At 48.8% G+C, this 144,179-nt stretch overlaps 1 protein-coding gene across 3 annotated transcripts; it reads right to left on the bottom strand.

Annotated features, from left to right (window-relative positions):
- Positions 1-52,204: 52,204 nt before the first annotated feature.
- On the bottom strand, positions 52,205-140,608 carry LOC140426820 (fibroblast growth factor receptor 4-like). 3 transcript variants are annotated; one of them, XM_072512035.1, is made up of 18 exons: positions 139,689-140,607; positions 129,717-130,004; positions 98,050-98,313; positions 88,135-88,224; positions 83,326-83,495; positions 79,720-79,843; positions 78,282-78,472; positions 77,842-77,980; positions 76,731-76,924; positions 74,256-74,401; positions 73,598-73,719; positions 70,865-70,975; positions 66,116-66,306; positions 65,362-65,484; positions 64,489-64,559; positions 63,266-63,403; positions 61,380-61,485; positions 52,205-57,471 (listed from the first exon to the last, which is right to left on the bottom strand). In XM_072512035.1, exons 2-18 carry the CDS (start codon positions 129,820-129,822, stop codon positions 57,313-57,315), a joined length of 2,445 nt encoding a protein of 814 aa, XP_072368136.1. In that variant the 5' UTR covers positions 129,823-130,004; positions 139,689-140,607; the 3' UTR covers positions 52,205-57,312. The 3 variants fall into 3 exon arrangements, with proteins under 3 accessions (XP_072368136.1, XP_072368137.1, XP_072368138.1); XM_072512036.1 differs by having other exon boundaries at positions 129,717-130,001; XM_072512037.1 differs by lacking the exon at positions 88,135-88,224 and having other exon boundaries at positions 139,689-140,608.
- Between the last annotated feature and the right edge of the window lie 3,571 nt (positions 140,609-144,179).

Below are 144,179 nucleotides of genomic sequence, written 5' to 3'. Positions count from 1 at the left end.
GGGCGGGCTAGCTCCCGAGGATTTGGAAGGGGGTGCTTCAGAGGGAGAGACAGGCGGGGGCCTGGCGTGCCAAATTTGTTATATTATTATTGTGTGGCTAACACAAATAAGCTGCTGGAGTGGTGCAAGGATCTGGGGGTGCTTTGGGTCAAGGTGGAGTCGGAATCAGTTAGGGAGACAAGCCTTGGGGCACCAGCGAAGTAGTCAACAAATTCTGTGGTGGTGGCGGCGTTAAAACTCTGGTGGCAGATCTGCCAACATTTCAATTTCAGGGCAGCCTTAAGGCTGACTCCCATTTGTACCAACCACCTATTCGGGCTGGCAAAGTTGGATGCTATATTTGGTGAATGGAAGGAGAGAGGGTTAGAGATGGTGGGGGATTTATTTTTTGGTGGGGTGGTTTGCCAGCTTGGAGGAGTTAAAAGAAAAGCATAGGCTTGTGGACACGGATGGGTTTAGGTCCCTCAAGGTGCAGAGCTGAGTTAAGAAGTTCTTTCTTCTTTCCCGGTGGTAAAACCATCTACCTTATTGGAGTGGATTCTATCCTGCTCAAGGTCAGTGGAGAGGAGTACCAGCGTCTTGTGGGGGAGGAGTTGAGTTCGGTGGAGGGGGTGAAGGTGAAAAGGGTAGAGCAGTTGGGGTCGATTCTAGAAGAAGAGGTATGGAGTGAGGTGCTGAGGAATGTGAGCGTGATGTCATCTTATGCAAAACTGAGCCTCATTCCTTTCAAGGTAGCATTTTGAGTACACCTGACTCAAGGATGAGCCGATTTTCTGGAGTGGTAGCGGACAGGTGCGAGTGCTGCTTGAGGGGGCCCACAGACCACACACACATGTTCTGGATGTGTCCTAACCTGGTGGGGTTCTGGAGGTCCTTTTTTGACACCATGTTGGTGATCCTGGATGCGGTCTTGGAACCCTGCCCACTGACATTGGGTTTCCAATGTGCCGGAAGTGTGGTTGGGGACAGTGGCACAGCGGCGGATCCTGTTGGTCTGGAGGTTGGCGACACCGCCGTGTACTTTGATGTGGCTAGGGGACTTGATGGAGTTTTTGCACCTCGAGAAGGTCAAATACACCGTGAGGGGATCGATTGAGGGGTTCTATCAAAGATGGCGACTGTGTATATTACACTTTAGAGAATTGGTCACTGTTAGCTATTGGGGCGGATTTGTTCACCTGGTGACGGGGTCGTTCTGTGGGTTTGGGGTGGGGGTGAGAGGAGGGGGGGATTGGAGTTGGTATTTTGTGAAAAGTGTTTGTTTATGTCTTGTGTAGCTTCTGTATAAAACATTAAAATCTTAATGAAAATAATTTCCGAAAAAAAAGAACAATCGAAAATGTTGATATTTTCATGAATATAAAAGAAGATTTCTAGGGTCAGCAAGTTTCTTCAGCAGTACGGAGCAATTCTCATTAATTCAATTACTTCAAACTATTTGTTGAAATTTCAACAGTGCACCCTACAGAGAATCATAGAAGCATTGACAGTGATTCTTGATTGCCACATTTAACAGCGCACGTGTGGACTCAAGAAGTTGTTGGCATTACTACTGCAAATGATTAAGTGTGGGAAGCAGAAATGTAATAATGATATAGTAATGGAATGTTTTTTGAAAGTTGGAGCATGCTAGGAAGGTTTCCGAACTGTGTCTTATACATACTGATTTTCCTGTACACAAGTTTATCGACATTAAGGTCATTACCCTTCAAAAATGAATTAATTGTGCAAAGCATATAAGGATGGTTCGACATGAATGGAGGAAAACATGGACCCTGAAATAATTCTAAAAAAGTTCAAGAATATGAAACGAAAAAATGAAATGAAAATGAAATGAAAATGGATTATTGTCACAAGTAGGCTTCAAATGAAGTTACTGTGAAAAGCCCCTACTCGCCACATTCTGGCGCCTGTTCGGGGAGGCCGGTACGGGAATTGAACCCACGCTGCTGGCCTGCCTTGGTTTGCTTTAAAAGCCATTTAGCCCTGTGCTAAACCAGTCCCTTATATCTGTCTTCCAGTAAAATATATAATCCTCGACAGACATGCATTCAATTCAACAAACCAAAGAGCAGATGTATCAATACAATCTAACATGGCAACCCTGAAAATCTTGGAGAAGAAATGTGTGTTTGGAACTTTCACTGATGAACTAATCAAGGGTCGAATAGTTTGTGGAATTCACAGTGATTTAGTCTGTAAGCAGCTGCTGCGAGAGAAAGATCTATCATTATAAACAGCCATTTGTATTTGTGTGTTAGACAAACAAAGAGAAAAAAGAAGCAGAGATTTTAGACAGGAAATAGAGGCATTCACAGTACAGGGTGTACCCTGTTCCAACTGCAGTGGCCAGCACTCTCAGAAAGAACAGTTTCTTTCACATATGGCAAAAGGTGCAAAAAATGTGGGAAATGGAACCACTTTGCTAAGTGCTGCAGATCGAAACCACAGCAGCTCTCCTCTGCCATCAGCAACATGGCAGCTGGTCAGTACAGTGAATGAACTGACGCTCAGCCAAAGCAACAAAGCTACACAGCCTCCAACAACACTCTATTGTGAAAGTGTTGACACTGTCACAGAAAAGGAAGAGATCTTCACCACCCTCAACATGATTTTCAATTACGCAAGACTGAAGTTAAAGATTGACACTGGAGCAAATGTCCAGCTGACTGTTACGCGAACTAGACCCATATGAAGCACCAGACCCCCGCACCCAGACGGACCTTGTGGCTTACGGCGGACAAACCATCTGCACTGAATGTGTAGCTACTCTACATTGCACACAGAGCGGTTTCACGTTTCATACAGTTGACCAAAATGTAAGGCCACTACCATGTCTTTGGGACGGCATTACTTTGGGGCTCATTCAACTTGGTCCAGAAGTGTATGCTCTACAACACCCAACCCCACAGATGACAGCATATAGACAGACCTCTTCAACTGTGACATAATTGGTAAGCTACCAGTTGTACACCGTGAGACTGATTATTCGATACCACCAACAGTCTGCTCCGTGAAGCCATGAGCCAAGAAGTAGAAAGTAATCAATGAGCTGTATCAACTGACAGCACCAGGCATCATAACTCTTACTGACGAGGCCCAGAATGGGTTTCAGCAATGGTGGCCACAGTAAACAAAAATGGCACAGTCAGGATATGCATTGACCCTGTACACTTGAACACGGCACTGCTCAGGCCTCATCACCCTATTGGGACAGTGGAACAGGTGACAGCAGATATCCCAAATGCTAATATGTTCAGAATCCTCAGTGTGAAATGTGGGTTCTGGCAGATCCTGCTAGATGAGGAATCTTCAAAACTAACCACATTCATGTCTTCTGTAGGCAGATATTGTTTTCTTTGTATGCCCTAAGGAATACCCACTGGCAGTGAGGTCTTCCAATAGTGCATGGAGCAATTCTTTGCAGGTCAACCCTGATGACATCCTAGTCTAGGTTCATACTATGCAAGAACATGATGAACATCTTCATCTTCTCCTTGGCAGAATCAGGACCATACAGCTGAAACTTAACCCTGTGAAATTCAGATTCCGGGTCAGCCAGGTTCCTTACATGGGTCAGTTACTCGCTGCCGATCATGTAAAGCCCGATCCAGATAACACACTGGTTATACAACAGATGGCCATCCCTGTAGACGAGCATGCCCTGCAGCGCTTTTTTGGGGTGACAAATTATCTTTCTAAATTCATTGCATGTTATAATGAGGTCACTGGGCCTCTTCATCAACTCCTCCGCCAGGACGTCGGACGGTGCTGGCAAGAGCACCACAACGGTCTTCAACTGACTCAACTGGGCAACTTGCAGCCCCGCTGGTGTTACAATACTTTGACATTCGAATATTCATACTTATATCAGCAGACACCTTCCTGCACAGACTTGGCACAGTCTGCATCCAGAATGGCAGTCCAATAGCCCTTGCTTCAAGGCCCCACACTGGCACTGAGACTCGTTGTGCACAGATCAAAAAGGAAATTCTTGCTTTAGTCTTCCGCTGTCAGACATTTCATGACTTCATGGGGCGCGATTCTCCACTTCTGCGCCGGTTGGGAGAATCGCCTGGGCCGCCAAAATTTCCCGCGACGCCGGTCCGATGCCCTCCCAAGCGGCGGGAACGGCCCCGTCGAGTTCCACGGGACGCAGGCCGGGGAATCGCTGGAGACACCCAAAATGGCGATTCTCCGGCACCCCCGCCATTCTCAGGCCCGGATGGGCGGAGCGGCCAGGCCAAAACGGCGGGTTCCCCCCGGCGCAGTCCACACCTGGTCGCTGCCATCGGGAACAGCGCGGGAACGCTGGGGGGGGGCGGCCTGTGGGGGGGGGGGGATCCTGCACCGGGGGGTACCTCAAATGTGGGATGGCCCGCGATCGGTGCCCACCGATCGTCGGGCCGTCCTCTCTGAAGGAGGACCTCCTTCCTTCCGCGGCCCCGCAAGATCCGTCCGCCATCTTCTTGCGGGGCGGACTCAGAGTGGACGTCAACCACTCATGCGCGGGTTGGCGCCGGCCAACCCGCGCATACGCGGGTGACGCCAGTTATGCGGCACCGGCCGCGTCATGTATGCGGCGCCGCCTTTACGCGGCGACAGGGCCTGGCGCGTGTAGATGACTCGGCCCCGCTCCTAGCCCATTATCGGGCCATGAATCGGTCGGGATAGGGGCCGTTTCACGCCGCCGTGAACCTCAACGGCGTTCACGACGGCGTGGGCACTTTGGCGTGGGAGTGGAGAATCCCGCCCCATATATGGTAGGCCTGCATCTGTTGAAACAGATCACCACTCACTCATAACCATTTTTAAAAAGCCTCTCCACACTGCGTCTGCACAACTGCAACACATGATGGTAAAGTTACGGCGTTACAACCGCAGCATCATCTAAAAACGTGGTAAGTAGCTGTACTTGACTGATGCCCTCTTCAGAGCCTCCTTCCCCACTACTGACCAGGCAGATCACGAGGAAGACATCATGACAGTAGAGATGCTGTTCTCTACTAGAAATCAGGAATTTAAAGATGCCTTACAGCTGGACATCACAAGCAGACAATGCACAACGGCATCATAACAGACTAGCCAGAGTCCTCAAGGGAGCTTCGCCGTGAGCTCCGCACATTCTTCACCATCAGAGATGAACTTACCGTACAGGATGGACTGATATTGCTTGGCCAGTGATTCATTCACCCAACACCTTCAACAGAGGCTTACTCGGTTGGAAGCAACCAGATACAGGGCCACGGAATCACCGTACTGGCTCTCCATGTGCGCAGACATGGAAAGAGAAGTTTCCAGATGTGCTCCATGCCGATGGTATCGCGCATTCAAGCTGCATCAAGCAAAAGAACTGTGGTATTTACATGAGTTCCCAGACCTCCCGTGGTCATTCACAGCAGTTGACATCTTCAAATGGAAGGGTGAACAACATTTAGTCTTAGTTACGAAAACAGAAAATGCTGGACAATCTCAGCAGGTCTGACAGCATCTGTGGAGAGAGAAGAGAGCTAACGTTTCAAATCTGGATGACTCTTTGCCAAAGTCAACCAGACTTTCATTCTCCACAGATGCTGTCAGACCTGCTGAGATTGTCCAGCATTTTTTGTTTCTGTTTCAGATTCCAACATCCGCAGTAATTTATTTTTATTTAGTCTTAGTTGATTTGTATTTGGGTGGTTTTAACTTGACCACCTGCCAAACATGTGCCACAATCATCATTACGCTCATGAGACACTTCACCCCACAATGCATCCCACAGAGACTCATGACAAACAACGCTCACCAATTTGTCTCCACTGAATTTCGTAACTTTGCACACGCATGAGATTTTGAGCATATCATGAACAGCCTCCTATATCCACAGTCAAAATGCGAGCAAAGAGGGTAGTACGCTCAGCCAAGCATCTTCAAGCAAAATGTGCTCGGGATTACACAGACTACTAGTATACTGCACTCCTCAGCCTGCAAAATCTATCACAACAGGGCCTGCCCTCTTCAGCATGACCCTGGGCCTAGGTAGGGCGCTCTTTCAGAGGATTGGTGCAGACCCGATGGGCTGAATGGCCTCCTTTTGCACTGTTAGGATTCTATGATTCTTCACAACTACACATCGTTCACAGTTTTTGAGGCAATCAGTGGATATTTTTCCAAAAATTAATGTACAAGAACTCTTTGAAGTCTGTGCTGCACCTGAGCAGGAAGGACTGCTTTATACACTGGATACACAGGAAAATAAATTCCGCGAGTCCAGCACTAACATTTCTTATTTTGATGAAAAACAAATTGCAATAGCCGAACAACTTGCATGTCATAGTGAGTCCTTTTCCTTGTACCTGTGGATAGTGTACATTAAATCCTAAGTTGTTTTCTACCTTAATGCAAGAGGGGCATTACTGTACATTAGAATGACACCAGTGTTCTCAGCACATTACAATGTGACTAATGAGAATACTTCACTAGGAGAAGATTTTGCAAGTATTGATATCACATGAGAAGGGCTGACAGCTGTGATTTAGATAAAATATCAAATTCTAAGGGGACTTAAACTGAGTAAACATATAAAAAATAAGACTGTTAACAAAATCACACTAAATAGATTGATGTAAAATGAGATTGTACTTATATCAGAGATTACACGTCAGATTTTTTTATAAGCATCCACATTCCTCACAGTTACACTGTCGCATATTCAATTTATTTTTATAATAACCTTTTATATCATATACTTTGTATAACATTCAATGGCATCCTCTGATATTACTGAACTGAATTCTCTGCTTCTCGACGTCGGAAATCCGAATCACGATTGGGCGGAGAATCTTGCAAAATTGTAAAATCGAGGTTTGCACTCGGCGCCAATTCATATTCCAGTTCCTCGCTGGCGTCGATATCGATGTTTGCACCCCGCTCTGACGGATCCATGCAAATCCATCATTTACATGGATTTCAATGTCATTAGTGGCTTGGACAGAGAAGGCTCCACTCTTCCTCGATGCTCCGCCCCTCTCAGGCAGAAGTCTTGCGCGCGTGAATTAGTGCAAATGTTGACAAGGGGGCCTGGGCACTATAGCTGCGGAGGGATAGCGGGAGGCTAATAAGACTCTGAGAAACCCGCAAACATTGTCGGGTTTGATGAGGGTTGACTGCCTGGGACGAGGACAGTACCAGGGACCAACTTGGTGCCAGGTATATGGACACGTGGTGTCCCCCTCAGGATTGGGGTGCCTGGCTCAGACCGCCCTTGCTGCAGTCTGTCTTTTAAATGCACTCTTTTGGTGCCCCTTACAGGCCCCAGGCTGTTCACTCTGCTGAATGCTGCCTGTGGCCTTTAAATACTTAGGGAGCCTCTGACCATCTGAGCGCCCACCCAGGCCGCCCCTCTGGACACCCTCATACCTCAGCCCAGCTGTTTAATCAAGGGGATGGATGTGGCCAAACTCAATGAGGGGCCCACCAGACTCCTCAGAAGTGTTGTCCCATGGCAGAGGAAGCAGGGGATCAGCGGAGCTGATCCCAGCCAGAGGCCACCTGCACTGTGGCCTTTGGAGTCCTCCCTGGTTAGCTGTCCCTCTGAGGACAGAGGCCTCACCATTGATCCCACCCCCCGCCACCCCTCCGGATCTGCCGGGTTTTGTTGGGGAGGAGGTCAGCTTCTCCACCCTGTGCTTCGGTGCGGCTGTGGGATCTGATGGAGTTCCTGCTTTTAGAGACAGTGAAATTTACCATAAGAAGGGCAAATGAGCGGTTCTCCATAAGCGATGGGGTTTATTTATTCTGCATTTTGGAGAACTAGATACCATCAAATGTTGGGGTTGGTGGCGGGGATGGGGGGTGTGGGGAGGGAGGTGGATTGGTGGGAGGGGGGGTTTATTTCTGTTTTGTAATGCTTTTCCAATATTAAAATATAAAACATTTGAGTAAAAATACTTCTTTTTTAAAAAAGGATCCATTTCCAAGCTGGTGCACAGGAGTCAAAAGAGGGAGGGAGGCCCCTGAGAGGGAGGGAATGCCTAGCAGCAAGGGGGGGCAGAGCAGCAAGCTGGGGGGGGGGGGGCAGGGAGTGAGAGGCAAGGGAAGAGGGGGGGGGGCAGACAAGGGGCGGCAGCAATGGGGGAAAGCCAGGGGAGACTGCATGTGTAGAGGGGCCCACGGGGGTTGGGGTTGGGGAAGAGAAGGGGAAGGGTAGAATGTACAACAGGTCACCCGTGAAGTTGGTTGGAAAGAGGAAGGAGGTGGTGGCCATCTTGGATAGCCCAAAAACAAAGGGAAACCTGGGTGTGCAGAGGCACGAGATAAGTATGGCTGATCTCACGGGAGAGGGGGGGGAACAAAAAAAAACCCCATCAGGGTGGTCACCTGGAACATGAGGGGACATATCGGACCAGTGAAAAGATCCAGAGTCTTTGCGCAAGGAAAAAAAAATCATAGAATCATTACAGTGTAGAAGGAGGCCATTCGGCCCATCAAGTCGGCACCGACCTGCTGAAAGAGCACCCTACCTATCCCAATAAGCCCACCTAACCTTTTGGACATGAAAGGCCAATTCAGCATGACCAATCCACCTAACGTGCACATCTTTGGATGGTGGGAAGAAACCGGAGCATCCGGAGAAAACCCACGCAGACACAGGAGAAAGTGCAAACTCCACATAGACAGTCACCCAGGGCCAGAATTTAATATGGGTGCCTGGTGCTGTGAGAAGTGCTAACCACTGTGCCACAATGCCACCCCCAAAGCCTGAGGGTCGATGTCTTTCTTCAGGAGACACACCAAAGAGGGAAGGACCAACTGAGGGTAAGGAAACGTTGGGTGGGACAGACATATCAGGTGTGCTTTGACACAAGGGCGATGGGGGTGGCTGTACTGTTCAATAAAAAGGTAGCCTTTACAGCGACGAACATGGTGACTGACCCAGGGGGACACTACACTATGGTTAGTTGAGTCCTAGAAGGGCCTCGGTGGTTTTAGTGAATACAAACGCCCCAAACTGGGATGACGCCGAGTTCATTAAAAAGACCGTTGGGGGAAGGGGGAGAAAAATCAGTAATGGCAAGAGAACTAACCACCTTCATAGAGCTGATGGGGGTGCGGGAGGGAGAGGGGGTTGGGGGGGTGGACCCGTGGAGGTTCAACCACCTGAGAGAGAAGGTGTTCTCCTCCTTCTCCCACGTTCACAAAGCCTATTCCTCATAGGCTCCTTCGTAGCGGGTAAGTTGGTGCTTAAAGGGGTTGGGGGGTGGAATATTCCAGGACAATAATCTCAGACCATGCACCACACTACGTGGAGGTGATGTTGGAGATGGGCCGGGCCCAGCGGCTACCATGGAGGCTGGACACAGCCCTCCTCGCCGACAATGCGTTCTGCAAGAAAATGTCACAAGCCATCAATGGGTATGTAACCTGCAACCAGAACAGGGAGGTCTCTCCCTCCACATTGTGGGCGACACCGAAGGCAGTGATTAGGGGGGAAATAATAGTGTCAACGACTCACAGAGACAAGAGGGAAAGGTCGGCCAGGCAGTAGCTGATTGACTCCATATTGGAAGTGGATCGGTGGTACTCTCCGGCCTCAACCATGGAGCTGCTGTCAGACAGGAAAAAGCTACAATTGGAATTTCAACCTGCTCTCCTCTGGGAAAGCAGTGAACCAGCCCCACCAGGCACAGAGGACCTTGTTTTGAGCACGGGGCCTAGGTCAGCCGCCTGCTGGCATACCAGCTGAGGAAACAGGCTGCCACAAGAGAGATAGCACAGGCCAGGGACGGGAATAGTAGGATGGTCATGGCTCCAAATGAAATCAACGGAGTCTTCGCAACTTTCTACCAGGGATTGTACACCTCCGAGCCCCCATAGGGGGATTCAAAGATGAAACAGTTCCTGGATCGCTGGACATACCAGCCGTGGGGGAGGAAAAGAGGCAGGGACTGGAAACACCGTTAGGACTGAAGGGGATAATGGAATGCATCAATTCCATGCAGTGAGGGAAGGCATTGGGTCCAGATGGTTTCCCGGTGGGCTTCTACAAGAGGTCACAGCAGCACTGGCCTCGCACCTGCGGGAGATGTTCAACGACTCGCTATCAAGTGGGGTCCTGCTGCCCATGGTGGCACAGGCCTCGACTTCATTGATCCCTAAGAAGGACAAAACTCAACAGAGTGTGGGTCATACAGATCCATCTCAATCCTGACCACTGATGCCAAAGTCCTGGCGAAAGTTCTGGTGAGGCAACTGGAGAGTTGCGTGCCATACATAATCACAGAAGAACAGATCGGGTTTGTCAAGGGCAGATAGCTGCCGCCGAACATCAGGCCTGCTAAATGTGATTATGACTCCACCCGGGGAGGAGACATTAGAAGTGATCATCTCTCTGGACGCAGAGAAGGCCTTTGACCAAGTGAACTGGAAGTACCTCATTGAGGTACTTGAACGGTTCAGGTTTGGGCCAGTGTTCACCTCATGGATGAAACTGCTGTACAGTGCACCAATGGGCTATTTCCGGCTGCACAGAGGCACAAGACAAGGATGCCCGTTGTCCCCGCTGCTGTTCGCTCGGGCAACTGAGCCACTGGTCATCACTCTCTAAGGGTTGGTGAGGCATTCAGAGGGGAGGTAGGGAGCACAGAGTTTCACTCGGTGCGGATGACCTCCTCCTCTACATCTCAAACCCCCTAGCCAGATTGGGTAAGATAATGGAACTCTTGAGGGAGTTTGGAGCCTTCTCGGGATACAAACTAAACCTCAGTAAGAGCAAAATCTTCCTGGTAAACCCCCAGGAGGGAGGTGCAGAGCTGGGGACATTGTCGTTCAAACTGGCACTAACCAAGTTCCGATACCTGGGGATCCAGATAGCTCACAACTGGGCATGGCTCCACAAATAGAGCCTGTCTAGCCTGGTGGAGGAGGTGACGAGGAACCTGCAGAGGTGGGACTCGCTCCAGCACTCGCTGGCAGGAAGAGTGCAGACAATAAAAATGAACGTACTGCCAAAGTTCTTCTTCATATTCAGATCCCTCCTGATCTCCATCCCCAAATCCTTCTTCACCAAGGTGGACAAGCTAATCATGGCTTTCATGTGGGCTGGAAAGAAGCCCAGGATCCACAAAACCATCCTACAAAGAGGGTGGCACATGCGGGGGCGGGGGGCTTAGCACTGTTGACCCTCCTGCTTCACTATTGGACAGCAAATGTAGAAATGGTGAGAGGGTGGCTGGGAGAGTCGGAGATGGAATGGGTGTGGAGGAGCCCTCCTGCATTGGAAGCTCCCTCCGGGCACTGGCTACCACCCTACTCCCATTCCCCTCAACCAAGCTCTCGAGGAGCCCAGTGGTGGTAGCCACACTAAGGATCTAGAACCAGCTCAGTCACCACTACAAACTTGGTGATATGTCTATCAATCCATAAATTCATTCCAGCAAAAATAGATGCCACCTACAAAACATGGAGAAAGGACAAAAGGGTGCTGACAGTAAGGGACCTCGACAGAGGCGGTAGAATAGCGATCCTGGGGGAACTAACGGAGAAACTCCAGCTCCCGAAAGGGAACAAGCTCCGAAACTTGCAGCTACGAGACCTCTTCCACAAGGAGGCCATAACTTTCACCCAGCATCCCAGACACACCTTACTGGACAGACTGTTAGAGCAGGGTGAATTAGGGGACGGTAAAAGTGCTGACGTATGGACGACTGTTAGAAGAGTCAAGGGCCCCACTGGATGCGATATGAGAAAGATAGAAGGAAGAACTAGGCCTAGAGATAGGGGTAGAATTTTGGAGCAAGGCACTGCATAGTGTAAACTCCACCTCCTCATGTGCAGGGCTAAGCCTAACGTAGTGAAAGCTGGTGCATAGGGCATACCTAACCAGGACACACATGAGCAGTTTGTTCCCCAGAGATGGAAGGCAAGTGCGAGCGTTGTCAGGGAGACCTGGCCAACCACACCCACATGTTCTGGTCCTGTCCCAAACGGATTGGGTTCTGGGCCACCTTTTTTGAATCCATGTCCAAGGTCGTGGAGGTGAGCGTGGAATCATACCCTTAGTGGTGGTCTTCAGGATGTCGGAGTATCCAGACCTCTTTATGGGGATAGGAGCCGACACCCTGCCCTTTTCCTCCCTGATTGCCTGCAGGAGACTCCTGCTTGGATGGAGGTTGGCAGCAGACTGGCTGTCTGACCTAGCGGAATTCCTGAAACTGGAAAAATTTGAATTTACCATCTGGTGATCGGAGGAAGGGTTCCACTACACATGGAAACAGTTCACCAAGATCTTTGAGGACCCATTTGTGACCAGCAACGAGGGGGGCAGGGAGCAGAGAGGGAGGGTGGAGGGGGGGAGGGAGAACTAGAGGGAGGGGTGGAGCGGGGAGAGTGTGGGAGGGAGGGGAAGAGGTAGCCTCCATAACACAGGGAAAGCGACAGGTGTACGGTAGAATGGGGTGCGGGGGCACACGAGCAGCATTGCAGCAACATGCCCCAAAAGAATGGCAAAGTCCCCAGACTAGACCTCACCACCTTCAGTTGGCCTCGTCCTGAGATGCTGTACGCTGGGTTCGCGTAGTGTCTAGGTTGAATTTGAAGATGTATAATATTTATTTCCGTTATACTTGGATTATATGTGTGATATATTTGTTTGTTATAAAAGGAAAATGTCGCGAGACGACAACGGCAGCGAAATCCATCCGGGAGAAGCAAGTGACAACACCAGCACCAGACCCACTCGCGTATTGCCCCCTGTAATTGTTTCTCCGGCACCCAAATGTATATCTACCTCCCCAGCCCGCCTCCCCCCCCCCCCCCCCCCCCCCCCCACACACACAAACAAACAGATGCCTACTTATGTGTTGTAAATAATATTGCCAATTGAGAATAGAAAAGCAATAGTTATAGGAGATTCAATGGTTAGGGGAATAGATAGGAGATTCTGTGGTCGCGAGCGAGACTCCCGGAAGGTATGTTGCCTCCCGGGTGCCAGGGCCAGGGATGTCTCGGATCGTGTCTTCAGGATCCTTAAGGGGGAGGGTGAGCAGCCAGAAGTCGTGGTGCACATTGGTACCAACGACGTAGGTAGGAAAAGGGGTGTGGAGGTAATAAACAAGTTTAGGGAGTTAGGCTGGAAGTTGAAAGCCAGGACAGGCAGAGTTGTCATCTCTGGTTTGTTGCCGGTGCCACGTGATAGCGAGGCTAGGAATAGGGAGAGAGTGCAGTTGAACACGTGGCTGCAGGAATGGTGTAGGAGGGAGGGCTTCAGATATTTGGATAATTGGAGCGCATTCTGGGGAAGGTGGGACCTGTACAAGCAGGACGGGTTGCATCTGAACCAGAGGGGCACCAATATCCTGGGAGGGAGGTTTTCTAGTACTCTTCGGGAGGGTTTAAACTAATTTGGCAGGGGAATGGGAACCGGATTTGTAGTCCAGCAACTAAGGTAGCCGATATTCAGGACGCCAAAGCATGTAATGAGGCAGTGGGGAAGGGAACACTGACAAAGGAGAGTACTTGCAGGCACGGAGATGGGTTGAAGTGTGTCTACTTCAACGCAAGAAGCATCAGGAATAAGGTGGGTGAACTTAAGGCATGGATCGGTACTTGGGACTACGATGTGGTGGCCATCACGGAAACTTGGATAGAAGAGGGGCAGAAATGGTTGTTGGAGGTCCCTGGTTATAGATGTTTCAATAAGATTAGGGAGGGTGGTAAAAGAGGTGGGGGGGGGGGGTGGCATTATTAATTAGAGATAGTATAACAGCTGCAGAAAGGCAGTTCGAGGAGTATCACCCTATTGAGGTAGTATGGGTTGAAGTTAGAAATAGGAAAGGAGCAGTCACCTTGTTAGGAGTTTTCTATAGGCCCCCCAATAGTAACAGAGATGTGGAGGAACAGATTGGGAAACAGATTTTGGAAAGGTGCAGAAGTCACAGGGTAATAGTCATGGGTGACTTCAACTTCCCAAATATTGAGTGGAAACTCTTTAGATCAAATAGTTTGGATGGGGTGGTGTTTGTGCAGTGTGTCCAGGAAGCTTTTCTAACACAGTATGTAGATTGTCCGACCAGAGGAGGGGCAATATTGGATTTAGTACTGGGTAATGAACCAGGGCAAGTGATAGATTTGTTAGTGGGGGAGCATTTTGGAGATAGTGACCACAATTCTGTGACTTTCACTTTAGTAATGGAGAGGGATAGGTACGTGCAACAGGGCAAGGTTTACAATTGGGGGAAGGGTAAATACGATGTTGTCAGACAAGAATTGAAGTGCATAAGTTGGGAACATAGGCTGGCAGGGAAGGACACAAGTGAAATGTGGAACTTGTTCAAGGAACAGGTGCTACGTGTCCTTGATATGTATGTCCCTGTCAGGCAGGGAAGAGATGGTCGAGTGAGGGAACCATGGTTGACAAGAGAGGTTGAATGTCTTGTTAAGAGGAAAAAGGTGACTTATGTAAGGCTGAGGAAACAAGGTTCAGACAGGGCATTGGAGGGATACAAGATAGCCAGGAGGGAACTGAAGAAAGGGATTAGGAGAGCTAAGAGAGGGCATGAATAATCTTTGGCGGGTAGGATCAAGGAAAACCCCAAGGCCTTTTACACATATGTGAGAAATATGAGAATGACTAGAGCGAGGGTAGGTCCGATCAAGGACAGTAGCGGGAGATTGTGTATTGAGTCTGAAGAGATAGGAGAGGTCTTGAACGAGTACTTTTCTTCTGTATTTACAAATGAGAGGGGCGATATTGTTGGAGAGGACAGTGTGAAACAGATTGGTAAGCTTGAGGAAATACTTGTTAGGAAGGAAGATGTGTTGGGCATTTTGAAAAACTTGAGGATAGACAAGTCCCCAGGGCCTGACGGGATATATCCAAGGATTCTATGGGAAGCAAGAGATGAAATTGCAGAGCCGTTGGCAATTATCTTTTCGTCCTCACTGTCAACAGGGGTGGTACCAGGGGATTGGAGAGTGGCGAATGTCGTGCCCCTGTTCAAAAAAGGAACTAGGGATAACCCTGGGAATTACAGGCCAGTTAGTCTTACTTCGGTGGTAGGCAAAGTAATGGAAAGGGTACTGAAGGATAGGATTTCTGAGCATCTGGAAAGGCACCGCTTGATTAGGGATAGTCAGCACGGATTTGTGAGGGGTAGGTCTTGCCTTACAAGTCTTATTGAATTCTTTGAGGAGGTGACCAAGCATGTGGATGAAGGTAAAGCAGTGGATGTAGTGTACATGGATTTTAGTAAGGCGTTTGATAAAGTTCCCCATGGTAGGCTTATGCAGAAAGTAAGGAGGCATGGGATAGTGGGAAATTTGGCCAGTTGGATAACGAACTGGCTAACCGATAGAAGTCAGAGAGTGGTGGTGGATGGCAAATATTCAGCCTGGATCCCAGTTACCAGTGGCGTACCACAGGGATCAGTTCTGGGTCCTCTGCTGTTTGTGATTTTCATTAATGACTTGGATGAGGGAGTTGAAGGGTGGGTCAGTAAATTTGCAGACGATACGAAGATTGTTGGAGTTGTGGATAGTGAGGAGCGCTGTTGTCGGCTGCAAAGAGATATAGATAGGATGCAGAGCTGGGCTGAGAAGTGGCAGATGGAGTTTAACCCTGAAAAGTGTGAGGTTGTCCATTTTGGAAGGACAAATATGAATGCGGAATACAGGGTTAACGGTAGAGTTCTTGGCAATGTGGAGGAGCAGAGAGATCTTGGGGTCTATGTTCATACATCTTTGAAAGTTGCCACTCAAGTGGATAGAGCTGTGAAGAAGGCCTATGGTGTGCTCGCGTTCATTAACAGAGGGATTGAATTTAAGAGCCGTGAGTTGATGATGCAGCTGTACAAAACTTTGGTAAGGCCACATTTGGAGTACTGTGTACAGTTCTGGTCGCCTCATTTTAGGAAGGATGTGGAAGCTCTGGAAAAGGTGCAAAGAAGATTTACCAGGATGTTGCCTGGAATGGAGAGTAGGTCTTACGAGGAAAGGTTGAGGGTGCTAGGCCTTTTCTCATAGAGCGGAGAAGGATGAGGGGCGACTTGATAGAGGTTTATAAGATGATCAGGGGAATAGATAGAGTAGACAGTCAGAGACTTTTTCCCCGGGTGGAACAAACCATTACAAGGGGACATAAATTTAAGGTGAAAGGTGGAAGATATAGGAGGGATATCAGGGGTAGGTTCTTTACCCAGAGAGTAGTGGGGGCATGGAATGCACTGCCTGTGGAAGTAGTTGAGTCGGAAACATTAGGGACCTTCAAGCAGCTATTGGATAGGTACATGGATTACGGTAAAATGATATAGTGTAGATTTATTTGTTCTTAAGGGCAGCACGGTAGCATTGTGGATAGCACAATTGCTTCACAGCTCCATGGTCCCAGGTTCGATTCCGGCTTGGGTCATTGTCTGTGCGGAGTCTGCACGTCCTCCCCATGTCTGCGTGGGTTTCCTCCGGGTGCTCCGGTTTCCTCCCACAGTCCAAAGATGTGCGGGTTAGGTGAATTGGCCAATGATAAATTGCCCTTAATGTCCAAATTGCCCTTGGTGTTGGGTGGAGGTGTTGAGTTTGGGTAGGGTGCTCTTTCCAAGAGCTGGTGCAGACTCAAAGGGCCGAATGGCCTCCTTCTGCACTGTAAATTCAAAGATAATCTATGATTAATCTAGGACAAAGGTTCGGCACAACATCGTGGGCCGAAGGGCCTGTTCTGTGCTTTATTTTCTATGTTCTATGTTCTAACCACTGCGCCACCGTGCCGCTCACAACCATTTGCATGCCTTGACTCCATTTCCGAATAGCACCCTCAATGGGAACACGAATCACGCGCAATTCAGTCCTGGCGGCAACACTTTCTCCCAAATGGAGAATCCTGCCCACGGTCTCCTTCTCCAACACTCACTGATATTTCCATTTTGTTTGTGTAATATTCTGCTGCATAACTTTGTGCTCTACAACACCCTGCCTGTTCTATCAACATCAACCATATACTGCCTATCCAAATAAAAAGCAACAGTTTCTCAACTCAGTTAAACACGCGCTCCAGTATTCCCACGCAGAAGCATATTGGAACATATTCAAAACGCCATTTACAATATCGCTCTTTCACCATATGGGAAGTAAGAGTGGAAAAGTGCTGACTAGTTTGAGGTTAGCATCACTGTGATGGAACCTGCCATTGAAGCTAAACAGATGCACTCACTAAGGCCTAATCAAAGTAAAGTCAAACAGACTGCTAGGCAGTACGCCAGTGACAACAGGTTACAACTTTGCCAGAATGTCCTAGGTGTCCAGGGAATGCAAGGGGCATGTACAAGGCATCAAGCACGAGCAGCATGGTAGTACAGTGGTTAGCACAGTTGCTTCCCAGCTCCAGGGTCCCAGGTTCTGTCATGATATTCAAGTGAACATCACAGCACATACACACATACATAATGATGGACAGATCAACGGACCAATTAGCACACACAACAGCCAATCACAGACAAGAGCATACACAGTCCAAAACAAGGAACACGACACTTCCTGGGCAGTCCATCAGGAGACGGCTCAGGGCACAGACCTCATTGCCAGCCACTCAGACAGTCACCATGTGCTGAGTACCAGAGTTTACTATGTCAATAGTTAAATGAAATAAAACTGCGTTGTACCATTCGCAACCGTGTTGGTTCGTCTGTGTCTCAGGGTACCCAACACTTCAGGTTCGATTCCCGGCTTGGGTAACTGTCTGTGCGGAGTCTGCAGGTTCTCCCCTAGTCTGCGTGGGTTTCCTCCGGGTGCTCCGGTACACCCCCACAAGTCCCAAACAATGTGCAGGTTAGGTGGATTGGCTATGTTAAATTACCCTGAGTGTCTAAAAAGGTTAGGTGGGGTTACTGGTTTACGGGGACAGGGTGGAGGTGTTGGTTTACATTGGGTGCTCTTTCCAAGGGCCGGTGCAGACTCGATGGGCCGCATGGTCTCCTTCTGCACTGTAAATTTTATGATATGCTTCTATGAAAAAGGCAACAGATCCAACATCAAAGAAAATGGATCGGTTGAAATTGAGGAGGTCATCACCGACTGCAATAAACAGTTGGGAAGATGTGTGGAACATTGTACTCTATGGGAGAACACTGTTACCAAGGAATCTCTAGACACCATGGCAGTGTTGGATATTGAATCCACAGTGGCGGAGTTTAACAAAGCCACCAGGAAGTGGCAGTGCCCCAAGATATGTGTGATGTAAAGATTGTACACAAGAATGTTATGGGCGAGGCGTTTTCAGAACCCCAAAATGTATCATGGAGTTCAATCAACCTCTCCCTTTAATGTATTTGTTGCTTTTCCGAGCACGCGGCTTTTTCCCTAGGTGTGGGATTACAATTATGGACATGTGGGTTTTTAAACACAACACCCTGTTTATTTCATGAACTCAACTTAACATCTTAAATAAACATTGGATCTCTTAAAACCCCTTACTTCAAAGACAACTCAGAAAATATTGCAACAGTAAATACTTCCTTAAAATGTTCCTTCAAACTTCCAAGAGACTTAACACCTTTAAACAGTATCATATCATGTTAAAGGATATATATAGTTTCTGTAGAATGGCAGAGACTGTCGCAAACTGGCTTTCTACTTTTAAACTTTTCTCAGCAAAACCAGCCAGGCACTTTTTAGCTGCTCTCAGAAAACCAAATTGCAAAACTTGCAGCTCTCTGGAAACACACAGACACTGTTTTTTAAAACCGAAACTAAAAACCTGCAAAATGGCTGACCTAAAGCCCAGCCCCACCCACTCTCTGACATCACTGTTTTCTTAAAGGTCCATTGCTTACACATCCATTTCTTAAAGGCACTCTTGCATGACACCTCCCCCAAGAAAAAAAAACCAATCAACTTCAAGATGGTTTCATTTTTCACTTTTGCACCATCCACTAAGAAATGCACACAGTAAATATACATTTTCAATTAAAGAAAACAACACACACAAACAGGTATAATAATATAGTCAATTTTTCTTTGTTCTTCTTCCTCCAACCGAAATCCTTCTTGATTGATCACATTCATGACAAAGCATCGGCTATCACATTTTCCCGTCCTGCCATCTGTACTATTTTTAAATGAAATGGCTGTAACAACAAACTCCAGTGAAACAGCCTTGCATTGTTATTCCGGAATCGCCCCAAAAACGTCAAAGGATTATGATCCGTATATATTATAGTGTCAGATGGATTGCTGGTCATATAAATGTGAAAATGTTGCAAAGCCAGCACCAAACTCAAAGTCTCCTTCTCAATCGCCGAATACTTTTTCTGGTGAGAATTCAATTTCTTTGAAAAATAACCAACAGGCCGCTCTAGCCCTTTGTCGCTGTCTTGTAGAAGCACCGCACCTACGCCCACATCGCTCGCATCAAAAGCCACTTTGAATGGTTTGGTATAATCTGGGATGACTAACACAGGAACAGTGGTTAACACAGCCTTCAGGCCGTCAAATGCCTTTTGACACTCCGCTGTCCACTGGAATTTGTTACGCTTCTTGAGCAAGTCCATCAGTGGAGCGACCACACTGCTAAAATTTGGTACAAATTTCCGGTAAAATCCACTCATACCAAGAAATTGCACTATTTCCCGTCGTGTCGAGGGTATCGGAAACTCCCCAATAACTTTTGTTTTCACATCCCGTGGGGCCAGTCGACCCTGTCCGATTGTATGGCCAAGGAAAGTGACTTGGGCTTTTCCAAATTCACTTTTGGCTAGGTTTATCATCAAACCCGCCTCCTGAAGTCGATCGAATAACTCCCTCAGATGTTTTAAATGTTCTTTCCATATCTGGAAGTTGAAAATAAAAGCAGATTGTCCCACTTTCTCCATGCAATCCTTCAATGGTGGGACAGGATAAGAGTCCGTTCTTGTAACTGCATTCACCTTTCTATAGTCCACACACAACAGTTGGGTACCGTCTGGTTCAGGTACCATCACTATGGGTGAGCTCCATTGGCTGCAACCCACTTCAATTATGCCATTCTTCAGCATACTCTCAATCTCTCTGTTAACCTGTACCAATTTTAAAGGATTAAGTCTATATGGATGTGGTTTGATAGGAACAGCATTTCCCACATCTACATCATGTATAGCCATTTTAGTACTTCCCAGTTTATCTCTACAAACTTGCCCATGTGATATCAATAACTCTTTCAGGTCAGTTCGTTTTTCCTCTGGAAGGTAATTTAACAATTCATCCCAATTTTTAAGAACATCCTCATATTCCAATTTAATTTGAGGTATGTCAAATTCACAGTCATCTGGATTTGGTTCGTCACTTTGAGTTAGAATCATTAAAACCGCGTCCTTTTTCTCTCCTTCCCTTTCAAAGTACCTTTTAAGCATATTCACATGACACACTCGGTGAGTCTTCCTTCTATCTGGTGTTTTTACCACATAATTCACCTCACTTAATTTCCTTTCAATCTGATACGGTCCACAAAACCTAGCTTTTAAAGGCTCCCCTACAACACGAAAACTTTATCCCCACTGGGAAAACTACGAACTTTGGATTTCTTGTCCGCTACCCGTTTCATCACATTTTGTGCAACTTTCAAATGTTGTCTAGCCAATTCACCTGCTCTATTTAATCGTTCCCTAAAATTTGACACATAATCCAATGGTGTAATTTCTGATTTCTCACCCACCAATTTCTCCTGAATCAATTTAAGTGGTCCTCTTACCTCATGACCAAAAATTAGTTCAAAAGGACTAAGTTTGGTAGGCTCATTAGGTGCATCCCTAATTGCAAACAATATGAATGGAATTCCTTTATCCCAATCCTCTGGATAATCTTGACAATACGCCCTCAAGATGTCTTTAATGTTTGATGCCACCTTTCTAACGCTCCCTGCGATTCTGGATGGTACGCAGTTAATTTAAATTGTTTTATTCCTAAGCTAGCCATAACTTCTTTGAATGACATTGAAGTAAAATGTGTTCCTTGATCCGATTGAATTTCTGTGGGTAGTCCATATCTAGTAAAGAATTTAAGTAACTCCTCCACAATCCTTTTAGCTGTAATATTACGTACTGGAATGGCCTCGAGAAACCTAGGAGACACAGCCATTATAGTCAAAAGATATTGGGCGGGATTCTCCGCAATCGGCGCGATGTCTGCCGACCGGCGGCAGAAACGGCGCAAATCAGTCCAACATCGCGCCGCCCCAAAGGTGCGGAATTCTCCGCACCTTGAGGGGCCGAGCCCTGACCTTGAGGGGCTAGGCCCGAGCCGGACTGATTTCCGCCCCGCCAGCTGGCACGGAAATGACTTCGCCGGGCGGCGCATGCGCGGGAGTGTCAGCGGCCGCTCACGGCATCCCTGCGCATGCGCAGTGGAGAGGGTCTCTTCCGCCTCCGCCATAGTGAAGACCATGGCAAAGGCGGAAGGAAAAGAGTGCCCCCACGGCACAGGCCCGCCCGCGGATCGGTGGGCCCCGATCGCGGGCCAGTCCACCGTGGGGGCACCCCCAGGGGCAGATCGCCCCGCGCCTCTCCCAGGACCCCAAAGCCCGCCCGCGCTGCCTTGTCCCGCTGTTCAAAAGGTGGTCCAATCCACGCCGGCTGGCATGGGTTGACAGCGGTGGGACTTCGGCCCATCGCGGACTGGAGAATTGCACTCTTGCATGACAAGAACAAGGGCGACAGCAGTGATTATAACAGCTATCGAATCATCTCCTTGTGGAGCATTATAGAAAAAGTAATTGCCTGTGTTTCCCTTGTCAGACTACAGATCCTGGTTAAACACATCTATCCTAAGTCCCACCGTGGTTTCAGAACTGTAAAATCTACGATTGGCCTGATCTCAGATTGGCAGCTGCAAGAGAAATACTGTGAACAAAGGCAACCACTATACGCTGCCTTCTTCGACCACACCAAGGTGTTCGACCATGTGAGCAGAGGCAGTCAATTTAAACTGCTGGAGAAAATGGTCCAGGTGTTGCCATTCCTCAAAACTATCAACATCGACAACATGGCGCTCGAGGTTACTGATATCTTCCCATATCTAGGCTTCACAATCACTAACAATCTGTAACTTGATGCTGAAAGCAACATACACATTGCAAAAACTGCAGCTATTATGCCCAAGGTGAGCAGGAGAGTGTCAATCAACAGCAACCTGCCTGAGAACACCAAACATATAACATTCACTGGTATGCTATACCTACCTACCAGAAGTCTCTCACATTCGCACTCTGTATAAAACATCCTTGACTGAGACACTTCTCCTGCAAGTCTGTCTATCTTTATCATTTTCCTTTCTGTATCATATCAGTCTCAGCACCATTTCTTTGCCCCGTTTTCCCTTCAGTATAATGCCCTTACTTTAGACATAACAACAGTCTCTTATTTATTTATTAGGTCGCAAAATTACATAACAGATTCAAATGCTTCATATTGTAATTAATTTTAGCAATACACAGAACAATGTTCAAAGCTAAAACCAAAATAAACCAAGGACCAGCAGAGAAGTCATTTTCTGGTAATACACATTTATTTTTAAAATCTAAAGCCAATGGTAGTTCATTTTCTCGTGGAAGAATATTTGTCCATTAATATGAACACTCCTGACACATAAACAAGTGCTAAAATGCATTTAGCAATAAATTAAAATAAATAACCCCCGTTTCCTTGAGACCCTCGTTATACTGAATGCCTAATGCCAGGTGTTTGTTTTGTAGATAAAAGGTTTTTCATTTGGGAAAAGGAATGTCCTGACTGTGAATAAACTGCGAGGGTCAGATGACCCTTGGAAAAACAAACACATACTTTAGTTACCCCTGGTCTTATTCTTGTGGTGGAACTGTTCCATGAATGGGAAAGGAATGTTGAAGCCATACTTTCAATGGAAAGTGAGATGGTATCAGTGAAAGCAATGGAGAGAAGGTTCCTTGCGTGTGTGCCTCTGTGCACTAAATAACTCAGTGTTAATGAGGGGTTTCAATCTCAATTATCGAAGGACGTCAGCCCTTCTTGTCAAAAATAGCCTGAAAACTGTCCGGCACACATTTAACTGATGCACTTCTATACAGAACCAACAAGCAGTCATATAGTTAACTCCGTACTATAATCACAGAAACAAAAGATGCTGGAAATACTCAGGAGGGAGATTAAAATGTTTCAGGTTGATGATCTTCATCAGAATTGGAAGTATTTAGAGACGTAACAGATTTTGAGGGTGGCAAGGAAGGAGAGGCAGAAGAGATTAAAACTAGGTGGAGGCAGAGGGCGCAGTTCAGCGGACTTAAAGCTAAGTCCGGTTTCAGATGCGTTTGGTGGGGTGTTTCTTGGCGGCTACAGCGCCGAAATTCACCCTGCCAATCACTGGCACTTTTCTGTTTTTTGGACATCGGGAGTTTCTCGCCACCATGTCACTTTAGTTGATTTCCTGCTTACGAGCTGGACCGGCTCCTCACTCTTCGGGCGCCATTTTGACTTGCAGCCCCAATCTTTGCAACCCTCCGCTTTCAGGCCCCCCCCACCACTATATGAACCCCCACTCCCTCTGAGACAATGGCACCTTGGCACTGCCAGCCTAGCATCCTGGCAGTGTCTCTGGCATCCTGGCAGTGGCCAAGGTTCCCAGATGCCGGGGGATGTGCCAAGGTACTACGCTGCCTTGTCCCCGATCTCCGAGGGATCTATAATAGCCTACGAGACCTCCCAAGGTGCCGTCATGCCTGATCCACGTCTGTGGAAATCAGCGTTAAATGGCACCAGGTTGAGGTCTCGCAGGCACAGCCATTGATGTTGACTCATGGGCACCAGGTGACAGTGGCATCTGGTGACAGTGACAGTGGCTCATTTAAATATGCTGATGTGAATCCCGCCCAGTGGGAGCCAGATCCAGATCGTGCTGCGCAGAGTGAGTCGGGTGACACTCGATCAACCAGGCGCCCAGCATGGAGCCTGGTTTGGGGCTCTCGCGGGATTCACCCATTGTGCCCGGCTTCCTGCTGGGCACAACACAGTGGCTGAATCACACCCAGAGGTTATGATCTGAAACTGTTGAACTCAGCATTGAGTTTCTGAGGCTGTAAAGTGCCTCGTCGAAAGGTGAGTTTCAGTTCCTTTAGGTTATGTTGAGCTTCCTTGGAACACGAGGAGGAGGCTGAGGACAGAAAGATCAGAGCGGGAGAATTAATGTGACAAGTGACTGGAGTTTGGGGGTCACGCTTGCAGACGCTCTGCAAAGCAATCACCCAATCTGTGCTTGATGTCACCAGAGGAGTTTGCATTGTGAGCACTGAATGCAGTACAGTCTACTAAATGGAAAGAATTTGCATATTCTCCCTGGGTCTGTGTGGGTTTCGTCTGAGTGCTCCGGTTTCCTCCCACAGTCCAAAATTGTGCAGATTAAGTGGATTGGCCATACTAAATTGCCCCTTAGTGTCTAAAGGTTAGATGGGGTCATGGAGATAAGGTGGGGTAGTGAACCTAGGTAGGGTGCTCTTTCGCAGGGTCAGTGAAGACTCAATGGGCTGAATGGCCTCCTTCTGCACTGTAGGGATTCTATGATTCTATGCAGTACAAGTGAATCGCTGTTTCACCTGTAAGTATGTTTGAGGCCTCAGACTGTGTGAAGGGAGGAGGCAAAAGGGCTGGTGCTGCATTTCATGTACTTGCATGGGAAGGTTTAGGCTCATTGGACTAATTGGGAATGAGTAATGGACCAGTGTGTGAGGGAAGAAGGTCCTTTCAGTATGCTGCCAAGGGAGAGGGAGAGGTATTTGTTGACAGAATCATGCTGGAGATAATAGAAATGGCAGAGGATGATCCATTGAATGTGGAGGCATGTGGGGTGAAATGTGAGGATAAGCGGAGCTCTATCATGGTTCTGGAAGGGAGGAAATGAGGTGAGAGCAGAAGTGGGTGAAATGGAACGGACACAGTTGAGGTCCCTTTTAGCCTATCATCATGAAATGTTTCGAGAGGATGGTCAAGAGACACATCAGCTCCATACTCCCAGAATGCCTTGATCCACTGCAATGCGCATACCGCCACAACCGGTCCACAGCAGATGCCATCTCCCTGGCCCTACATTCATCCCTGGAGCATCTTGACAACAAGGACTCCTACATCAGACTCCGATTTATTGACTACAGCTCTGCCTTCAACACCATAATCCCAGCCAAGTTCATATCAGGGGCGAAATTCTCCCCCAACGGCGCGATGTCTGCCGACTGGCGCCAAAAACGGCGCCAATCAGACGGGCATCGTGCCGGCCCAAAGGTGCGGAATGCTCCGCATCTTTGGGGGCCGAGCCCCAACATTGAGGGGCTAGGCCGGTGCCGGAGGGATTTCCGCCCCGCCAGCTGGCGGAAATGGCGTTTATTGCCCCGCCAGCTGGCGGAAATGGCGTTTGTTGCCCCGCCAGCTGGCACGGAAATGCGGCGCATGCGCGGGAGCGTCAGCGGCCGCCGACAGTTTCCCGCGCATGCGCGGTGGGGAGAGTCTCTTCCGCCTCCGCCATGGTGGAGGCCGTGGCAGAGGCGGAAGGGAAAGAGTGCCCCCACGGCACAGGGCCGCCCGCGGATCGGTGGGCCCCGATCGCGGGCCAGGCCACCGTGGGGGCACCCCCTGGGGTCAGATCGCCCCGCGCCCCCCACTGGACCCCGGAGCCCGCCCACGCCGCCTGGTCCCGCCGGTAAATACCAGCTTTGATTTACGCCGGCGGGACAGGCAATTTCTGGGCGGGACTTCGGCCCATCCGGAGGCTTCGGCGGGGGCGGGGCCGGGATTCACGGCGGCCAACGGCCATTCTCCGACCCCCCGCCGGGTCGGAGAATGACGCCCCAGAACTCCAAAACCAAGGATTTGGCTCCTCACTCTGCAACTGAATCCTCGACTTCCTGACCCATAGACCACAATCAGCAAGGATAACGAACAATACCACCTCCACGATTGTCAATCCCCACAAGGCTGCGTACTTAGCCCCCTACTATACTCCCTATACACACACGACCGCGTGGCAAAATTTGGCTCCATCTCCATCTCCACCTGCCAGACCGAGGATGCCATTGAAGACTCTGGCTGAGCAGGGGACCCTGAGACATATAGAACAAAGAACAAAGAACAATACAGCACAGGAGCAGGCCCTTCGGCCCTCCAAGCCTGCGCGATCACGTGTCCTATCTAGCCCAACCTCCTGTATTCTTCGGTACCCCGTCTGTTCATGTACCTATCCAGATAAGTCTTAAAGGTCGCTAACGTATCTGCCAGATCGTGCCGCACCTGGAACTGGGGAGTATGGGGGAGGACACCCGTTCCTGGTGGCTGTCAAGGTGACAGTCGCCCTGAACATTTTCGCCATGGGTTCTTCCAGGTGCTGAGTGTGGACCTGTCAGAGATCTTGCAGACCTCGGTACACAGGTGCATCCATACCGTAATGGAGGCTCTGTATTCCTGGTCAGCACAAAATATCAAATTCAATGTGGACCGAGCTCACCAGAATGCACGGGCAGTGGGGTTTGCCGCCATGGCCGGGATGCCCAAGGTCCAGGGATGATCGACAGGACGTATGCCCCCCTACTAGCATCGGCTTATGAGGGTCCGGTCTTCACAAACCGAAAGGGGTTCCACTTGCTGAACGTACGTACGGTGGTGTGCAACCATGAGATGCACATAATGCACGTTTATGCCCGATACCTGGGTTCCCGACACCCTCAATGTGTACCCTGGGATGAGGGGTTGGCTCCTGGGTGAGAGGGGTTATCGCTGTGGTCATGGCGATCATGATGATTTGGAGGCCACAGACCAACACGGAGACCCGCTACAATGATGCCCACACAGTGACCAGGGGCGTGATCGAGCGGTGCATCAGCATGCTGAAGATGTGGTTCAGGTGCTTGGACTGCTCTGGAGGGGCGCTCCAGCACAGCACTCGGACAGTCTCCCACATCATGGTGTCTGCTCGTCGTCCACAAATCATGCAGCAGAGGGGTGACATGCTGGAGGAGGGGGATTAACACCAGGCCTTGTCCAACAAGGAGGATGCAGGGGAGGGCCAGGATGGGCAGGCCATGGGGCCTGGGCAAGCACAGAAGGCCGCACAACAAATGCTCCTGGACTGCACGGGCACTTGATACTCTAATTGCCTCCAGGTTTGCAATCGAGGCCCACCGATCGGCGGGCCGGCCTCTCTGGCTGGGAGCCTCTTTTCTTCTGCACCGGGCCCTGTAAATCCTGCGCCATGTTGCGTCGGGGCCGGCGCATTGAAGGAAGCCACTGCGCATGTGCGCGTTGGCGCTGGTGCCACTGCGCATGCGCGGATCCCGTGGCGCCACGTTCATGACAGGATCAGCAGCTGGAGCGGCGTGAACCGCTCCAGTGCCATGCTGGCCCCCTGTAGGGGCCAGAATTGCTGATCCTGAGGCAGTGTTGACGCCGTCGAGAAACGCAACGGCGTTTCTGACGGGCCAACACTGAGCCTCAGGATCACAGAATCCCGCCCCAGATACCAAATCCGAATAATACCACAACCAGAAACACTGTGTAGCTCTATTTTGATTAGAACACGGTCTAAGACTCAATGCAAACAAAGTGCCGAAACCAACATACCACAGCCTCCATCAAAGGTCACCGTGAGTAAAGCAGGATGGATAAGAAAACTGCCGATATGTTACAGAGACTTATTAATTTATTGCTCTGCATACATTCAGTCGCAATATTATTTTCTTTTGCTGTCATATAAATAGTTTGATCCTTTTAAAGGTAAACATTTAGTTAGAATAAAGGGGATGTTGTGATAAGATGTGCATGCACCTTTAAGAGCTGTATCTTAAATTGTTGTTGATTATTACTACCTCGACAGGATGTGATGTATTTATCTTATGACTTGTGGGCAGTCTGCAAGCTGCAGGACTAGCAATTAGATGTACAATACACAGGGCTGGATTCTCCGCTGGCGGGATTCTCCGTTGCGCCAGCAGCGTGCCCACCCCCGGGAATGTCCCGATGGTGTGGGGCTGCCCACAATGGGAAACCCCGTTGGCTGGCTGGCGGGACGAAGAATCCCGCTGCCAGCGGGGACGAGCCGCACCAGCTTTTTGGTGCGGTGGGGTAGAAATCCCGCCCAAAGTCTCCCAGTTAACTCTATCTGTATATCATCTTATATTCAAATAAAGAATGCACATTATTGTTTCACCAGCCCCTGTATATGACTGGTACATTTATAACAAAGAGTAGAACGTAACAGAGGGCATGATGCTCAGTATTATTGGAGCAGCTATGACTGAGGCTGTAGCCAGCAACAAACTTGAAACAATAATTGAGGATGTTGGCATGCTTACATTTAATCCATCTTCTCATATTCTATTTCCCTTTCATACCACAACATATTATAATTTGCAAGCTGCAAATGGTTTAAGGGCAGCTCTTGCTTTCTATCCCTGACTTCAGCACGGCCCTCTCCTTTCAGATATCCAAGAACTGCAACCTGACCGAGCAATGGTGCAGGATCTTAGTAATAGTAGAAGAGACTAATGACAAAGAAACACACTTATACTCGCAATCACCAGATACTGACATGGTAGTTTAGAGATTGGATCTGCCTGTGGTGGCACCAGGCTGGCAGAAGGCAAGGTTGCAAATGAAATTTGCTGCAGATAATGTCAATAGGAGAGAATTCTTTGTACAGTCATGGCTCACGTCGCCAGCCGGTAGCCCTTGTCATCATCCATGTGATCTCTAGTGTGCTGCCACCCTGTGACCTCTAATGGTGGCTCAAATGTTGATGCTACAGTGGACCGGTTCAGAATAAAATCATCTTGATGACTCCCAGGAAAGTGTGCATTGACGTGCATGATCACAAACCAGTTGCACATTGAGGAAAGAGAACCCTTTGCAGCTGTGGTACATCTGAGTGTTTAGATGTGGTGACTACAAAGCAACATATGCACAGTGCACACTACACTATGTGGAAGTTAGTTCGCTATCCTGTCAAAGCCAGGTGCACACCAACCTCTATCTCCCTAGAAAGAGAGAAGGCAATGTATTTCCTTCCCTAGGCATACAACAACATGTTAGTGACCTCTCTTGTAACACCAGTGTGTTATGTTCTGTGTTATGGCTGTAGTACAGATGCACACATAACATCTAGTTCTTTGACTAGTAAGATAATCTATTAACAAGATCAACACGTATAAGATAACTAACAAACTGTAAAACAAACGGTAACTGATAATTGAATTCTCCTGGAGCTACTTCAATGCGACTGTCCTCTAGCATGACTCACTACCAACTGCCGGATCTCTCCAGTCACATGGCGGATCTCTATCGCCACCTGCTGGTCAGAGGTCATACCGATAACTATATACATTAATAGATAACTATATACATTGATGTGCACATGCATTTCACCACACAATGGATGCCAAACTGAGATGCTGGAGATGTCCTTGCTTAATTCTGCTTGGATGGAGCCTGATGCAAAGAAGCTCATAGCCACAGACATCATCACAGTCACTGGCTGTGCTCTGAGGCTGCATGTCTGCCTGCAACATGTGGCAAATTTCAGTGAGCAGTTCCTTGCTGAATGCTGTGGCCAACACCATACAACATTTGCGGGCTTAACCACGATGCAGCTTCTGATGGGCTAATAATGCATCTTCTATTTGCATCACAAGCACAAGTTCTTAACCACACGCAACACCCTAGCTGTGGACTTTACCAACTTCAAATATCAGTACAAACCGTTAAACGCTATGGTTACCACAGCAGCAGGCACCGGTACAATTAAATCAGCGACTGATTGACAATCATTTCACAGGGCATTGGGGAGGGTTCCTTCCTGCTGCTCAATGCATGTTCTGTGCAACGTTAAGAGTGGATGTTTACATGAAGCATTGAGGTCTTAAATGGTACCACTAGAGTCAAATCAGCATGACATGGTAACTGACATCACAAACTTCACAGTCTGGATACTTCTGACATGTACTACCAACGCTGCTGCCACTGACATCTCCAGAATGATGTCCCACATGGTCCAGCCTGAACTGTGCATACACAGTGTGGATGCTGCTTTGGATGTGAGAGAATGCCATTTGCACTGGAACTTCAGGCCCTATGGAGTTGATTTATACAGCTGGAGAATCAGAGGGAGGTGAGGGTAATATCGTGTAATATTGCTTTAATTTCAAAAGAAATTGAAACTTGAGTTTTGAAGCCTGTTATTCAGATCCCCTAGGTTCTGTGACAAAAAACCTCAAACATCTTTTCAACGTAATTCAGACAGAGGAAGAGCGATAGAGAATGACACAAATAGAGAGAAATATATGGGCGCAGACATTCTGGCTGAGGATTTGGGGCCTCTGAAATGTTGACACCTATTGTTGGAGGAGCAAATGGGAATGGGGGAACTACGTGGAGTGTTAAGGGGGAGGGGAATGTGATTGAAGCAAGGCAAAGGCAGAATAAAATGGTTGAGTGGGATGGGCGGCACGGTGGCGCAGTGGTTAGCACCGCTGCCTCGCGGTGCAGAGGACCCAGGTTCGATCCCGGCTCTGTGTAACTGTCCGTGTGGAGTCTGCACAATCTCCCCGTGTCTGCGTGGGTCCCACCCCCACAACCGTCCCTTAACTCGAAAGAAATGTTTTTAAAGCTGAAGTGGCGGCAAACGCACAAAAACAAAACAAAAAAATGACCAGGAGATGCAAGTGACATCGGGGGCACCACCCAGGTGCCCCTCCCACCCGGCTTTGTTCTGCGTATTTTGCTTGTATGTATTTAAAGAAAAAACGAAAAGAAGGGGGGAGAACCCCCCCCCCCCCCCCCCCCCCCGCCCCATGGCATGTGTAATGAAACTTTCTCTTCATTGTTTCTCTGTACATACACTTCCCCTGTTTTTATTTTCCCACCCATTTCCTTTTTAGTTTCATAGTGTGTTTGTTATTTCTTTTGGTTTCTCTGTGTGTACCTCTGTAAATATACCGTGTATAAAACCCAACAAAAAACATTCTTAAATAAATAAATTAAATGTTTTTAAAAAGTAATTTGTAAGAAAGGGTTGAGTGGGAGTGAGGGTGTGGTAGTGATGGGAATTTGGATATTGGAGACATGGGAAAGGATAATAGGAGGTTAAGAGGTATAGGACATGGGATTGAGGGGTAACAATTGATTGGAGGAGGGAGGGGAAAAAAGCCACACGGAGCCACGTTTTTCCCATCATCCCTAACCAATGTTTGTGTCTCCTTTCCCGGCCACTCACCACTTCCCAGCTACAAGGAAAGAGAAAAAGGAGAAGAAAATAATTAACAGGAGAAAAGCCCAAGAGACAATAGAGAGAAGCAAAACGAGAGGGGTGGCACAGTGATTAGCGCTGCTACTTCATGGCGCCAAGGACCGGGTTTGATCCCGGCCCCGGGTCACGATCCATGTGGAATTTGCACATTCTCCCTATATCTGCGTGGGTCTCACCCTCATGACCCAAAAAGATGTGCAGGGTAGGTGAACTGACCACGCTAAATTGACCCTTAATTGGGAAAAAAGGAATTGGGTACTCTAAATTTTGAAAAAAAATGTTTTAAAAAGAACTACGGGATGATAGACAAACAACAACATAAAGACAGCAGAGCTAAATAAAACAGAAACTATTTTCAACACCATGTTGTATACAACATATATATAAGAAGTTGTGATTGGAAGTATTGTGACTAATGGTAACCTATTTCAATATGTAACTAATTGAGAGTTGATGGTTTTGAAAGGATGCTGTGAGGGAGGCCTTGGTCACTTGGTACAGTAATAAATACTCATTCTGTTACATTCAATGCTTTGCTGAGCCAGCTGTGTTTGTTTTCTGACATTGTTTCTATCACAAATAGCCTCAGAAAGAGTGATGACAGGCTATATCTTATCTTTGATCTGCTTCAGAGAGCACAGCAACAATCCTGCAAAGAACAACACCAAAGGTTATCACTAACAGAGTCAGCTTGTATCACTGCGCTGCCACAATTAATCAAACTCCCAGTTAGTGATAACGGAATGAAGACCTCAACTCTGCTTTAGAGAACTCGAGACACTAGAGTTAGAGACTATCAAAATATTTCTGGGACCCTTAGTGAGTCTGATTATCACTGACCTTAATGTGTTTGTTTACAGGTAGAGAGGAACAAAAGTAAAACACAGAGAGACTGTTCAGCTTTGAACATTATTAATTAGTGTGTGTTCAGGTTGGTATAGGAGAAACAGTCCATATAGTTCGTGATTTCGAGGAAGTGAGACAGAGTCCCGTGTCGAGAGCATTTATCCAGGTGTTTCCCGGCGCTCGCAGCGGCGAGATAAACCACGCAATCGAACAGGACTCTTGTTTCATTTTGATGCCTCAGTGGGGAATGCCCTGCCAAGGCGGCACTTTTCCATTTCTTGCACAGAGGAGCTCAGCTACCAATACAGAAATAGGGAAACGGCGCCTCAATCGCATGACCACCCCCACCTCGGCCTCTGGACCCCCCCCCCCGACTCACCTATAAGGGGGTTATCGAGGCCCACACACTCCACCTAATAAGGGCATGGCAACCCCAGGCCCGATCCCAGCAGGGGCAAAATGCCACCCAGGCACCACCAGCTGGTAGTGCCACGAGACAGGCAGTGCCAGGGTGACATCATGAGTGCCAGGGTATCACACTGCCCATAGCCCAGCCACTCAGGGGCTACCAATCCCTTGGGAGGTCACCACCCCCAAGTGCCAGTACACCCCCATTTGTGGGGGCCAGTGCTAACTGGTGCTCACTCGGGGTCTCCGATTGGCGGTGATTAGATCCCATGCCTTGGGTAATTCCAGCGAATGCATATCAAAGAGCTGCTTATTGCAACACTTTAATATGTAGATTAGCCAGATTTGGATCCCACCCACAATGGACAGGATCCAGATCGTGATGTCTCGTGATATCCCACTAGATCTTGTGAGGTATGGCAAGCCAGATAAATCTCGTGAGAGGCCTCTCGCAAGATTTACCAGCCACGTTACACCCGAGTTCTACACTGCCGTTAGATCGTGCCATAAGACCATAAGACCATAAGTCATAGGAGCGGAAGTAAGGACCTTCGGCCCATCGAGTCCACTCCACCATTCAGTCATAGCTGATTTCAACTCCATTTACCTGCTCTCTCCATAGCCCTTAATTCCTCGAGAAATCTAGAATTTATCAACTTCTGTCTTAAAGACACTCGACGTCCCGGCCTCCACCGCCCTCTGTGGCAATGAATTCCACAGACCCACCACTCTCTGGCTGAAGAAATTTCTCCTCATCTCTGTTCTAAAGTGACTCCCTTTTATTCTAAGGCTGTGTCCCCGGGTCCTAATCTCCCCTGCTAATGGAAACCACTTCCCTACGCCCACCCTATCTAAGCCATTCATTTTTCCTATCTCTCACCCCTCCAACAGACTCTTGTATTTTGTGGTGAAATCACCCTGGTGTTGCTGACCTGTCCTCTCTTGCACGTTCCCAATATCCTAGTCTCCCCTGCTAATGGAAACAACTTCCCTACGTCCACCCTATCTAAGCCATTCATTATCTTGTAAGTTTCTATTAGATCTCCCCTCAACCTCCTAAACTCCAATGAATATAATCCCAGGATCCTCAGACGTTCATCGTATGTTAGGCCTACCATTCCTGGGATCATCCGTGTGAATCTCCGCTGGACCTGCTCCAGTGCCAGTATGTCCTTCCTGAGGTGTGGGGCCCAAAATTGCTCACAGTATTCTAAATGGGGCCTAACTAATGCGTTATAAAGCTTCAGAAGTACATCCCTGCTTTTATATTCCAAGCCTCTTGAGATGAATGACAACATTGCATTTGCTTTCTTAATTATGGACTCAACCTGCAAGTTTACCTTTAGAGAATCCTGGACTAGGACTCCCAAGTCCCTTTGCACTTCAGCATTATGAATTTTGTCACCGTTTAGAAAATAGTCCACGCCTCTATTCTTTTTTCCAAAGTGCAAGACCTCGCACTTGCCCACGTTGAATTTCATCAGCCATTTCTTGGACCACTCTCCTAAACTGTCTAAATCTTTCTGCAGCCTCCCCACCTCCTCCATACTACCTGCCCCTCCACCTATCTTTGTATCATTGGCAAGCTTAGCCAGAATGCCCCCAGTCCAGTCATCTAGATCGTTAATATATAAAGAGAACAGCTGTGGCCCCAACACTGAACCCTGCGGGACACCACTCGTCACCGGTTGCCATCCCGAAAAAGAACCTTTTATCCCAACTCTCTGCCTTCTGCCTGACAGCCAATCGTCAATCCATGTTAGTACCTTGCCTCGAATACCATGGGCCCTTATTTTACTCAGCAGTCTCCCGTGAGGCACCTTATCAAAGGCCTTTTGGAAGTCAAGATAGATAACATCCATTGGTTCTCCTTGGTCTAACCTATTTGTTATCTCTTCAAAGAACTCTAACAGGTTTGTCAAGCACGTCCTCCCCTTACTAAATCCATGCTGACTTGTCCTAATCCGACCCTGCACTTCCAAGAATTTAGAAATCTCATCCTTAACAATGGATTCTAGAATCTTGCCAACAACCAAGGTTAGGCTAATTGGCCTATAATTTTCCATCTTTTTCCTTGTTCCCTTCTTGAACAGGGGGGTTACAACAGTGATTTTCCAATCCTCTGGGACTTTCCCTGACTCCAGTGACTTTTGAAAGATCATAACTAATGCCTCCACTATTTCTTCAGCTATCTCCTTTAGAACTCTTGGATGTAGCCCATCTGGGCCCGGAGATTTATCAATTTTTAGACCTCTTAGTTTCTCTAGCACTTTCTCCTTTGTGATGGCTACCATATTCAACTCTGCCCCCTGACTCTCCTGAATTGTTGGGATATTACTCATGTCTTCTACTGTGAAGACTGACGCAAAGTACTTATTTAGTTCCTCAGCTATTTCCTTGTCTCCCATCACTAGATTACCAGCGTCATTTTGGAGCGGCCCAATGTCTACTTTTGCCTCCCGTTTGTTTTTAATGTATTTAAAGAAACTTTTACTATCATTCCTAATGTTACTGGCTAGCCTACCTTCATAATTGATCCTCTCTTTCCTTATTTCTCTCTTTGTTATCCTGTTTGTTTATGTAGCCTTCCCAATCTTCTGACTTCCCACTACTCTTTGCCACATTATAGGCTTTCTCTTTTGCTTTGATGCATTCCCTAACTTCCTTTGTCAGCCATGGCTGCCTAATCCCCCCTCTGATAACCTTTCTTTTCTTTGGGATGAACCTCTGTACTGTGTCCTCAATTACTCCCAGAAACTCCTGCCATTGCTGTTCTACTGTCTTTCCCACTAGGCTCTGCTCCCAGTCGATTTTCATCAGTTCCTCCCTCATGCCCCTGTAGTTACCTTTATTTAACTGTAACACCTTTACATCTAATTCTACCTTCTTTCTTTCAAATTGGAGATTGAATTCTACCATATTATGATCACTGCCTCCTAAGTGTTCCCTTACTTTAAGATCTTTAATCAAGTCTGGCTCATTACATAATGGCCTGTTCCCTCGTGGGCTCCATCACAAGCTGTTCCAAAAAGCCCTCCGATAAACATTCAATTAATTCCCTTTCTTTGGGTCCACTGACAGCATTATTTACCCAGTCCACCTGCATATTGAAGTCCCCCATGATCACTGTGACCTTGCCTTTCTGACATGCACTTTCTATTTTGTGGTGCATTTTGTGCCCCTGGTCCTGACCACTGTTAGGAGGCCTGTACATAACTCCCATTATGGTTTTTTGTGACCTCGTCGAAAAACTCTATCAAGTTAGTGAGACACGACCTCCCCTTCACAAAACCATGCTGCCTCTCACTAATACGTCCATTTGCTTCCAAATGGGAGTAGGTCCTGTCTCGAAGAATTCTCTCAGTAATTTCCCTACCACTGACGTAAGGCTCACCGGCCTGTAGTTCTCTGGATTATCCTTGCTACCCTTCTTAAACAAAGGAACAACATTGGCTATTGTCCAGTCCTCCGGGACATCACCTGAAGACAGTGAGGATCCAAAGATTTCTGTCAAGGCCTCAGCAATTTCCTCTCTAGCCTCCTTCAGTATTCTGGGGTAGATCCCATCAGGCCCAGGGGACTTATCTACCTTAATATTTTTCAAGACGCCCAACACCTCGTCTTTTTGGATCTCAATGTGACCCAGGCTATCTACACACCCTTCTCCATACTCAACATCCACCAATTCCTTCTCTTTGGTGAATACTGATGCAAAGTATTCATTTAGTACCTCGCCCATTTCCTCTGGCTCCAGACATAGATTCCCTTGCCTATCCTTCAGTGGGCCAACCCTTTCCCTGGCTACCCTCTTGCTTTTTATGTACGTGTAAAAAGCCTTGGGATTTTCCTTAACGCTATTTGCCAATGACTTTTCATGACCCCTTCTAGCCCTCCTGACTCCTTGCTTAAGTTCCTTCCTACTTTCCTGATATTCCACACAGGCTTCGTCTGTTCCCAGCATTTTAGCTCTGACAGATGCCTCCTTTTTCTTTTTGACGAGGCCTACAATATCTCTCGTTATCCAAGGTTCCCTAAAATTGCCGTATTTATCCTTCTCCCACAGGAACATGCCGGTCCTGAATTTCTTTCAGCTGACATTTGAAAGCCTCCCACATGTCAAATGTTGATTTATCCTAAACATCCGCCCCCCAATCTAGGTTCTTCAGTTCCCGCCTAATATTGTTATAATTAGCATTCCCCCAATTTAGCACATTCACCTTCAGACTTATCCTTGTCCACCAGCACTTTAAAACTTACTGAATTGTGTTCACTGTTCCCGAAATGCTCCCCTACTGAAACTTCTACCACCTGGCCGGGTTCATTCCCCAATATCAGGTCCAGTACAGCCCCTTCCCTAGTTAGACAGTCGACATATTGTTTTAAGAAGCCCTCCTGGATGCTCCTTACAAACTCTGCCCCATCTAAACCTCTGGCACTAAGTGAGTCCCAGTCAATATTGGGGAAGTTGAAGTCTCCCATCACAACAACCCTGTTGTTTTTACTCTTTTCCAAAATCTGTCTACCTATCTGCTCCTCTATCTCCCGCTGGCTGTTGGGAGGCCTGTAGTAAACCCCGAACATTGTGACTGCACCCTTATTATTCCTGATCTCTACCCATATAGCCTCACTGCCCTCTGAGGTGTCCTCCCGTAGTACAGCTGTGATATTCTCCCTAACCAGTAGCGCAACTCTGCCACCCCTTTTACATCCCCCTCTATCCCACTTGAAACATCGAAATCCTGGAACGTTTAGCTGCCAATCCTGCCCTTCCCTCAACCAGGTCTCTGTAATGGCAACAACATCAGAGTTCCAAGTACTAATCCAAGCTCTAAGTTCATCTGCCTTTCCCGTATTACTTCTTGCATTAAAACATATGTACTTCAGGCCACCAGACCCGCTGTGTTCAGCAACTTCTCCTTAGCTGCTCTGCGTCAGAGCCATACTGGCCCTATTCCCTAGTTCTCCCTCAATGGTCTCACCTTCTGACCAATTGCTCTCATGCCCACCCCCCTGGCATACTAGTTTAAACCCTCCCGTGTGACACTAGCAAACCTCGCGGCCAGGATATTTATGCCTCTCCAGTTTAGATGCAAACCCGTCCTTCTTATACAGGTCACACTTGCCCCGGAAGAGCTCCCAGTGGTCCAGATAATGGAAACCCTCACTCCTACACCAGCTGTTTAGCCACGTGTGTAGCTGCTCTATCTTCCTATTTCTAGCCTCACTGGCACGTGGCACAGGGAGTAATCCTGAGATTACAACCCTAGAGGTCCTATCTTTTAACTTTCTGCCTAGCTCCCTGAACTCATGCTGCAGGACCTCATACCCCTTCCTGCTTATGTTGTTAGTACCAATATATACAACGACTTCTGCCTGTTTGCCCTCCCCCTTCAGGATGCCCGCTACCCGTTCTGAGACATCCTGGACCCTAGCACCAGGGAGGCAACATACCATCCTGGAGTCTCTTTCACATCCACAGAAGCGCCTATCTGTGCCCCTGATTATAGAGCCCCCTATGACTATTGCTCTTCTGCGCTTTGACCCTCCCTTCTGAAAATCAGAGCCGTGGTGCCACTGCTCTGGCTGCTGCTGTTTTCCCCTGATAGGCTATCCCCCCCCGACAGTATCCAAAGGGGTATACCTGTTTGAGAGGGAGACAACCACAGGGGATTCCTGCACTGACTGCCTACCCTTTCTGGTGGTCACCCAATTCTTTGCCTGCACCGTGGGTGTGACCACATTTATATAACTGCTATCTATGACGCTTTCCGCCACCTGCATGCTGCTAAGTGCATCCAACTGCTGCTCCAACCAAACCATGCGGTCTGTGAGGAGCTCCAGTTGGGTGCACTTTCTGCAGATGAAGCCATCCGGGACGCTGGAAGCCTCCCGAACCTGCCACATCTCACAGTCAGAGCACTGCACCCCTCTAATTGACATTGCGTCAATTAATTAGTAAATTAAATTAAAAAGTTTTTTTTTAAAGTTACTGTTAACTATATGTTTCCTAGCACTAGATTTCTACTATAAATGTGAAAGCTAAATACAGTACTCTCCAATCTCTGGCTTAGGTACCCCTCTAAATTATAATTAAGTAATTATGTTTAATTAGTTTAATAATGCTTAATTTTTTTAATTTAGTGTAGATTCCCAACCAGCCAATCAGATCACAGCTTTTCTGTGATGTCACTTCAGTCCCCCCCCCCCCCCCCCCCCACACACACACACACAATTTGAAAGGTAATAAAAGTAAAAATGAATAAAAGTCACTTACTTACCTTCTGAGGGTCTCAGATGCTCTCTGATTCTCTCCCTGCTGATTAAAAATTACAGGCCAGAAGAAAGAGAGAGAACAAAAACAGTAGGGAAAAAGCACCTTCTCCCACTCTGCACCGAATTACCTCACTGCACCAAATTCCCAAGTTCCATATGAAGAGAAAAAGATTGGTGAATACAAATGTAGGTCCCTTACGGTCAGAAACAATGCAATTTGACTTCCGGTTGCGGCTATGCCTTGGTAGGTCACACGGTCGGCAGCTCCGCCAATAACGGACTTTTGGGCCCTTTTAAGGAGCTCCAGCGGCATTTGGACGACGATTCCCGGTGTGGGAAGGAAACAGTGAGGGTCCCCCAGCACTGTATGGAGTGGAGCAAGAGCGGAGCGGTCAAAAATGTGGCTTTAGAGAAGAGAGGAGAACGGGCGCAAAAAAACAAGATGGCGGCTGGCGGTGATCAGGCAGCGTGGACCCGGTGGTCTCGGGAGCAGTAGGAGTTTTTGAGAAGCTGCTTTGCGGACTTGAAGGCGGAGATGTTGGCCCCTATGAAGGTGTCGATCGAAAGGTTGGTGGAGACCCAGAAGATGCAGGGGACGGCGATTAAGGAGGTACAGCAGAAGGCCTCTGAGAATGAGGATGAGATTCTGGGCCTGGCGGTCAGGATGGAAGCGCACGAGGCGCTGCACAAAAAATGGCAGGAGAAGCTGGAGGACCTGGAGAATAGGTCGAGGAGGCAGAACGTGTGGATTCTGGATCTCCCTGAAGGCGTGGAGGGGTCTGATACTGGGGCGTATGTGGCCACGATGCTGAGTTACGCTGATGGGCGCCGGGGCCTTCCCGAGGCACCTGGAGCTGGATGGGGCGCACAGAGTCCTGGCCAGGAGGCCAAGGGCGAACGAGCCGCCGAGGGCTCTGGTGGTAAGGTTCCACCGCTTCACCGACAGGGAGAGTGTCCTGCGATGGGCGAAGAAGGAGCGGAGCAGCAAGTGGGAGAACACCGAGATCCGGATTTACCAGGACTGGAGTGCAGAGCTGGCCAAGAAGCGGGCAGGATTCAATCGGGCCAAGGCGGTCCTCCATGGGAAGTGGGTGAAGTTCGGGCTGTTACAGCCGGCGAGGCTGTGGGTCACATATCAGGACCGCACCATTATTTTGATACGCCGGATGAGGCGTGGACCTTCATCCAAAATGAGAAGTTGGACTCAAATTAATGGTTTGCAGTATGTTATGGGGGTTGTGGGTGAGGGAAATGGGGCGATGTTTGGGTGGGTTTTTCCCCGCATTTTCTTGGGTCTGGGTAGCCCCGTGGCCCGGGGCCTTCGGGGATTGGGGCGAAGTTGCAGTTGGGAGGAGCTGTGTCAAAGTGGGTGGGGTCGGCCCAGGCAGGGAGTGCGGCTTTTTCCCGCGAAATGGTGGGTGCGGTACCCGAAGCGGGGGCGATACTGTGTTCAATGTCTGCGTTGGTTTATATGGGGTGTAGGGGGGCGGACTCTCTTTACCCCACTTAGGTGGGGGGGGGGGGGCTGGAGATTTGCATGGGGAATCCAAAGGGGGATTGGAGGCAGAGGCGGCAGCGGCCAGGGTCAGCAGGAGTCAGCTGGCTTACGGGAGTGCAATGGGGGGGGGGGGGGGGGCGGGGGGGGGTAGGGGGGGTTAAGCAGTTGCTTGGTCGAGGGAGGGGGAATTTGGGGAGGGGGAACTGGGTTGCTACTGTGCTGACTGAGGGGGAGTTGATGGTAAGAGGGAGAGTCTGGGCGGGAAGCCTCCGCCTGGGGAGCTGGAGGGTGTGGGAGGCGCGGGCACATGGCTGGCCTAAAAAAGGGATGGCTAGTTGGCGCGGGGAGGGGGGGGGGGGGGGGGGGATGGCAGGGAGCCTTCCAATCTGGCTGATCACGTGGAATGTGAGAGGCCTGAATGGGCCGGTCAAGAGGGCCCAGGTGTTCTCCCACTTAGAAGGCCTGAAGGCAGACGTAGCCATGCCCCAGGAAACACACCTGAAGATTGCGGATCGAACCAGGCTGAGGAGGGGATGGGTGGGACAGGTTTTTCACTCCGGGCTGGTGCGAAGAACAGGGGGTTGCAATCTTGGTGAGTAAGCGGGTGGCATTTGAGGCAGTGGGTATTGTGGCGGATAAAGGGGGTCGTTATGTTATGGTGAGTGGCAGGCTGCAGGAGGCCCGGGTGGTGCTAGTGAATGAGTATGCTCCGAACTGGGACGATGCGGGGTTCATGAAGCGGATGCTGAGCCGGATTCCGGATCTGGAGTCATGTAGTTTGGCAATGGGGGGGACTTCAATATTGTCCTGGACCGGACTCTGGACCGGTCTAGGTCGAGGTCGGGTAAGCGGCCGGCAGCGGCCAAGGTCCTGAGGCGGTTCATGGACCAGATGGGGGGAGTGGATCCGTGGAGAGTTGCCAGGCCAAGGGCGAGGGTGTTTTCTTTCTTCTCCCATGTACACAAGGCTTACTCGCGGATAGCTTTTTTCGTGCTAAGCAGGGCGCTGATCTCGAGGGTGGAGGGGACGGAGTATTTGGCCATTGCGATCTCGTACCATGCCCCGCACTGGGTGGAGTTGGGGGTGGGGGAGGAGAGAGGCCAATGCCGCTGTGGCGAATGGACGTGGGACTACTGGCGGACGAGGAGGTCTGTGGGCGGGTCCGGAGGTGCATCCAAAGGTATGTGGAGCCAATGATAATGGGGAGGTGGCGGTGAGTGTGGTCTGGGAGGCGCTGAAGGCAGTGGTTAAGGGGGAGTGTGGTAAACCACTGTTGAACCTGTATTAGGTGTTGTACGGTAGGACCTGTACTACAGGTTCGCCGGTAGACCCTGCCTGCTGACTCCGCCCAGGAGGCGGGGTATAAATATGCGTGTCCTCCAGCTGGCAGCCATTTCGCCAGCTGCTGTGGGAGGCCACACATCTGATAGCAATATAGCCTCAGTTGGATTCAACTATCGTCTTTGTCCAATTGATCGTGCTCAATTTATTGCTATCAGTTTCTAAGGATGGACCTCCGTATCAAACCGGATCACCTGCAGCTGGATCCGCACTCAAGCGACACCAGAAAGGATTTCCAGCACTGGCTAGCTTGCTTCGAAGCTTATATCAACGCGGCACCAACCCCTGTTCCAGAGCTCCGAAGATTCAGATATTATATTCCAGGTTGGGCTCCAAAGTCTTTCCGTTAATCCAGGACGTGCCGAACTACGCCAAAGCCATGACTCGACTCAAGGACAACTACGCACAGAAAACGAACACGCTGTTCGCCAGGCACGCACTCGCCACTCGCTTTCAACTCCCTGGTGAGTCCATAGAAGACTTCTGGTGGGCCCTAATCCCACTAGCCCGGGACTGTGACTGTCAGGCCATTATGGCCAAGGAACACTCAGACCTCCTTATGCGGGACGCTTTTGCGACTGGAATTGGGTCAGATCTCAGACGCCAGCGGCTCCTCGAAGGGGCAACGCGCGACCTCACAGAGACTAAAACGCTAGCGTTCTCCATGACGGTCGCCGTGCGCAACGTCCAGTCCTACACCCCCAGCCGCGCGGCCCACCCCTCCTACGCTTCGTGGACCCCACAGACAGCCGCCCCAGCGGGGGCGCTGCCCACCCAATACGCCTGCGCTGCACGCCAGCCAGCGAACCCCGTGGGCCCCCAATGCTATTTTTGCAGCCAACAGAAGCACCCCTGCAAACACTGCCCGGGCCGCGCTGCCCTTTGTAAATCCTGTGGGAAGAAGGGCCACTTCGCCGCGGTGTGCCAGGCCCGCTCACTAGCCGCTATCGCCCCCCACCCCCCTCGGTCACGGACAATGCGCGCCGCCATCCCCCCTCCTCAGATCACGGGCAGCCAGTGTGCGCCGCCATCTTCCCCTCCGCGCAATACGTGTGTTTCATGGGCGCTGCCATCTTGTTCGACCACCGCAACATGCGTTCCATGGGCGCCTCCATTTTGTAACCCTCAAGATCTTCGGGCGCCACCATCTTGTCTACCCCTCAGCACATGGGCACCACCAGCGTTCCAGGACCCGGGCTCACCAGCCGCCCCATTACCCGATGACCAAGACTCGCCTCCATGTCAATCGACCAGTCTCGTCCGCATAACCTGACTAACGCATCCACCAACGTGAAAGTCGATGGACATGTAGCCTCCTGCCTGCTGGACTCCGGGAGCACCGAAAGCTTCATACACCCGGATACGGTAAGGCGCTGCTCCCTCATGATACACCCCGCCAACCAAAAAATCTCCCTGGCCTCTGGATCCCATTGCGTAGCGATCCGGGGGTACTGTACGGTCATGCTCACGGTCCAGGGCGTAGAATTCATCGGCTTCCGCCTCTACGTCCTCTCTAACCTCTGCGCTGCACTAATCCTCGGCCTGGACTTCCAGTGTAACCTCCAGAGCCTAACCCTGATGTTTGGCAGGCCCTTACCACCCCTCACTGTGTGCGGCCTCGCGACCCTAAAGGTCGACCCACCTTCCCTCTTTGCCAATCTAACTCCAGATTGCAAACCCGTCGCCACCAGGAGCAGATGGTACAGCACCCAGGACAAGCCCTTCATCAGGTCCGAAGTCCAGCGGCTGCTTCGGGAAGGCATCATCGAGGCCGGCAACAGCCCCTGGAGAGCTCAAGTGGTAGTGGTTAAAACTGGGGAGAAACACCGTATGGTCGTGGACTACAGCCAGACCATCAACCGGTACACGTAGCTCGACGCGTACCCCCTCCCACGCATATCTGACATGGTTAACCAGATTGGGCAGTACCGGGTCTTCTCAACGGTAGACCTGAAATCCACCTACCACCAGCTCCCCATCTGTAAATTGGACAGTCCATACACCACCTTCGAGGCAGACAGGCGCCAATACCACTTCCTTAGGGTCCCATTCAGCGTCACAAACGGGGTCTTGGTCTTCCAAGGGAGATGGACCGAATGGTCGACTGGTACGGGTTGCAGGCCACCTTTCCGTACCTAGACACGTCACCATCTGCGGCCATGATCAGCAGGACCACGACGCCAACCTCGCTAAATTTCCCCACACCGCTACTCTCCTAAACCTCACTTACAACAAGAAGTGCGTGTTCAGCATGGACCACTTAGCCATCCTCGGCTATGTGGTCCAGAACGGAGTTCTGGGGCCCGATCCCGACCGGCATGCGTCCCCTCATGGACCTCCCCCTCCCCCACTGCCCCAAGGCCCTCAAACACTGCCTGGGGTTCTTTTCGTACTATGCTCAGTGGGTCCCAAACTATGCGGACAAGGCCCGCCCACTCATACAGTCCACCCAGTTTCCCCTGACGGCCGAGGTCCAACAGGCCTTCGCCCGGATCAGAACTGATATTGCCAAGGCCACAATGCACACTGTAGATGAGACACTGCCCTTCGAAGTAGAAAGCGACGCATCAGGCGTCGCCCTTGCCGCCACACTCAATCAGGCAGGCAGGCCCGTGGCATTCTTCTCCTGCACCCTTCATGCCTCCGAAATTCGGCACTCATCCGTCGAAAAGGAGGCCCAAGCTATCGTTGAAGCTGTGCAGCATTGGAGGCATTACCTGGCCGGCAGGAGATTCACTCTCCTCACTGACCAACGGTCGGTAGCCTTCATGTTCAACAACACACAGCGGGGCAAGATCAAAAATGATAACATCTTGCGGTGGAGAATCGAGCTCTCCACCTATAATTACGAGATTATGTATCGCCCTGGCAAACTCAACGAGCCCCCAGATGCCCTATCCCGAGGTACATGTGCCAGCGCACAGGTAGACCGACTCCGGGTCCTGCACGACATCCTTTGTCACCCAGGAGTCACACGGTTGTACCACTTCATTAAGGCACGAAATCTGCCCTAATCCGTCGAGGCAGTAAGGACAATCACCAGGGACAGCCAGAACCTCTACCGGCTGGACCGCGCACGCCTGTGAAGGCCTCCCGCCCTTTTGAATGCCTCAGCATGGACTTCAAAACTTCAAAGACCCCCTCCCCTCCACCGACCGTCACACATATTTCCTCAGTGTGATCGACAAGTACTCCAGGTTCCCTTTTGCCATCCCATGCCCTGACATGACGTCTGCCACTGTCATTAAAGCCCTCAACATAATCTTCACTCTGTTCAGTTTCCCCGCCTACATCCACAGTGACAGGGGATCCTCATTCATGAGTGATGAGCTGCGTCAGTTCCTGCTCAGCAGGGATATTGCCTCCAGCAGGACGACCAGCTATAACCCCCGGGGAAACGGACAGGTAGAAAGGGAGAATGGGACGGTATGGAGGGCCGTCCAGCTGGCCCTACGGTCCAGAAACCTCCCAGTCTCCCGCTGGCAGGAGGTCCTCCCTGATGCACTCCACTCCATTCGCTCACTACTCTGCACTGCCACTATGTGATGAACGGTTACTGCCTTATCATCATGTAAGGTGATGTCCCCTTTAAGACCAGGCTTGGAACCCTGGGGACTCCGCCTCTGGCTCCGCCCATCTGGGAGCCATACATAAAGGCCTGCCTCATGGTCTGTATAGCAGTCAGCTCTCGTCCAAATCTGTAGCATAGTTATTAGCCTAATAAAGCCTTCTTTACAGTTTAATCTCTAAGCATCATTATTGAGGGTACCTCACACTAACTAACAATGCACCCCAGGAACGTCTTTTTGTCTTCCCCAGGAAGTCCACATCTGGGGCGTTGCTCCCGACTTGGCTCACAGCTCCGGGAACCGTGCTTCTCCGTAAGCACGTCCGACTCCACAAGGCGGACCCGTTGGTAGAGAGGGTGCAATTGCTCCACACAAACCCCCAGTACGCCTACGTGGCGTTCCCCGACGGCCGCCAGTATACTGTCTCCCTCAGGGACCTGGCCACCAGCAGGTTCCACCCCCACACCACCACCTTCGCCCCCGGGGCCACCGTCCCATCCCCCGTCACTCACAACAACAGCACCCCCCCCCTCCCCCCCCCCCCCCCCCCCCCCCGAACCATCTGTCCCCCATCTGCCCACGCCCGACGATGAAGAGGATTTCGGCACGCTCCCGGAGTCACCTTCGACCAGGTCAGCACCAACATCGCCGACACCACTGCATTGCTCCCAGAGGAACATCAAGGCCCCGGACTGGCTAAACATCTGACCGGTCCACCGGACATCAAAGGACATTTGTTTGCTCAAATCTTGTAAATATTAACTCATTGTTGTACATAGTTATCCACCACCCCCGCCGGACTCAATGTTTATTAGGGGGTGAATGTGGTAACCACTGTTGAACCTGTATTAGGTGTTGTACGGTAGGACCTGTACTGCAGGTTCGCTGGTAGTCCCTGCCTGCTGGCTCCACCCAGGAGGCAGGGTATAAATATGCGTGTCCTCCAGCTAGCAGCCATTTCGCCAGCTGCTGTGGGAGGCCACACATCTGATAGCAATAAAGCCTCAGTTGGATTCAACTATCGTCTTTGTCCAATTGATCGTGCCTCAGGGAGTTAATCTCGATCAGGGCCCACAGGGAAAAGAGGGAGAGGATGGAGAGGGAGAGATTGGTGGGGGAGATACTGAGGGTAGATAGGAGGTAGGCGGAATTAACCGAGGAGGGGCTGCTGAAGGAGCGCTGGAGCCTCCAAACGGAGTTTGACTTGCTAACCACGGGGAAGGCTGAGGCCCAGTTGAGGAAGGTACAGGGAGCAGTGTATGAGTATGGGGATAAGGCACGTCGGATGTTGGCGCATCAGATGCGGAAGAGGGAGGCGGCTAGGGAGATTGGGGGAATTAGAGATATGGGGGGGAACACGGTGCGGAATCCAGCTAAAATAAACGAGATCTTTAAGGACTTCTATGGTAAACTGTATGAGTCAGAACCCCCGGAGGATGGGGAGGGGATGAGGCAGTTCCTGGACCAACTGAGGTTCCCAAAGGTGGAGGAAGGGGGGATAGAGGAACTGGGGGCCCCGATTGGGATGGAGGAGCTAGCTAAGGGGTTGGGGAGTATGCAGGCGGCAAGGCCCCGGGGCCGGATGGGTTCCCCATAGAGTTCTATAGGAAATTCCCGGAGGTGTTGGGCCCGCTGTTGTTGAGAACTTTTAACGAGGCTAAGGAAAAGGGTATCCTTCCCCCGACGAAGTCGCAGGCTCTGATCTCGCTTATCCTCAAACGTGATAAGGACCCACTGCAATGCGGCTCCTATAGGCCGATTTCACTCCTTAATGTGGATGCCAAGCTGTTGGCCAAGATCTTGGCCACTAGGACTGAGAATTGTGTCCCGGGAGTGATTCATGAGGATCAGACGGGGTTTGTGAAGGGCAGGCAGCTGAATACGAATGTGCGGAGGCTCCTAAATGTGATCATGATGCCCTCGGAGGTGGGGGACGCAGAAGTGGTAGTAGCAATGGACGCGGAGAAGGCCTTCGATCGGGTGGAGTGGGAGTACCTCTGGGAGGTTTTAGGCAGATTTAGATTTGGGGAGGAATTCATAGGGTGGGTCAAATTGTTGTACCAGGCCCCGGTAGTGAGTGTGTCGACGAACCGGCTGCGGTCAGGTACTTTAGGTTATATCGTGGAACGAGGCAGGGGTGCCCTTTGTCCCCCCTGCAGTTTGCCTTGGCGATTGAGCCACTGGCCATGGCGTTGAGGGAGTCCAGAAACTGAAGGGGGTTGGTTCGGGGAGGGGAGGAGCACCGTGTTCCGCTGTTTGCGGATGACCTGCTTCTGTATATTGCGGATCCTGTGGAGGGGATTGGGAGGTTATGCAGGTTCTTAGGGATTTTGGAGACTTTTCGGCATACAAGCTAAACGTGAGAAAAAGCGAGCTTTTGATGGTGCATGCGAGGGACCAGAAAGAGAGGTTGGGGAGCTAACGCTCAAGATGGTGGAGAGGAGCTTTCGCTACTTGGGCATCCATGTGGCCAAGAGCAGGGGGGTCTTGCATAAGCTCAACTTAGTGGGTCAGATGGAGGAGGACTTTAGGAGGTGTGACATGTTGCCCCTCCCCTGGCGGGCCGGGTGCAGTCCGTAAAGATGACGGTCCTCCCTAGGTTCTTGTTCGTGTTCCAGTGCCTGCCCATTCTCATCCCCAAGTCCTTTTTCAAGCGGGTAAATAGGAGTAATACGGGATTTGTGTGGGCAAATAAGACCCCACGGGTTAAGAGGCTGTTTTTGGAGCGCGGTCGGGGAGAGGGGTTGGCGCTGCCGAACCTGTGCAGCTATTACTGGGCAGCGAATGGGTCGATGATTCGGAAATGGGGAATGGAGGGAGACCTGGGCTACCCCCGGGGAATACCTTTAGGTACATGCAGGTTCAGACATTTGTGAAAGAATAGGTGGGGGAATTTCCGCTGCTGCCTGCCCGGAGGATACAGGACAGGGTGGTCTCGGGCGTGTGGGTGGGGGATGGCAAAGTATTGGACATATACCAGGAGCTGTAGGAGGCGGAGGAGGCCTCGGTGGAAGAACTGAAGGGCAAGTGGGAGGAGCAGCTGGGGGAGGAGCTGGATGAGGGTCTGTGGGCTGGTGCCCTGGGCAGGGTCGATTCCTCCTCATCTTGCGCCAGGCATAGCCTGATTCAGTTTAAAGTGGTGCACCGGGCGCATATGACAAGGGCGAGAATGAGTAGGTTTTTTGGGGTAGAGGACAGGTGCATGAGGTGTTCAGGGAGCCCAGCAAACAATGCCCATATGTTCTGGACATGCCCGGCACAGATGGAATTTTGGAAGGGCTTTGCAAAGGCTATGTCCAAGGTCTTGGACACTCGGGTGAAACCGAGCTGGGGGATAGCGATATTTGGGGTATCGGACGATCCGGGAATGCAGGAGTCGAAAGAGGCCGGAGTCCTGGCCTTTCCCTCCTTGGTAGCCCGGAGAAGGCTCTTGTTAATGTGGAGGGACGCGAAACCCCCCAGCGTGGAGGTCAATGACATGGCGGGGTTTCTCAGGTTGGAGAAGATAAAGTTTGCCTTGCGAGGGTCTGTGCAGGGGTTCTCCAGGCTGTGGCAACCGTTCCTTGACTTTCTCGCGGAGCGTTAGGTGGAGGTCAGCAGCAGCAACACCCCGGAGAGGGGTGTGGGGGGGGGGGGGGGGGGGGGATTTCATTTTATTTGTAAGGGGCGGATGCCCTACTTTGCTTTGTTTTTGTTTATTAAATTATTAGTTGGTTAGGGGGTTAAGTTGTTTTGTTGGCACAGTGTTTTGCCTTCTTTGCATTATATTTTCTATTGTAGTGTTTTGTAAAACATTATGGAAAAATCTTGAATAAAAACATTTTAAAAAAAGAAACAAGGGAATTTATAATGGGGAACAAAGAAGTGGCTGACCAACTAAATACATACTTTCACAAAGGAAGACACAGAAATGATATCAGAAATATTGGGGAACACAGGGGGAGGGATTCTCTGTCCCACCAGCCCCTTTTCTGTTGCAGCACACCACCGCTGTCAGTGAGGTTCTCCATTCCTGCAGCGGCCAATAGGGTTTGCCATTGTGGGTCACTCCACGCTGTAGGAAAATGCGCAGGTGTGAGTGCACTTGGGCGGGTCGGAGGATCCCACCGACGGATAATCCCGCAGAGAGTTTAGTGAGAAGGAGGAACTTGAATAAATCAGCATTTGTAGGGAAATGGTGTTGGGGAAATTGATGGGATTGAAGGCTGATAAATTCCCAGGTTCTGATAATCTACATCCCAGAGTACTTAAGGAAGTGGCCCTAGGAATAGAGGTTACATTGGTGGGCATCTTCCAAGATTCTATAGGCTCTGGAACAGTTCCTACAGATTGGAGGGTAATCCCACTATTTAAAAAGGGAGGTAGAAAGAAAAAAAGGGATTATAGACCAGTCAGCCTGACGTCAGTAGTGGGGAAAAACCTAGAGTCCATTTGTAGAAGACCAATATCAGAGCTGATATTGGACAACAGGGACAGAACTGGACGGAGTCAGCATGGATTTATGAAGGGGAAATCATGCTTGACAAATCGACTGGCATTCTTCGAAGTTGTGTTGCTCGTTTTAGCCTTAGTTTATTTGCTCTAATTCTGTCACCTTTGCTCTTGAGTCGCCAGGTATCTTTCTGATACCGCCACGTGGTTCAAGTCCGAGTAATGATTAATAATCCAACATACCGCTTAGTAAGAGTTAAATCAACACTCATTTATTATATACAGCAATTAATACTTATACAATAATTCTACTTCTAAACTACTACCTACCACTAACAGGCCAATACTTAACTTTGGAAATGGCCCACCAGGTCAGGGAAATGAATGGCCTTTCGAATGGGTTCTGAGCCTGCGGGATTCAAAAGCTGGTGCATGTCGATAGTCAGGAGTGTCTATCTGATAGCGATCGTTGGAGTAAAACGTACGGTTTCTTTCAGCAAGGGGCTCCAAGGGTGCGGAGCGGAGAAGAAGGGTCGAGTTGAACTTGGCCCCTATTCTTATAGTCCCCAGGGGCTTCCCGCCTCTCGGGGCGGACCTTGTACCTGGTTCCAAGTGATTGGACTTGGTCCCAATCACTTGGTTCGATATTCTCCAATACTGGAGCGATTCATTGATCGAGGGTGGTCGTTTACCTTTCTTTGTGTCAGCTCCTGCTGGCGCCAAAAGGTCTGGGTCGGCTTTGTGTTGTTAATTTGTAGCAATTGTTCCCGGGGATGGCTGCTTAGTATGCAGATTGCTGGGGTGTTGTGATGTTGATGGCTGCAGGTATCGGTTTGGTCTGGCTTCTCCAGAGGCGAATACACTGTTTTACCTGCAGCTGTCTGTTTGAGTCCTGTTGGCTGATTTTCCCATCAGCCTCTTCCGTTCGCCATTTTAAATTGGGGTTTGGCCATTCTAATTGGGAGTCAGCCATTTTACATGGCTACATTCCCTCCTTGTGATCCTAACGCGAAGCGTGAAGGATCATATCAATTTGTTACTTTCCATTCCCTGACCGGGGGGGGGGGGGGGGGGGGGGGGAACACCTCCTACATGGCCTCTGCACTGACCATAGCAATGCACAAAAACTTTTAACTAACAATTCTAAGGGCGCTATGTCAGACAGGGACATGCATTACCAAATAATAAACTTGGAACCTCTAATTTATCCTTAATATCCTACCCTCGCTAAACATTCCCTTATTCTATCTTCCCTAATCATACAACAAAAATCACAACATTTCATATAATCTTTCCTGGCTTGGCAGTCAAGCTCAGGATCATACAATTTTTTTTGTTCATGAAAAGTTTTGTACATCTCTTTATTTACAACAATAAAGGCAAGTGAATGCACTTTATTATTTTATTATAGATCGCGGGGGTCGGGGGTCTGGTCGTAACCGAATATAGGGATCTGATCCTATATACCAAAATAACAACCTCAAAGGTTTCTCTGCAAAATATAAAAACTCATGCTGTAGGGGGTAACATCTTAATGGATAGGGGATTTATTAACAGGAGATTGAGAGTAGACATAATTGGGTCATTGGGTTTGGCAAGTAGTGTGCCACAGGTATTAGTGTTGGAGCCTAAATTAGGTCATACCCAGCACACAGGATGATGGTTGTGGTTGTTGGAGGTCAGTCATCTCAATCCCAGGACATCATTGCAGGGGTTCCTCAGGGTAGTGCCCGAAGCCCAACCATCATCAGCTGCTTTATAAATGATCTTCCTTCCAACATAAGGTTAGATGCAGGGATGCTCACTGGTGATTGAACTATGTTCAGCACCATTTACAACTCCTCAGAACTGAAACAGTCTATGTGTAAATGCAGCAAGAACAGCACAATAGCCAGGCTTGGGCTGACAAGTGGCAAGTAACATTTGCACCACACAAGTGCTAGTCAATGACAGCTGCAATAAGAGAATCAAATTATTGTCCCTTGATTAGTGAGGCAAAGGCCAGGGCATCTGCCCACTTCTTTGTCCAGAGCTCTGGGTGCTCTGACACCCCGAAGAACACCACAGATGGGCACGGCTCCATCTCAATCCCATCACCCTGGGCATAGCCTCAAAGAAGTTGGCTTGAGACAAGTCACACCTCTTTAATCTGTGATTATCCCCCTCTCCAGTTGCTCCGTCTGGACCTGTAAAGACTCAATTACCTGCAAAGACTCGCATTTAAAGTATCATCTTGCATCATTGACTATTGTCTATATGTATGTTTCTGGAACCCACCTCTTCATTCACCTGAGGAAGGAGCTGTGCTCCGAAAGCTAGTGATTCGAAACAAACCTGTTGGACTTTAACCTGGTGTTGTAAGTCTTCTTACTGTGCCCAACCCAGTCCAACGCTGGCATCTCCACATCATGACTTAATTACTTGACCACTCCTTTGAGATTAAGTTGCTAACACCTCTCCCCCAACTTTATTTGCTCAACCTCCATTTAATTCTTATGTCTCTGTGGAGTGTCTTGGGATGTTTTTACTTTTTAATTATTCTGCCAGACTGGGATTTCTTCTGCAAAGGAAGAGACAAACAACACAAAGCTGATTTCATCTTAAAATGTCTTTATTTGGCCGTAAAACTGGACAGTTTATTATTGAATGGATACATACACAGACAGGGTTCAAAAGGTCAGTCTGGTTCAATGACCTTTTACATACAACAGGATAGAGTAGGAAATTGTTCCACTGATTAAATCAATGTTGAAAAAGGCAGGCATTACTTAATTGGTTCTAATTGATTTCAATTGTCTATGTAACTCTGAAAATACAGCAAGTGACAGGTTGCTGCTGTGAAGCAGGCCTTCAAATCTCTTCAAAAACAATTTCAGGGAAGGCAAAGCCTTCAAACATTTCAACTAACATATATAATTTCTTTCATAAAAATCAATAAATTAAATGTAATTCTGTGAATTGTAAAAACATATTTTAATTTTACAAGTTGATTGAAACGTTACTAATTTTCTGGAATGTTTCCATCAATGAATCAACTCACCGACTTTGAGCTAAACTGTTTTAGTTGGGAGAAATTTACATTTATGTATTTTTTTTATCGAATTGTAGCTGGACAATCAGCCTCCTTCACTCTGCCCCTGATGGGATCCCCTCACGCAATATTCTGAAATTGGCTGATATGGATGTCTCAATCACTGCACCTGGAAGTAGCAGCAGGGGATTTAAGTGACAAGTTAACCTGGGACTCAGACAGAACACCACATGGTTTGGAAATAACTGTTGTAACTACTGTCACCTATATGGTGCACAATATGTATGCAAGGACATTGTATTATTTGTGCAGTTGAGTATAAGGGCATGTGTGCATTAATAAGGGAATGCATGGTAGCATAGTGGCTAGCACTGTTGCTTCACAGCACCAGGGTCCCAGGTTCGATTCCCTGCTTGGGTCATTGTCAGTGCGGAGTCTGCATGTTCGCCCCGTGTCTGCATGCGTTTCCTCCGGGTGCTCCGGTTTCCTCCCACAAGTCCCGAATGACATGGTTGTTAGGTGAATTGGACATTCTGAATTCTCCCTCAGTGTACCCGAGCAGGCGCCGGAGTGTGGTGACTAGGGGATAACTTAATTGCAGTGTTAATGTAAGCCTACTTGTGACAATAACAAAGATTATGATTATAACATTGTTTTATACAAGACGCTGTCACCGTGGACATGTGTGAATCAGAGCTTTAATGTTGAGTTTATTGGTATTTGTGACATGGGATTATGCGCTGTGTACAGGAAATAGGTTGTTTTCTATCATATATTAGGTGTTACGTACATTCACAATTTGATATCAGAATTCGCAGTTTTGAGGCCAGTGATTCTGAATAATTCTTCACCATGTTCTGCGGTGACCCAGATGTGAAACCCTGCTGTGTGCTTTTAGAAATGCAAGGACACTCAAAGAAATTGTAGAAGTATTCCTGTGTACAAATCACTTACAATATAGTTAATATTTAAACAATATTACTGATAAAATTAATCTAATATATGGATTGTTATTTTTATGCAATAATCAGCCTGCAATTCCATTCAAGGTAGTACAAAAATATAGGCTCATAATGACATTATTTCTTTAACTGCTGATCCTTTCTCCCAATATACCTTGTCATAATTTCCAAATGTTGTTGGTATATTCACAACATAGATGTTTTAAAAAATGAATTGGTAATTGACTGGCACCAGTCTTGGTAAGACTAGGGTACATTCATTCTTTGACATCATCCTCGGTAAGGGCAGGGCACAGTATCATGATAAACCCAAGCAAAAGTACTAGCATTATCAACCAGATGTGCTGTCCAGCATGAAGGCCCCTCCGTTTATGAGGTTCATGTGAAAATCCTTCCCATCGACTCAATGAAGCTCATTTATTAATTCTGTTTAAGTTTTGAACTGGAAAAAGCCAAGATTTGAGAGGTATAAATACCTCCGAGCTAGTAAACCAATATTATTCCATAGCTCAATGATCCTTCCCTCTCTCGGTTTAGTCTTACCCTGTACTGTTCTTCGACAAGAAAATAATCTCAATTTAGGACAATGAAATCATGAATCCTCTATTGAACAGACTTGAAAAAAAAACTCAGTGATTCTATCTGGTCAGTAACTGGAAGCTTCAGATCATGTTCAATCCCTAGTTTTTATGGTACAGCAAGTATGTCTGCGGGGATAAGATAGGAAAGTGGAGTTGAAGTAGAGGATCAGCCATGAGCCTATTGAACGGTGGAATAGGTTTGAGGGGCCAAATGGCAATCTCCTGCTCCTATTTCTGATGTTTTTATTAATTAGTTGAACCAATTTCAAGGGAATGAATGAGGGGAGAGGAGAAAATTAGCTCGGTAAAAGAAATCAAAGATTTGATGTGGTTGAAAGGTGATTTAAACAAATTGGCTTCTATGAATCATGGAGAAATGTATGTAGCCATTCTTCTTTGTGCCACCAATCCAGTCTCTAGGTCACGGTTACCTCTTTTAGTCCAATACTCAATTACTCCCGACACTAAGGTGACCACCCCCCCCCCCCAGTTCAGGGTGGAACATGCAATCCTGCTTCCCCGATGAGGACCTCAGTCCTGCTAGCTCAAGGGAGAATGTGCGCAGGACTGGTGTTTGACACGCTTGATTTTGTTTCATCTCAGCTGACTTTAAGTGCTGTTCCAGCTTCTTACCATTTCACTTGAACTATATCAGTTCACAGCCGGTTTTGAAGCAACAAGCATCTTCAATAGGAAGAAAAAAACATAGGGGAAAGAACAGGAAAGAACCAGGGTTCGTTGTTATTAAGCGTCGTTGCTGCTGAAATGTTCAAATGTTCAAGAGGAACCTCCAGCAACAAAATGGACAAGAGGGGAGAAGCTTTCAGTTTTGTGCTGCAGCCTCTTTTGCCTGTTGGTAAAATTGTGCATAGTAAAATGCATAATTATTGTAAATCCCTGCCCTGCCAACTGTATATCTCAGAACTCTTCAGTTTATTGTTGACGAAAAGCACCTTCATTGTAGTACCATTTTCTGAAAAAATAATTTATAAAAAAGGCAACAATTTGTTTGCAATAAACATGCCAATATAAGACAATCTGTACAGCTACAGTCAATTCAATCTTATTTACACAAAATGAAATTGATAGAAGGGCAGCACAAGTCAGGCATTGTGGATGACTCTGTTAGTCACATGGTACAAGGTCCCAAGGTCATATTTGTACCCATAATGCTAAAGTCTCTTTCATTTTAGGTCGGAAGGCACTCTATTTACAAATACTGCAGCAGAGTTAGGTTCTCATCAGCCACTGAGTTTTGGCACCTCAATAACTGACTTTAAAATAACATACGAATTTGACAAACACCAACAGCTTAGCATCCTAACAGTCGCATTATTTTTATTATGGTTTCTACCTCAGCGATGGCCACTGGCAGCATGATTACCATAGTGGTAAAGCTCCCTGAAGAGACAGTATCCGCGATACAAGCAAGCTGTCAACATTCCTGCATCCCATTGTCTCTAAGAATGCCAAGGAAGCAAAACTTCACAGCTGAAGTGTATTGGAGTATTGACCCTATTCCTCTGGACCCTGAACCAACAGATTATGGATTATTTGCTGCAATTTCTCTTCCCCCCCCCCCCCCTCCCCCCACTGAACCTTCCCCCAAATTGCCAATATGAGCTACCTAAGTGTGTGGTGCAAAGTTCCCACAGCAGGTGAAAGGCAAAATTGGAATGAGAACTACTCATTTTTTTGCCCTTGAAGCTGGTTGTTCTTATGTCTCTCAGCAACTGTTTGTGTATGGAATAAGAGACCAGGACATGGACAAACAACAAAAAAAGGGAGTCTTACTCACAAGAAAAGAAACAGAAAACCCAAATGTTCTTTTCCACATATGGCTCCAATAGCTACTGTAAATAATTCTGGACCGTAAAAACATTGAAACTAATAACCAGAAAAGGAAGTATGACTGCCAATAAGTTTGGATATGCTACTTAAAGAAAAATTTCAGATACAAATATTTTTCTATTTTACAGTTTTCTGCAAGCTTTAATACAGTAAAGTGATGATTATCTGGGTAAATGGTGTAACAAACAGCTGGACCAGCTGTTTTCAGATGTTCTGTTCACACAAAAAAATTAATTAAATTTTCTACAAAGGAGATATGCTATGGTAACAGATCTTGCGAGACTGATCACTGTGCTTGAAGGCTAAGGTGAATATAGCGAAGCAGTTGGATAAATGATCATACCATCATGCCACCAATCATGTTTGAAGCTTCAAATCTATTATTTTTTAACTCAAACATTTAAAAAACAAGTAAATTTGAACTGGACACACAATTTGTCCCATGAACATTTTGTGGTGAGTTCAGTCATTGGATCTTCAGAGCAGACTGTTCTCGGAAACGAGCCAGCCCGTATGTAATACCATCTGATCGGGGTTGCATGTACAGGGCAATACAACTGTAATGTTGTTAATGAATAAGATAGAGGTGATCTTTTTTATTGGGAATGTTAATCCAGGAATGTCATGTTAACCCACTTTCACTTGATCTGTTCCAGTCATTGAAGTTTGCGATGAATCACAAAGAGGTCGAAGCATGTGGTAAGATTTCTGCTCAGTAAATTAACTTTTTTCACTGTTTGATTCTTTGCAAGTGGAATCCTTGATCTTAATTGCTTTTCAGATTCTTCTAGTCTAGGTGTATTTCCCATTCCAGGTAAATTCTCTATATGTCTCTGGTGTAGCTACGTTTTTGCTTCTTCACTGCCATAGGTCAACATGCTGTGCTGCAGCAGGTCCTTTATTAGGGTCTTGAAGCGAAGCTCAAAATCATGATGATCGCCGTAAAGGATAAAGCACAGAACTCCATTGATTGATCCCATGCCTGAATACACAAGAGCTTCTCTCCATTCAAATATGGTTTTCGTTGTTCAAATTATCAATCTCAAGTGGCAAGAATTTTATGTCAGAATCAATGATGAACTTAATAGTTTTACATAGCCACGCTGTGTAATAGGATTTTCTTCTGCAAAAAGGATATTTCATAACTTTCAGGAAGAAGCAGATCTTAAGGAAATTCTGTTTCCATCCAGTTTGGAACCACCCCCACAGTACCACCTTGGTAAATTTCAGGGGAAAGTAACGTTATCGAGCCGAGAGTTGCGGAATGACATATCTCTCAAGTCCTGATTCTCGTGTTACAGTCATGGTAGTTAATTAAGCAAGGGTTACCAGGCAAAGGCTCATGGGCAAAGACAGAGTCGTTAGAAGAGCATGTACTGTTGCTGTCTTCACACAGGGGAGAATACTGCTCAAACGGAGTGGAGAGATCCAAATACTGTTGAGGGAGAAAATTCAGACACACTTACTTTACAACACAATTATTTACAAAATACAGTATATGTCAAGAGCAAAGTTATCATTGGACTTTCACCTAACTGTAATGATTTTTTTATCGGTAACAAGGGAACTGGAATGTGTAGTTGGTTATTACACTGACTTTAACAGTTTAACAACTGGGGCGGCATGGTAGCCCAGTGGTTAGCACTGTTGCATCACAGCTCCAGGGGCCCAGATTCGATTCCCGGCTTGGGGCACTGTCTGTGCGGAGTCTGCACATTATCCCCGTGTCTGTGTGGATTTCTTCCGGGTTCTCCAGTTTCCTCCCACAGTCCAAAGATGTGCAGGTTAGGTGGATTGGCCATGCTAAATTGCCCTTAGTGTCCAAAAAGGTTTGGTGGGGTTACTGGGTTACGGGAATAGGCTGGAGGCGTGGGCTTAAGTATGGTGCTCTTTCCAAGGAAGGGGGCCGGTCAGGGCGGGCTTTGGGATGGTAACAGATGTTGGCTCTGAAGGGAGGAAAGGCTTGTGGGGGTGGATTGTGATAGGATTCAGGGTAACGGTGGGAGGTTCAAGGGTGACAGAAGATAGAAGGCAGAGAAATGGTGATATTGTTTGCGTAAATGGTGAGCGGGAAAGTTGGTGGGTGACAGGGGGAGGGTAGAAGATGGTGGAGTGAGTTTGAACGGTGATGTACACCATTTTGCCAAATTGACCATGTCAACCTCACTGGTTAATCAACCAATGAGATCCCTTTAGGTGTGAGGGAGGTATTTTCTGGCGGGCGGAGTTCAAGGTCAGTACAAGTAACTGACTAAAGGGACATCCTAATAATTATGAAGCAACTGGATGTCAAAGATGCTCTATTGTGATCTCCTGTCAGTGGTGAAGCCCACATTGCAACAAGTTTGTTCCAGACTCACAGGTCTCATAACTCATAACATTGAGATCCCAGGCAGGCATGGGGTTGCTGTTCATTCTGTGCCATTTGCTGTCGGTTGCAGTCATAGACAGTGATGAAGCGAGAGAGGGAGGTGGAATGCCTCCAAGGGGCACGGCTGGTGGAGGGTGAGCAACTCGTGATGCCAAACCCCTATCCTTCTGGATGAATGATCATGGCTGATAAAGGATTGTGCGGTTAGCCTTTCTATACTGCCTAGGCAATGATCTATCTATGGGGTTTCCACAGTAATGGGAACATGCAGAAAAGTGTCCATATAAGGGTTCTTATAAATGGCTCTCATCAGCCTGGTCAAAGGGCAATATCTCCATGCACATCCGTGTAGGAATGGGAGGAACACCTAATTCTGCTCCTTCAGAATGTTCTTTACCTGGAAAGGGTGTGTGGGGATGCTATATCTAGGTGAAGGCCAACTAAAGGGCTCAGCTCTTGCTTTTTGGCTTTGAGATGGAGGGAAACCTGTAAAGTACATATTCATTTAATGTATTCATTCACACATCCATTAAAGCTTCAATAATCAGGCTGCAGGCAACCCTGTCTTGGTAATGGCTCTCATCCAGATAAGGAAAAGGGGGGTCCACCACCGATTGGCACAGGACCATGAGGAACAAGGGCCTGAGCAACAAGTGGCAGTGGGTTCTCCATAAGTTCTTGAGGCTGGTAAACATGGTTCAATGCAACAGTGAGCACTGGCCTGACCTTGGGTGCATCGGGGGTGGTGCTTTTATCTAGAGATGAGTGAAAGGCAAGGCAGGAGGTGCCATCGTACTGTCTCAGGATGTGGTTGCTCACATCTGGGAGCTTCTCCAGTGTGAGCTGCAGCAGCAAGTTCTCTGGTGGAGAGGCGCGGAACTCCTGGTCTGTAGTGAGTGAATGTTTATCCATATGTTATTTACATATGGCACCAGGACCTTCAACCCAATAAGCTAACGGTGGAGTGGGTGACTTCCTGCCTGCTCTGCCACAAAATTTGCCAAGATGAATGCACAATTAATGAACTCAAAGGTGGGCGGGCAATCACATTTGTTGACCCACACTGCTGCCCAGCAGGAATCACGCCGAATATCCCACCCACAACTATAAGACCATAAGACATAGGAGCAGAATTAGGCCACTCGGCCGATCGAGTCCGCTCCGTCATTCAAGCATTGTTGATATTTTCCCATCCCCATTCTCCTGCCTTCTCCCCATAACCCCTGATCCCCTTATTAATCAAGAATCTATCTATCTCTGCCTTAAAGACACTCAGTGAATTGGCCTCCACAGCCTTCTGCGGCAAAGAGTTCCACAGATTCACCACCCTCTCGCTGAAGAAATTTCTCCTCATTTCTGTTTTAAAGGATCGCCCCTTTAGTCTGAGATGGTGTCCTCTGGTTCTAGTTTTTCCTACAAGTTGAAACATCCTCTCCATGTCCACTCTATCCAGGCCTCGCAGTATCCTATAAGCTTCAATAAGATCTCCCCTCATCCGTCTAAACTCCAACGAGTACAGGCCCAGAGTCCTCAACCGTCCCTCATAAGACAAGCTCTTCATTCCAGGGATCATTCTTGTGAACCTCCTCTGGACCTCTCCAAGGCCAGCATGTCCTTCCTTAGATACGGGTCCCAAAACTGCTCACAATACTCCAAATGGGGTCTGACCAGAGCCTTAAACAACCTCTGAAGTACATCCCTCGTCTTCTATTCTCGCCCTCTTGACATGAATGCTAACATTGCATTTGCCTTCTTAACTGCCGACTGAACCTGCACGTTAACCTTAAGAGAATCATGAACAAGGACTCCCAAGTCCCTTTGTGTTTCTGATTTCCCAAGCATTTCCCCATTTAGAAAATAGTCTATGCCTAAATTCCTCTTTCCAAAGTGCATAACCTCACACTTTTCCACACTGTATTTCATTTGCCACTTCATTGCCCGCTCTCCTAGCTTGTCCAAATCCTTCTGCAGCCCCCTTGCTTCCTCAATACTATCTGTCCCTCTACACATCTTTGTATCATCTGCAAAGTTAGCAATAGTGCCTTTAGTTCCTTCTTCCAGATCATTAATGTATATTGTGAAAAGTTGTGGTCCCAGCACCGACCCCTGAGGCACACCACTAGTCACCAGCTGCCATCCTGAAAAAGACCCTTTATTCCCACTCTCTGCCTTCTGCCAGTCAGCCAATCCTCTATCCATGCCAGGATCTTACCCTGAACACACAACTGCGTTTGAACTCCAGAATGTAAAATTCTCCTATCATCTACCTTAAAGAGAATCAGATAAAAGTCGCTTCTGGGGTGGTTAGCTAGCATTTCAGGGACGATTTACTCTACTGCAAACAAAGCTGTCAATCATATTAATTATCACTAGAGTGACATCATTCCTATCTGTTGGAAGGGCAGCACGGTGGCATAGTGGTTAGCACAGCTGCCTCACGACACCAAGGTCCCAGGTCCAATCCCTGCTCTGGGTCACTGTCCGTGTGGAGTTTGCACATTCTCCCCATGTCTGCGTGGGTTTTGCCCCCACAACCCAAAGATGTGCAGGGTAGGTGGATTGGTCACGCTAAATTGCCCCTTAATTAGAAAAAATGGATTGGGTACTCTAAATTTATTTTTTTTAAATAAAAAATTCCTATCTGTTGGGTTAATGAGATGGTTTGGGAACAACTGGACCTTTCTCCTTCTATTTGTTCAACGGAATTACTGGCAAGATCTGCAATTTTCTGTTGAACCCTATTTGCCATATGAGAAGGTGCTACTTTCTGAATTGCTTCAGTCTGCAGGTACATCCATAGGTAGGGAGTTCCAGAACTTTGAACCAGGAACGATGATCTATTCTTAAGTCAGGGTGGTATATGGCTTGGAGTGATACTGTAAAAGACTTTTAGTTTTGGTGCAGTAGGATGCACAGAGGAAAAAACTGCCTCGGAGAGAAATTATGGCATATGTGCTATGACATACACTAACCTCATCTGATATTGAAGTCAATACTTTGTCAAGTTCTGCCACCAGCTGTTTGAAGGTTGGTCTCTGAGAAGACACTGCGTGCCAGCACTCCCTCATCAGCAAATACCTGAAAGAGAGAAATATAATTTTTAGGATCCAATGACAATAGTTTTACACAAATCACACACGGTCTGCAGAAAACAAATGAAAAGCTGGGAAATAGTTATGTGGGGATGAGATTTTAGGAAAACCAGAGTCTCAGTAGTTATTCATGGACAAGCTGTCTGGACTGAAGGGATCCCAGATGCTCACTCCCTGCCTCCACCTCCTTGTTCCCCTGAACCGACATCCAAATGCTGAATAGCATGGACTGCACACTAATGCAACTGAGGCGATTTAGGTCACAGGAGACCACCATGAACTTTGACACCCACATTATTGTGTACCAGAGGGCTCCCCCCCTGAGAGAGCCAGGCAGCGAAATCATCGCTTCAGGAAACTGAAGGTGTGCTCCATATGTTCCTTGTGGTCAGGTGGCCAAGGAGACTCATGAGCCAGTTGGTTATCAGGGGCGTCATTCTCCGACCCCCCCGCCGGGTCGGAGAATGGCCGTTGGCCGCCGTGAATCCCGCCCCCGCCGAAGTCTCCGGTACCGGAGATTGGGCGGGGGCGGGAATCGGGCCGCGCCGGTTGGCGGGACCCCCCGCTCAATTCTCCGGCCCGGATGGGCCGAAGTCCCGCCCAGAAATTGCCTGTCCCGCCGGCGTAAATCAAAGCTGGTATTTACCGGCGGGACCAGGCGGCGTGGGCGGGCTCCGGGGTCCTGGGGGGGGCGCGGGGCGATCTGACCCCGGGGGGTGCCCCCACAGTGGCCTGGCCCGCGATCGGGGCCCACCGATCCGCGGGCGGGCCTGTGCCGTGGGGGCACTCTTTCCCTTCCGCCTCCGCCACGGCCTCCACCATGGCGGAGGCGGAAGAGACTCTCCCCATTGCGCATGCGCGGGAAACTGTCGGCGGCCGCTGATGCTCCCGCGCATGCGCCGCATTTCCGCACCAGCTGGCGGGGCACCAAACGCCATTTCCGCCAGTTGGCGGGGCAACAAACGCCATTTCCGCCAGCTGGCGGGGCGGAAATCCCTCGGCGTCGGCCTAGCCCCTCAATGTTGGGGCTCGGCCCCCAAAGATGCGGAGCATTCCGCACCTTTGGGCCGGCGCGATGCCCGTCTGATTGGCGGCGTTTTTGGCGCCAGTCAGCGGACATCGCGCCGTTGGGGGAGAATTTCGCCCCATGATGTCCCTTGTCACAGCTCCAGTCTCTAGTTTGTTGTGGTAGCCCAAAGACGCAGGAATGTCAGACTGCCTCAAGATGACTGCTGTTAGGATAGCTGGGAAGTGCTGTGCCCGAGTTTTCAGCTGCTCCAGCTTCCATAGCATTGGTTCCAATGATGTAACTACATTTTTCAGCCGCACAGATATCCCATTACACACACAGTCAGCCCTGTTGAAGATGCCTCTACAAATCCTGTACAGAACATTTATCAGGGCGTGCCTTTTAAGTCTTCATAAGACTATAGTTGCTGCCTCAACATGTTGAAAGTACAAAGGCATTTGGTTACAATGGAGTTCTGTTTGTAACTACCTACTGTATTTCTCCTGTTACATTCAGTTGTTCTAGGGACCTTAACAATGTTACTACGGGTGTATTATAAACATATACCTTAAGTTTTCCCTCCTTTTCTTTCTGCCATTAACAGTCAATTTCACACTCACAAGGGAGCAGCGTTCACAGAGAATGCTATGATTGCAGAATCAGCATTTTTTTAACAAAAACTAATAGTTGAAAACGGTAAAGAAAAGTTTAGAAAGCTTATATGTAAAACCAAATACAATGCTGTTGAGTCACTTACAGCTCATGTGTACAGTTGGATGGTTTGTCCATTCGATGGCCCTCCTTGAGAAGTTTGAAGAGCTCCTCCACAGGGATTCCTGGATAAGGGGAGCCGCCAAGCGTGAAGATCTCCCACATCAAGACTCCAAATGACCATCTGCATTGGGAACAAACCACGCATTCATTCTGTTGTCTAATTACTTGCAAACATTCAAGGGAATCGTCATCAGCATTGTGATTGAAAGAATTTACAAATGAGGCACAGTATATTTCTTGGAAATGTTAAGAATGGCACCAGGTGCAATTTTCCTTTCATACAGCAAGTCTGGATAAATCACACTGTTCATAATTCAGTGCAAATTAAAATAAAACTATTTATTTCAGAGAATCACAAGGTAATTACAGATGAGAAAGGAAGCCATTTGTTCCATCTGTATTCATCCAGCTATTTACCTCTTTGTAGAAGTCAATTCTTGCTTTATAATTAAAAGTACCTTCCGCTAGTTGGAAGCTATATCCCCGAGCTGTCGTTTTACAGATTAATTGAAAGTAATATTCTGTGTTAACTCTTTCTAAATCCTTAACATGTTCCATACGATTATCTCTTCCGTACTGCCTCTGCACTCTACCATTTTTCTTGCTTCTTGTTGTTAGGCGCAGGCACAGCTTCTACTATCTGTAGTAGTGACTCAGAACTCTTCACCTTCCTAACTGTTGATATGACAGAGAGCACATAGTCTGAACTGCCCCCTTTCCCCCCCTACAGGATAAAGCATGACAGATATTGGATGATTCCGACTATCCCAGCTTGCCTGCTGAATGAGAGATGGCAGCTGGCTCAGATCATTCTTTCTCCTCTAGATTAACACGTGCAATAAGCAGACAGCAGCCTGACTGTCCAGCTCGTCTCATTTTAGCAACACTTATAACATGGTTAACACTCATACCTACATGACATGGCATCTTGAAATAGTCCCTTCTACTGCAAAACATTCTGCAAAGTTTATCACATCCAGAATAAATTATGTTCAAAGTTAAATCGGTGCCTCCATCTGTAAAGTGTATTAATATTTTGACAGAATGTCTAACTTGTCAATCCACTCAGTGCAGGGAGTAATAATGCAGCATTGGCAGGCTCCTGTCAGTCATCTGGACTAACTTTCTTACATTCAGTACAGCCTTTTCAGACTGAGCGAGGGGAAATACAATACTTAAGGGCACTTAAACATGATCAGTACTTACACGTCACTTTGGTGTGTGTACACTCTGTCAAACAAGGCCTCTGGCGCCATCCACTTTACTGGCAAGCGACCCTGAAATGAAACATCAAAGTCACCATCAGTCAGCTTAATATCCCCTTTAGACAAACTCACTGTACTTTCACATTAACATCAATAATAAGTGTCAGTCATGGTATCAGGCATCAGGGTTCAAATATTACAATGAAATATTTGCACAGGAACCGTTGTTCAATACTGTATTTATTTAATTTGCTTTTTTTCCCCTTTCTGATGTGAATGTGATTTTATTAGTGCTCCAACACTTCCCAAAGTTATGGGGACTGCATTTAAGTAATTAGAATTAAATCAAAGTTTACATATTTCGGAGATCCCAGAGCGGCCAGGATGTGTGTCCTGATCTCAGCTGGGCTTGAGGGCAGCATAATTGACCTGCATGTCTGGGGTGGCATCAATAATGAATGTGCTTTGATAACATTTTGAAGTAAGATTACTTACTACTCTTCAGGTTATTGGTGGCCGTAAAACTGATTCTGTTAAATTGAGTCTATCTAATATCCTCCAGTTAGCGGGAAATGTCTTTTTGTTTCTACCTCACTTGAAGTTGGTTACTTCTGTGCTCAAAATCGCTTTAGTATCTGATCGTTTCAGTCCTCAGTAATTCAAATGCCTTTTCACTCCCCAGTCCATTTTCTGGCTTTTCTGGATAAAATTCCCAATCCAGTTGTCTCATTTCAGTCCTTGATGGATTCGCCTTTCCGAAGAATGAGTCCAACAAGGGTAGACTTATGCTTGTAGATTCATTGTATGTTGGGCTTAACTAGTTCCAGCAAAAGTGCAGCCCCGTCTGTGCTTGTCAGAGCACTATGAAACTTACATTTGTGGTTTTCTTGTAGTAATCGATGTTGTTCACACCTCGTGCCAGACCAAAGTCTGCAATTTTCATGACATTGTCTTCAGTCACCAACACATTCCTGGCTGCCAGGTCACGATGGATACACTGTAAAATATATTAAAACAATGTACATAGTGTATTCACATCTCTGTGTCACAGTACAAGCTTCCAAATGATGGTAAGTATAGGGGTGGCACAGGAACAAAATCTGACACAATGTAGTGTTACAAAGACAGAGAGTATAGTGCCTATTTGAGAGAATGCTCTTTAACATAGCACATTGCTGCTCAATGTGTTGTTCACTGGGCACATTTAACAATGGTTTTATCTGCAGTCCAAGTGTCTAAGATATCTGTCTAGCAGCTCTCCTTCATTAAGCAGTCAGATGTAAATCATGCTGGACAGCTAACTGACAAGCCTGGAAAATCCAATCCCCGCCCTTCATAGCTGCTCTTGCTAAGTCACTGTAATGTGAGCCGTGTTTCCCTTTGCTTGAGAGGGGTGGATGTTGTTTTTGAACCATCATCTTACTTGTAGAACATGAGAAAAGTGAGACAGTGCCCTTCCCACATTGCTTAGTTCACACGACCTTTCATCGATCCCAAGAGGCCAAAACTCATATCCAAACCCACTCCAAGTTAAGTGAACAATCTACCTGGGCCTCATCCAAACAAGCTACCTAAAAAACCTCTATCCAATTATGTCACATGGAAAGCTAGATTAGTTGGTGACTTACCTTTTTAGATGCCAAATATTCCATGCCCCTTGCCACTTGGTAGGCACTGGACACCAGATCTTTAAATGTTAACTGTTCTTCAGGGACTTTTGTGATGTAAAAGTTGTAATCCATGCCAGGTGGCCGCCTGGCTCTGAGATATTCCCGCAAGTTACCTTTTGCTGCGTACTCCACTATTACATACAGCAAGCCTAGGGTACAAACAAAAGGTTTAAACACTGAACTCTCAGCAAACAGAATTTGATATTTGTAATAACGTTTGCTTGTTTACCCATTTGCATCTTGTACCCATCATGGTACAGAATCAATGTCCTCAGAATTGGCTGCCTTGATGTAAACCTTAAGGGCCCTTCCAGTTGATTCCCTTATTTTCCCTTTCTTTATTTTTGCTGTTATCATTTTGATCCAATGATGCTTAATGAACATATGTCAGCAGAACACAGACTTTTCAGCCCCCGAAAGATCGGTGAGACTCAGCTCAATTGGTTGGCTGGTGGCCAATGAATTGGCCAAAAGGCTGTATTTTGCCCGGTAACAGGCGGTGATTGGATCCTGCCTGAGTGGGATGATTTTCAGAGAGCCAGGGGAAAGACAGTTGGAGTCCTGGATGCCCAGAGGAAAGAAGCTGCTCTCTCTCCCCCGCATGTTTTCACCAGAAAAGCTTCATGGCTATACACAGAATCTGCATGAATCTACAGTGAAAACCTTGAACTGAACGCCTAGATTGAAGAATGTGTGCTGCCCCTCCTGCTCTCACATATAACTGTGTAATACTGTATTCGAGCATGTGATTGTTTTCTGTTGCCTCCTTTTCTTAAAGTATTGGAGTTCATGGTTAGTATAGCTACATTAGCACCTGTAACACTCCTTTGTCTGATCACAGTGGCCATTCTTCACCTACAAGCTATAGTCAGTAAATTTTAGCAAGCTTTTTGAACATGGAAGGAATCAAATCTAAGCTCTGGATGCTCCACAAGCTAAGATGAGCCGAGTGTTGCACTGGACCAGTGCCTTTCATACTGATAAAAGGTTTCAGTCCCATGCTAAAGTGACATGTACAACATACTGGCAAATGTGCCTGGAAAATCTCCCTTCAGTGGAGTCCGGTGTGATACATAGTACTGATGAATATTCTGCTCAATATGAGTGTTCACTCTAATGTATCAGATTTATATGCCATGGATGTTTCATTTTGGGTGTAATATTGCAATGTGTGATGCTATTATTATTTGTATATTACTGCATTGTGGATTCTGTATGTAATACAACCAATGCACTCATATATGCATTGTTTTAACACCTTTGTGGGTATTCAATAAAGGGTATGTTATAGAATTTGGATAAAGGGCTGCATGGTGGTGCAGTGGTTAGCACTGCTGCCTCACTGAGGATCCGGGTTCAATCCTGGCCCCAGGTCACTGTCTGTGTGGAGTTTGCACATTCACCCCCACAACCCAAAGATGTGCAGGGTAGATGGATTGGCCACGCTAAATTGCCCCTTAATTGGAGAAAAATTATTGGGTACTCTAAATTTTAAAAAAAAGAATTTGGATAGTATAACACTTGTTAAAGTATTGACAGTTTTACAAAACTTCTTTTTAATTAAATGAAATGAAAATCGCTTATTGTCACAAGTAGACTTCAAATGAGGTTACTGGGCAGTGGAACAGCTCAGAAAGGCGAGGGGGGGGCGATATACGGGCATGGTGAGAAGGCCAGCAGGATGCTTGCACAGCAGCTCAGAAAGAGGGAAGCGGCTAGAGAAATAGGGGAAGTTATTGATGGGGATGGGAACTTAGTTGGGGACTCGGCAGGGGTGAGTAAGGAGTTCCGGGATTTTTACAGCAGGTTGTACAGGTCAGAACCCCCTGCGAGGCCGGAGGGGATGAGGCACGTCCTGGAGGGGCTGACTTTCCCGAAGGTGGACAGGGAGCTGGTAGAAGGGCTGGGGGTCCCGATCGGGTTGGAAGAGATAGTGGAGGGCTTGAAGGCCATGCAGTCGGGTAAGGCACCGGGACTGGATGGGTACCCAGTTGAGTTCTATAAAAAGTTCTCCGGGATATTGGGACTGATGCTGATAATGGTGTTTAATGAGGCAAGGGAAAAAGGGGTTCTGCCCCAGACGATGTCACAGGCCACGATTTCGCTTATCCTGAAACGGAACAAGGACCCGGAGCTATGTGGGTCTTACAGGCCGATTTCCCTGTTGAACATAACGCCAAACTGTTGGCCAAAATGTTGTCCTCCAGGATTGAGGCCTGTGTACCGGACATTATTGCGGAGGATCAGACGGGGTTTTTTACGGGCAGACAGCTGGTGGCCAATGTAAGAAGGCTGTGAAACGTGATCATGATGCCCCCGGAGAATAGGGAGGTGGAGGTAGTGGTCGCAATGGATGCGGAGAAAGCTTTTGACTGGGTTGAGTGGGAGTATTTATGGGAGGTTCTGGAGCGGTTCGGATTTGGGAGGGGCTTTATTGGCTGGGTCAGGTTGCTGTACCAGGCTCCTGTGGCAAGTGTACGGATGAACAGGACGAGTTCGGACTATTTTAGACTGCACTGGCGGACGAGACAGGGATGCCCCCTCTCCCCACTGTTGCTTGCGCTGGCTGTAGTGCCGCTGGCAATTGATCTGAGGGCCTCGAGGGTTGGAAGGGGCTGGTCCGGGGGGGGGGGGGGGGGGGGGGGGGGGTGTTGGAGCACAGAGTCTCGCTGTATGCGGACGACCTGCTTTTGTATGTTTCAGATCCAATGGAGGGGATGGAAGAAATTATGGGAATTTCAGGGGAATTCGGCCGGTTTTCGGGGTATAAGCTTAATATGGGGAACAGCGAGATGTTTGCGGTCCAGATGAGGGGGTCAGGAGAGGCGACTGGGGGAACTGCCGTTTAGAGTGGTAGGGGACAATTTCAGGTACCTAGGTATCCAAGTGGCGAGGGATTGGGACAGGCTACATAAATTGAACTTGGCCCGGTTGGTGGATCAGACGAAGGAGGATTTCCGGAGATGGGATGCGCTCCCGTTGTCTCTGGCAGCAGAGTTCAAACGGTGAAAATGACGGTCCACCCGAGATTTCTATTAGTTTTCCAATGTCTCCCCATCTTCATCCCACGGTCCTTTTTTACGCGGGTCAATAAAGTTATTGCAGGCTTCGTGCGTGGGGGGGCAAGTCCCCGCGAGTGAGGAGGGCAATGCTTGAGCGGAGTCGGGGGGAGGGTGGGCTGGTGCTGCCGAATTTTAGCAATTATTACTCGGCGGCTAATATAGCCATGGTTAGGAAGTGGTGTGGGGGGGGGGGCATGGGTGCGTATGGAGGCGGCTTCTTGTAAGGGCACAAGTCTGGGGGCGTTGGTAACTGCGCCTCTGCCGTTCCCACCGGTGCGGTACTCCACCAGTCCAGTGGTGGTGGCGGCCCTGAGTCTGGGGGCAGTGGGGGAGACATGTGGGAGCAGAGGGGGCATCGGTTTGGTCCCCAATATGCAATAATCACCGGTTTGCCCCGGGGAGGGTGGACGGGGGTTCCGAATTTGGCGGAGAGCAGGGATTGAGAGGATGGGAGACTTATTTATAGAGGGGAGCTTTCCGAGTATGAGGGCACTGGAGGAGAAGTTTGCATTGCCGGGGGGAAAGGAATTCCAATATCTGCAGGTGCGGATCTTTCTGTGTAGGCAGGTACCAACCTTCCCACTCCTGCCGCTAAGGGAGATTCAGGATAGGGTGGTTTCTGGAGGATGGATAGGAGAGGGGAGCCTTTCGGACATATATAAAAAGCTTATGGGATCGGAGAAGACGCAGACTGAGGAGCTGAAGCGAAAGTGGGAGGAGAAGCTGGAGGGAGAGATTGGGGAGGGCCTCTGGGTGGACGCGTTGAGTAGAGGCAACGCGACCGCAACATGTGCCAGGCTCAGCCTGATTCAATTCAAGGTCGTGCACCGAGCGCACATGACGGTGGCCCAGATGAGCAGATTCTTTGGGGTGGAGGACAGGTGTTCAAAATGTGCGGGAGGGCCAGCGAACCATGTCCACATGTTCTGGGCATGTCCAAAGCTGAGGGGATTTTGGCAGGGGTTTGCCAACGTCATGCCCAAGGTATTAAATACAAGGGTGGCACTGAGTCCAGAGCTGGCGATTTTCGGGGTGTCGCAGGATCCGGGAATCCAGGAGGAGAAAGAGGCAGATGTTCTGGCCTTTGCTTCCTTGGTAGCCCGGAGGCGGATATTACTAGCATGGAGGGACTCAAAGCCCCCGAAGTCGGAGACCTGGCTATCGGACATGGCTAGCTTTCTCTGCCTGGAGAAAATTAAATTCGCCATGAGAGGGTCATTGTTAGGGTTCGCTCGGAGGTGCCAACCATTCATCGACTTCTTCACAGAGAATTAACCGTCAGCAGAAAGCGGGGGGGGTGGGGCCAGGGGGGTAGGTTAGTGTCGACTAAGGGGTTAAGTAATGGTGGGACCTGTGGGAGAGGGAGGCAGTATTTGCACTATGTTAATATTTTTATGTACATTGTTTCTTGCTGCTGTTACAATGCCCAAAAAACCCTCAATAAAATGTTTATTAAAAGAAAAATGAAGTTACTGTGAAAAGCCCCTAGTCGCCACATTCCGGCGCCTGTTTGGAGAGGCTGGTACGGGAATTGAACTGCGCTGCTGGCCTGCCTTGGTCTTCTTTCAAAGCCAGCGATTTAGCCCTGTGCTAAACCAGCCCCTTGGATAATGTTCTTGGATATCTGCATCCGCCATACACTCACCATCCTGTGTGCATGCACCCAGCAGGTTAATGATATTTTTATGCTTGTCCATCATCTTCATCATTTCCATCTCTGAGATAAGATCTGCCAGATCTTTTTCTGTAGCATCATCTAGAGAATTTAAATGTTATATTTTAACAGTTTCCTTAAGACTGATTTCAGCTTGTGAGAGAAGTTATTACATTTTTTTCTTCATTATTTCATGGGATGCGAGTGTTGCTGGCATTGGTTGCCCATCCCTAATTGCCCTTGAGCTGAGTGACTAACCAGGCCTGTTAAGAGGCTAGTTAAGAGCCAATCACATTGTGACAGTCATGTGTACGCCAGACTGCATAAGGGTAGAATTTTTCCTTCCCTGTAAGTCATTAGTGAACCAGATGGGTTTTCATAACCAGCAACTATGGTCACCATCAATGCGTGGCACAGTAGCACAGTGGTTGGCACTGTTGCTTCACAACTCCAGGGTCCCAGGTTCGATTCCCGGCTTGGGTCACTGTCTGTGCGGAGTCTGCACGTTCTCCCAGTGTCTGCGTGGGTTTCCTCCGAGTGCTCTGGTTCCCTCCCATAGTCCAAAGATGTGCAGGTTCGGTAGATTGGCCATGCTAAATTGTCCTTAGTGTCCAAAAAGGTTAGGTGGGGTTACTGGGATAGGGTGGAAGTGTGGGCTTTAAGTAGGGTTCTCTTTCCAAGGTCCGGTGCAGACTCGATGGGCCCAATGGCCTCCTTCTGCACTGTAAATTCTATGATTCTATGATCATGAAGATGAGCTTTAATATCCAAATGTATTAATTGAATCCAAATTCCAGCAGCTGCCATGGTGGGATTTGAATCCATGTCCCAGAAATTAACCTGGGCCTCTGGATTATGCATCAGTGACATTGCCTCTATGCCATGTCTGTCCAATTTTCCAACTGTGATCAGTCAGAGAGCAATCACCTGCAGTTGTTTGGAATATTCTATTTGTAACGGTCAACTTATTCATTCTCCTACTGGGGTAGGTTAGGAGAGTTCTTTTTAACACTTTCACCTTATGTGGGCATTGCTGGCTATGCCATTTATTGCCCATTCCTAATTGCCCTTGAAAAGTTGTTGATCATCCAACTTCTTGAACTGCTGCAGTCCATGTAGTGCAGGTGCACTCACAGTGCCGTTAGGAAATGAGTTCCAGGACTTTGACCGAGCACTGTGTGGAACAGGGATACAGTTATAAGTCAGGATGGTACGAGGCTTGGAGGAAAACCTGCAGGTAGTGGTATTCCAATCCATCTACTGCCCTTGTCCATTATCATGGAGATGGTCATGGATTTGGAAGGTGCTGTAGAAGAATCTTTGGTGAGATGCTGCAGCGCATCATAGATCTATACACTACTGCCACCATTTATCAGGAGAGGAGGGACTGAATGTTGCAGCCAGTGATTGGGGTGCCAATCAAGTGAGCTGCTTGTGTTCTGGATGGGTGGAGCTTCTTGAGTATTGTTGGAGCTGCACTCAACTGGGCAAGTGGAGAGTATTCCATCACACTCATGACTTATGCCTTCTATATGTGGACAGGCTTTGAAGGGTCAGGAGGTGGCTTACTTGCTGCAGAATTCCCAGCCTCTGACTTGTTCTTGTAGCCACAGTATTGATATACTTGGTCCAGTTCAGTTTTTGGTCAATGGTAACCCCCAGGATGTTGATAGTGGAGAATTCAGTGATGGTAAATCCATTTTATGTCAAGGGAGAAATTCAAGGTAGGATTCTCTAATTGGAGATGACCATTGCCTGGCAGTTGAGTGCCATGAATGCAACTTGGCACTTATCAGCCCAAGACTCAATGTTGTCTACGTTGTGCTACATATGGACACAGACTGCTTTAGTATCTGAGGAATCATGAATGGTGGCTGAACAAAGTGTAATCATCAGCGGACGTCCCCACTTCTGACCTTATGATGGAGGGACGGTCATTATGAAACATTATGTAGATGGTTGGGCCTAGGGCACTACCTTGAAGAACTCTTGTGTGATGTCCTGGAACACCAACCGCAATCCATCTTCCTTTGTGCCACAACCATCTTCCTTTGTGCCAACTAGTGACCGATTCCCAGTTTTACTAGGGCTCCTTGATACCACACAGTCAAATGATGCCTTGACTTCAAGGGCAGCCACTCTCATATTACCTCATTATAGGGTGGCACGGTGGCGCTGAGGACCCGGCTTACTGTCTGTGTGGAGTTTGCACATTCTCCCTGTGTCTGCGTGGGTCTCACCCTCACAACCCAAAGATGTGCAGCGTAGGTGGATTGGCCACGCTAAATTGCCCCTTAACTGGAAAAAAATCTACAGTTTTTTAAAGAAAAAACCCCCTCATGATTCCAACTCATTTTCCATGTTTGGACCAAGGCGTAATGAGATCAAGAGATGAGTGGCCCTGGCAAAACCCAAACAGAGCATCAGGAAGCAGATTACTTCTGAGTAAATATTGCTTGATGGAACTGTCGATGACCCCTTTAGTGATGACTGAGTGTAGACTGATGGGGTGGTAATTGGTCAGGTTGGACTTGCCCTGTTTTTTGTGTACAGGATATGCTTGGGACAATTTTCCACATTATCGGGTAGATGCCAGTGTTGTAACTGTACTGAAACAGCTTGACTCAGGCCTTTGCTCCAGTAGACTGGACTATTAGGGGTCCTAGTGGACCCAACAAAGGAACAACCTAAGTTACATATTTTGTGAAACTATATTTTGCTTACCTTTCAGTGATTTCACTGCCACTGTAACTGGCTTATCTGGATTGTCCTTATTAATCCCGTAGGCTTCTGCTTTAACCACCTGTCCAAAACAACCCTCCCCAAGAGGTTTCCCCAGTACGAGTCTGGAAAAAGAACAGAAATTTCAGAGTTAGCTGGCCATCTGAATTCTGTAAGCACCATTTCCAAATGATGAATCTTCTCAATAAATTTTCAGAAATACAGAATCACAGAATTGTTACGGTGCAGAAGGCGGCCATTTAGCCCATTGTGCCTGCTCTGGCTTGCCAAACAAACATCATGACCTAGTGTCATTCCCCTGCCTTTCCCCTGTATCTATGCACATTATTTCTATTCAAATTATCATCCAAAGCCTTAATGAATGCGTCAATTGAACCTGCCTCCACCACACACTGTGTATTCCAGACCCGAAACACTCACATCACATTTGCAATGGCAGCAGTTATAATGAGATCAAATACCAAACCCATAACACCGACCATTTAACAGTGAATTTTATCACCCCCTCAGCTGCTCTTTCAGCACAAGATTTTTCGGCCCATCTGTGTTTGAGCCACCTGCCCTCTGTCCAGATCACAAGGTTTGAAGTTTAATATTCTGTCTGCAGCCCATCCTGCCTCCTTCTCCCCATCACACTTACTTATCTCGATGGAATTCCCATTTTGGATCCATTGGTAGCTCAAACTCCACAACACCTGCCAACATGAGTGTGCCGCTGGAAGATAGCCTTGCCACCCTCACCAGAGAGGCATTTGACTTCATTGAAGAGTTTGATTCTCGAGAAAACTGAAAATGAAATGAAATGTGTCATTAGACTGAATGTAGGCAGACATAAAACAATGCTTCAAACCCACTTCTCTCCAGCTAGTCCTAACTTGTGGTTGTGTACATTGACTGTACTGTAATTTTGTTGGTGCATTTTATTTGTTTACTGTGATAGTGTTGATGCAGTTTGATTGCACTGCAATATTGTTAATGCAGGTTGACTGTATGATGGTACCATTGGTGTAGATTGATAATAATGTGATACTGTTGGTGTAATTTTGCTGTACTTTGACAGTGTTAGTGGAGATTGATAGTACAGTGGTATTGGTGTAAGTTGACTGTAATGTGGATGTTGATGCACACTGGTAGTACTGTGATAGAGTCGGTGCTGATTTGCTATACTCTCATAATGTTGCTGCAGATTGATCGTACTGTGATATTGGTGTAGGTTGGCTGTAATATGAGTGTTGGTGCAGATTGATAATACTGTGATATTGGTGTAGACTGGCTGTAACATGAGTGTTGGTGCAGATTGATAATACTGTGATATTGGTGTAGGTTGGCTGTAATATGAGTGTTGCTGCAGATTGATAATACTTTGATATTGGTGTAAATTGGCTCAATGGAAATGTTGGTGCAGATTGATAATACTGTGATATTGGTGTAGGTTGGCTGTAATATGAGTGTTGGTGCAGATTGAGAATACTGTGATATTGGTGTAGGTTGGCTGTAATATGAGTGTTGGTGCAGATTGATAATACTGTGATATTGGTGTAGGTTGGCTGTAATATGAGTGTTGGTGCAGATTGATCGTACTGTGATATTGGTGTAGGTTGGCATTAATATGAGTGTTGGTGCAGATTGATAATACTGTGATATTGGTGTAGGTTGGCTGTAATATGAGTGTTGGTGCAGATTGATAATACTGTAATATTGGTGTAGGTTGGCTGTAATATGAGTGTTACTGCAGATTGATCGTACTGTGATATTGGTGTAGGTTGGCTGTAATATGAGTGTTGGTGCAGATTGATAATACTGTGATATTGGTGTAGGTTGGCTGTAATATGAGTGTTGGTGCAGATTGATAATACTGTGATATTGGTGTAGGTTGGCTGTAATTTGAGTGTTGGTGCAGATTGATAATACTGTGATATTGGTGTAGGTTGGCTGTAATATGAGTGTTGGTGCAGATTGATAATACTGTAATATTGGTGTCGGTTGGCTGTAATATGAGTGTTGGTGCAGATTGATAATACTGTGATATTGGTGTAGGTTGGCTGTAATATGAGTGTTGGTGCAGATTGATAACACTGTGATATTGATGTAGGATGGCTGCAGAACCATATAATTCCTACAGTGCAGAAGGAGGCCTTTTGGCCCATGTGGTCTGGACTGAGTCTCTGAAAGAGCACTCTACCTAGGCCCATACCCCACCCTCTTCCCGTAACCCCACCAAACCTCCAATTCTGTGGACACTAAGGGGCAATTCAACATGGCCAATCCACCTAACCTACATACCTTTGGACTGTGAGTGGAAATTTGAGCACCCTGAGGAAACCCACACAGACACAGGGAGAACATGCAAACTCTACACAGACGGTCACCGGAAATGAACCCGGATCCCTGGCGCTGTGAGGCAGCAGTGCTAACCACTGTGCCGCCGTGCTGTCCCTGTGAGTGTTGATGCAGATTGGTGGTATTGTGAACGTGTGGGTGCAGTTTTGTTGCACTCTGATTGTGTTGCCGAAGGTTGATTGCTCTGCACTAATATTCACAGAGCTTATGGGCCAAAGAATGTGCTGTATGACTTTATTGGTTTTAATTTATTACCATTCAAGGTAATAAATCACTATTGATGATGTTACTGTATAAACACAAGCTTTGTATCAATTTCCTCTTTTTGGAGCTTTTAACCTCCTATAAAATATGGCAATGTGCCCCTGCAGAAAAAAATGAAGATTGTGGTGAGTTAGCCAGCCTTAGTCACAATGCTCATAGATGGCTGGCAACAATTGGTCTCAGCATCTCTCGAATCGAGGAAAGATTCAGCCAGAATTGCTACTCCCAATTGGTATTTAGTGGCCCTAGTTGATATTAATATTGTTGCGTGAGACCAGGATTAGGCTTTGACATGATGCCTCCCACCATAATGAAAGATCAGCTTGCCACACTCACATATGAAGAATAACTATCTGGGCAAGGCATGGGAGAGCTTTTGTGTGTCCATGCAATCAATAATTCTATTATTCAAAAACTCAGATGACACTCTTCGCTATCTCCCATTAATGAATGACAGTAGCATTTTTTCTTAATTTATTTTACCATAAATTATTGATTGGAGATTAATTACCTGTCTTTTGAAGGGGAACTTAGAGAGTTTCTGCACAGGGAGTGGGTCAAAGGCCCTCTTGGTAGACCTTGCCTGCATCCTGCATAATATAACAATGACCACAGACAAGATAATGGCCAAAGAGGTAGCAGCGTAAATCAAGATATCAGTGTATTTGGCCCCAGAGGCGTCAGCTGTTTTCACGGGTTCTTCTTCTACAGAACAAGACATAGAACAACACTCATGAATATTCTTTACACTTTACATTTTTAACTGTAGAGCTTATTGAGGCCAGGGTTGAAGATATGTCAAACAGCAATGCAAAAACTGTGTGTCGTTGGTACCGAAATCAGAGTCCATCACTATTCACACATCAACGGTAATAAACAGATTATCGGTCAGCACTTTTCTTGTACATAAAACTGCATTATCATCAAACAACAGTCAATTTTCACCCAGCTGGAATGGTGCAGCTGGAAGGATTAGGTAGCTGGGGTCATTGTACCGTGCTTCCTCACCTCAGAATCAGCATGGGAAGACCGCCTACCCTAGGCAAGCGGGGTCTACTTTACCTTTGAAAACATGGCCTGATGATGTAATTAGCATCACAACCCCATTTTAACTAAAATTGAGAGGCTTAGTCAGAGCCAAACCTAGTAGCTGGATCTGGCAACAAATAATGGAGAGGCCAAAAGAGGTCTTTTGCCTTTACTGCAGATTACTTGTGCTACTCTGGACCATGTAAGAAATCCTCTGATCTCCCAAGCCCCAGCTTTATCACTCCCACCTAGGACTAGCAGCATCTGTAAGCTCCCTCACTGCATGGACATTGTGTGCATTAGTCCTTGGGCTCATGTCTTCTTTTCTGCTATACTGGCTACTGCTCTGTGGTCACCGCCCCCCCCCCCCCCACCTTGGTTTCAGCAGAAGACAGTGTTCCAATGTCTAAATCGAGTTGTAGGAGTTTAAATTACCTGGGATGTCGGGATGAAGTCTCTGCTGGGCTTTCCATCTTATCTCCATCCCACCCCAAGTCAAAATCGATCCTACAATCCTTCAAGCATACACCTAAGTGTTCACCTCCTGTTTCAACTGATTCATATTGATCCCATCCTATAGGTATAGTACGTACCTGGTAAAACTGTTAGCCATGCTGAATGGTAAGAGATCCCAATAGAATTGCCTGCCAAGCAGGTGTACTTTCCAGCATCCTCAAATGTGACATTATGTAAGTAGAGGACTTCAATTTCAGTGCTATTAATATCAGCAGTCTGTGAAGCGAGGAAATATAAATGAACTAGTTTACGAATAATATTCAACATAGGGCAACGTACATAAACTTTGTTCTGCAGGTGCATAGTATTGGATTACAGGGAGATGAAACAGGAAATAACTTAGTTATTCAAGACTATAATAACACTGTTTGTGCCAAAATAACAGCAATGGCACGCTACTGTAAAGATTATTTGAGAACCAGCTTGTCCACTAAGTGTACCGTAATTGATTAGTTAGAAACAGCTTTAAATCGGTTAGAGTCCATAAAATGATCAGTTTGTTGGCCCACATACATACCTTTAGAACCTGGACGTAAGGAACTTCATCTGGTCCATATTTACTGCCGTTCACCTCCACATGTTTGAGCCACTGGATGTGAGGCTGGGCATCACTGAAAACTCTGCAATGAAATTCTACATTGCTTCCCACCACCACAGATTTGTTAGCTGGCAGCCCAACTTGCAGGATAGGCCGATGAGGAGATCTTTCTGTGGACAGAAGTTACTGTATACATATTACATGTATAAATATATACATACATACACACACAAATACAGTTTAGGAACTACTAATACTTAAGCCCTTATTTATTTTTGTCTCTGCATTTGTTTAGCTGATTGTCCTCAGTCATCCTCAGACTACTCTTAACAGGAAGAAAATGATACTATTGCTGCATTCTCAGTTTCTTGCCCACTGTTTATTTGTGTTGCGAATCATAACAGAACCTGTCTGGCTCCTTCCATTCTTCAAATAATTTCCAGGCAGAAATTGTCAATATTAATTCCCCATGGTAGATAGATATGGTGGACAGATAAACAAGCAATGTAATATGGAGGATCAGAACAGCTCATAATGGGTTTCATTATTCCAGTTAACAGCGTAGTGACCTTTCATGTTCCTTTGAAGTTTTGTTGTGTATAGAGATCGCGGTCAAACCCTACACTGACTCTAATTGCACCACTAATAACATCTTAGGTCAACCAGAAACATCATATCGGCTCAGATCCAAAGTCAACCACAACCAAGTCCAACAAAAACACCTGGCTTTCATGGAAATTTCCAAATCAGTTGTAGACTTTTACTTCTGTTTAATTCTTATCAGTATTTGGCATTTAGATACAATTGAGCCAATATTCCACAAGCAAAAATCTGCCATTATCAGAATCGTAACAATTGGCGCCTTTTTGCCTATAATTACCTGACTCTAAATTGAAGATTATTTTTCATGCGATTGCGTTCATTCCATTTTGGTGGCACGATGCTTAGTTTAAACATAATGAGTGAAACAAATGCACCTAATATGGGGTTGTTGTACAGACTGGCTTGGACTTTAAGCCACAATTTTAATATTCTGAAATACCATGAACTTGGAGTGCAAAAGATCCAAGCATTTACTCCTGATGTTTGTAAAGAGCATTGAAGCTGAAAATCCAAACCATTATATGTGCAGCAATCTCCAGAAGATCAAAGCATAGAAATTACTGTTGCTGATAATAGTGGAGGAATGTTTAGTCTGTCGAATTGGAATTCCTCTGTTATCTATTTTAATGGAAGTATAGAGCATTTATATTAGAGCAATGCAACACAAGTATTCTGAGTAACTTCTCATTGTAGAATGTTTCAAAATAATTATCAGTACTGACAGGAGTAAGAAGCAAGGTTCAGAAGGTATGCGTTTTATTATCTCTCCCAATTCCCATACCAGCTGCTTCTCCCTGAATCATTCCAGCCTTACCCAACACCTCCAGTTGGTAACTGTGATTAATGTTGCCAAACTTGTTCTCCACCACACAGGTATAGTTGCCACGGTCAGATGGTACAACACTCTCCATCACCAAGCTCCAACGCTGATGGCGTAGCTGAGAGGATAAATGAAATTAAAAATTTGAAAACCAGTGAAAAGGCAATCTTGTGAAATGTTCTAAAAAAGTGAACTGAGTACAGACAAGGGGCAAAATTCTCCGGTATCGCCGCGATGTCCGCCGACCGGTGCCAAAAACGGTGCAAATCAGTCGGGCATCGCGCCGCCCCAAAGGTGCGGAATCTTCCGCACCTTGGGGGGACTAGCCCCAACCTTGAGGGGCTAGGCCATCGCCGGACTGATTTCCGCCCCTCCAGCTGGCGGAAGTGCCCCGCCAGCTGGCGCGGAAATGACATTGCCGGGTGGCGCATGCGCGGGAGCGTTAGCGGCCGCTCACAGCATCCCCCGCATGCGCTGTGGAGGGAGTCTCTTACGCCTCCGTCACGGTGGAGACCGTGGCGAAGACGGAAGGAAAAGAGTGCCCCCACGGCACACGCCCGCCCGCGGATCGGTGGGCCCCGATCGCGGGCCAGGCCACCGTGGGGGCACCCCCCGGGGCCAGATCGCCCGCATCCCACTGAGGACCCCGAAGCCTGCCCTCGCCGCCTTGTCCCGCCGGTAAGGTAGGTGGTTTAATCCACGCCGGCGGGACAGGCATTCTAGCAGCGGGACTTCGGCCCATCCGGACCGGAGAATCGCAGGGGGGGCCTGCCAACCGTGCCAGCGCGATTCCCGCCCCCGCCGAGTCTCCGGTGCCGGAGAATTCGGCAACCGGCGGGGGCGGGATTCACGCCAGCACCCGACGATTCTCCGACCCGGCGGGGGGCCGGAGAATCTCGCCCAAGGAATCTAAAACTTTCTGGACTGCATTGCTTGTCTACATGTTTATTTTATCAGTGAGTCTGGATTAAATTCAGTTGATCAGAAAGGATTATTGTATACACGTAAATGCGGATTAGTCCGTATTTGTTGGGTTTCTGCCAAGGAAAATTTGCTTAACATTTAACTTTTCATATTTGATTTTGCAGTGACTTTTGGGATAATGTATAATCATGTTTGTCACGGTGGCATCATGTGTAAGTGATGTGATCATATGTTTTCAGGTGATATTATCAAGGTTTGTCAAACAAATTTTCCTGAAGACAACGTCCCTTTAGCTTCAATAGTATTTGCTAAGGCAACATGACAATTTGTAATTTCAGGAAAATCAAAAGTTAACCGATTCAGACAGGCAGTTAAGATCTGACAGGTCTCATGCTGAAAGGCTGTTGGGGATTTGTCCTCAACCCCATCTCCCCCACTCCCCCAAACCCGTCTGATTCCTGCACTGGATTAAGATTTGGGCAATAGAAACTGAATATTTCATTCTGTTTTACAGCATTCACTTAATACACGTTTGGCCTTATTCTCGCCAAGAAAGAAACTTAGTGTTATATTGTGTCCTCAGGGCATTCAAGGTGTCTTACAACCAAGAAGGTAGTTTCTGCAAAGTAAGCAAACACAGCAGCCAATTTGTGTCCAATGAGATTTTTCAAACAGCCGTGAATTAGTTAAGTGACCAGTATCTTGGGCGGGATTCTCCGACCCCCCGCCGGGCCGAAGTCCTGCTGCTGGAATGCTTGGCCCGCCGGCGAGAATCAAACCACCTCTCTTACCGGCGGGACAAGGCGGCGCGGGCGGGCTCCGGGGTCCTGGGGGGGGGGGGCAGGGCGATCTGGCCCACGGTGGCCTGGCCCGCGATCGGGGCCCACTGATCCGCGGGCGGGCCTGTGCCGTGGGGGCACTCTTTTCCTTCCGCCTTTACCATGGTCTCCACTATGGCGGAGGCGGAAGAGACCCCCTCCACTGCGCATGCACGGGGATGCCGTGAGCGGCCGCTGACGCTCGCGCGCATGCGCCGCACGGCAAGTCATTTCCGCGCCAGCTGGCGGGGCACCAAAGGCCTTTCCCACCAGCTGGCGGGGTGGAAATCAGTCCGGCGCGGGCCTAGCCCCTCAAGGTTAGGGCTCGGCCCCTCAAGATGCGGAGGATTCCGCACCTTTGGGGCGGCGCGATGCCGGACTGATTCACGCCGATTTTGGCGCCGGTGGGCGGACATCGCGCCGATTGCAGAGAATCCCGCCCCTTGTTTTTAATGAATTTGACTGGACGAATACCCTGCTCTTCTCCAAATACTTTATTGGAACAGGAAGACAGACTTTGTTTTAATGTTCATTTGAGTAAGGCACCGCTTCTTCAGTATTACTCCCAAATGTCATTCAGACTCCGAAAGATTACAATTCAAAGGCTGAATTTAAATACAGAGGTTGATAAATATTCTTTGAAGACCATGAGGGACCTAGACAGACCACCACAAATTTGACATACATACATCACAATTATGCTAGCCGTACATTCTTTCTTCCTTTTTATATATCTATTCTTTCTCCATAAACTCTGACTATTTATCCAGGTACCATACCCCACTAAACCATTGCGATTCAACATTTATTGGCAAAATTCACATCCACCAGAGATCAGGTGCATAACCCTCCCCCAACTGATCCATAAAGGAAAGCAATGTGAAGGCTTCTAAAGCAATATTATTCTGACCCTTCTTGTTTTCTTAAATGCATTGCTTTCATGTAACACAACCCTACATAATTAATATTGCATTTCAAGCCCGTTAAGAGTTCCTACATTATGACGACACTGAAATTGGCATTGCAGAGTTAGTACATAGCTAAGCTCCAGTATAAAAGTTTTACCATCTCAATGACCGACCTGGGACATTGCCAGGAGTAGTGTGAATATCACATTAAAGAAAATGGTTTATATGAATAATAAATTATCAAAAAGGAGCGATCCATGATGCTTTCCTTATATGTAGGAGACTGCCAGCAGAGGAGGAGCCAGAAAAAAGAGTGAGAGTTTGGCAGCTTTAGATTTTTTCTAGGAAGTTAAGAACATGCCATCGCTGACAGAATTGGTAAAGTTGCTTAAAAGTGTTCTAGAATCAATATATTCTGTCTTCACATAGGCTTTGCTTATAAATACATCTTCCAGTTGACTCAGTTGAAGTACTGAGCTGGGTCACTGTCTGCGCGGAGTCTGCACGTTCTCCCTGTGTCTGCGTGGGTTTCCTCCGGGTGCTCCGGTTTCCTCCCACAGTCCAAAGACGTGCAGGTTAGGTGGATTGGCCATGATAAATTGCCCTTAGTGACCAAAAAGGTTAGGAGGGGTTATTGGGTTATTGGGATAGGGTGGAAGTGAGGGCTTAAGTGGGTCGGTGCTGACTCGATGGGCCGAATGGCCTCCTTCTGCACTGTATGTACTCTCAGTAGTTAGGCCTAAGGTTGTGGTTTTGTGACCCTCTACACTTGAATGCATTATGATGTATGTATGTCAAATTCCTGGTAGTCTGTCTAGGCCCCTGGTGATCTAGAAAGAATATTTATCACCAGCAGTACTTAAATTCAGACTTTAAACTGTGATCATTCTGAATGTGAATGAAACCTTAACCCCAACATTATGTTGCAAATGGGTGAATGTGAGTTTTACCTTAATGCCTCCGATCCGCTGCTCTCCCCTGAACTCCCTGCCATTCTTCAACCAGCGTATGGTGGGATTGGGATTTCCGGCAGCGGGGCAGCGAAACTTCACTGTATTTGCAGCTGGGACCACATGAAGGTGCTTCTCCATACGCTCGAAATGTGTCCAGTAAGGTGTTCCTGTGTGTGTGAGAAGGGGAACCAGGAAGGAATGTCTTTGGTTAGAAATGAGTTATTAATTAGACAATAATAGACTTGTGTGTATTCTGGTAATGAGAAATACAGATCAAATTTAAATTATAATTATGTGGAACACAACCACTGTTTGGTAAGAAACTATAGAGCTTGATCAGTGTCTCTAGACAATTATGGACAAGAGGGAAAACTGATCCTGCACTGCTGGTGAGAGCTCTACCAGAAGAGAATGTAGATTGGAGAATTGGCATGAAGTATTAAACCTATATTGCTGACCTGCACTCACTTTGAACAAGGCCCCATGCAGGTAGCACAGATCAGTCAATTTAACCTATAGGATTTGAGAAATGCTTAATGTTTCTTTAGTCAATTCATTCTGATGCTCAAGGCAGATTGAAATGATTGAATACCCTTCATTAAGAGTAGAAGGAATGATTTTGCTACAGTATATATTTGTGGCACATATTTTGATTGAAAGCGCACTACAGAAAACTTTCATGCAAAAAATAAAAGCATTTAAACTTATCTTGCACCGTTCCCATCCTCAGGACATCCCATAACACTTCACAATGAATCACATTTGAAATTAAGCGATTTGTTGTGTGGGCAAACATGGAAGCCAATTTTCATACAGCAAGCTCACAAAAATGGTTAGGAAGTAAATGACCAATTTATCTGTTATTGGAGATTTTGACTGGGGAATAAATGTTGGCCAGTACACCAGGAGAACTCCCCTGCTCACCAAGACCCAGGAGAACTTTGCTGCTATCCTTCAAAAAACATAATGGGATCTTTTATCATCAAATGACAATGCGCTCAGGGCCTTGATGAAACGTTTAATCCAAAAGATGGCACCTCCAACAACACCCTCATTACTCTCTCATTGCAGACTAACTGCAATCCCTTTTGAAAGGGATGACACAGACCCAATTGGCTGAGTGGCCTCCTTCTGTGCTATATTATTTTGTTATTCTATGATTCTAATTCCAGTAAAAACCTCAGTCAACATTTCCTCATTGGTTCTGTGAAATAATTCTCCAATCAGTTGGCAAGGAACACAAGTGGAAGAATGGGAATGAGAAGGGATAGGTTAGGGTTGGTGGGGTACTTAAGGTAAGCATCTGAATTACCTCCAGAATTACTAGAAATCTGACGTATTGGCCAATCTGAGTGCGATAACCCTCACGAGGACCATGGGGAATCACTTAACGATCTTCCCTTGGGGCGTGTGGAGTACAAACTCCCATGGTAACAAGGGAGGCCTGTCCAGCTGCGATTCATTACCGAGCCCTTTGAATGCCTCCCAGACCTGGACCAAGAGTTCCGTTAGTCCTGGCTGGGACACTTGTGTGTTGCCATGGGTGAGGCCTTACTTCTGAGTTCAGAATAAATCTGTTTAAGTCTTCCCCTTCGTGCCTCCTGGGTTACTACACTGGCGATAAGGAGCAAGAACGGGATTCTGGACAGCCCTGCTTCAAAAAAAGAAACAAAACTACCTCTCGTAAGTAAACGTACAAAGAGAACCCGGAAATGCTATTATTTGGGAAACTCAAGACATATGGAGGACGGGCATGGAGGATTGGCCGCAGGACACTGAAAGAATGCGCTATTTCTTTTGTGCGAATGGCATAGAAGGTGACGACCGACAAAAGGTAATCATTTAGACGTCTTGTAGAGCCCCGACATCTGGCATCATTAAGAGTTTGACTTACTCGGCAACCCCGGACTCAAAAACTTCTAATGAACTGTAGAATTAGTGGCAAACCACTACAGCCCAAGGCCAATGGTAATTCTCCAGCGCTACAGGTTTAATACCCATAATGGATTTCCTGACCAGGCTCAGGAAACTGGCAGAACACTGCGAGTATGGGTCATCCCTGCTAATGGAACCGATTGGTATGTGAGATAAACAACATCACGACACAGAGAAATCTATTTGCAGAACCCGCCCCGGACCCCAAGTGAGCCATAGAACTGGTGCTATTCCAGAAAATTGCTGAGAAAGGGGCCCAGGATCTTCAAGGTTGAATCGACTGCAGCATGCTCAACGTCGGATGACCCGCGCGTATCGAAAACCTGGGTCACCCATAGAAAGCACCTCCGCACCTCACCACTGTTCACCACTCAGCCATGGCATGCAAGGATACGGGTTGATGTCCGCGAAACCCCAGAATGTTGGGGAAGCTTCCCCAGCAGACTTCGGGGAACAGTTACAAGTACCTGCAGCCGAAGGATACACCCAAGGCAAGTCTGCCAGAATTGTCAGTACGCGTATCATCCAGACTGGAAGCCAAAACCACCTCAGGCCCGGGTCTTGCAAATCCACCAGCCCGAACAGGACAAACTGATGCAGCTGAACTGTATCATCACCCCCAAAGATCCCCAATCAACATTAAACTCAGGGTCAATGCTCACCCCCTGGAAATAGAAGTGGACACAGGAGCCACTGTCTCCAATACAAGGGAACAGACCTGCAGCACTTCCATGCGGGCATCGTGCCCTGGGCCTGCGAGATACCAGGCTGGCCAGGTACATGGGGGAGCCTCTACAATTTGTAGGAACCACCATGACCCCAATCACCCATGGGCAGCAGATGGTCCGACTCCCCCAATAGTCGTACATGGACCAGGACCCAGTCTCCAGGGTAGAGACTGGCTGCAAAAAATCCGATTGGAGTTGGTAGCAGATTTTCAAAATGCAAACCAGCAGCCTATGCAAAGTCATTGGGAAATATCCCGAGGTATTTCAGGAAGGCCTCTGCAAAATCAAAGGAGCAAGACCCGGAGGCCCTACCGAAGTACTTCAGAGCGCGACGAATCCCTGATGCCTTGCTCAGCAAGGTAGAGAGCGAACTTTGGGTGACTGGAGAGCTTTGGCATCATATACCTCGTACTTTTTACAGATTGAGCCGCGCCAGTACTCCCAGTACTAAAGCCCAACAAGTCAGTCTGCCTTTGTGGAGACTATAAATTAACTGTCAACAGAGCCTCCTGCCGTGAACAGTACCCTATGCTGCGTATCGAACACCTCTACACAAAACTGACTGGAGGTCACACATGGGATACCGGAGGTCCTTGTGTCCGACAACGGGACCCTCTTCAGCAGCGGAGAATTCCAAGCATTAGCGAAGACCAATGGGATGAAACACATCCGAACGGCACCATGTCACCCATCATTGGAGTGAGGGGGAGGATCTGGACCTGGGGGAGGGGGGTGATAACCCTCACGAGGACCACAGGAAATCACTTACCGATTTCCCTGTGAGGCTTGTGGTGTACGGGTTCCCATGGTAACGGGTGGAGGCCTGCCCAGTTGGGACTCATTACCGAGCCTTTTAAATGCCGTCCTAGACCCAGACTGGCAGTTCCGTTAGTTCCGAGCTGGGACACTTGTATTGTACGCGAGTGTGGCTTTACTTTTGAGTTCAGAATAAGTCTGTTTAAACATTCCTCTTCTTGTCTCCTGTATTACTACACTGAGTCAATTCTTTTAACCTGAATTTATGAACTCTGTTTAAGAGAAACTCAACAGTAACATCAAACACTAACCATTTGAAACACTCTCCAAAGCAATTGTGCATTCCTACTTAATCAACTGTACAGTAATTGACCCAATTAACTGGACTGGGAATTCCTGTGGCAATTAGGCTACACATTTGACAGTAGACTGATGCTCAGCGACTCAACAATTATAGTAAAAACAAATTGCCACCAAAGAATACCCAGAGCAGTTTAACTGGAGAGCCTACTGGTTGGTTCTAGGGTCACTCAATTGCTTCTCCCAAATTACAGAGGGGCTGTAAGATGTGTGGTTGAAAATTACATTGTCTCACTGTCACAATAAACCCATAATTCTTCGTCCCACGTTCAGCTATTAATCAATATGCAAACCAAAACTAGGGGGAGGGATTCTCCGAAATGGAGGCAGAGTGTTCGCGTCGTCGTGAACGCTGTCGAGGTTCACGACGGCGCGAAACGGCCTCTATCCCGACGGATTCAGGGCCCGATAATGGGCTAGGAGCGGCGCCGCATCATTTACGCGCGCCAGGCATTGGCGCCGTGTAAAGGCGGCGCCGCATATATGAAGCGGCCGGCGCCGTTTTGGGCAGGCCGCTTGGCCCATCCGGGCCTGAGAATAGCAGGGGTGCCGGAGAATCGCCATTTTGGGTGTCTCGGGCGATTCTCCGGCCTGCGCTGCGCGAAACTCGACGGGGCCGTTCTCGCCGCTTGGGTGAATCGAGGGAGGGCGTCGGACCGGCGTCCCGGGAAAATTTGGCGACCCAGGCGATTCTCCAAACCAGCGCGGGAGTGCAGAATCGCGCCCAGGTTGTTCCAGTGCAGCTTAGCATTATTCGCTACTTGATGATGAGAATGATAGCCCATGTGTGTCTTAGCTACAAAAAGTAGGTGAATCTAACCAAGGTAATTAGAGCCCTTCCTCTCCCAATCATCAGTGAATTGATGGAAGAAGTCATCAATAAATTTACCAATAAAAAAACCTGTTCACTGATGCTCAACTCCAGACCCTTTGGTCTCATGACATATTCCGTGTGTGTGTGTGTGTGTGTGTATGTATGTGTGTTATGTATGTGTGTTATTAAAAGGAGTACATCTAAATCACTGACCTTTCTGAGGATAAGCATGACCATCATTGGATTCTGGAGCTGAATCTTCAGATCCACCATCTTCATCATCATCACCAGAAGACAATGAATCTGAAATGATTAATGTAGGGGACATTAGGCCTCATGGAACCCAATCTGGAATTTCATACTATACTCACTCCAGTCTAGATTTTATGGAAATACATTGTGGTAACTGCGACAAAGGAGCTCTGTTGGTTATATTTATTGATATGCACGCTGAGGTCCCAGGTTCGATCCCGACTCTGGGTCACTGTCCGTGTGGAGTTTGCACATTCTCCCCGTGTTTGCGTGGGTTTCGCCCCCACAACCCAAAGATGTGCAGGGTAGGTGGATTGAACACGCTAAATTGCCGCTTAATTGGAAAAAATGAATTGGGTACTCTAAATAAAATTTAAAAAAAATATTTACTGATATGCGCTAGGTTAACTCTCTTACTCCAAAAGGGACCCATTACTGGTGGAATCTCAATTCCCCCTTACGGTAATGGACTACTACAAAGGAAATGGATGGCAGGCACACAGTAAATGGCATTTCCAAGTAACCATTCTTCATGCATGTGTAGGATGAGAGGGTCTGGATGCTGTTCAAATGGGATGCAGCTCAATGTTCCACCCTGTCCTCACATTAATTGTGCCTACATGCACTTCACAGAAGGCGTTGCTTTCTGTACTGGGTATGCTTTGTATCCTGTACAAATCCTGTATCAGGACTGATATCAGCTGGCATTTTTGTGAAAACTTGTGAGCTGAATTTGAATTTTACAATCTGAATATGTGGGGCGTCATTCTCCGCCCCCCCAGCGGGTCGGAGAATGGCCGTTGGCCGCCGTGAATCCCGCCCCCGCCGGTTGCCGAAGTCTCCGAAGGGAGAAAAGTCAGCGGGGCGTTAATGGCGCCGTTGCCGCAGAGAATGTCACGGGTCTGCGCAAGGCAGCCGATTTTCGGCCTGCCGATATTCTCCCTTCCGGATGGGCCGAAGTCCCGTCGATGTGATGACCGTTCACGTCGACGTGAATCAAACCTCCTTTTCATCGGCGTGACCCGGTGCTCCAGGCTCATGCCGACCAGCGTGGAGGTGAGTGACGGCCTGGGGGGTTGGCTCTGGGCAGGCAATGGCGTGGCCGCAGTCTGATTGCGTGAGGAGAGGTGTGTCTCGGGTTGTGTGTGTGTGTGTGCGGCGGGGGGGGTAGTTAGAGTAGGCTGGGCTCCGGGGGAGTGTCGGGAGGGGGTCCGTGCCGGGGTGGATGTTGGGGGGGGTGGGGGTCCATGCCGGGGTGGAGGTTGGGGGTTTGGGGGGGGGGTCCGTGCTGGGGTGGAGGTTGGGGGGGGTCCGTGCCGGGGTGGAGGTTGGGGTGGGTTCCGTGCTGGGGTGGAGGTTAGGGGGGGGTCCGTGCCGTGCCGGGGTGGAGGTTGGGGGGGGGGTCCGTGCTGGGGTGGAGGTTGGGGGGGTCCGTGCCGGGGTGGAGGTTGGGGGGGTCCGTGCCGTGCCGGGGTGGAGGTTGGGGGTTGGGGGGGGTCCGTGCTCGGGTGGAGGTTGGGGGGGGGTCTGTGCCGGGGTGGAGGTTGTGGGGGGGGGTCCATGCCGGGGTGGAGGTTGGGGGTTGGGGGGGGGGTCCGTGCTGAGGTGGAGGTTGGGGGGGGGTCCGTGCCGGGGTGGAGGTTGGGGGGGGTCCATGCTGGGGTGGAGGTTGGGGGGGGGTCCGTGCCGTGCCGGGGTGGAGGTTGGGGGGGGGGGGGTTCGTGCTGGGGTGGAGGTTGGGGGGGGGGGGGGGGGTCCGTGCCGTGCCGGGGTGGAGGTTGGGGGGAGTCCATGCTGGGGTGGAGATTGGGGGGGGTCCGTGCCGGGGTGGAGGTTGGGGGGGGTCCATGCCATGCCGGGGTGGAGGTTGGGGGTCGGAGGGGGTCCGTGCTGGGGTGGAGGTTGGGGGGGGTCCGTGCCGGGGTGGAGGTTGGGGGGGTCCGTGCCGTGCCGGGGTGGAGGTTGGGGGGGGTCCGTGCTGGGGTGGAGGTGGGGGGGGGTTCCGTGCCGGGGTGGTGGTTGGGGGGGGGTCCGTGCTGGGGTGGAGGTTGGGGGGGGTCCGTGCCGTGCCGGGGTGGAGGTTGGGGGGGTCCGTGCTGGGGTGGAGGTTGGGGGGGGGGTCCGTGCCGTGCCGGGATGGAGGTTGGGGGGGGTCCGTGCTGGGGTGGAGGTTGGGGGGGGTCCGTGCCGGGGTGGAGGTTGGGGGGGGTCCGTGCCGTGCCGGGGTGGAGGTTGGGGGTTGGTCCGTGCTGGGGTGGAGGTTGGGGGGGGTCCGTGCTGGGGTGGAGGTTGGGGGGGGTCCGTGCCGTGCCGGGGTGGAGGTTGGGGGTTGGGGGGGGTCCGTGCTGGGGTGGAGTTTGGGAGGGGGGGTCCGTGCCGGGGTGGAGGTTGGGGGGGGGTCCGTGCCGGGGTGGAGTTTGGGGGTTGGGTCCGTGCTGGGGTGGAGGTTGGGGGGGGTCCGTGCTGGGGTGGAGGTGGGGGGGGGGTCCGTGCTGGGGTGGAGGTTGGGGGGGGTCCGTGCCGTGCCGGGGTGGAGGTTGGGGGTGGGGGGGGGTTCCATGCTGGGGTGGAGGTTGGGGGGGGGGGGTCCGTGCCGTGCCGGGGTGGAGGTTGGGGGGGGATCCGTGCCGTGCCGGGGTGGAGGTTGTGGGGGGGGGGTCCGTGCTGGGGTGGAGGTTGGGGGGGTCCGTGCCGGGGTGGAGGTTGGGGGGGGTCCGAGCCGTGCCGGGGTGGAGGTTGGGGGTTGGGGGGGGGGTCCGTGCTGGGGTGGAGGTTGGGGGGGGGTGTCCGTGCCGAGGTGGAGGTTGGGGGGGGGTCCGTGCCGGGGTGGAGGTTGGGGGTTGGGGGTCCGTGCTGGGGTGGAGGTTGGGGGGGTCCGTGCCGGGGTGGAGGTTGGGAGGGGTCCGTGCTGGGGGTGGAGGTTGGGGGGGGGGTCCGTGCCATGCCGGGGTGGAGGTTGGGGGTTGGGGGGGGGGGTCCGTGCTGGGGTGGAGGTTGGGGGGGGGGGGGTCCGTGTCGTGCCGGGGTGGAGGTTGGGGGGGGGGTCCGTGCCGGGGTGGAGGTTGGGGTGGGGGGGTCCGTGCTGGGGTGGAGGTTGGGGGGTGGTCCGTGCCGAGGAGGGGGATGGGAGGGCAAGTGAGTTGGTCCACCTGGCCAGGTGCCAGCCTCCAACAGTTGGACCCATGCGGTCCATGCCACCTGGCTGGGGGGAGGAGGGGATATGGGCAATGGTGACATGTCGTCGTACCCTTCCCCCCCACCAGGCCGTCATGTTTTCAGATCATCCAGCGATGTTGGCCGCCGTGGTGGCAGCCGCTCATGTCTATGTTGCCCTGGATGAGGAGGAGGAGGTGCGTGCCAGAGAGGAGGAGCAGGCTGCCGCAGAGGGGCAGGCGGCAGCCGCCCAGGCTGGAGGGACACCTGACCGACAGGACGAGGAGGGGGAGGAGGACGTCGCGGCCCCACGGCAACGGAGGCACCCGAGGGCGCCCCGTGTGTACCGGCCCCGGCAGTCATACCAGGACCTCACGGACCGGGAATGCAGGAGGAGACTCCGGATGAGCCGGGAAACCGTGGCACACATCTGCCACCTGCTGGCACACCTGTCACCGCGTGGCACTGGCGGGGGACACCCTCCCACCGTGTCCGTCAAGGTTACGGTGGCCCTGAACTTTTATGCAACGGGGTCATTCCAGGCACCGAGTGGGGACCTGTCCGGCATATCGCAGACATCGGTGCACCGGTGCATCCGGGCAGTGACAGATGCCCTATGTGCCATGGCGCACCGCTACATCCGCTTCCCCGTGGACCGGGCCAGCCAAGATGCCCGGGCCGTGGGCTTCTCTGCCGTGGCCGGGTTCCCCATGGTCCAGGGCGCGATCGATGGGATGCACGTCGCCGTGCGGCCACCTGCAGATAACAGGGCCGTGTTCACTAATAGGAAGGGGACCTATTCGATGAACGTACAGGTGGTCTGCGACCACCGCATGATGATCCTGCACGTCTGCGCCCGTCACCCAGGCAGTGTACACGACTCATTCGTGTTGTCGCGGTAATCCATCCCCGGCATGTACGAGGGACGCCATCCCCGGCTGAGGGGCTGGTTGCTGGGTGACAGGGGCTATCCATTGCGATCGTGGCTGATGACGCCTATACGGAGGCCACGCAATGAGGCGGAGAACCGCTACAATGATGCCCATGTAGCGACAAGGCGAGTGATCGAGAGGTGCTTTGGTGTGCTGAAGATGCGTTTCAGGTGCCTGGACCTCTCTGGGGGCGCCCTCCAGTATCGGTCAGATAGGGTCGGCCGCATCATTGTGGTGTGCTGCGTCCTACACAACATAGCCCAGCAGAGGGGCGATGTGCCGCAGGCAGAGGAGGGCGGAGTGGAGGAGCAGCAGGAAGAGGCCCAGTCCTCCCCAGATGAGGGGGATGGGGGCAATGGTCAGGGCAGACGGGGTAGACACAGGCGGGTGGCTGTCCACCGTTAACGGCTGGCCCAGCGGGCACGGGACAGACTGATAGACGCCCGCTTCACTGACTAGATGGGCGTGGGAATCGGGTAGTATGGCCACAGACCGCACGCCATGGCAACAGCCGACCACCCACACCCCCCACCCATCCACCCACCCAGCACCCTCACCCCCCTCCCCAACCCCACCCACCCCACCCGCATGCACACCACCCCCCCCCCCCCATTGCCGATCCACCTGCGGCACAACGGGCCGGGCTCACACACTTGCGGGTGGACGCGTGTCTATCGCAGGCCATGGTGGATGATGACAACCCGCCCTGCGATGAGCTCCTGGCTCTACATCGTTGGACTATGTCTGATCCATGGCCACAGTACCACCATCCACCCGGACCATCCCTGCATGCGGCTGTGACACTGCAGCGCACGGTCCCGTCCTCTGCCCGGGGGATGTTGATGGCGGCCCAGGGGGAAGGGGGCAGACTCACGTGGGGCTGAGGTAAGACCACCCCTCACACACACACTTGCGCTCAACGTACATGACACCCCCGCACACTTTGGACAGAGCACAAAGGCAGCTTCGGTAGGTGTAACATTGACTTTAATAACCAAAGGAGTTCATGCACGTGCCCTAGCCCCTAAAACTCAACTGGGCCCTGCACCCGTGCCAACTTACTCAGTGTCTAATTGTTTGGCCTTACGGGCCCTTTAACTACGTCTACGTGGTTCCCCAGACGATACAGCAGAACTGGAGGTGGACTCCTGTGATTCCTGCCCTCTGACACTGGATCCCTTTGGCGGCCGTTTCCTGGGGCGTCCTGGCCTAGATGGGCCAGGCTGCGGCCCGGGCGACTGGAATGGCGAGCTGCCAGCCTGTCCTGCCCGTTGCCCACCCGATGCACCTGGGACGGAAGGGGGGGGGAGTCCGAGGTGTCGCGGTGTACCGGGACCTCCCCTACAGAGGGAGCCGGGACGGACCACACCACCTCCTCCTCCCTCGGGGTGCCCGATGGCCCCCAGGCCTCTACATGGGTGGGGGATGCGAACGGACTGGCCATCCGACGCCCCCCCCGACATCTGGTGCTGCCAGTCCTGGAGGCCCGTGCTGGTATCGACAGGGGTCTGCAGGTTTGCAGCCATGGAGCCCAGGGGGTTGGCAAACCCTGTCTGTGACAGTGCGACGCCGGCTCGCACATGGCCACTGGCGCCGATGCCCTCAGCGATGGCCTGCAGAGACTGGGCCATGGCCTGCTGAGACTGGGCCATGGCCTGCAGAGACTGGGCTATGGCGTTGAGCGCCTCTGCCATCTGGCGCTGGCACTGGCTCATGGCCTCCTGTGAGAGGGCAGCCATTTCCTGGGCCACAGACGCCGCCTGCACGGAAGGCCCCAGGCCTCGCAAACCGTTCCCCATGTCTGACACCGTCGCACCCATTGCCTCCACCGCGGACGCCACCCGTGCGGTGTCAGCCTGGGTGGCACGCATGACCGGCACCACTCCCAGCTCCTGGACGCGGGTGGACTCCTCCACCTGCGACCGCAGCCGCCGCAAGCCGCCCGTCACCCTCTTCGCTCGTCTCCGGGTCGGTGGTTGCATCGGATCTATGTGTGGGTGTGGTAACTCCAGGAACCCGGGATCCATCTGGGCGGCAGATGTTCGCTTGGGCTGGGCTGCCCTCCGACCGCCCGGTCCCTCTGCTGCTCCTATCTCCACCTGCTGTACCGGGATGGCTGTGTTTTGCGCACCAATGAGTGTACCAGACGCCTCATCACTAAAGTGCCCAACCGTGGTGAGTGTTTCTGCGATGGTGGAGGGTGTTGGTGACAGCAGTGGCGTTGTGTCGTGCTCTTCGTCCCACTCTGAGTCCATGGCACTTTGGGGTGGGGGTTCGTCTCCACCCATCCACTCTGAGTCACTGCCCGGTATTTCGTCTTCCTGGGTAGTGCTGTCCCGGGTAGGGGTGTCCTGGGTAGTGCTGTTCCGGGTAGGGGTGTCCTGGGTAGTGGTGTCCTGGGTAGTGGTGTCCTGGGTAGTGGTGTCCTGGGTCGTGGTGTCCTGGGTAGTGGTGTCCTGGCTCGGATGTGACGGGGGCCTGTGGCTGCCCCCCTCGTCGCTGGGTGGTCGCTCCCGCACGTGACGGGGGTGTCGTCTCCCTGTTGCTCCAGGTCTCTCCGTCTCCCGTGGTGTGCGAGGGGCATCCTGCGGGCGTCGCATGCTGGAGGGTCCGGGTCTCTCCGTCTCCCGTGGTGTGCGAGGGGCATCCTGCGGGCGTCGCATGCTGGAGGGTCCGGGTCTCTCCGTCTCCCGTGGTCTCCGAGGGGCATCCTGCGGGCGTCGCATGCTGGAGGGTGCGGGTCTCTCCGTCTCCCGTGGTCTCCGAGGGGCATCCTGCGGGCGTCGCATGCTGGAGGGTGCGGGTCTCTCCGTCTCCTGTGGTCTCCGAGGGACACCCTGCGGGCGTCGCATGCTGGAGGGTGCGGGTCTCTCCGTCTCCCGTGGTCTCCGAGGGGCATCCTGCGGGCGTCACATGCTGGAGGGTGCGGGTCTCTCCGTCTCCCGTGGTCTCCGAGGGGCATCCTGCGGGCGTCGCATGCTGGAGGGTGCGGGTCTCTCCGTCTCCTGTGGTCTCCGAGGGACACCCTGCGGGCGTCGCATGCTGGAGGGTGCGGGTCTCTCCGTCTCCCGTGGTCTCCGAGGGGCATCCTGCGGGCGTCGCATGCTGGAGGGTGCGGGTCTCTCCGTCTCCTGTGGTCTCCGAGGGGCATCCTGCGGGCGGTCTGCATCTGCGGGGATGGGTGCCTGGACGTTTGGTCCTGCGATACACAATGAAGCATGCATGGTTAGACATCAGGCAGTGATCAGGTGATACGGGGGAGGGGGATATAGGGGAGGGGGGATATGGGGACGGGCTGTCGGTGGCTCACTCGCTAGTACGCCCCCGACCTCTGCATCAGCAACCTCCCGGTCCTCAGGTCCGCCAGCCAGTTCCAGGGCCCTTTCCTCATGTACGGTCAGTGGCCTCTCATCAGCGGGCCCTCCTCCAGTCCTCACATGCTCCCTATTGTTGTGTGCGCGCTTCTCCTGTGGGGGGGGGGGGGGGCAGGGGTAAAAGGCAACAGTGTTAGGCAGGTATATGAATGCACGCCATCGGTTGCGCGTGCATTGCAGAGGTTAAGGTTAGGGCTGGATTCACTTGGGGATATGGGGGATATGGGGGAGGGGGGATATGGGGGAGGGGGGATATGGGGGAGGGGGGATATGGGGGATATGGGGGAGGGGGGATATGGGGGATATGGGGGAGGGGGGGATATGGGGGAGGGGGGATATGGGGGAGGGGGGATATGGGGGAGGGGGGATATTGGGGATATGGGGAGGGGAGATATAGGGGATATGGGGAAGGGGGGATATGGGGAGGGGGGCATATGGGGGAGGGGGATATGGGGGAGGGGGGATATGGGGAGGGGGGATATGGGGAGGGGGGATATGGGGGATATGGGGGAGGGGGGATATGGGGAGGGGGATATGGGGGAGGGGGGATATGGGGAGGGGGGATATGGGGGAGGGGGGATATGGGGGATATGGGGGAGGGGGGATATGGGGAGGGGGGGATATGGGGGAGGGGGGATATGGGGGAGGGGGGATATGGGGGAGGGGGGATATGGGGGAGGGGGGATATGGGGGAGGCTCACCCTGCCTGCTCTGACGAGGTCGTTCACCTTCTTGTGGCACAGGGTGCCTGTCCGTGGTGTCAGGGCCACAGCGGTGACGGCCTCTGCCACTTCCCTCCACAGACGCCGGCTGTGGCGTGCGGCAACTCTGCGGCCGTGCCCGGGATACAGGGCCTCCCTCCTCTGCTCCACCGCGTCCAGGAGCGCCTCCACATCGCGTGACTCGAACCTCGGGGCTGAGCGACGGCCAGCCATCCAGTCGGGTGTTGCGATCGGGTGTTGCGGTCGGGTGGGGGGGAGCAGCGCGGCCTTATGAGCTGTCACGCCGTGCAGCGCGTATGATGCTGCACGGTGTGAACCACTGCGCAAGCGCGGATCCCGTTACGTCGCTGCTAGCCCATTTCGGGCCGGAGACTATCGACCCATTTTTCCGACGTGACGCAAGTCGGATTTGCGCCGTTTTTTGCGCCGATCGGCGGACTTTCCGCCGATAACGGAGAATTTCGCCCGTGAATTGTGCCTAATTTTCCAGAATTCACCTGCAATTTACTATTAAGTGAAATCAGACATTCTTGTGGAATAATTTTCCTTAGCTTCTAACAGTTTGCATTCAGTTGTATTGACTATATAATTATACCATAATAGTACAATGTTATACTATGTACACTCAATGTATTGAACATGTATTTATGTGATCAAACGCGATCTTTGTATATATTATTAAAATTGGCACATCTGTTGCATCTTCCCATAAAAATACAAATTAAACAATTCCTTATGAGGAATCCCATTCCAAAATGTATAGTCCCATGCCGATTGTTTCTACCTTATTTGCTAAGTTTTAACATTGTAGGTGTCAAATCCTGCCCATAATAAATTGTGGTTACTTTATTTTTTAACGCAAGAGGCAATTCTCCTGTACAAATAGAATATTCAATCCTGAATCCTAAATTGCATTCTATAAAATAGCTGAAGGCTGCACTTTGAGCCCTCCCGAATAAACATGTACAAACAGTGTACATGATGAACTTGTTGTTGTACTTGCACACCTGAATTCCATCAGGACGTTTGGTTAAATTAGTCTGCGTGGGCCTGGCATAGAAATTAAAAGAAGCCCATTTTATTTCAGATTGGAGGGTCTGTATTTCAGACACATAAAGGAGATTTAAATTATATTCCCCAAGCCACCAACAAAGGAAGGGGGGGGGGGGGGTGGAGAGAGAAGAGTGGGAAAATCACATGTAAAAAGTTGTGTAAATAAGAACTGACTTTATTTTTAAATATCAGACACACTTGAGCCGTTACTCTGTAAAAACTGGAAAATACAATAAAACACTTCAAAAGAAAATTATATTCCCCCGTATTTATATTGAATTGTTGTCCACTCAGAGATGGAGAAATATACCCGTCAATGGTTCAAATCCATGAACAGCCGTTAACAATAATTCAATTGCACTAGCTCATGTTCGATACTAGCAAAGTCTCGAACCCTTAGTATCGTGCTGCATCTATATTTTAAATTTATGAACACAAACTAAAGTGCAGAACATCATCAAGACTGAAAAACATTGAAAACAACTTAGCTAAATAAAAAGTAGTGATTAAGCAATATCTAAAGTCATGCACAGAATATACTATATTCTGTGTAGCACAAACATGCTTTCTATAAGAAAAGATAGTTATTAACATCTGGGTGTAGATATCAAAGACTTGACTGAATAGAATAAAAAGTTGTACCTGCAACAGTCACGGTGAAATTCTTTAGAATCTCGCCTGTTCCACGTACCACACAAAGATATAGGGCAGAATCATCGTATGCCGTCTCTACAATTTCCAGAACCTTCTGGCCGACATGCACCCTGTCATCGGAGAGGACTTGCTTGTCTTCTTTGTACCAGTTGATGTTCACAGATCGATTGGTGTCACATGTTAACTTGAGTCCATCACCAAGATTTAGGAGGATGTGATCCTGGGGTTCTGCAGTTTCACTGCCAAACAACACTAGAGAGACAGAAAATTAAAATTTTAAATATTTTTTTTTAGAAAATATTTTATATTGAAGCATTTGTAATTTTCACAATTTAACACATTAACATTTCTTATTCAACCGCGCAGGCAACATACGCAAAACACCTAAAAGAACAAAAAACAACGTCCCCTACTACCCCCGCCCTATTCCCTAATTACCCGTATACTAAGTTCCCTGTCCTTATCTAACATTGCCATGCCTCCTGTTTTCCTCCCCCCCCCCCCTTTTCCCCTCTCCCCCTTATTGCTGATGTTCAATTTTCCTTGAAGAAATCGATGAACGGCTGCCATCTCCAGGCGAACCCCTGAGTTGATCCTCTCAAGGCGGACTTGATTTTTTTCCAGACTGATAAACCCTTACTGTTGGGTGGGGTTACTGGGTTATGGGGATAGGGTGGAGGTGTTGACCTTGGGTAGGGTGCTCTTCCTTAGAGCCGGTGCAGACTCGATGGGCCGAATGGCCTCCTTCTGCACTGTAAATTGTATGATATCTATGAAACCCTGCCATATCGCTGAACCACACTTCTGACTTTGAGGGCTCCGAGTCCCTCCATCCCAGCAAAATCCGTCTCTGGATCACCAGGGAGGAGAAGGCCCGGACATTGGCTGCCCTCCCCCCACCTTGGCCCCCGAATCTTCCGATACCCCAAATACTGCCAGTTCTGGACTCGGAGTTACCCTCCCATCCAGGACTTCTGACATAACATCCGCAAATCCCTGCCAGAATCCCCTCAATTTCGGACATGCCCAAAACATATGTACATGGTTCGCCGGGCTACCCCCACACTGCCCACATCTGTCCTCCACCTCCTCAAAGAAACTGCTCATCCAGGCTACCATCATGTGGGCCCTGTGGACCACCTTGAACTGTATCAAGCTAAGTCTGGCATAGGCCGAAGATGAATTAACTCTCTTCAAGGCTTTTTCCCCACAGTTCAATTTCCAGCTCTCCTCCCAGCTCCTCTTCCCACTTCCTCTTCACCTCTCTGACAGGGGCCCCTTCCCACTCCATCAACTCCTTGTATATCTCCAAAACCCTCCCCTCTCCAACCCCTGTTTTTGACATCACCTTGTCCTGTAGTCCCCTCAGGGGGAGACGAGGAAAGCCTGGGACCTGTCTCCATACAAAGTCCCACACCTGAAGGTACCAAAACCCTTTCCCACCCGGCAACTCAAACTCCTCCTCTAGTGCCTCCAAGATCGGAAAGCCCTCCTGGATGAATAGGTCCCCAAATCTCTCAATCCCTGCCCACTACCATCTCTTAAAGCCCCCATCCAGACCCCCGGGGCAAACCGGTGGTTGTCACAAATCGGTGACCACATTGACCCCCCCTCCAATCCCATGTGCTGCCTCCATTGTCCTCACACCCTTAGGGCTGCCACCACCACAGGGCTTGTAGAGTACCGAGCCGGCGAGAACGGCAGAGGCTCCGTTAGTAAAGCCTCCAACACTGCTGCCTCACGGCGCCGAGGTCCCAGGTTCGACCCCGGCTCTGGGTCACTGTCCGTGTGGAGTTTGCACATTCTCCCCGTATTGCGTGGGTTTCGCCCCCACAACCCAAAGATGTGCAGGGTAGGTGGATTGGCCACGCTAAATTGCCCCTTAATTGGGAAAAATGAATTGGGTACACTAAATTTATTTTTAAAAAAGTAAAGCCTCCAAGCTCGTACCCTTGCAGGATGCCGCTTCCACTCGCTCCCAAACCGACCCCTCCCCCACTACCCACTTCCTGACCATCGATATGTTGGCGCCCAGTAATAGTTAATAAAGCTCGGGAGGGCCAAGCCCCCCTCTCCTCTACCCAGTTCCAGGAGTGCTTTCTTTACTCTCGGGGTTTTACTCGCCCACACAAAACCCGATATCGCCACGTTCATTTTCCTGAAAAAAGCCTTTTGGACAAAAATCGGAAGATATTGAAAAAAGAAGAGAAGTCTCGGAAGGACCGTCATCTTCACCGTCTGGACCCTCCCGCCAGCGTCAGCGGGAGCATGTCCCATCTGCGAAAGTCCCTTTTCATTTGATTGACCACTTTGCCCAGATTTAACTTATGAAGCTGCCCCAATCCTTAACCACTTGAATCCCCAGATATCTAAAACTTCTCCCAACCACTTTGAAAGGTAGCTCCTTCAGTCTCCTTTCCTGCCCCCATGCCTGGATCACGAACATCTCACTCTTTCCCATATTTAACTTGTAGCCTGAAAATCGCCCAAATTCTCCTAGTATCTCCAAGCTTTCAGCCATCCCCCCAACCGGGTCTGTGACATAGAGCAGCAAGACATCCGCATAGAGAGAGACCCTGTGCTCTCCACCCCCCCAGGCATTCCATAATCTAAGGGCCATTGCTAAGGGCTCTACGGCCAGTGCAAACAGTGATGGGGAGAGCGGGCATTGCTGCCTTGTCTTGAAATTTTAAATATGACATGACTCATTGTAAATTGCTTCAAATTCTCTCTCACACTTCTGAATCTATCCTAATCTTATTTAACATCTAGTTCATCCAGCCTAAAGAAAAATCTACTTTTTAGATGTCACTTTTTTCTAAAATATTTTGGTGTCACTTTTTTCTGTTCTCTGTCTATTTTTATAATAGACACTATTAAAGCAAACTTGTCACAATCATTGTTCAGATAAATTGGGCAGAATTTTCCATTTTGTATGCAGAGTGTAGCAGCGGGTGGGAAAAGCAGTGTTGAAGCCGCTGGCCCCAACGGCAGCTTTCTCTGCCATAACGCTCGGAATTTGGGTTTAAATACTTGAAGGGGCGAGTCCCATGACATCATGCTGGTGGCCCCGCAACTTAGAATTTTAAAAGATCATGGCGCCATTTTTAAAGGCCGCCCTGGTACATAAAGGTTAGAATAGAGCCCCACAACTGTCCCCACCCCCCCACCACACACATGCAGCCCTGCCCCCAGGCGCTGTCCCCTTGCATTTCCTCTCAACACTGACCAATTGGTATAGAGGGTATGAGGGGCCATGGGGATGAGTGGGAGTCATGAGATAGCATGGGTTGGCATGGGGAATGTGTGAGGTGCGAGGTGAGGGCTGTATTTTTTTTAATTGTTTTATTTTTACATAGCTGACAAAGACCTTGTGCTCCCAACTTGGGGGTGAAAATACAGGCCCTAATATTTAGTGTCAACTCTTCGAAAGTCACAAATCAGTATATTACACCCTCACCTCCACCCATTGCTTTCTAGGTCAAACCTTTTTCCCTCCTGCCACTGTTGATAAACACCAGCTGTGTGTTTCTCTGCAGCACGTCATTCGCTGGCGGTGCCACTTTCTCTTCCCGGCGCTGTCAATTGGATTTCCTACTGAAGACACCCCACACTGCCGGGAAACACACGGGTGGAGACGCACTGCTGGTGGGAACAGAGAATCCCAATGGCCGGAGAATACCGGCCCAAGAATCCAAGCTGAACTTCAAATTTGACCCCCAGTTGTGGAAAGCCACAGCCTTGTCTTAGAGTTGTGCCACATTGTAGGTTCCACCTCTGTAGTGCTGCCAGGTGGACTCTCCATACGACCAAACTCCAATAGCCTCATTGCAGTTCTGCCAACTTCAACAGCCTAATTTCTGGCTTGCCATGCCCTTCAAACATTCCCCAGTGCTAACAGGATCCAGAACTGACCCCAAAGTGCAGCTAAATGACATCACATATCTACCTATAACTGTCGTACCATGTCCACCATGCCCACAGAACCCTGATTAGACTACACCTGGAATACGACAAGCAGTTCTTAGGAGAGGTACCATACCTTAGGAGGGATATATTGTCCTTGGAGGAGAAGCAATATAAATTTCCTAGAATGACACCCATACTCCAATGGTTAAGCTATGGGGAGAGATTAAACAAATTAGGTTTGTTGGGCAGCATGGTAGCACAATGGGTAGCATTGTTGCTTCACAGCGCCAGGGATCCGGGTTCGAATCCCGGCTTCGGTCACTGACTGTGCGAAGTCTACACATTCTCCCCGTGTCTGCGTGGGTTTCCTTCAGGTGCTCCGGCTTTCTCCCACGAGTCCCGAATGACGTGCTTGTTAGGTGAATTGGACATTCTGAATTCTCCCTCAATGTACCCAAACAGGCGCCGGAGTGTGGTGACTCGGGGATTTTCACAGTAACCTCATTGCAGCGTTAATGTAAGCCTACTTGCAACACTAATAAAGATTATTATTCCCTGGAATTTCGAAGGTGATTGAGGTTTTCAAGACATTAAAGGGAACAGATATAATAATAATCTTTATTAGTGTCACAAGTAGGCTTACATTAACACTGCAATGAAGTTACTTTGAAAATCCACTGGTCGCCACACTCTGGCGCCTGTTCGGGTCCACTGAGGGAGAATTCAGAATGTCCAATTCACCTAACAAGCACGTCTTTCGAGACTTATGGGAGGAAACCGGAGCACCCGGAGGAAACCCATGCAGACATGGGGAGAACGCGCAGACTCCGCACAGACAGTGACCCAAGTTGGGAATCAAACCTGGGACCCTGGCGCTGTGAAGCAACAGTGCTAAGCACTGCACTACCATACCGCCCCTAGGTAGATTGGGAGAAACTGTTTCCACCAGTGGGAGCATTGAGGGAGCATAGATTACAAATTAGAACCAGACCTGGCGGAGCTAAATTAGGAAACATTTCCACACAGAAAGGGTGGTAAGAGTTTGGAACTCGTTTTCACAAATGGAAATTGATGCTGGACCAATTGTTATCTTTAAACTAAGATTGAAGGGCAGCACAGCGGTGCAGTGGTTAGCACTACAGCCGCACGGCGCCGACGACCCGGGTTCGATCCCGGCCCTGGGTCACGGTCTGTGTGGAGTTTGCACATTCTCCCCGTATCTGTGTGGGTCTCACCTCCACAACCCGAAAAGATGTGCAGGATAGGTGAATTGGCCACGCTTAATTGCCTCTTAATTGGGGGAAAAAAGAATTGGGCCCTCTAAATGGATAAAAAATAAATACATAAACTGAGATTGATAGATATTTGTCAATCAGAGATAATAAAGACTGTGTGGCAAAGGCAGGTATAGACTGCAGATCACCCATGATCTCACTGCCCGTGCCTTTAATGTTGTACGATACCATCTGGACAGAATTAATTTATTCATGTGTGTTCCGCCTTCCTCATTCAGAGGACAAAGAGTCAGGTCCCGATTAAGTTGACCTCCATCAGAACGGGAATCAAACCCCCACTTTTGGCATTATTCTGAACTCCATGCCAGCAATTTGGCCAAGTGAGCTAACCTCGGGGTAGAAAACTCATTCCTCTAAGTTGCAGCATTGACCTAGGGAACCTGTTCAATACTGGTCAGAATGATTGCTTGGAACCGATGAAATACCAGACAGATTATTGAGAATACTTAATACAGCACAATACCAGTCTGGGTGCATGCAGGGAATGTCTGAGTTGATACATCCTCTGAAAGGACAAAGATTTCTCCCAGATTTGACTAAAAAGCTGTGCCCTGTGTCGCTGATCCCTGTTATCCTGGATGAATTGTAGTGACAAAATGCACCAGGGTCAGTAATGAGGCTGAGGAATAATGAGGCATCGGCCAAATCCAACAACAAACTCTATTCTTCGTGGACCATTCCACCCAAACAGGTGACACTAATTCCTAAGGAAATTCTTAAGATTTTTTTTAAAGTCATTCTTCTCTTAAGTACCAAACACAAAACAGTAAGTATGTAATGTTGGCTGGGCTGTGTGACAGGCTGGAAGCTGCAGCTCTATTTTACAGCTGTGTTGGATTAGACAAAACAGGACAGATGGAAGATTGTGAGAGGACTTGGGAATTTAGAGAATAAGTGAACTCACTAAATCTGAACTAATTCCAAGCTGATTCTGGTCCATAGTCTGTAAATGGTAAAATATGGAGAGTTCCTTCACTTCCCCAACAGTTTCGTTATTCAATAGTACTAATTATCTAGTATCTTGCATTCCCTGCATTTCACCTATCAGCCTAAGATGGACAATATCCTCCTGTTCTCATAGTTTCTTCTGTCCTTCTGAAACTGATCCTTCACCACATAAGCAAAACACTCCTTAATCATTGCGAGCCCCATATCCCATATAAAGTCAAGGATTGTCTCACATGGGGCAGTACGGTGGCGCAATGATTAGCACTGCTGCCTCATGCACTGAGGACCCGGGTTCAATCCCGGCCCTGGGTCACTGTCCTTGTGGAGTTTGCACATTCTCCCCATGTCTGCGTGGGTCTCACCCCCACAACCCATGATAAGCTACGGGCAGAATTTAGTGCTCTCTTCATTACATGTTTAGTAGCTGGGTACTTAATCAAATGGGGAGACGGTGGTTTAATAAGGACACAGGAGCCGGGTTTCTCCGACTCCGGTGCGGGGTCGGAGAATCCCCGGGGACGCGAGGGGGACGGGGATGGTGGCCAAGCCCGTGAGCGGGGCCTACCGATCGGTGGGCGGGCTGGTTCCGTGGGGGCCTATGTTCCTCCGCACCGGGCCCCTGTAGGATTCTGCCATATTGCCCTGGGGCCGGCGCGGAGAAGGGAACCCCCGCGCATGCGTGGAATCACGCTGGCCATTCCGCGCTGGCTGGAGCTGCGGGGACCACTTCGGCTCCGACCTAGACCCCTAGGAAGGGGAGCATTCCCCATTATCAGGGACCATTAACGCCGGAGTGGTTAGCGCCGCTTTTCACGCCGGCGTGGGGACATAGTCCCATTATTGGAGAATCCCGCCCAGGGAGTCCACACCAAATAAAACAAAGAAACGTAGTTTTATTTACTCACAATATTTTCACTGCCCAGGTTCCTCTTCTGGTCGGTGCCTTACTGGCAGACCTTTTATACAGAGGTTAACAGAGATTCCCCACACACTTAGCGGGGGAGCTCGTACTCCGCAAGTATCACGGGGAAGATAATCATTCCCACCTCGTAGGCCACGTGCAGGCTATTACAGGTGGGTAGGGACCCCACTGTCTTTCCACGTGCATCCCTGTTGCATCTGAGGTGGGATCGCCCAATACTGGCCTACTCTTCTTCCCCCCTGCTAATTGAAGCCCTTAAGTTGTCAATTAGCAGGGAAGCACGGTGGCACAGTGGTTGTCACTGCGGCCTCAAGCACCGAGCCCCCGGGTTCTATCCCGGCCCGGGTCATGGTCTCTGTGGAGTTTGCACATTCTCCCTGTGTCTGCATGGGTCTCACCCCCACAACCCCAAAAAGATGTGACAGGTAGGTGAATTGGTCAAGCTAAATTGCCCTTTATTGGAAAGAAAGAATTGGGTACTCTAAATTTATTTTTAAAAAGAGTTGCTTGCAGGCTCCTAGGGGGAAGGCTCCTAGGGGGACTTCTCATTCAAAGGCATTCGGTGACTAATCAAGGGACCCTGCATCGGGAGATGCAACATCCAACAACTAATGAGGCAGCTGGCGATTCCTCGCTGCATCACCCCCACCCCACAACTCTCTTTCCCATCATTCACCTGTGGCATGGGATCCAACAACAATCCTAGGCCTCGGGTGAGTGTATGACAAGCAGCAACCAAACGTTCCTAGTGGCACTGCTGTTTAAGAGGTGGGACCTCCGCCCAGGGTACTTGGTCTGCTAAATGCCTGCGCGGCATTTAATACAGGCACTTAATACGTTGAAAATTTCCGAAAAGAGGTGGTACGGAGTGGCATCTAGGGTTGTCAACTCTGGCTAGCCATATTGCAGGAGACATCGGTGAGGTGACATCACTGAAAACTGGCAGAACTGATGTCATGGAAAGATGACAATGAGGTGCAAACTAGAGAAAAAGCCTGCGACACTGAGTTAGAGGGAATGAACCTGTCTCCGCTAAATTCCACTGGTGAGTCTGAATAACTCCTTCCCCTGTCAGTTGCTCTCAGGGTTTGGAAATCCAAGCTACAGTCGGCTCAATCGCCACCAATTCGATCAGACAATAATTAATTATATTAGTAACACTAACTAATCACCATAACAGCACCAGTCCAGTCGCAGCCGAGGCTAACTTTGGCTCATGATCAGCACCCTTATATCCAACTCCACACCCCACGTGTGCATCCCCTCAACTGATTGGAGCACTGATCGAGTGGTCTGTGGGCCATTTGGCTATTTCCATGAAGTGGCCGATGCTAAGCCAAGCTTTTCTATGGGTGAGGGGGTAGGTTCCTGACTGAGGGAAGGTCAGCTGGTATCTGAGTGCACACTGTGATTGGTTGAAGGCCAGTCCCAGACATCAGGAAGGTCAGGTGGTACCCGAGCCCGCATTGTGATTGGCTGGCGAATGGTCTTGGCTGCTGTTGCCAGGAGCTGAAATGCTCTTGGAATTCTTTGTTTTGTCTCCATGAAATTGAGGCCGATTCCTGGGGACTCCCAGCCATTCCGGGAGGGTTAGTAACCCTCGCGAGACCCCCCTTTCCTCTACAAATCAAGTCCTACATGTGTAAACTCAAGAGTCAGCTTTTTCTGAAGCAACACATTCAAGTTTAAACATTCTTGCAGTCAGTTAAGTTTTACAATTTTAGATCTTCAGGACAAAACTAAATTTCTCTCTTGATTCAGTTGTTTCCTCGATTGTTTATTAACTCCAATTAATAGTGAAATAACCCAGTTTTTGGATGGACATAAACTAAAATTGTTATAGCCTGCAAGGGACACACAGGGCGGGTTCAATTGTTTTCCCTGTGTGGTTCGGTGTGTATGAGCTCCCCCACTAACTAAGGGGCTGATAACCATGTTGTATGAAAGGTCACCCATGTAGGAACTGACTGAGACAGAGAGAGGACCCGGTGAGGTTCAACCGGGCCCCTTGTAAATAGTACGCTCTTATAAATAAACGTTTTCTTTTGTTTACTCTTCTGACTCCCTTCGCCTTTATTTTTAAAATATATTAAGGATGCCAAAGGGCATTTGAATGTGAGTGCAGCAGACCTGGGCCACAATCACAGCCCTTATCAATCCTGCCCAGAATTCCTGAGATAACACTGACCTTCAGAGTACAAACACTTCAAGGTGCACTAAACTCTGTTGAGGGCTTTACTCTGATCATTCGACTTTTCTCAGCTGGGATTGGTTAGGAGGCTATGGGATGACACTAGCCTGATTTCATTTTAGTTACAGGATAGCAGTCATGGTCATTTATTTTCATTACGTCAGAGCGAGATAAAAAAAAATCTTATGGACACAGACATTGACGAAGATTTGCCTCTTTGGCCGCAATCGGCAATGCAGGTGCAAATTGCACCCAAAGTTGCACTCATTTTCCAAAGTGCAGTCGTGGCTCAAGTTTGCATTCACAGTCATTTGTCTTGTCTCAAACATAACATTTTCCATGGGCAATGGTTTGGAACATAATTGGCCTTTGCTTCCCTTGCATTAAAAAACATTCCTTGATATACTTAAAGAGTGGCATCCTGATGCAGTTTTATCAATACAGCTGAAAATGGATTGGTCACAAAAAATAAGCATTTTTAATAAAAAGGGTGTTTTGTCTGATACCAATATTTACTAACTGGTCACATAACTTTTTTTTTAAATAGAGAATCATTTACTAGTTTAATTTATGTACAGCAATCAGTTCCTTAGTAAATTATATATTTTTCAATATTTCAAAGCTTTGGAAGATGTCTGATTCTTTGCACCTAAGAAGAGCTTCAATTTAACAGCATCCATGAAGGCCTGAAAAAGATACACTTTGCATGGCGATTAATTTGGGGGGGTGGCCTTTTTTGTGGACAGGGCCAACTTATTTTTAAAATCAGTGCAAAAGACTGGAAACGGAATCTGACTTGAAATTCCTTGATCTTTTGCGGTGATTTTGAGGCATATTGCATGACAAGAACCTCTAAAACCTGAAAGAAACTACACCCCGCTGATAGTCTGGGGGAGGCATCAGTTTCAGACTATAGAATTACCTGTCGAGCTCTGGAATTTGTCTACATAAATGGGACGCACTGTTTCAGTTAGACTGTGGCATTCATAGAATCCCAAGAGTGCAGAAGGAGGCCATTTGGCCCATTGAGTCTGTACCGACCTTCTGCAAGAGTACCCTGCCTAGGCCCACTCTCCCGCCGTAATCTCACCTAACCTGCACATCTTTGGACACTAAGGGCACTTTTAGCATAGCCAATCCACCTAACCTGCACATCTTTGGACTGTGGGAGGAAACCGGAGAACCCGGAGGAGACCCATGCAGACATTGGAAGAACATGCCAATTCCATAGAGAGGGGGCGACTCTCCCAAATGGAGCCCGAGTGGTTGCGCCGTCGTGAACGCCGATGGTGAGCCCATAAATACTTTTACGAAAAAAAATGGATGATTACATAAATGAGAAATCTGGTGAGCAAGAGCTGGACCCTGGGATTAGACTAGACCAGAGAAAAGGAGCTGGGATTAGACTACACTAGAGAAAATGTTTGATGGGCCTAAATGGCCAGTCCCTGTTCTTTAACATTCTATGATATCTTCTAATAACAATTTTCTTTCATATTTTTAGCCCTTGAGATGAATGTTTCTTTCTTTAACTATGCCAACACAAAAGTGTGATAGGCTTTCATTTTTTTTTTTAATTTAGGGTACCCAATTCTTTTTTTCCAATTAAGGGACAATTTAGCATGGCCAATTCACCTACCCAGCACATCTTTGGGTTGTGGGGGTGAGACCCACGCAGACACCGGGAGAATGTGCAAACCCCACACAGACAGTGACCCGGGGCCGAACTCGAGTCCTCGGCGCCATGAGGCAGCAGTGCTAACCACTGCACCACCATGCTGCCCACGATAGGTTTTAATTTAAATGAAACAGATATCTATTTGACTGCAGCAGTCAACCCAGAATGGGTGACACAAAGATGTCAGTGCCCACACGCCAATGTACTCAAACATACAATCTACAGTAAGAATAAGATGCTAGAACATAAAATGAGATGTTCTTACTCTGATATTTAACGTTTCGGCCTAAAGAGATAGGATGCTCCACTGCAACAGCAGCTGTGACTCAATAGTCTTACACTGGGCATCCTATACAGAGTTGACCAGAGAAAGCTCAAACGCTTCAATATGTATGTGGTACAGCAGTGTTGTTTTGTTGAAAATCAATGTCTTTCTCATCATCAAACTCCCCACCCTCCCCCAAAGGGTCACGACCCAGTACCTGACATGGGAAGACAAGGAGGAATGATTTGCTGCATGCTGAGGCATGACCTTTCAACCTTAGCCAACAACCCCACAGTGACAAGGACAAAAGTATGTTACTCTATAGGACGGGGTGCAGTGAGAGGCTGAGACTCCACGGGTGTCTTGGAGGGGGAGAGGTCACTCACTAGGAAACCTGACAACTCCATTGACAAACATGTCAACCTCTGACAGAGCTTAGAGTCAAAGCCTTTGGGTGGAATACTTGAGGGAGTGGCTTCAAAGTGACTAAAATTCACTTCTCGGCCACATTCTGAGAAAAATAGCAGTGGTCAAACTGCAGGGGAAGAGCAACAGTAGAGAACAGATAGTAAAAGAAGCATCACTGCAGTACTCATAGTCATTGATTCTTATCAAGTGACTGCTTCTCTGAGAGCTAAATGTTTAACGAGATGGCTCACTGTTTGTGATAACCGATTGTTCACAGTGATCTTTCTGTTTTATTGATTTGGTTTATTTCAGGTATACACAATAATGCATTTGTACCAGGGAGATTAGGTACTAAAAATATTACCGTTTTAATATTTAACCTGGTGATAAGTGAAATGTTCTGATGTTGTAGTTGCGGCAATACCACACAAGTTGCATTGTTTAAAAAGTACTAAATATGAATGGACCTTCTGCCCCATTGTTCGCCATTTCCTGTGCTCACTGAGAAGTATATTGGGCCGAATTTTAATGGAAAACTAATGGTGTGTTAAGGAGGCATGCTGTTATCAATGTGAAAATTGCCCAGCAGGTTCAGTAGATTAAGACGTATGCCATGAGTTCAAATCACCAAAATCTGTTCGTCAACTTACATATTACCGTTCTGCCATTTACTTTCCTTGGCCTCCTCGTTAACTTTAGAGAATTTACTAGACTTGCACAGTATTTGCCCATTAAACCAGTTATGAACTGTTAGGTCTGGAATTTAACTATAAATATCAATTAATGACATGATGATTGTCAATATGCCAATCAAAACTCTCTGGCTCAGACTGGCAACCATTTGATCTGTTCAATCTCTATTCTATGTGCATTAGATATTTTAGAAATGTAAATTTTATACTTTTTCATTTTAATCTTGTTTATCCTTTTATCTCTCCTATCCAAACTAGCTTCTTTTTCTTTCTATACCTGATTTGACTCTAATTCACTCCCCTTCTCTTTCTGGTGGTTAAGGAGATATGGGGCAGGATTCTCCGGTCCCCCCAGCCGCGTGTTTTTTGGTGGCACGCTGTTCGCTGGCAGCAGGATTCTTTCTTCCCGCCGCTTGTCAATGGGATTTCCCATTGAAGCCACCTCATGCCGCCGGGAAACCCACAGGCAGGGTGCGCTGTCGGCGGGAAAGGATAATCCCAACGACCAGAGAATTCCAGCCATAATATTTGCCCTGTCATTCACTAAGGACTCAGATGGCCTATTGTTCTCACCATACCATTATAAACTCACACTTCCACCTAATCACAGCACAACAGAGTTTTGAGTTGAAGGATAGAGGAAGATGCTTATCTAACGGTATGTACCGCAAGATGTCTTGCTTCTGAAAGAACTGCCCATTAACGTGCTTCTTTACTCAAACATTGCAGAGTGAAGGAGTGTCCCCTTTACTTATGAACTAAGTTATCCCTGTGCACTAATTGCACCTGTGACAATGCTGTGATTGAATATAGAAAAGATTTAGGAGAAATGGTGGCAAAGTGGTAAAACAAATTATAAAGCTAGTCTCAGTAATGATGACCATGAAATTGTCATCGATGCTGAATAAAGACCGGTCTAGTTCAATAATGCACTTTGGTGAGGGGAATCTGACATCCTTACCTGACTTACATGTGACTCCAGACCCACAGCAATGTGGTTGGCTCTTAATTAACATTTGAAATGTTCAGTTCAAGGGAAATGAACGATTGGCAACAAATGCCAGCTCTGCCAGCAATGCCCACATCCCATTAATGTCTAAACAACTATATAACCAATAGATTGCTGTGCCTAGTGCCTGGATTGTACATAAGGCATAACATTTTCTGAGATCCGCATTGCCCATGATTTTCCATCCATAGAAATCAGTGGATGCAGATTCCAAGCCAATGCACCACGATTTTCCGATAAACTGCCTGCTGTGCCCAAAGTCCAATTAGTTTCAAAAACATGCTCCCGTAATGAATTTAAAACTACTCAAGATCCCACTATAACTTCCATGGCAAGGTCAGGCTCTGATAGAATTGAATAGGTCCATGATTTTACTGATGAAGCTATTTAAGCCTTACTGTTGGAGCACATTCGAGGAAAATCAGTTCAATGTTGAGTCAGTAAATGTACTGCATCGTATGGTGTTAATCCATACTTATTTATTCTGGATTGTGAAATCTGGGGCGAAATTCTCCCCCAACGGCGCGATGTCCGCTGACTGGTGCCAAAAACGGCGCCAATCAGACGGGCATCGCGCTGGCCCAAAGGTGCCGAATGCTCCGCATCTTTGGGGGCCGAGCCCCAACATTGAGGGGCTAGGCCAGCGCCGGAGGGATTTCCGCCCCGCCAGCTGGCGGAAATGGTGTTTGTTGCCCCGCCAGCTGGCGGAAATGGCGTTTGGTGCCCCGCCAGCTGGCGCGGAAATGCGGCGCATGCGCGGGAGCGTCAGCGGCGGCCGACAGTTTCCCGCGCATGCGCAGTGGGGAGAGTCTCTTCCGCCTCCGTCATGGTGGAGGCCGTGGCGGAGGCGGAAGGGAAAGAGTGCCCCCACGGCACAGGCCCGCACACGGATCGGTGGGCCCCGATCGTGGGCCAGGCCACCGTGGGGGCACCCCCCAGGGTAAGATCGCCCCGCGCCCCCCCCTGGACCCCGGAGCCCGCCCACGCCGCCTGGTCCCGCCGGTAAATACCAGCTTTGATTTACGCCGGCGGGACAGGCAATTTCTGGGCGGGACTTCGGCCCATCCAGGCCGGAGAATTGAGCGGGGGGTCCCGCCAACCGGCGCGGCCCGATTCCCGCCCCCACCCAATCTCCGGTACCGGAGACTTCGGCGGGGGCGGGGGCGGGATTCACGGCGGCCAACGGCCATTCTCCGACCCGGCGGGTGGTCGGAGAATGACGCCCCTGGTCTCAGTCAAGGTAAAGACCAGCCTCAGAATTCTTGGACTAGAAAGGAATACAGTAAGTTTGACCAGGATTTCTATTTGGGATCACTGCCCAGTTACTACTGATAAAAGGGCGGGAGTTGACTCCCACCATCGAATAGCTTTCTAAAACGTATTTGTCTGGGCTTAAAGATAAAGCAGGGCTATTTGGGTGAAAGCTAGAGAATTGCCATCCTCATAAGCATGAAGATAACCAGTTGGTCGTACCTACTCCTGGGATGTGCTCGAAATTCATGTTGTAAATTGCACAATCCTGATCTACAATTTCCCATTTGTTAAACTTTAATAAATCTAAATTTGCAAGCTGGGACAGTGCAAGCAATGCAATTTTCATCTCTATATTTTTGAATGAGTTATACATTTTATGGGAGGAAAGGCGAGGGAAGAAAATTGGAGAAATAGCGAAGGAAACAATACAATTAAGTAATTTTTGGAATTATAGAATTTATCATAGAATTTACAGTGCGGAAGGCCATTCAGGCATCGAGTCTGCACCCGCCCATGAAAAGATCATCCTACCTAAGCCCACACCTCCACCCTATCCCCGTAACCCCATCTAACCTTTTTGGACACTAAGGACAATTTATCATGGCCAATCCATCTAACCTGCACGTCTTTGGACTGTGGGAGGAAACCGGGGCACCCTGAGGAAACCCACGTAGACACGGGGAGAACGTGCAGACTCCACACAGACAGTGACCCAAGCTGGAATCGAGCCTGGGACCCTGGAGCTGTGAAGCAACAGTGCTAATCACTGTGCTACCGTGCCACACATACATTGTTACAATTAATAGATCTTGAATTTTAATAAATTGACTGGATAAATTGCCCCAATGGATTAAAGATGATCACTTTAACTCTGAACCATGCAGACTAACAAAATGTCCCAAATTCGATTTTTGTCAGCGAAACTTAGCTACACCAATGGTAGAGGCATTATAATTAACCCCAGCATTAAGGATAGGGAGATCAGCCAGGATTAATTCTCCACAATGTTACACAGTGTTTCAATGATTCCTGTTTAAAAAATCAATATGCGGATGCTTGGGAAAGACAGAAATGGACAATGCTAATATATTCTTTATAATCAGATAACCTGCTGTCATGCGCCATCAAAACTCCCAAAGGAATTATTGTTATTTGGGTGAGGTGTGAGAAGATTTGTTGTCCCTCAGTGAGCCAATGCTTTTGGGGGATGAGGGTTGAATTTTTTGTTCTAAATTTGGGGGGAAAGAAATTGATTTATTATTGACACTTTGCAAAAAAAATACTTTTTGCATAAACATGCCGTGCCTCGTAATTAGGGAACTTCTTTTGTCCTCTCAACTGTTTCTTTATCTCATCCATATTCTGAGCTTCCACATGGATACTATCTTTTTCAAAATGGATTGAAAGGTGACTTATTCACGGTGCTTTCCAGCTGGTTACTGTCCAAGCTACAAGTCAAAAGCTGTTGTTTTCCCCGTGGATGCTGCCTGCATCTTTATATTAGAAGGTACTGTTAGTCTCAGGTTTTATATTTCCAGGAGCCGTTGCCTTTTCCTTGTTTGCTGTCACAGCTGGCAGCAAACACAGGCCATTCTTGGGTCACAAAGTGTTAATCCTTGCCCTCTGGGAGCACGGCAACAATAAACACAAGATTCAAAGCCAGCCTGCTTTTCTCCATAGGCACTAGCCTGGAATTCCCTGATTCCTTCTTAAAATGACAGAGAGATTGAGTCCCATACTGGGAAGCAGACAAAGCTACCTCTTCTTCCAAACCTGACACATGAAGAAGTTTATTAAGATGTCATTTATCTCCAGCTGTGTTAAAGAGATGGAGACTGAATAAAATGCAATCTGCTCATGATGTCTTTTAACTTGCCCGAAAGAAAACAGACCTTGAGGGCAAATTTGAGACTGCGTTAGCCATCAGCGAGAACGGCGGCACCGAAGGGAAATTCGGCGAGAACCGGAAAACTTGATTCCCACCAGTGAGATCGCATTTTACGATTTTCCAGCCCCCCCCCCCCCCCCCAACCAGTGGCACAAAGAGAAAACCATCACGGAAGTCCAGGCACCTCATTTTAATACATTATAATATCATTAGCGAGCCCTCCCACCGGGATCTCCCCCCTCAATGAATATTCATCAGTCACCAGTGTGACATCACGCCGCCACGATTTACAACAGTCGTATAAAGACAAGCACCTTCCGACCTCACCTCTGAAGGGGATATCAGAGGTGAGTGCTCAGGTTGCCATTGCCATCCAGAGTGCCAATCATAAAAGAGGCAGTGGCGACGACGCGAGGGACTCGGATAAGTTCAACTCGGGGCTTGAGGGGGTGGGGTTCAGTCTCGACATCCCGGGGGTTGACGTCGCTCACAGGTCTTAGCAGGCCTTCATGTCTGTGAGCCTTTAGGTTTAAAAGGCCTGACAGCTGGTATGCAGGCAGCACTTGTCGTCTCCAACTTGCTGGGCTTGTTGCGATATAAGCGTCGAGGGATTGCCCTTCCAGAGTGGCAGCTGCAAAGTGGGTGGAAGCAAGTGAATCCAAAGGGTCAGCACTGCCGGCAACTTTTAAGGTTTTTGGGTGGGGTCCCATGAGAGGCTGAATAGGCAAGAGTGGGAGACTCTAGACAAGGGGTATTTTCCAGCCTCATGAGGCCTGAAGACCCTCACACATGGGTGAGGCCAGCTGCAATGAGAATGTACCCCCACACTCCGGCAGCACTGTGAAGCCAGAGGGCAACAGCTGTATCCAAGTTCAAGTTATAGAGGCCAAGCTGTCAAGTATTAGTGCCTGGATGGCTGGCTGTTCAAGTTGGAAGGCTGGTTTAATCCGCAGCCCACGAGAGCTAGGGAAATGAGGGTGCCCTCTCAGGATGAAGTCGCCATGCAATCTTTATAAGCATCAGGTATGTCTTGCCTGCCACAAGGGGAAACCGGTTGCCTAATCAGTTCCCTGACCCTTCCTTGACGGGTCAGTTGTGTGAATTGAATCGGCATTGCAATGCATGAGCGCGCCACTGATTGCCGCCCAATTTTTATCCTTTTGGAAACCCAGCCCCCAGCATTGAATTCCAAGGCTCGTACTCACGCCTACATAACGGAAGTGCCACAGATGTGGCCCCAAATGCAAGGCATTGTGGCTCATCAGTAGCTCCTTTTAAGGGATGACAGGGGACAGAATCTTGTTCTCCCGTGAGGTTAGAAAACAGATTAATTGAATGCACTCAACTGCTTTAATTCCTCGCCCTTGGTGGGGTTACGTGGACGGCTGAGGCTTTCAAGGGTTGGAGCACTTTATTCAGATGGAGTTGAGAGAGCCAACTGTGGGGAATTGACTATTGTGTGACAGGGGAGGGAGTGAGGCTGAGTGGAAAGGCGCTCCAAAAGGGGTGTGCTTGGGTAGATGTCCAAGGTACTGAGAGGGCTGTGGGTCAGGACATTGTCAGGACTCCTCATCGCTGACTTTGATGTTCTCCGCCTTTCAATTTTGATTCTGGAGAGTCATGGAACCAGTTGAGCTGGTAATTCTTTTGATTGCGGTTGACCAGCAGCAGCGACATTGACGTGGCCAGGAACAGTGCCCTGCAGAGGAGCGGGCGGCTGGGCCCATTGATCTGGGGCGGTGGTCAGATGGGCTGCACACCCCCAGGGTCTCCTGGGTGGAAGGCTCCGGGCTGTGCTCCTGCAAATCCTATTCCCTTTGTGTGTCCAGGGGCCCTTGGGCTCTTCCTTTGCAATAAATGGGCAGCTGGAGTGGGATCCAGAAGACCTGCAGTCCTCTGGCACTGACACTCATGGATTCCCACTCGTGCCTGCACCATGTAGTTGAAGCCCTCAGCCATGGGGTTATGCCCTCAGCCATGGGGTTATGCCCTCAGCCATGGGGTTATGCCCTCAGCCATGGGTTTATGCCCTCAGCCATGGGTCATGCCCTCAGCCATGGGGTTGCGCCCTCAGCCATGGGGTTGCGCCCTCAGCCATGGGGTTATACCCTCAGCCATGGGGTTGCGCCCTCAGCCATGGGTCATGCCCTCAGCCATGGGTCATGCCCTCAGCCATGGGTCATGCCCTCAGCCATGGGGTTGCGCCCTCAGCCATGGGTCATGCCCTCAGCCATGGGTCATGCCCTCAGCCATGGGGTTGCGCCCTCAGCCATGGGTCATGCCCTCAGCCATGGGGTTATGCCCTTAGCCATGGGGTTATGCCCTCAGCCATGGGGTTGTGCCCTCAGCCATGGGGTTATGCCCTCAGCCATGTAGATCATGCCCTCAGCCATTGAGGTCATGAGCTGCACCATGGAGCGGACGTCCCCCGCTATGTAGCATACATCCTGCACCAGTCTCAACTGTGGATGCCACCCTTGCAGTGTTGGCCTGGTTGGGTTGGAGAGACAGCATCACTTCCCTGGACAGGAGATTTTGGGACCCTTCCAGTCAGCTTTGCAGTCCGAGGAGGAATGCTGTCATCCCTTCCTGATGCTCGTGTCTTTGCCTTCGTAGCCCCAGCAGCTCTGGGACGACCAGACTCAGGGCACATCATCGGCCAGGGGCTCAGCAGAGTCCTGGACTCTGGCATCCCTCCGCATGCCAGATCCCTGGGACGTTCCTTCCTCCATCTGCTGTGGATCTTCAGCTGTGAGATGCTCACCAGTGTGTGACACAGAAGCCTGCCTACTAGTTAATCCCCACCGAGGTGTGAGTATTTGTGCTGGTGGAAGGTGTGGGTGACAGCTGTGAAGCCTCCTCAGTGCTTGTCTCCAGCGGAATTGATCTGGTTTGTGGTCTCCAGAGGGCGTGATGATGTTCTGGACTGGTCGATTGATTGACCTGCAAGGGAAGCCAGAGGGCATTAATGCATCACAGGGATGAATGACAGGAGTGAGTTGACTCATGTGAGGCTTGCACCATGGCCACATGTCTTGAAGGTTCTCACTTTTGTCTGCTGCCCCCAACTCACCCTCTGCACAGGTGTGGTCCTGCTCCTCGCCGGCCAGCTCAAGGGCTCTCTCCTCATAGGGTGTTGGGCTTCTCAGCTGTGCTCACGTACACCGGTTGTGCTTGAGTTTGTCCTGCAATGAGACTGATGGGGAAAGTGTAGGCGGGTGCCCCTCCTCATGGAGAATGCCATGACAAGTATGAGGAAACAGTGAGATGGCTGGTGAGAGATCACCGTGGAAATGTGGTGGGTGTGTGAAGGGGTGGAGCGGAAGACATTAGGAGGCAGATTTACCCTGGCTGCACAAAAAAGGTCATTCCTCTTCTTCTGGCACTGTTGCCCCATCTTCTTATGGAGCGAGCTGGCACTCACTATCACAGCCATTGCCTCCCAGGTGGGGGTGGTGACATTCCTAGATGGAAGTTTGGGCAATCGTGGGTAGAGACCTGGACTCTAGGCATCACTGCCAGGCTGGCAGTACCAGGGTGTGCAGATGGCATCAGCAGTGCTAGGACACCCTGTCCAAAGGGCAAGCACCTAGGGGCCTCCGATCCCCTGGGAGACACCCACAAGTGCTGTTCCATCTGGTCCCCATTTCTGGAAACCAGAACTGAACAGCACTCGCCCAAGGTCTCCAAGGCAAAGGAGATAGATTCCACGCCTCAGGTACCTCGGGAATCTGCACATTAAAGTGAGACTAGCTGTCCTGCTTTAAGATGCAGATTTGCTAAAAAGTGGTCCCACCAACAATGGGCGGGATTTACATTGCAGCGTTACGTGAGATCTAACGCATTCTCTGCGGCGAGCTGCCTTTTGGACGCAGCGTGACCATAAAATCACACCGTCTATTGCTGAAAGTAGCATCACTCCCACACGCACCTTGTGTTCCTTCTGATTAGAAAAATTAACACTAGGATTGTGATTTCATCAGTCCAGGAAGTCATCTTTTTAGACCAAGGCACGGAATCTTACCATACTCTTTTAAAGTGTCAGTTCCAGTGAGAAAACTGGGAAGAATCCCATTGGTGACGATGGCAGGAAACCTCACTGAATATTTAGCCTCTTTATCAATTTTGTTTTCTCCACGTGATTCACACACTTGTCGTGGTTTGCCTCTGATACACTTGTCCCGGGAACCTGCAACCAGTGGGGCGCTCCTTCCACCTACCCTACATCTTTGGGTTCTGGGGGCAAAACCCACGCAAACACGGGGAAAATGTGGAAACTCCACACGGACAGTGACCCAGAGCCATGATCGAGCCTGGGACCTTGGCGCCGTGACGGTGGGTTGGGGGGGGGAGGGGGCCGCCAGGAAGACAGGACCAAAATTCACAGAGGGATCCCTTACCACACTCCTGGATGGTGTGGAGCAGAGTTCCAGCGAGCGGAGCTCCTCAGTTTCCAAAACAGGGCAATGTGTGGCATAGGCAGCGCGTTCCCGTTGAGGCCCCTTATCAAATGAGAGTCACGTTATCAGCCTTGTATTTCTCGATGCAGCAAGCGCAGGGAAACACATGGCTAAATGCACTCGCTATGGGACTTTGTTCCCATTTAGTAAAATCGCGTCCACAGTTCTTGACACTGAAACTTACATCTACTCTGTGACATGTTGGAAGCATCCATTTCAGATTGGGGTCTCAAAGTTAATGACTAAAATCTGAAAACTTTCCCCAAGAACATGAGGAAGAACCGGGAAACTACCGAAGAAAAAGAGTGACAAAAGTGCAGAGAGAAACTTAAAGGTGTGGAAAGCACAGCTTCTTTCAGAAGTGATTGTTTGCTAAATACTTTCCCCAGGATATAAGTAGTGAAAAGCACGATCATGTGGGGGGTCATGGTAACTCTGTGGTTTCTAATTGTGTCTGCAATTCAAGATTATTTTTTAAGTGATAGTTTTAGCAACTTTTCTTTTCACAAGACTCATACCAATTTGAAAACAATGCTCGCAGTACCCAAATAATGAGGCATCTAATATGGTGGCACTGAAATGAACCTTTCACGGCCATTAATTCTGGTTATTCCATTGGGGCAATGACATCCCTTCATTAATATTGCTGCTTTCCACCGAAGCGCAATCATGCCTACTCTAACGTTCGACTTAGCACACTGACTGCATTGTGCCAGGGTATAAACCTGCTCTGTGGTTATAGCTCATGGCTCAGCTTCTTTCTCACTGTAAAGTCACATGCACCCACAACAAGCATTTCCTCTTTTTGGAGGAATGACTCCTGCATTTTACCCTCACAAGTTACCTGAAGTTCCTAAAGGGGAAAGATTTTCTCAGGAAAAGAGTTTCCATATGATGTAGCCTCCTCCACACTTAACATTAGTGTTATTAAAAGATGTCTCCTACATATTAGGAGAGATATGTCATTTGATTGCAATATGAAGACTCAGAATGCTTAGTTCATTACAAGCCCTTGTACATTTATTTAGTGTAACTGAGCTGCAATTGAGTATTTAGGAATGTGAGAATCCTGATTGAGGATTAGCTAAATCAATTTTAGCAGCATGGTAGCACAAGTGGATAGCACTGTGGCTTAACAGCGCCAGGGTCCCAGGTTCGATTCGCTGCTGGGTCACTGTCTGTGTGGAGTCTGCACGTTCTCCCCGTGTGCTCCGGTTTCCTCCCACAGTCCAAAGACGTGCAGATTAGGTGGATTGGCCATGCTAAATTGCCCTTGGTGTCTTTTAGTGTCCAGAAAGATTAGGAGGGGTTATTGGGTTACGGGGGTAGGGTGGAAGTGAGGGCTTAATGTATGCCGGTGCAGACTCGATGGGCCGAATGGCCTCTTCTGCACTTTATGTTCTATGTTCTACGTAATTCTGCCACTCACCGATACCATTAAATTATGCAGATCGGAGGTTCAATCCCAGATCTTTTGAGTTTGCTGAATTCCCAGGTCTCTGGGTTTTCCAATAACCCTCAGCTCCTCAAACTAATAAAGGGGACAGGATTCAGAGTGCTTGCTGCTGGAAAGCAGGTGAGTGTGTTTGCTCAGTACGGGATTGGGCTGGTCGAAGAGCCTGCCATAACTCTTTGTTTGGTGGCACACAAGGGTAAACTATCAGAAGACTTGCATCACCTCCCAGCAGGAGCTCAGATGAAGCAGATTGATATTTTAAAAGTGCCGACAAGATAAACAGCAAAAAAAAACTTCACAATATGTCATCAGAAGGTGATCTTTTCGATGATTCAGAGCGCAGAGTGGAGAGCGCTGAAATTAATGTTCATCCCCACAACAACCTTGCTTAATTAATTAAAAGGAGACGTTTCAGCTACCTTCCCCTATGAGACCATGTGCTGCTCTTAAATAATACTGCATTAGCCCATCCTCTCATCACCTCATGCTGCTCTCTCTAAATAGCTTTTAATCTTCACACACCACCTGCTTAGACAAGGCCTTCCATAGACCATCTCAACCTGCTCACAGTGTGATGCCAAACCCTCGTTTAGTTTTGTCTCCGCTCTTCCATTCTAATGGTCTTTGACCTATAAGGTTTTAATTTCAGGTAACAACAGCAATATGCACTCTGACCAGCCATTTGAGTCCATTACCACCGTTTTGCCTCAATGCTATTAGGCACAGCTTGAATATCAGCTGTGCACTTGAAGCTACTCATAATACCTAAATATAAACTCTTGAATTCTATCTCTAAGCCTTAAAACATGCCCCATCCCAAGGCCCTCACTAGTGCTCTCTCCTCCATTAACACATTCCTTAAAACTTACTTCACCTGTCCGAATAGCTCCAAATGTGGCTCAGTCTCAAAGTTTTCTTAATAGCGCTTCTGTGAAGCACCTTGCAATGTTACATTAAAGGCTTCTTATAAATAGTTCTTCTTGTTGCAAAGCACTTTGGGCCATCCTGAGATTTTGAAAGGCAACCAACATAGCTATGGATGTGGCATCAGCCATATACAAGTCCTCCATGGGCATGTGTATAAATCTAATTACACATTGACACAAAGGCGGCATGGTGGCGCAATGGTTAGCACAGCTGCCTCACGGCGCCGAGGACCCAGGTTCGATCCCGGCTCTGGGTCACTGTCTGTGTGGAGTTTGCACATTCTCCCCGTGTCTGCGTGGGTTTCACGCCCACAATCCAAAGATGCGCCGGTTAGGTGGATTGGTCACACTAAATTGCCCCTTAATTGGAAAAAAATTATTGGATACTTTAAATTTATTGTAAAACAGGAGACTAACTACTCACTTGAATATGCAACTCCCGTTAGATTTCGTGAGGCATCACGAGCTGGGTAAATCTTGCGAGAGGCCTCTCGTGGGATTTACCGGCTGTGGTAGTACCAGGTATTGCAGTACCTAAGAGGTGGATGACCATTGGTTAGACCCAGGAGTCTACCATTGGCTGTTGTATGTAGCTCCGCCCTGAGAGGCGGAGTATAAGAAACGGTGCCGTACCAGCAGCCTTCACTTTCTGTATCGAAGCTGCTGGGGAAGAGTTCTAGCAGATTAAAGCCTTCAGTTATGAATCACTTTGTCTCGAGAGTAATTGATTGTGCATCAATTTAATCTGCTTGACTTAAGCTGGAAGGATGGATCTCCGACTCAAACCGGAGTTCCTTCAACTCAGCCCCCACGCGGAGAACTCAGCTGCAATTTTTAAACACTGGCTGGCATGCTTTAAAGGCTACCTCGAGACGGCCGGAGGCACCCCCACAGAAGGACAGAAAATGCATCTCCTGCGCTCCAGGGTCAGCCCTGGGATCTACCCCCTTATCGAGGAGGCGAAGAATTATGATGCCGCGATCGAACTGCTAGAACGACATTATATCCGCCCTGTAAATCAGGTTCACGCTCGTCACCTGCTTGCGACTAGGCGGCAAAGCTCCGCAGAATCGTTGGAAGATTTCTACCGGGTGCTACTGGTGCTGGCCGAAACTGTGGCTGCCCGCAAGTTTCGGGGAACGAGCACACGGAACTTTTAATCAGGGATGCTTTCGTAGCAGGTATGACCTCCTCAGATATCCGCCGAAGACTCCTAGAAAGGGACACTCTGGGACTCAGAGAGGCACGGGCCCTGGTAGGGTCCATGGACGTTGCCTACAAAAACGTGCAGTCCTATGCGTCTGACCGCGCGGCGGCCCCCTGGGCTGCGTGGCACCCCGCAGCGGCAGCCCCACAGACCTCCCCCTGACTCCGCAGGCCTGCGCTACGAGACGGCCCGCTAACGCCGCCGGGCCCCGCTGCTTCTTCTGCGGGCAGGCGAATCATCCCCGCCCGCGCTGCCCGGCCCGCACCGCCACCTGCAAAGGGTGCGGCAAGAAGGGCCACTTTGTGGGGGTCTGCCTGGCCCACGCCATGGCTGCGGTCTCCAGCGACTCCGGACCGCCGCAGCAACCCCCCCTTCAGGTCCCGACCGGCCAGCGCTCACTGCCACCCCCCCCTCAGGCCCCGACCGGCCAGCGCTCACCGCCACCCCGCGGTCTCCTGTGACTCTGAACCGCCGCGGCACCCCCACTTCAGGCCCCGACTGGCCAACGCTCACCGCCACCCCCCTATCCCGCACCATGGCCGCGGTCTCCAGCAGCTGTGGACCGGCGCGGCAATCCTCCCATCAGGCCCTGACCGGCCAGCGCTTACCGCCACCCCGCTATCCTAGGGTCACGTGCGACCCACGGGCGTGGCCATCTTGCCCCCCCGGACACCACGCTGGACGGGTGGGTGCCGCCATTTTGTCCATCTCCGCCGCCATCTTGTTCATCTCCGGACACCATGTGCGACCCATGGGTGACGCCATCTTGGATGGGGCCCCAGGCCCCCAGCACGGCCGACTACACGCTGCCCGATCAGAACTCACAACTGCTTCATCTGGCCTCAGTGACACTGGACCAAAGTCGCCCCCGGACACTCGCAACGTCTACAACGACGGTCTTTATCAACGGCCACGAGACGTCTTGCCTCATTGACTCTGGGAGCACGGAAAGCTTTGTTCACCCCAACACGGTAAGGCGCTGCTCACTTGTAACCCACCCTGTAAACCAAAGGATCTCCCTGGCCTCCGGGTCACACTCAGTGGAGATAAAAGGCTTCTGCCTATCGAACCTCACTGTCCAAGGCAGGAAATTCAACAATTTCCGCCTGTATGTCCTGCCGCACCTACCCTCCTGGGGCTGGACTTCCAATGCCATTTGCAAAGCCTGACTTTTAAATTCGGCAGCCCTATACCTCCCTTTACTGTCTGCGGCCTCGCGACCCTTAAGGTCGACCTGCCTTCCCTGCTGGCGAACCTCACCCCGGATTGCAAACCCGTCGCCACCAGCAGCAGACGGTATAGTGCCCAGGACCGGACCTTCATCAAGTCAGAGGTCCAAAGGCTGCTGGGGGAAGGGGTCATCGAAGCGAGCAACAGTCCCTGGAGAGCTCAAGTAGTGGTGGTAAAAACCGGGGAGAAGCACAGGATGATCATTGACTACAGCCAGACCATCAACAGGTTTACGCAGCTGGACGCGTACCCTCTCCCCCATATAGCCGACCTGGTAAACAGGATCGCACAATACAAGGTTTTCTCCATGGTGGATCTCAAGTCCGCCTACCACTAGCTACCCCTCCGTAATAGTGACCGCAAATACACTGCCTTCGAAGCAGATGGGCGGCTCTATCAATTTTTAAGAGTTCCCTTTGGTGTCACTAATGGGGTCTCGGTCTTCCAGCGAGAGATGGACCGAATGGTTGACCGGTACGGCTTACGCGCAACGTTCCCGTATCTGGATAACGTCAACATCTGCGGCCATGACCAGCAGGACCACGACACCAACCTCCACGAATTTCTCCAGACCGCGAAAATCCTTAACCTGACATACAATAAGGATAAATGCGTGTTTAGCACCGACCGTCTAGCCATTATAGGCTACGTAGTGCGTAATGGAGTAATAAGCCCCGACCCTGAACTCATGCGCCCCCTTATGGAGTTCCCCCTCCCTCACTGCCCCAAAGCCCTGAAGCGCTGCCTCGGGTTTTTCAGCTATTACGCACAGTGGGTCCCCAACTATGCAGACAAAGCCCGGCCCCTAATCCAGTCCACAACCTTCCCCCTGTCGACGGAGGCCCACCAGGCCTTCAAAGCAGACATTGCAAAGGCCACGATGCGCGCCATCGACGAGTCCCTCCCCTTCCAGGTCGAGAGCGATGTGTCTGACGTAGCTCTGGCGGCCACCCTCAACCAAGCGGGCAGGCCCGTGGCCTTCTTCTCACGTACCCTCCATGCTTCCGAAATTCGCCATTCCTTGGTCGGAAAAGAGGCACAAGCCATAGTAGAAGCTGTGAGGCATTGGAGGCATTACCTGGCCGGCAGGAGATTCACTCTCCTCACGGACCAACGGTCGGTTGCCTTCATGTTCAATAATGCACAACGGGGCAAGATTACAAACGACAAGATCTTGCGGTGGAGGATAGAACTCTCCACCTTCAACTACGAGATCTTGTACCATCTGTGGAAGCTAAATGAGCCTCCTGATGCCTTGTCCCGCATCACTTGTGCCACTGCACAAGTGGACCGCCTCTGATCCCTCCACGAGGACCTCTGCCACCCGGGGGTCACTCGCTTTTTCCATTTTGTCAATATCCGCAACCTGCCCTACTCCATCGAGGAGGTCAGGTCAGTCACCAGGGACTGCCAAATCTGCGCGGAGTGCAAACTGCACTTCTACCGGCCAGAGAGGGCACACCTGATAAAGGCTTCCCATCCCTTTGAACGCCTCAGCATGGATTTCAAAGGCCCCCTCCCCTCCGCCGACCGCAACACGTATTTCCTGAACATGATTGACGAGTACTCCCCATTACCATTTGCCATCCCCTGCCCCGACATGACCGCAACCACCGTCATCAAGGCCCTCCAGGGTATCTTTACACTGTTCGGTTTCCCCACATACATACACAGTGATAGGGGGTCCTCCTTTATGAGCGACGAACTGCGTCAATTCCTGCTCAGCAAGGGCATCGCCTCGAGCAGGACGACAAGTTACAACCCCCGGGGAAACGGGCAGGTAGAGAGGAAGACTGTCCTACTGGCCCTACGGTCCAGGAATCTCCCAGTCTCCCGCTGGCAGGAAGTCCTCCCGATGGCCCTCCACGCCATCCGGTCGCTGCTCTGTACAACCACAAATCAGACACCTCATGAACATCTCCTGGTTTTCCCCAGGAAGTCCTCCTCCGGGACTTCACTCCCAACCTGGCTAACGACACCCGGACCCATCCTGCATCGGAAGCATGTGAGGGCGCACAAGCCGGGCTCGTTGGTCGAGAGGGTCCACCTGCTGCACGCCAATCCCCAGTACGCCTACGTAGCGTTCCCTGACGGCCGGCAAGACACAGTCTCCCTTCGGGACCTGCCGCCCGCCGGAACCCCACGCGCACCCGAACCATTGCCCCCACCCCCACCCTCCCCACAGCACCTAACTGGAGGGTCAGTACTCCCGCCGCTCCTGCCTAGGCCCGACCACACACCGACGCCCCCTACATGCGCCTTCCCCCTCCGTCAACCTTTTGCCCCAACAGCGCCGCCTAGGGGTGACGAAGCTGCCAGGGAGGACAACGTCACGCTCCCGGAGCCGCAACCGCCGGGACCCCCATCAGAATCAACGCCGAGGCCCAGACGCTCCAGAAGGACGACCAGGCCACCCGATCGACTGATTGCGGCACTATGAAACTTTGTAAATACCCTCGACATCACCGTACCTCCATACCTGGTCATACCATGTGAAAGACGACTATTAACGCTGGCCACCACCCCCGCCGGGCTCTTTTTTAACAGGGGGTGAATGTGGTAGTACCAGGTATTTCGGTACCTAAGAGGTGGATGACCATTGGTTAGACCCAGGAGTCTACCATTGGCTGTTGTATGTAGCTCCGCCCTGAGAGGCGGAGTATACGAAACGGTGCCATCCCAGCAGCCTTCACTTTCTGTATCGAAGCTGCTGGGGAAGAATTCTAGCAGATTAAAGCCTTCAGTTATGAATCACTTCGTCTTGAGAGTAATTGATTGCGCATCACCGGCCACGTCGCATCCCGAGTCGGGTACAGCGCGGCCGTTAAATCGCGCCCCTAGTATCACAGGTTCACCTTTTCTCCATACTGCTGCAAGTATTGTCACTCAGTGGGTCTCAATTGCCTGGACTTGCAACAAACCTTATTTTCTCTTTGATCGAATAAACTAATCATAGCTGACAATATTGGAGGTTCTGACTGCTCAGCTGGTCACTGAAGGACACTTCAATAAGCAAGGGAACCATATAAATGGGTAAGCAATGAGGAGGATAAACTGCAAACGAAAAAATTACATTTGGACGACAAGAACACAGATGTCTCCCTTGCACGTTTAACCGTCAGCCATAGTTTGGTGGTACTTTTACTCATTAAGTCACAATGTGCAATTGATGCAATTGTGGTATAAATTAGTTTAATCCAACACAATCTGCATAACAAAATGGCTAGACTGTGTCCTGCCATTTATAGTGTTAGAAGCTTTGAAATGAAAGCATATCTAGATGGTGCATTGCGACAAATTCCACCGATATGAAGAAATTGAAGTTTAGATTGAGTTTTATACAATTCCCCCCCAAAACTCCAGTGCCTAAATGTGAGAGGGTGGGTGGAAAAGGAGACTTCTGCAGCCAAAATCCTGCTATTCATTAAACAAGCAACCCTTAATTGGCTTCCAGGTCTGCAACAATTAAATATTCCTGAAAATTAGCCAAGTTCCTTCACTTTCCATTCAAGAGGAGCAGAGCAGAGTTGCTTGCAGGCCGTGTGAACTCCACGCCTCATCTTGGCTGCTATGTGTGAGACGTTCACTCCATTCATAATAAACTGACAGCTTCTGTTTCTGCTGCCACAGACTGCAGTGGGGAGGGAGGGAGGTTGAGGGAGGGGGGGGTGGTTGGATTGTGCTTTCCAGAATGGCAGGCCAGCTTCGTTTCCCTTCTTCCCCCTCCCCCGCCTCCCCCTGGTCCAGCCACCCCCTTACTTCATAGGTTTTGGCCTGGGGCCACCAATCTCACATTAAAGCCCGGAACATTGAAGGATAGAGTGACACACAGAATCGAGCCTGAGCGGGTGCTCTTTATACACAAATGTACACAATTCCCAGGGACAATAACTGGGCCACCACTCAAAAGCAGGCTAGATTACAGTGCGCATTTCTGTGGACAAAGGCCTCTCTCTGGGTCGAGACTTTGGGGGCAGCATGTGAGACAGGCTAATGAGATCTCACGCAGCAAATCCCTCAGTAACTGCACTACGTCCTAATATTCCTCCTTTAACCCTTTGCACACCAAGAAAGATTTACATGTTACAAATCACACAGTGCTCCCTTGGCAACCTTAAAATGTCTCCCACAACCAAATCATCACTATTTAGGTCTTAGAAAATCAAAGTATTATAATATTTTATAATGTGTTTGGGGGGTGGGGTTGGACGACTTCTAATAATTCATGTGGTTATGGTTGTAAATTGCTGCAGATAGAACAGGATCAGCTGACTCAGCATAAAACAGGATTCATGAACAGCAGGTCCTAAACAATTTTCTTATATTCACCCTTTAAGCTTTGCGGTTTGATCCTTGGCCTGTTCTGGTTTAATTTATTTAAATGGGAGGCGAGGTGATGGTGCTATAATCATGGTTAGGGAGGTATAATGGTGTTCCTACAGACTGCAAGCCAGAAACTGCGGTTGGAAACGACTGTGTGTAGATGTCAGGTGAGAACGGAATAATGCCCAGTTGCGGGGCTTCCCATGGTCAAATAGGTCATCAGTACTCACTGTTCATTGATCACATACCAAGAATCGTCACTTGGGCAAATTATCAAAAGGTGACTGGTATTATGAAGCTGTGCTCCAGCAAGGAATCAACACGTTTTGGAAAATAGATGGCGATGGGAGATAGTTGGGAGGGAAAAGACGAGGGAGAAAAAAATATATTGTTGATCCACTCTAGGTGCAGTCTCTCAATATGATCATAGCCTGCAGAACTGCTCAACCAATATGTTGAAGCTCTATAATGAGCAGCAGGTGTTTGTTAAAATCTCACCGATCAGTTTATTTTTGTTGTCCCACATTCATGAGGTAATGAGTCATCTTCTGATATGGCTTCACTGACAAAAGCAACTTCACATTACCTCAGCCAAATTGCCTCTTGGAGTAGAGGTTAACACAGTCCAGCAACTGAGTTGTCTTGAAGCTCCCAGGTAAGAGGCAGCGGAGAGCAGAAATTGGTTCAACAACCAAGCACTGAGGGCGGGATTCTCTCATCCGTTGCATTTTACGACGGCGTGAACAGGCCGCTCCCAGGTCTAATTCTGGCCCCTACAGGGGGCCAGCACGGCACAGGAGTGGTTCACGCCGTTCCAGCTGCGGATCCCGGCGTGAACTGGGCGCTGCGGGATCCGCGCATTCGCAGTGGCGCCGGCGCCAACCCGCGCATGCGCAGTTGGTTCCTTCAACGCACCCGCCCCAACGCAACATGGCGCAGGACTACAGGGGCTGGAGTGTAGGAAATGACTCCTCCAGCCAGAGAGGTCGGCCCGCCGATTGGTGGGCCCCGATCGCGGGTCAGGCCGCATCGGAGGCCCCCCCCCCCCCCGTGGTCGGAGCCCCCCTCCCCTCCCACAGGCCGCCAACCGACTCTTCAACGCTGAGTTCCCGCTGGCTGACAGCAGGTGTGGACAGCATTTCCACAACAGCTGCTCAGCCCATCTCGGCCCGAGAATTGGCGGGCCGGCCGCGTAGAGCGGCCCGTGACCGGCACCGCGCCAACCACGCCGGCACCAATGGCGCCGATTCTCCGCTCTGGGGAGATTCGCGTGCCGGTGTCGGGGCGGCGTTGCCCGGCCGCGGAGATTCTCCGGCCCGGCCCAGGGCTGAGAGAATCCTGCCCGTGGAATGAAAGTTCCATGCAGTTAGAACTAGCAATAGGCAACCATCAGCCAGGAGTCAGTAGAGGAATGAAATCCAGTTCACCTGCCATTACACAGGAGTATTATTTGATCCAGAGCTAGTTTAAGTCAGACTTAACTAAGGATTGACTCTTCCCAGTCTATAAGGCTTATTTCACTCACTGAGTCTTTGCAAGAGCTCTGATAAGAGAATTCTACATTGCCAACCAATTAGCATAATTTTACTCTTACCTGGTTGAGTGGTCTTCTCTTCCAATTGTGATTTAGTGGGCCTCAACACAGTGAGCGTAATGAGGATGACCATGTAGAGACACAGTTTATACAGCACGTGGCTCATTCCTCTTCTTTTGATTGAAAATCAAAGGAATTGTAAACCTTCCAATCTTTGTAACTCAGCTGCTCAGAGCACTCATTGGTGATGTTGGGAGATAGATGGGCCCCCGACACTTTGTATCTCAGTCGCTCTGTCCACTCATTGACAGAGGCCTGTGAATCAGTTCTTCAGGTGCTGGAAGTCTGCTGGAAAATAAAATTAAATGATCAGCTCAAAATGAACAGCTCCCCCTGTGAAAGCTTGTTTCCACTAAGTATCTCAAAGGTGAATGCAGCATTACTTTGCATGTCACAAAGACTGAAACAGTGTTTTATCTGCAGTGTTTTACCAATGAATTTGTCCCAACTGTTCTTGGTAGGCATATAATGTGTTTATATTCAAGATCCCTGGTGGTTGTCTAGTGAAGAAATGTGGACGGTAAGGGTGGTGGCTGGAGGAATGAGGAGGAAAAAGAAAGAGAAGGAAATTATTTATGCTATTTTATTGTCGGTATTTATTTCATTGGGATCAGACTTTGACGATGAGGGGCAGCATGGTGGCGCAGTGGGTTAGCCCTGCTGCCTCACGGCGCTGAGGTCCCAGGTTCGATCCCGGCTCTGGGTCACTGTCTGTGTGGATTTTGCACATTCTCCCCATGTTTGCGTGGGTTTCGGCCCCACAACCCAAAGATGTGCAGGGTAGGTGAATTGGCCACGCTAAATTGCTCTTTAATTCGAAAAAATGAATTGGGTATTCTAAATTTATTTTTAAAAAGACTTTGACTATGAATACCTGAGTAAATATGAGGACTATTCACCTCTGCTCCCTTCCCTTTTATTACAGATTTCTACCTGAGATTGCCATTGACTGGTCTAAATCGGAAGAATTATCAGTAAGTACACCCGGCAAATTCGTCACAAGCCATTCCTTACCATGTAGACTTGCAGTCATCTCCAGTGCAGGGTGTGCAAAGCGAATTGAAACCTCAATTACTGACCCTTTGAGGTAGAGTCACCTTTATTTCCCTGGGTGATAATGTGGCAAACCAGCCTTCTACCCCTTGGCTGGTTTAGCACAGTGGGCTAAACAGATGGCTTGTACTGCAGAACAATGCCAGCGGCGCGGGTTCAATTCCTGTTCCGGCCTCCCCGAACAGGCGCCGGAATGTGGTGACTAGGGGCTTTTCATAGTAACTTCATTGAAGCCTGCTTGTGACAATAAGCAATTATTATTATTATACAACCTATTTGATTTTTATTCAATTGAAATCAATGGGATGAAGATTGTGGGGGTTGACGGATGGGGGTGGTGAACCCTCCTCAAGGGTCTGGGATTCCCTCCCCCGCCAGATGACTGTTCAGATGATAACACTGAAATTCCTCTCCCCGATTTCTCTCATCTCCTGCTTCTTTTTTTTCTTTAAATTTAGAGTTCCCAATTCATTTTTTCCAATTAAGGGGCAATTTAGCGTGGCCAGTCCGCCTACCCTGCACATCTTTGGGTTGTGGGGGCGAAACCCACGCAGACACGGGGAGAATGTGCAAACTCCACACGGACAGTGACCCAGAGCCGGGATCGAACCTGAGGGTCACTTTCGCGAGGGCAATTAGGGATGTGCAATAAATGCTGCTGGTCTTGACTGCAAAGCCCACATCCCATGAATTTTGTTCTAAAATTCAGCAAAATTGAAATCAGCAAAATCGACTTGTATCACTTGGGAGAACTGGTTCGTTTTCTGTTCAATGAGGTTGGAGCTTGCTAGTCAGAGCCCTCGAATTCACCTGTGCATCCTGGCATTGATAAAAGTCTGCAACATCCGATGAATCATACCTGCATGCAATCTTCAAACCTCAAGGTGTGCCTGCAGTCTTGCATTTAGCAAATGTACATAAAATATAGTATGCATACTGTGGCTCTTATTATAGAATCCCTACAGTGCAGAATGAAACCATTCGGCCCATCGGGCCTGCACCGACCCTCTAAAAGAGCATCCCACATCGGCCCATTCCTCTGCCCTATCCCTGTAACCACATAACCCCACCCAAACTTTGGACACTGAGGGACAACTTAGAATTACCAATCCACCTAACCTGCGCAACTTTGGACTGTGGGAGGAAACTGGAGCACCCAGAGGAGACCCACAGGGAGAATGTGCAAGCTCAACACAGACAGTCACCCAAGAATTGAACTCGGGTCCCTGGCACCGTGAGGCAACAGTGCTAACCACTGTGCCATCATGCCCCCTACTAATCTTGTGGTAAATTAATTATTAAGTTCAGTCAGAAAATCTGGTGCATTGTATATTAAGACCATTCTGTTCCATAAGACAATGGATACAGAATTTTACAGGTGATGATACAAGCCCCCTCCTTATCTGGACAGGGAACTAATTTTATTTTTGATCTTTTAAATGCATGCTTCTATTATTAACGAGGCACTCTTAGCCCACTCATGGTTTAATGAGAAAATACATTGCCCAATGTGATGCTACATGCACAAGGATCCCCAATTCATTACAGGGTCTATATTCAATTTCCGCCTGGGCAGCAAGAGCTAAATCTAGCCCTTGGCTTTGCAGAGGAAAAATCAACCTGGATTTCCATGTTTCACCACAGTACAGCAATTCTTTCTTGCAAGTCCATTCAGATTGAATGAATAAAGATTTTGGTTCAGCTGTGATGATCCCCACAGTTGAATAGCGTGCTGGAAGTTGCCACACTGATTCATGGATAAAGTTTTGTCGGACGATGGGAGCCAGTGGAGCTCATGACACTGCATCATCAGAAAGTGTGTGAGGAAACTGGGAAAAGGGAATGCTGTCTGAAAATAGGGACTGAACAAGCAGTTGAAAGTAATGCAGCTCATTAAATGGATGCCACCTCCTCATATCAACAAGACTCTATATCGCATACAATGTTCACTCACTGGACATGGAAGTAGTTTCAAGGGGCCTGTTCTAGTTTTGAAAGAGGCAGCCCTCCCCACCTGCCGCCCACACCCCCGACGCACCCCCCACCCCTGCCCACTCGAGATCACAGGAAAAGATGCAGTATGCTTGATTAGTTTCTTTAACTTGGGAGCACAACAGCAAACAGTTGTGAAAGCAGGCAATCTTGACTAACAGCAGGTCCTCTGTCTACTGAAAAGAGCATGTCTGTCTTCCTCTCACTCTCTCTTCCTGTTGTTTTAAAGTCAGGATCCGAAAGAGCTTTGCTCAAGACAGGGGAGTAATTCTTCTATCGTCCGCTCTCACTTGTCTGAGACATCAAGGGCCATCTGTTCATTCTGCTGTTAGCACACGATTGACAAAGAACTCTCTTACTTTCCAACATGGTTTAAAGCACGATCTCTCCATCTATCTCCCCCCTCCTCCCACCCCCCACCCCCACCCCCATACACCCATTCACTAACTACAACCAACCGTTCCTGAAACCCCAAAGCTTTGGCTCTGATACGTCAACACTCGTCGCTTATCTCTGACATTTGTCATTTGTCTAGCATTTGTCAAGTGGACTAAGGCGGGCTTTTTTTGCAGCTTAATTGTGTAAGCTATTCTCTTCATAATTAGACATAAAATTCACAGCTCATTCTGAGTCCAGTCCCTTGTCATAATGCCAGCTCCCCGTTCTGTACTCTCCTTTGTCCCTACCACAGTGATGTGGACTTTAATTGGCATTCAGTGAATTATCTGTCGGCTCGCCTGATAGTTTAGCGAGCTCATTCAGACAATCGCACAGATCTGAAAGATCCCACGATTGATTCTCAGCTAAGTAAAGGTGCAACGATCAGTCTCCCCAACATCTGGAGTGCATGTCAGGTGAGGTCAAGGATTGTGTTGTCTGTGGTGCCTCCCATAGTTGAATAGTCTGCTAGTCCTAAAATTGAGGCTTTAATGACGACTTGAATAAGTTACTAGACGTACGTACACCAGGAGGTAACGTTTTCAATAGAGGTCGGGGGGGGGGGGAACGTTGGGAAATACGTAAATTCAAACTGAAACTGATGCTTCACATCAGGAAATTCCCTTCTCTGATCATAAGGGTTAGGCCATTTGATATTAATGAATTGGTACTTTATCTCACCCAAACCAATGAATGTCAATGTGGGGATATGAAGTTGCCCTCTTACAATGTTCCTCTTCCCATCCAATATAAATAACAGGCAGAATTAGTAGGCAGTAGAGATCAAACTGGTACTGAGTGAGCAGCAGACAGACACAGGCTTGCACAGAGAGTAGATGGAATATTTAGAGCCAGTCAGGCACACAGACTGAGGGAGGTAGACAGACCCCTGTTTCCTACACTGTGAGAAAGGCAGATGAGTCTCTTGTTAGCACACCAAGTGAGTTGGACAGATACAGGCAAGACTGGAACTCTAGCTGAATCTTTATCATCATCAAAAGTTTTCAGTCATGTAGAGCATTTGGGTGTTCCAACCCCTCACGGATCAGGGTTACGACCGAAGTCACAATCTTGCTAGAGGTGAGACTATCTGCGTGGGTCTCCTCCGGGTGCTCCGGTTTCCTCGCACAGTCCAAAGATGTGCAGGTTAGTTGGGTTGGCCGTGCTAAATTGCACCTTAGTATCCAGCGATATGCAGGTTAGGTTACGGGGGATGGAGCTGGTTGGGTGGGGGAGTAGGCTTGATGCAGACTCAATGGGCCGAACGACCTCCTTCTGCACTGTAGGGGTTCTATGATACTCTGATGGATACCTGACACGGATCTCCTGGAGGCAGGAATATATCGGGGAGCTGAACCAATATGCGGCGTTCCAAATTTCCTCACGCCTCCCCCTACCTTCAAAGCCACCTCCTCAGTGTTGGTAAGAAAGAGTTTCTGATAGGTATACAGAATGCGTTGAACAGATGGACTTCCAAGAGGGATTGGAATAGTTAGTCTCCAGACCAGCACAGATAGTGAGCAAAAGAGGCAGAATTCAAGCTCACGCACAAATGAAAAAATTGGAGGGGGTTCGGGTTAACAGTGCAATAATATAGGTTATACCAAGAGGATGATTACATAAATGTAAATGTACAGTTTAATACTTTCATCAAGTATTCGCAGAAAAGATATGAGCAAGATATGAGAAATATCTTCTTCTCCAAAGAAGGTTTTTGCAGGAAAGATAATCCAGAACATTACTTTAAATTCAACTGCAGAAGCAGTACTAGAGGAGGCAGCTTTAAGCTGGTGAAAGGAAATTTTAGGATTGATATCAGGAAATGTTTCTTCACAAAATAAATTGTTAAAATGTGGAAGAAATGTCTTGAAGAAAGTGAAAATAAAAGCACTGGAATCATATAGGAAACAATTGGATGCTGTAGTGAGCTGGTGTTAAGAGTTTCTCTGAACAGATAAATTAGGGCGGACAAATTATCTTCCTCATCTATATTATCTTATGACCATTAACATCACATGCACGTATATGGAAGCCATTAACACGAAAGATACTATACAACAGCTTGGGTGGCTGATGCAACATGCCCCTGCAAGAGAGTGAAGCAGCCTTGCAACTAAAGATTTCATTCACATTGGGTTCTCTCACCCCGGAGCCAGGCCGGGGAATCGCCGCGACCGGCGCGAATCGTGCCATGCCACCCCGACGCCAGGACGCGATTCTCCGGAGAATCAACGCGATTGGCTCCGGCACGGCGCCGGTCAGGGGCCGCTCTACGGGGCCCTCCGCCCGGGATGGGCCGAGCAGTCGTACAAAAAAACCCCCGAGTCCCGTAGGCGCCGCTCTAACCTGGTCTTACCTGGCGGGACCTCGGCGTGGAAGGATCCGGGGACGGCCTTGGAGGGGGGGGGGGGGACCGACCTCAGGGGGGGCCTCCGCTGTGGCCTGGCCCGCGATCGGGGCTCACCAATCGGCAGGCCGCCCTCTCGGGCTAGGGGGGCCTCCTTTGTTCCGCACAGCCCCTGTGGCCCTACGCTATGTTGCGTCGGGGCCAGCGCGGAGAAGGGAGACACCCCACACATGCGCGGAAATCGCGCCGATCCCACTGCACATGTGCAGACCCGCGGAGCCCAACTGACGCCGGGATCGGCAGCTGGAGTGGCGTGGGTTACTCCAGTGCCGTGCTGGCCCCCTGTAGGGGTCAGAATTGCTGCTCCGGAGGCCATGTTGACGCCGTCAGGAAACGCGATGGCGTTTACGACGGAGTGAACACTTAGCCTCAGGATCAGAGAATCCCATTGTTCCTCAAAAGATGCCCTGAGAAGATACCTGTTGCATTACAAGTACTCATTCACCTTTTAGGACTAGAATTTCTCTCTGTTATCACTCAGACCACCTTGCTCTATTGTAAAGAAATTGTTCATGCACCGTAAAACAACCACTATGTGCCTGCCTTTTGAGCTGGATTAAATGTCCACCGTTGTGGGTCAAATACCGAGATTACATGCAACATTAGATCATAGAATTTACAGTGCAGAAGGAGGCCATTCGGCCCATCGAGTCTGCACCGGCTCCTGGAAAGAGCACCCCACCCAAGGTCAACACCTCCACCCTATCCCCACAACCCAGCAACCCCACCCAACACTAAGGGCAATTTTGGACACTAAGGGCAATTTATCATGGCCAACCCACCTAACCTGCACATCTTTGGGCTGTGGGAGGAAACCGGATCACCCGGAGGAAACCCACGCACACACAGGGAGGATGTGCAGACTCCGCACAGACAGTGACCCAAGCCGGAATCGAACCTGGGACCCTGGAGTTGTGAAACAATTGTGCTATCCACAATGCTACCGTGCTGATCAAATACATTTAAGGAGAGTTAAGCATCAGCTTTCTGATCCATGGAATCAAATAAAATGTTGATAATTCCAAGATATTTGTAATACACTTCGTAACAGAGAGCAAGAGAAGAGAGTCAGCACTGATCTGTCCCCCACGGTCAGCACACTATTATGTCTCTCATATATTCCAATATTAACGAGCACTTCAAAAAAATAACAGCTCTTTTCTGCAAACCTCTTACCTCCCCTATTGAATGTGTTCCTGAGCTGTTCTGTAGATCTGGGTTACTTTCCAGCACTAGTAGTTTCCCAAATCCACAAATGTACATGTCTAACTGGGGTTAGGGGATACGACTTGGGTGCAGGAATCCTGGAATGTTTTTCTGTCCTTAACCAGGAGTGTTGAAAGTAAATGCTACCTCTTGGCCTGCCAGAAATGATGAATCAGAATTTTTATATTCCTGGTCTGCCTGTCCCACATATAGGATATCTTAATGAACTGAGCCACTGACTTCATTTACTTTAAACAAAAGTATTCTAAGCTTGGGCATGGGGCAGGGAGGGGGGTGGGTGGGCGGGTGGGTGATGGTTCACGATTTTCATAAATCTCATGATGTGAGTGAATGCACCAATTTTTAACAGTGCACCCTTAACCTCCTGGCCTGCTACAGAATTCTTGTCCAGCACATTGGCCAATTTTGTGAAGTATTTTGAGATGTAATCAGTTACAGTGGGCTTGCAATATTTCTGTTACATTTCAGAACAGCAGGCCACTGTCAGTTTGGATACATTTTTAATACATTTAGCGGTATCTTGTAAAACCATGAGTTCACGGGGCAGCACTGTGGCGCAGTGGTTAGCACTGTTGTCTCACAGTGCCGAGGGCCCGGGTTTGATCCCGGCTCTGGGTCACTGTCCGTGTGGAGTTTGCACATTCTCCCTGTGCTTGCGTGGGTTTCACCCCCACACACCAAAGATGTGCAGGGTAGGTGGATTGGCCACGCTAAATTGACCCTTAATTTAAAAAAATGAATTGGGTACTCTAAAAAAAATTTTTTTAAACCATGAGTTCATAATAATGCTGCTTTATTTATTCCAGTGAATTAATTTAGGAACAGTGCAAAATAACCTTGCAAGGTACAATGTCTCCTATTACAATCACTCATGTGCACATTGATAAGAGGCAACTTTAAACAGTAATTAATATGCATTGGAAAAGGTATCATTCATGCTTTCAGCACGTACTGGCTGGTGCCTACTGGAATCTGATGGGGACTATCTATTTCCTCTAAGGAAGTTGGTTTTCTTTAAGTAGTCTGAATGAGGTTGACCCTTTTGATTTATATCATTTCCTCAGTGAATTCCAAAAGATCAAATCTCATTGAATTCATTCTTACCGTATGGATTTCCTTACCAGTGCAAGGCAATGACTTTTAGAAAACTACACCAGGAGGTCCTGAGCATGGGAGTAAGACTCAATCTGAGAGCGCATTTGGAATTCTCCGGCAGAGTATAGTTTGTTCTCACTATAAGAGTCCTCTAAAAGAATGAGACTTCTGTCCTTCTGAGTTAGTGTTTGAATGGCTAAGACAATAAATGTATCTGTAAGCCAGTGATTATTAGCCTATCTGGGGCAGCACTATAGCACAGTGGTTAGCACTGTTGCTTCACAGCTCCCGTGTCCCAGGTTCGATTCCCGGCTTGGGTCACTGTCTGTGCGGAGTCTGCACATTTTCCCCGTGTCTGTGTGGGTTTCCTCTGGGTTCTCCGGTTTCCTCCCACAAGTCCCGAAAGACATACCCTTAGGTAATTTGGACATACAGAATTCTCCCTCTGTGTACCCGAACAGGCGCCAGAATGTTGTGACTAGGGGCTTTCCATAGTAACTTCATTGCAGTGTTAACGTAAGCCTACTTGTGACAATAAAGATTATTATTATTGCAGAGGAGGGTTACTGCAGGTGATCGGAATAGGTGGATATGGCATTATCCCTTGAGACCCGTTCAGAAGTGGATCAGTGGGATTTACAGTTTGATTAAAATTAACCAGGTGATATCTGTAGACAGGAAACTGCCTCAAGGGTGTAAAATTACTGTAAATACACATAATTTTAGGTAAAGACTAGCTTTTCTCCACCATGACAAGTTCCTGTGAATGATATATTTCTGATACAAGCCCCAACAGCAGCAGCAGCCCTGCTTAGAGCGTGTCATTTTACATCAAAACCTTCATGCAAAAGGACTGGGTTAGAACGAATTTTACAGTGTAAACCATTGCAAGTTCATTTTAATTAACATTGTGTAGTAGGAAGAATCAATGAAAAGATCTGGTAGAAAAATTACAAATAGATTCTTATGACCACCTCACTGACCACACTCATCTCGAAAGATTAATGTTGAAGACATTGGGGTGAGTGATTTTGTTCTGTTTGGAAAGGATCTTAGGTGTAATCATACTTAATTCCCAGGAATGATTCTACGAAATGTCCCATAGGGTTAAATTTAATTCAGTGTAACAGGTCGCAGCAGCCAGAATCTTACGTGATAATCTGATTATTATATATATTTCTCACTATATTCACAACCATTCACTAACTAGAATGAAGGAAAGCAGTGATTCTCACCACATTCATTATTTTGATCTTGAATCTTCAGGTGGCAATAGCTAAAGAATAAAACACTGTTGCTTCAGAGGAAGGAGTTAAGCTTACTTCTCAGGTATGGACTTGCTCCTTCCAAATTTGTATGAGTGTCCACAACCTGATAACGATGGTATAATATTAATACATTTCTCCCCTGCAACAGTTTGATACAAAGAAAATTAATTATTAAGAATGGACTGGCTTCCTTGAAATGAGAAATGAACATTAAGAAAATTAACAGGAAAAGTGGGGTGGTGGAATAACAGGGTTATGGAATCATTCAGATGCACCCAGGGAAATATTTTGATTTCTCCATATCACCCGTGAGAATTATATATCCACAGCACTGTTGGGCTGGTCACAATCTGTTGCAGAAGAGTGTGCATTCTGGTGTTTATCACAAGCAATCAGGAGGCTTCAACCCGCACAGATTGATATACATTAAACACACACACAGGCAGATACGTGTCTGCCATCACCACTGCTTACTTAATGCAAAAGACCTACCTCTTTGAAAATCTTCAGAGCATCCCAGGAAATTATTAACTGTACGAGTTGAACCTCAGAAGCTGGTTGGAACAACCGGTTGATCCATACAAGTCTCAAGATCAAGGTGCGTGTGTTACGATACAGGGAACTCCACCAACTCGTTGTCCTTCCCCTCAATGCACACTGAAACGGAAAATGCTGCAAGAAATTCTACGAGTATCTGTACACCAGTCAGTCAGAGTCACAAACACATCGAAAGGGAGACTGGTTCCACCGTTGCACAGGGAAGAAATGGGGCACAGATACACTAAACCTGAGCTCCAATAATGGTATTCAATCCCTGTCTCCAACTCTCCAGCAAAAGCTTCTTCAAATGCAAACTGGTTAATCCCAGGAAAGTTCGCTTCTCTGGTTGTCCCAGCAATTCCTGTGAAATACAATTGCTGCCAGAAGAAGAATTCTCCTGCAACTTGCGAACCTTTGACACAGCCAGGAGTCGACTTTACCTGATAGCACCTCTTTTACTGCCTTCGGACTTCATACTCTGGCAGGCACAAATGTGCTACACAGTTAATTCCAAAGTAAACAACACAAAGTTCTAGGCGGGAAGAGCGTTGTTTACACACTTGGATCACTGAAGAAAACGTTTTTAACTCTTAACACAAACGCCGTCGTCGCCTCCTGGCAATGGGACTGCTATTCCCAGAGAGGTGTCCCAGTTTGTACTCGCACTGTACGGAGGATGTAGCTGCAGACCTCACAGCTCTCTTGCCTGTTCTCTCAGCTCGCTCTCTGCACACTGTCTGACTGAGACAGTATTGCCAAAGCATGTGCCCTGAAGGGGTCAGCAGCATTAGAAATCTCAATTAGCAGCTCTCGCGTTACACCCACTGTTTGCTGGAAGGTTCTCTATCTCTCACTCACTCTGAGGTAACAATAGCTCTTAAAGGGAGCTGAAAGAGAGGGGGTGGCTCCAGTCCCCTGGCACCTCCCCCCTAACCCCCCAGCTCTGCACTAAAATCCTTTCACACACTAGAAGGAGAAAAGGTAGCGTTTGTCCTATCTGTGGAGAATAGGATTAACCCTTTTCAATGCGGGCTCCTCGCTGCAACAATGACAACCTGCTTTCTGCTACAGTACCTAGTCACTTAGAAAACACTGCTACCCTCCAGAAGGGACTGACCAAGAGGGAATTCTTCACATATTTTTTAGTATTCAAGGGGAATTGTGAGTGAAAGTTGACATTTGAAAGCATTATACAAATATTCTTTATTGTAATTTTTCTCTCTCGCACATTATTGCCGAAATTTGGTCTGAACGATGTGGAAACACTTCCTCTGCCCTATTCAACCTTGAGCCCTGTCCCAGCCTACTGAAAAATCTGGTTCCAATCCTGACAGAATATTTATCACAAGTATTGATTTGACAATTTGTATTTTTAAAAGTTTTGTTTTGCCTTCAATTCCTCCCCCCCCCCCCCCCCGCCCTCTTGTAGGCGTTAGTTCCTGTGCTGGCTATCCTCCAATACCTCCCAGAAGCTACAGATTCATTTAGATTACTGTTACAAGTTGCCCTGTGATGCCTCTCCCAAAGTGTCTATTCTTCAGTTATGAGCTGAGACAGCAAGCGTCAACAAGCTGTATGATTATTGGGTTCCAGGTTTTCATCTAGGATGGAGCCCATCAGATTTGTCTTTCCCAAAGCCCAAAGGCACCAAGACTATTATCGCTACTATTAGGCCACCCTAGTTGAGATCAACCAACACAGAATTCTCCTCACCTACATGGCTCAGTTCACACTGATCAAACACAACTATTGCCTTGTTGGCAATTCATTTCATTCTGCCATATAAGTCAGTAAAGAGAGAATATTCAAAACAACATCAACTTGCATTCATATGGTGACTTTAATGTACTAAGATGCCCCATCGCTTCACAAGAATGTTATCAAAACACAAACAAATTAGGCCTTTGGCACACTGTGAGATACTACACAACAAAGTACATATCAAAATTGGATGTATCTGTTCATTATTAACCTTTATCTTCCATGGAGATTTTTACTCGTCACCTGAAAGACTTTGATCCCTTAGCCTTTTTTTAAAATGGCATATTCATTTTAGGATAACTCTTGAATAAAAGTCAATTTTCTCACCTTTTCTCGATCTTTCCAAACCTCACGAATGGGTGGCTGTCTGCTACTCTCAAATCAGTGGCTGCAGGAAATGTCAGGTAAAGCCATGCATTCATCCTCTATAACTCTTTAAGGTGGAACTGCTGCCCATCCAGTGTTTCACATCTCTTGGTGGGGTGGCTGAAATCCAATTATGGAACAACATGGACACATACCCTTCCCACCATTCCATTAATGGTGGACACAGTTTAACGTGCAAAAAGCAGAGTCCCGTTTTGGGCGCATATAGCAGGGTCTTTCTCAGTGCCAAAAATTACCCTATCAAATGAGACTGTCATTTTTTTCTGGCCTCGGTGGGGACGCCCCACCGAGGCCACACTTAACCTCGCTTCAGGCACCATTATTTAAGACACCCCCCAATCTCTCAACACCCTCAGACACCCCACCGTGGCCTCCAGACCCCCCACCCACACCCCCCTCCCTCTACTGCCCCAACTTACCTCTTTGGGAGTCCTCGAGCCCCACCTGACCTCACATCTTAAGGGCAGGGCACCCCCAGACCTGATCTCTGTCATGGGCTACCTGGGGGACCTGGCACTTGGGAACGTTGGCACTTTTGAAATTGGCAGAATTTGAAAGTATTCACAAAGACGAGATTTAGGTTCATATACTTTGAATGGAATATGAAAGCTTATTGTTTTATTACAATATTTTCCCTCCCTTTTTTACTCATTGTTGGATTAGAAAATATTAGGATGCTTGCTCCCAACTCTGTGTCAACGTTATTCTTCCTTAGCTCCAATTCCTCCAAACTGGTGGAACACTGCAACACAGTGCCAGGATTTTTAAGCTGTCAAGCCAGAATATTAACACAGCCAGAACCATTGATAATCCAAGAAAAAAAATCAGAACTTGCATTTTCTCCTTTTGTTTTCAATTTTGCTATACCTTGAAATCACAGTTAAATTCAAGAGACAATTAACAGGTCAGGTATTATCTGTCGAGGAACACAGGTTAGAGAGTGCATCTCTAGGAACACAGGTCAAGAAACATCTGTTGAAGGAACAAAGATCATGCAGCATCATGTCAGAAACACAAGTTAGGCATGATCTTTTGAGAGAACACATGTCAGACAGTACCTGCTAAAGGAACGCAGGCAGGCAGACAGAATGGGAGAAGGAATATAAGTCAGGTGGTATCTGTGAAAGAGCATGGGTCAGCCAGTGTCTGGCATGCAACAAGGCCATGGCAGTATGAAGCATGGATGCAAGTCAGCCAATATCTGGGCAGGAACATTGGTCAGTTAATATGTGTAAAGGAACAGAGGTCAGGCAGTATTTGTTGAGGGAACCAGGGTCAGGCAGTATCTGTCGGGTAGCAGATGTTACTCATTATCTGTGGAGGAACAAAGATCAGGCAGTACCTGTCATGGCAATAGGCGGTATCTGCCGAGGTATCCGGGTCAGGCAGTATCTGTCATTCGAACACAGGGCAGGTAGTTTTGTCGAGTAACAGGACAGGCAGTATCTGTCAAGTAATAAGGGTCAGGCAGTATCTGTCGAGGGACAAGGGTCAGACAGTATCTGTTGAGGAACAAGGGTCAGGCAGTATCTGTTGAGGAACAAGGGTCAGGCAGTATCTGTTGAGGAACAAGGGTCAGGCAGTATCTGTCGAGGAACAAGGGTCAGGCAGTACCTGTCGAGGAACAAGGGTCAGGCAGGATCTGTCGAGGAACAAGGGTCGGGCAGTATCTGTTCAGGAACAAGGGTCAGACAGTATCTGTCGAGGAACAAGGGTCAGGCGGTATCTGTCGAGGAACAAGGGTCAGACAGTATCTGTCGAGGAACAAGGGTCAGACAGTACCTGTTGAGGAACAAGGGTCAGACAGTATCTGTTCAGGGACAAGGGTCAGACAGTATCTGTCGAGGAACAAGGGTCAGGCAGGATCTGTTGAGGAACAAGGGTCAGGCAGTACCTGTTGAGGAACAAGGGTCAGACAGTATCTGTTCAGGGACAAGGGTCAGACAGTATCTGTCGAGGAACAAGGGTCAGGCAGTATCTGTTGAGGAACAAGGGTCAGGCAGTATCTGTCGAAGAACAAGGGTCAGACAGTATCTGTCGAGGAACAAGGGTCAGACAGTATCTGTCGAGGAACATGGGTCAGACAGTATCTGTTCAGGGACAAGGGTCAGACAGTATCTGTCGAGGAACAAGGGTCAGGCAGTACCTGTTGAGGAACAAGGGTCAGACAGTACCTGTCGAGGAACAAAGGTAAGACAGTATCTGTTGAGGAACAAGGGTCAGACAGTATCTGTTCATGGACAAGGGTCAGACAGTATCTGTCGAGGAACAAGGGTCAGGCAGTACCTGTTGAGG

This window comes from Scyliorhinus torazame, chromosome 7, assembly GCF_047496885.1.
Source record: "Scyliorhinus torazame isolate Kashiwa2021f chromosome 7, sScyTor2.1, whole genome shotgun sequence".
Lineage (NCBI taxonomy): Eukaryota > Metazoa > Chordata > Chondrichthyes > Carcharhiniformes > Scyliorhinidae > Scyliorhinus > Scyliorhinus torazame.
This window is presented reverse-complemented; position numbering and strand designations above follow the sequence as displayed.

Excerpts from the sequence above, each read along its gene's own strand:
- LOC140426820 (XM_072512035.1), bottom strand. The coding sequence starts at position 129,822 with ATGAGCCACGTGCTGTATAAACTGTGTCTCTACATGGTCATCCTCATT. Across the intron at positions 88,225-98,049 it reads TTTCACCGTGACTGTTGCAG|ATTCATTGTCTTCTGGTGAT; the intron begins GTACAACTTTTT and ends TAATCATTTCAG. Across the intron at positions 66,307-70,864 it reads GGGTGCATGCACACAGGATG|GCTTGCTGTATGTAATAGTG; the intron begins GTGAGTGTATGG and ends TTTGTACCCTAG.